At 39.2% G+C, this 141,519-nt stretch overlaps 6 protein-coding genes across 20 annotated transcripts in view; 4 read left to right on the top strand and 2 right to left on the bottom strand.

The window, feature by feature from the left end:
• Positions 1 to 8,521, top strand: part of LOC106049386 (general transcription factor IIH subunit 2) — a 13,300-nt gene extending 4,779 nt beyond the window's left edge. Inside the window, exons 8-16 of one of the 2 annotated variants that reach the window (XM_013201683.3) lie at positions 706 to 796; positions 953 to 1,040; positions 1,602 to 1,709; positions 2,917 to 2,980; positions 3,846 to 3,949; positions 7,207 to 7,309; positions 7,606 to 7,645; positions 8,028 to 8,135; positions 8,215 to 8,521. In XM_013201683.3, coding sequence (XP_013057137.1) covers positions 706 to 796; positions 953 to 1,040; positions 1,602 to 1,709; positions 2,917 to 2,980; positions 3,846 to 3,949; positions 7,207 to 7,309; positions 7,606 to 7,645; positions 8,028 to 8,135; positions 8,215 to 8,274 — 766 coding nt within the window. In that variant the 3' untranslated portion in view covers positions 8,275 to 8,521. Of the gene's footprint in view, positions 1 to 705; positions 797 to 952; positions 1,041 to 1,601; positions 1,710 to 2,916; positions 2,981 to 3,845; positions 3,950 to 7,206; positions 7,310 to 7,605; positions 7,646 to 8,027 lie in introns of both variants that reach the window. The other variant, XM_066988448.1, reaches the window with a different exon arrangement.
• Positions 8,522 to 25,492: 16,971 nt separating this feature from the next.
• Positions 25,493 to 30,711, bottom strand: LOC106049380 (survival of motor neuron protein). 3 transcript variants are annotated; one of them, XM_013201676.3, is made up of 9 exons: positions 30,570 to 30,711; positions 30,175 to 30,246; positions 29,962 to 30,087; positions 29,509 to 29,682; positions 29,027 to 29,170; positions 27,894 to 27,965; positions 27,317 to 27,427; positions 26,759 to 26,844; positions 25,493 to 26,062 (listed from the first exon to the last, which is right to left on the bottom strand). In XM_013201676.3, the coding sequence occupies exons 1-8, from the start codon at positions 30,624 to 30,626 to the stop codon at positions 26,788 to 26,790; spliced, it is 813 nt and encodes a 270-aa protein (XP_013057130.2). In that variant the 5' UTR covers positions 30,627 to 30,711; the 3' UTR covers positions 25,493 to 26,062; positions 26,759 to 26,787. The 3 variants fall into 3 exon arrangements, with proteins under 3 accessions (XP_013057130.2, XP_047907318.1, XP_066844550.1); XM_048051361.2 differs by having other exon boundaries at positions 25,493 to 26,058; XM_066988449.1 differs by lacking the exon at positions 30,570 to 30,711 and adding an exon at positions 30,337 to 30,484.
• Positions 30,621 to 37,034, bottom strand: LOC106049387 (small EDRK-rich factor 1). Of its 3 annotated transcripts, XM_048051363.2 has the most exons (5): positions 36,902 to 37,034; positions 35,115 to 35,225; positions 32,411 to 32,469; positions 31,668 to 31,776; positions 30,621 to 31,134 (listed from the first exon to the last, which is right to left on the bottom strand). In XM_048051363.2, exons 2-5 carry the CDS (start codon positions 35,162 to 35,164, stop codon positions 31,062 to 31,064), a joined length of 291 nt encoding a protein of 96 aa, XP_047907320.1. In that variant the 5' UTR covers positions 35,165 to 35,225; positions 36,902 to 37,034; the 3' UTR covers positions 30,621 to 31,061. The 3 variants fall into 3 exon arrangements, with proteins under 3 accessions (XP_047907320.1, XP_066844552.1, XP_047907321.1); XM_066988451.1 differs by lacking the exons at positions 35,115 to 35,225; positions 36,902 to 37,034 and adding an exon at positions 34,564 to 34,610; XM_048051364.2 differs by lacking the exons at positions 32,411 to 32,469; positions 35,115 to 35,225 and having other exon boundaries at positions 36,902 to 37,028.
• Positions 37,035 to 37,066: 32 nt separating this feature from the next.
• BDP1 (B double prime 1, subunit of RNA polymerase III transcription initiation factor IIIB) lies at positions 37,067 to 92,541 on the top strand. Of its 9 annotated transcripts, none has more exons than XR_007159206.2 (42): positions 37,067 to 37,316; positions 40,622 to 41,174; positions 41,829 to 41,938; positions 44,815 to 44,874; positions 45,239 to 45,382; positions 46,121 to 46,254; positions 46,674 to 46,768; positions 47,382 to 47,436; positions 48,079 to 48,222; positions 50,066 to 50,353; positions 50,572 to 50,749; positions 51,815 to 51,974; positions 53,923 to 53,999; positions 55,408 to 55,552; positions 56,279 to 56,355; positions 56,960 to 57,116; positions 57,536 to 57,618; positions 59,206 to 59,437; positions 59,929 to 60,116; positions 60,794 to 61,007; positions 61,522 to 61,709; positions 64,335 to 64,545; positions 66,041 to 66,156; positions 66,825 to 67,044; positions 67,579 to 67,760; positions 69,929 to 70,148; positions 71,366 to 71,580; positions 72,598 to 72,988; positions 74,098 to 74,214; positions 75,060 to 75,096; positions 76,567 to 76,650; positions 77,138 to 77,363; positions 78,277 to 78,431; positions 79,165 to 79,303; positions 79,864 to 80,035; positions 81,241 to 81,301; positions 82,822 to 83,008; positions 84,437 to 84,653; positions 85,527 to 85,569; positions 86,933 to 86,973; positions 88,572 to 88,803; positions 90,420 to 92,541. XR_007159206.2 is itself a non-coding variant. In XM_048051358.2 (42 exons), the coding sequence occupies exons 1-42, from the start codon at positions 37,183 to 37,185 to the stop codon at positions 90,546 to 90,548; spliced, it is 7,065 nt and encodes a 2,354-aa protein (XP_047907315.2). In that variant the 5' UTR covers positions 37,067 to 37,182; the 3' UTR covers positions 90,549 to 92,541. The 9 variants fall into 9 exon arrangements, 8 of the variants coding, with proteins under 8 accessions (XP_047907315.2, XP_047907313.2, XP_047907314.2 ...); XM_048051358.2 differs by having other exon boundaries at positions 50,069 to 50,353; positions 50,575 to 50,749; positions 86,933 to 87,233; XM_048051356.2 differs by having other exon boundaries at positions 50,575 to 50,749; positions 86,933 to 87,233.
• A 580-nt stretch (positions 92,542 to 93,121) lies between these two features.
• Positions 93,122 to 132,239, top strand: MCCC2 (methylcrotonyl-CoA carboxylase subunit 2). 2 transcript variants are annotated; one of them, XM_048051374.2, is made up of 18 exons: positions 93,122 to 93,436; positions 97,614 to 97,680; positions 100,664 to 100,748; positions 101,014 to 101,115; positions 101,684 to 101,811; positions 103,694 to 103,806; positions 107,963 to 108,013; positions 108,717 to 108,830; positions 116,322 to 116,386; positions 117,281 to 117,380; positions 118,355 to 118,450; positions 119,719 to 119,791; positions 120,018 to 120,094; positions 122,101 to 122,167; positions 122,451 to 122,607; positions 123,390 to 123,504; positions 124,884 to 124,969; positions 132,001 to 132,239. In XM_048051374.2, the coding sequence occupies exons 1-18, from the start codon at positions 93,293 to 93,295 to the stop codon at positions 132,116 to 132,118; spliced, it is 1,758 nt and encodes a 585-aa protein (XP_047907331.2). In that variant the 5' UTR covers positions 93,122 to 93,292; the 3' UTR covers positions 132,119 to 132,239. The 2 variants fall into 2 exon arrangements, with proteins under 2 accessions (XP_047907331.2, XP_066844548.1); XM_066988447.1 differs by lacking the exon at positions 107,963 to 108,013 and having other exon boundaries at positions 93,256 to 93,436.
• Positions 132,240 to 139,007: 6,768 nt separating this feature from the next.
• Positions 139,008 to 141,122, top strand: CARTPT (CART prepropeptide). The gene is made up of 3 exons (XM_048051353.2): positions 139,008 to 139,185; positions 139,270 to 139,353; positions 139,427 to 141,122. Exons 1-3 carry the CDS (start codon positions 139,009 to 139,011, stop codon positions 139,532 to 139,534), a joined length of 369 nt encoding a protein of 122 aa, XP_047907310.1. The 5' UTR covers position 139,008; the 3' UTR covers positions 139,535 to 141,122.
• Positions 141,123 to 141,519: the final 397 nt, after the last annotated feature.

Here is a 141,519-nt window from a genome sequence, read left to right as displayed (position 1 = left end):
AGACATTTCTGTTCAGAGATGTGCTTCTTACAGGAAGCAACAATATTTTAGAAAGAAATAGTTGATGTTAGGTTGTGTATAAATATAGGGATGAAAGACCCTGCAATGAATTTTTACGAGAGAGCTAAGGAATGAGACAGCAGAGTTTGGGATTAATAATGGTAAGAGACCACTAAAATAAATAAGTTTGAATCTGATAGAAGTTTTGACAGACTTCAGAAAAGTAGACCTTTAAGTAGGTTAGATTTACAAACTTTATTCGCTGTGTGAGTCAATGTCACAAAAATTATCTGAAGGACTAGTTGAAAGAGAGTTTTCAATTAAGAAGTAAGAGGAAAGAAAGGAGTTAATAGATTTACATCTATAAACTGATCAGAGATTTTTAAGAAGTTAGGAAGACTTACTACAGTGGTGCTAGTTTGGAGGTTAATTTAACCTGTGAGAGTACGGATAAGGTACAGGGATAACTTAAACATTAGCACAAACAATTTGATAACAATTACATAATCAAATCTTGTATATTAGAGAAAGTCTTGGGTTTTAGAAAGTGAAACTCTGGTGCTCAGGAGCTTACAAAAGTTTTTCTTAGTTTATAGGCAACTTCCTATCATGTCATCTTCTGACTTTAGTACATTGAAGTCCTTGAAACTTTAGCATACATATAGCGTGGTGTACAGAATTCAATTAACCATATGCTTTCTTTAGGCACATGCCAGGACATACAAGCAGAGAGGTTTTGGTAGTCTTCAGCAGTCTGACAACATGTGATCCAACCAACATCTATGATCTAGTTAAGGTACAGAAGTGAAGTTTGGCTACTACTTTGAACCTCCAAGCTGTTAGACTAAAAACAGACAGTTGCAGTGTCATCACCAGTAAGTTTTTGTTTAAAACTTCTAACCTTTATTGTTCAGCATACGAATTTGATTATTCTTTCTTTTTCCACATGAAGTGTTTAAAAGCAGTTAAGATCAGAGTGTCTGTCATCAGTCTAAGTGCTGAAGTTCGAGTTTGTACAGTACTTGCCCGGGAAACTGGTGGTATGTATCTGAAGTTTTATAGTTATACTAATAAAATAAGTTTAAAATCAAAATTAAGTAATTAGTTGGTAATTTTCTTCAGTGCATGTTGGCGTTAAAGAATGAATGTTCTGTCATGCTAGCAGAAAATTTAAGGGCTTCTCAAATCTGTGAAGGATAGTATTCAGTGAAATAATACAAGCTGCTAGATGTATCTGTGGAGAGAAGAAATGTGTCTTAAAGCAGGCTTCTACCTATAAAATTGTAAGATGTGGAACTTAGTGCAACATGTTAATATCAGTTACTAAAAAAGTAGCTCTTACAATATAATTACTACAGAGTAATGTTGACGAAAATAATAAGGGCCCTGTAAGTAAACATTGATGTATTAGTTTTAAAACTTCTTTTCAGAAGGATTTCCAAGATTATTTTTCAGATTTCTTTAAGAAAAAAAATAAAAATCTTTTTTTTTTTCTGAGTTGTCTTTGTACGTAAGTTGTTGTTTTCTGTTATTTGTAGAATATGTTTGCATTACTTACCTGGTCATAATATGAGAGTAACACATTTCTTTCCTCATGACAGGAACATACCATGTTATTTTAGATGAAAGTCATTATAAGGAACTGCTAATGCATCATGTTAGTCCTCCACCTGCCAGTTCAAGTTCCGAGTGCTCCCTTATTCGAATGGGTAGGATATGGTTTTGTTGCAGTCCTGGTGCAAGATCTGTAAATCTGTCTTTTTCTGCCCTTGTATTTTCTGTTTTAAAGCAAAACAAATGGTTTTGCTCATTTTTTTGCACATTTTTTAAATGTAACTTTTATTTTGCTAAGTAGATTTTTATTTACTTAATATTGTTCCTACAAAGTAATAAGCATTTAAATAAAGAGAATAATTAGAACAAATAAGACAAATTATGCAACTGCAGTTGGAAGCAATAAGATGAAATAACACTGACTGTATAGTAACTGGTGTGAATATAAAGTTTAAAAGAAAATGATGAAAAACTGTATTTTATTCTCCCTCAGTATTTACCCCTGCACAAGGCAACCTTTACAGAAGGTTAATGGTTGTACAAGGCAACCATTAATTGGCTGCAAGACCCTTCTATTTGGACATGTAGTATATAGTTTGTTAGGACCACTGTTGTGGTGGTCTTTCTTTCAACAAATGGATTAGGTGCCTTTTCTTCTCCTGATGTATTTCTCAATAAATTTAAGCCTGGAGTTAAACTAGAATAGCAACACTATTACGACTGATTAGAGCATTAACTTCTCATCCATGCATTTTCATAGATAAGAATATATTTATACATAGATTTAAATACTGAAGCAATTTACTCTTTGGAAATAAAACCTAGTAAGTAGTGAAAATAATCTGGCTATTTGAGATGATCTGTAAAAAAAAAAAAAAAATAGTTGACATAGAAAGACCAGTGTCTTCTACAGCCTCTGTGAAGTGCTATAGTCTCATCTGTCATCATACAGTACTTGGAAGAAGAATATGTTCTTGGTGTGTGCATATTAAAGTATTTTTGCCTTAATAAGAAATCACTGTTCAAGCAAACATTCTTGTAGTGCTCTTTCTGCTTTCCTACTGTTGTACATCATCATCTTTTTTAACTGTTACTCAAAAACTGGCTCCAATGAGTTTCAGTTAATATAAAGTTTATGAAAAGCTGTTTCATTTTTTACAGCTGGGGAAAATAAAGGATTTGTTGGTGAATGTAGGTAGAGAATGTTAGGAAAACTTGCTCCCTGGTAAGAGTGCCTTGCTTCCTATAACAACAAACAAAAAAAGAGATTCACTAAGTGTTTAGGATAATCTTTGAAATTCTGCATTACCATAAGAAAATGGAATATTATTTTTATGTTTGAAATCAGACTTTTTTCTTCAGGTTTTCCTCAGCACACTATTGCTTCCCTCTCTGATCAAGATGCAAAGCCATCCTTCAGCATGGCGTAAGTAGATTTAATTATAATTCAATAAACTGATTAGAATTCTAGGTTAGAATTCAAGTCATACTTGAATATACTTAGCCATATTTAGCAAATCTGATTTTCAGTGAAAATAATGCAAAATAACATGAAAAAGGACTAGCAAGTAATGTGTTGTGACTTTTCAGTAGAAATCTTGCTTTTATTTGCACATCCACTATGTGGCCATAGTTCTTTCTTTAAAATATTTTTTATAAAATTTGCATTTAGATTTTTTTTAAGATAGTAAATGGTTTTTAGGTACATTTATTCGTACTACCAACTTTAAATGCATTTATTAATTCAAATATTTATATCGTTATAAAGATACAACAATGATAAAGAAGGGTATCATCTGTAATAAAGTTTTTTATTTATTTACCGAGGTGACATAAAAGGAAAATTTAAAACAGAGGCCTTGTTTGCTTGGTGTGCCAGTGCTCTTAATGAAAGGAATCATAGTCTTCAAGGATAATATGAGAGTCTGAATTTTCAGAAGGAAACGGTCTGCTCTTTGAAAGAATAGGTACTAATGTACATCTTAAAGTCAGTACAGGCTGTTGGGAGGCGAGTAGGAATATTGATACGGATGTCTTGAATACCTTTTTTATAAAGTTTTATTGACTCTTTTACATGGGAAAATTTTGGTCTTTGTTCTGTTTCCATGGGAAAATGTGATTACTGATATTTTACCCATATTAGTAGTTTTCTGACACTTCCATACACTTGAAAGTGTTGTACAAAAGCTACAGTAACTGCTAAAACTATTTGTTTTGAGAACCATACATTTTTTCAGTTACGTAGCATCAGGTTGTTCTCTTACATATTTAATTGTCTGTCTTTGTTCCAGGCAATTGGAAAACAACAGTGAGCCAGGTCTTACGCTGGGTGGGTACTTCTGTCCCCAGTGCAGAGCAAAATACTCTGAACTTCCTGTGGAGTGCAAAATCTGTGGTGAGTAACAAGAGCAGGTGAGCAGATAGATGCATTATGTGTTAGTGATTAAGAGTTAAGGGGTGGAGAAATTTAACTGAACTTGGCAAATAAAGGACAGTTCTAGCTTAAGAAGCCTTCATTTGTGTCCTGGGATTTCAGCTTCATACAAGGGACTTTCCTGTACATACGAGGGACTATGCCTGTAATAATAAAACTTTATCATACAGGTAACAGTAAATAATCTTCTGTTGTTCATGTGCCTGTTTCTGAATTCCAGAGTGTGTGTAAAATTGATACTGACAAGGAAGAGCCTAGATGGAGCATATATGTATCTTATGTTAAATTTCATAGAATATATGTCTGCAATAGTTGTATCAATTGTTGTTGCTGTTGTCGATTTCTGGGATCAAGGTGATGATGGAAGAGAAAGGCAAGAACACCAAAAACACTTGCTAATGAGCATACGTTGTACACAAATACAGCAAAACATAGTAAGTCGTAGGTGTTTTACTGCCCTCACATCAGTGAGTAACAGATATTTTGTTATTTGCCTGGATTGACCAAGTAACTGACAAGCTGTCATTCACATTTTTGGGAGAGATGAGATTGTTGTATGGAGGATGTTGAGGGAGGTTTATACACACCAAGATTTACTTGCAAGATCTGTAACTGATGGCTTACAGCCACCTTAATAGCAGGAGTTGTTTTCGGGGAAAATAAACATAAAGGAGTTGGCAGATGGAGTGAGGGGATGATGGAGTGAGGAAGGAAAAGCAAAAACTCTCCTCACTGGCCAACTACATGGAAAAACGGGGTCTGCAAGATAGGTGTCCTCTTCAGGATGCCTTCTCCAGTACAGCAGGTGCTTCCCACCTAGTAGGTTGTCATAGTGACTGTATTGTTTAATCAGGATCAAAGAAAGCCATTCAGCCTTGCAAAGCTTAACAGACTGCAAACAGTGGTGCTTGTCCCTGCTCAATGAGGGTGGGAGGAAGGATTAGCATCTTTTGTAGTAGTAGTATTATGTGAGCAATAGCTATCCACCTGTTAACTTCCACAGGCATATGACTAAAACATGATAAGTCTAATCAAGATACTGTATTTGGCAACAGGGTGAAATAATTCTAGTTTGGAATTGTTATAAACGAAGATACAACTCAATCTGAATTTAGTAATATTTATAAAAGGCAAGTAAACAGCGCTGGGTGTGCAGGGAGTCTACGCTCTACCAAAACGCACACACACCCATCGAACTTTCTAAATATACAGAACATTGCTTTTACATATTCATAAGAAACCCGAATACACCTATACATATGTACAATCAGAAAAGGTATCAATTGAAACATAAACATGGCAAAGTTTTCTGAATTCTGGCAAGTGTTTAACAAACAATCCTTTAAGTCTATTATTATTAGTGTCCATGACTGGGGAGCATAGTTGGAGTTGGTAATCCTGGTTGAAGTGCTCCCATATCTTCCATGACTTCATTAATTTTTCTCAGATCATGTAACAGTCTCCATTTTCCATTCCTTTTCTTGATTACAAACACCGGAGAGTTCCAGGGCTAGTTGTGGGTACAATATGTCGCGCTTTAAGTTGTTAAGCAACTTGGCCTTCGGGCCTTATGTATCCTATTCCTCCCGGATCGAAGGGAAACAGATCTGGCTCCTTTTCAGGGCCTGGATCAAAAGGAACGCCCAGCTCACCAGGGGGCGTAACAGCAAAGGCCTGCGATGGCGGTAGCGGCGGGGGGGGCCAATAGTGTAGCAGAAGGATCAGTGGACGAGCCCGCAGCTCCATCACTACCTGGCAAACCACAGGTTTCTGATTGTGGTCGCACATGGCTCTTTAAGGCCTCAGAGATTGCTCGCCAGGTGCCAAGCAATCCCACCGCAACCTTGTCCTCTCTAGTAGCCGAGTCCCACACCTTGACCTCAATTTGGTCCCATGTTTCAAGATCATAAACTGTCTGATTGTTAATAAAGGGAACAAGCTGTAAGGTTACCAGGACAGTCTTTGTTTCTAAGGACATATGATTCCCCATAGCACGCAACTGCTTACCTTTGGCCAGCAAAGGGCAGTTGTATGCGTGGGTCCATTTGTCTCAGCTTGAGCTTCCTTCCAGCTCCGGTGCGTCTATTTCCAGCAACTTTCTATATGAGCTTCTTTGAGCAGTTTGCTGAATTTGGCCGAACCTATCTTCATTAGGCGATCAATGTCTCTGTTCCTGTCCTGGTCCCTGTTCTGTTAGCCTGTCCCTGTTCCTGTTGTTCAGGTCCCTGTTTGTTTTCTTCGGGTCCCTGTTTGGGTGCCATTTGTGGCATAATGACCACACGGACACCAGGGTTCTTTTAGGATCAGTAACTGCTACTACTTTATTGATGACAGAACTTCATCATATCGTGTTGCATCCCATATTGAGAACAGGCTCCCTTCTTATACTATTCGCCCCACAGCAGTCCTTTTCCACTAACTCTTCATTGGTCAAACAACTTTGCCCGGCAACCAGCAAACCCCCAGCAACTTCCATGCCTTAACGGTGGGAGAAGAAGCAACCTGAGATGGCAAGGCATCTCCTGAATCACCCTTCTTTGTTCCCTCTAAACTCTTTACATTCCTGATGGCCTCATCGTAAGAGTCTGATGTTATCACTAACCATGGGGCTTGTTGACCCCCATGGCCACACTCCCACATCTCCCCCTTCTTTATTATCAACAACCATCTTCTTGACACGAATTATTACTCCATATATTACAGAAAATTTTGGTATCAACATTAGTTTCATTTCAGCAACGTAATAGTGTAACTCAGAAATTCTTTATATCAGGAAGATATTCTCCACAACTGCAGCAGTCATCAGAACAATAACCTGAAAGTTTATTCCATGTGTGAGTGGGTGACAAAGAATTTTAGGCTAGCTCATGCTCCACTATAAGACTGTGTTAGCTTAAATAGGCCTATGGCATGCTTTGCCAGTGTTATAGCAGGCTGCAGTATTACCTTGTAGTGTGGCACCATATTGACTGGATATCTAGTACAGCAGAACCATCACTGCCAATGATGAATTCTGCAACTAGAATTAATTGGAAGACTCTTCTATGATTGCATTTTGTTTTTAAGATGGAGATGAGAAACTTGTTAAGTTTTCAGCTCTGCGTTATAAATATATTTCTGAAGATTGACTTAAACCTTCTAATCAGAAATCTCAACAAAACAGAATCATTACTTGTAAATTTTCTCATATAATAATAGCAATGTATTTTTATTTGCAGGTCTTACATTAGTGTCTGCACCTCATCTAGCTCGATCTTACCATCACTTGTTCCCTTTGGATGCCTTTCAGGAAATTCCACTGGAAGAATATCAGGGAGAACGGTACTCAAAATTTATGATTGTGATAATATAAACTATATCTTTGTTTTTCCTCACAGAAGTAAGAATATCTTGCAGTAGCTTTCATGCTGCTGGAGACACTTTTGAATGTTTGGTGATTTTTGGTCACCTCTGGCAAGAAGTGTTTCTAGTTACCATTAGCAGTTACCCTGTGTATCCAGTTGAATGGCCGAAATAGTTTCTATTAATGGTTATTATGTATGATTAAGATGTTTTTAAACACCACTATATATAATCTTGTTACTTTTCTCAGTTAAAAACCAAAATTTTTCTTCTAGGTATTGTCAAGGCTGCCATGGAGAAATCAAAGATCAAAATGTAAGTATGTTGAACTGCATTGGAACTTGCACTGAGATGTGTCACAAGTAGAGATAATCCTATTGACTATTTTTCTGAAGGCCAGAAAAATACTTGGGAAAGTTTTTCTGATGGTAGAGTTCTCTGTCATAGTCATGCCTTTTAGACTGCAAAGGCTATACAAGTGTGGGAAGGGATTTCCTAAACTTGCATAAATAAGATTCTACTCCAAGCATTTGGAAGCTTCTGCAATGACTCAAGTTCAGCGTCTCAGACACCTTAATTCAGTTGGTTTTCTGTGATGCAATCTTGTTGTGCAAGTTGTCTTGATGGCAACTGTTGATCTACTATAGCGCTGTAATTTTCTTCTAATTTAACTTATTTCTCTATCTTTTCCACACAGGTTTATATATGTAAAGTATGCCAGAATGCATTTTGCGTGGAGTGCGACATGTTTGTTCATGATTCTCTGCACTGCTGTCCTGGCTGTATTCATGAGCACCCTGCTCCGGTATGTGTATGATGTAGTCTCTTTTTTAAAGACTGTCATGTCAGTTTCATTCTTGTGTAAATCCATTTTGTTTATTCAGCCTTGGCTTTCAGTGAGGTGCCTCAGAACAAGAAAGGCCTGGATGATTACAGAAGGATGAACATGGGTTTGAGAGGAAATTTTGTTTTTACTTAATGTATTAATGATTTTTACTTTTAATATATTCCTGAATTATCTGTATCTGATTTATTTTTAAAGTTCTGAGTTTTTCTGAGTGTTATTGTTGGTAATGTGTACATTTGTAAATGTAAAAGTGATAAAACTGGTTTGTATTTTAACGTGATGATTTGTGTTTGATTTGTTCAAAAAAAAGAAGCCCTGAAAATAAATTTTATCTATTGTTTTCAGTGGATGGTGAATTATTCTGTTAAGTTCTATAGAGCAAAATATTTTTGTAAAAATTAACAAAGACGTTTCTGTGCAATTAATTGGAGGGCAATTCAAAGAGAATTAATTTCAACCATGGTGAGTATTCACCTTGGCCTTCAGTAATGCTACTCAATTTCAGATGCTACGAATGTGTTGAAAGTGCATTTTAGATTATAATGGTAAGGTCAAAAGTGATTTAATTCTGTTACTGCTGTGTATGTAGTTGTGTGTTTTAAGTTCCACTTGCTTGCATGTGTGCAAGCTTATTGAAAGGCCATTGCAGAGGTGTAAGAGCTGAATTCATGCAAACTATTCTTAGGTAGTCAAAGAACTGAACGCAGTGATCTATTTTGATTCTGAGTCTAGAATGAGGTAGCAGAACTGCAAGTCAACTGTTCTTGATTAAACGCCCAAAGCAACAAAGACAGTAGGGCGGGGGGAGAGGAGGAAGACATGCTTAACTGAATGTGAGAGAATGGAAACTGAGAGGAATGTAAGATACTTTGCCCTTCTACTGTGTGCTTAAGTTGTGATAACAGTTCAAACCTCTGAGACTGTGACAGGCTACATATCAGCAAACATATCATGGAGCAGTGTCTAAAGAAATATGTCAGATCTGATATTCTGAATGAATTTGTGATATTTGTAATATATCCAGGGTAAAGGAGTTGCTGATGCATCTCACTTAATTTTTAAATCTGTGAACTTTTGCTGTAAGGTTAGAAACGGCAGTAATCTAACCTAACCACTGAAGATCACTGAAGATTAAAAACAACAAAAAAAAAGCACCCTATCTTAAATTTAGTTCCTGGTGTTTTTTAACACTCACCACGTACAAACAATACATGCTACTTTCCAGTTTTCGTGGGCAGTTTTCATTTCCAATTATTTAAATATGCAAGTTCTCTATTGTCAATATAGCGCCTTCTGTACTCTCTCTAAAGTTTTTATGCCTGCAGGCTGTCCAGAAGACAGTAATTCCACTGTGTTGGCAGAAAAAAATGATGGTTTCAGCGTCTGTTTCATTCTGTGTGGAGTGAAACAATCTTTATAAACCCTTCGTGCTATCATGTGATTGCAGTGCCTGTTACCATTAGCCTGTCTGTTGGGCTGCTTAGCCAAGATATGCAAGTGTCCTAAAACCTAGCAGGAAGAGGGACATATTCATGTGTTTTGGTGTGGTTTAGCAGGACATTCCAAGCCAGGGGAATGCCCTAAGCATATATCTCTTAGATAATCTGATATTGGTGACGGTGTCTTGGTATGATGTTTTCTAGAAACATTTTCATCTTTAGTGTTGTCATTTCCTAACGGGGGAAAAAGAATGTCAAAACATTTTTAATCCGTTCTAGCCCTTTCTCTTGCTAAATAGTAAAATAATGTAATAGAAAGTAGAAGCTGTTTAGAAGTTGTAGCTGTGTATTCCACTGTCTGATAGTGATCTGATCAATAATTTGGGTTGTTCTTTTCCACCCTTCTCATTAAATAGAGCAGTTAAAGGTACATCCTGAAAAAATGCTATCAGGATATCAGGACAATATTCCTCTTGACAGGTGAGGAATTTCATCTGTGGCCTTAATTTAAATCAGTATGGAGGAAAAGCTTACTAGGATTCACTAGATCTCAGGTGTCTTTGTTCATATCCAGTCAGTTCTCATTCTTGTGTGTTTTCTTGTTTATTGGATCTGCCACAACATTAGCTGACCAATGAGATCATTATCAGGAGTGTCAGAAATTCTTGTGCTTTCTGAGGTTGTTATGTATTACACAGACAAAAAATGCTGAGGGAAGAGACACAAAACAAACGTATATTGTGGCGGGGTTGGGGAAACCATTGTGTTGAGAAGTTTGAGGCTGAAAGGCACTCTCAGCCAGCCAGAGCACTGCTGTGTGGAGTGAAGTGGATTTCTCAAAGGTAAGTGCCCATGTTTTATCATGCACTTTATACTTGCAGAAATTAAATTCACCATTTGCATTAACAATCATAATTAATTTCCAAGACTGGAAGTGCTGAAAATTATTAAAATACAAGTAAAAAAATGTGGTTATTTTTAATAACCACAACTTGTGAAGAACTTGCATCCTGTTCTAACTTGGGCGATATAAGGAACAGTTTTAATTCTAGATTTTGATATAATTTGTGCATGGAAAAAATGTCAGAACAAACTCTGAAGCATCACTGGCTTGTGCAGACTCCTGACTGAAGGAGTGACAGTCTGTGCATTTTAGTTTAAAAATTCATAACATTTGAACTAGAATCACTTTTTCATATTTAGTTTTGCAGCATTTCTTTGCTGTGGGATTTGAAAGCATTGTTTAGCACACGTTTTCCTAAAGGAGTACATGCACTGGTAAAGGTGTGGAATGATTATGGATTTGTACAGTGGCAGTCTTACCTTTGCTACTTCAGTTTTATATCAACAACAAATGTAGTCAACTCCTTTGCTTGCCCTTGTCTGAATCATTCATGCTGCAATCCTCAGTGCAGATCACATCGCTGGGCCCTGTAGTCCCACTGGTGGCCCTCCTCTTTTGCTAGAACTGCCCATTTGCTTCCCATTATTTGCTACCCGTTTTTAGCCAGTCACTTTTTCTCCATTGCTATGGCTCAATTCCCTTAAAAACCTGGAAATCCAGGTGGATGTTATCAATCTGATTGCCCATCTCTAATGTACTTGTTGATCCCTTCAAAAAACTAAGGATTTGCTTTTTACGAGCCATGTTGACTCTTCCAAGTACTTCATATTTATCCAGGCAGTCATTCTAGCATTTTTGTTGCTTCTGCTGATCTGCCTATAGCAGATATTAGGCTTATGGACCTGATGTCTTTTTCCCTCTCCCTGAAAGGTGTTAACTGTTTTCTAAAGATTGTCATAATGTTTTCCCTAGGAATCTTTCTGAATTCCTCTGCAGTGAACATTAATGCAAATACTGCAGAGGATGGCACTTCAAGTTCTCTGCCATTGCATTGTCTCTTTGAACAGTTCTTTAATATCTTTTATAGTGGGCTCTACCACCTCTCTTCACTGGCTTTTTGTTTCTGATATCTGGAAGAAGGCTTAGATTGCTTTAGCTTTTTACTATTAACCTTTTCTTTATTATTATTATTATGCCTGATTTTATTTATTTTTTTCATATTCCATCTGCTAGAGCCTTTGAGCCTTCTGTCTCCTTTGCTCAAAAAGTACAGTTTTTTGAATGGTATCTTCTGGTAATCTGATTTATTTTCCTGTCAGTCATACTGATTTCCTGTAACTTTTCACAAATCTTTTCTAATAAATATCACATAATTTTGTTGCCCTTCCATTATAATGTCTTACAGGAAACTCTCGAATGACTGTAAGATTTTTTTTTATTTGGTTGCCAGTTTAGTTGTATGGTGTCTTTTTTTTTTTTGTGTGTGTGAGCATTTTCATTTTCCTTATCTTTACATAGGTCTTGCTTTTGAAGTTTAACACGGCCTTATCAGATTCCCTGTTCCTGTGGGGATGTTGCATAGAAATAAATCACAAACATTGCTACAGGGTGACGTTTCACAAGGGGACTTTTTTCTTCTCCGAGCACATTTCTCAATACCAACTCAACTTTCTCTGGTAAACTTGCTAACCACTGTCTAAAAAAAGTCACCTGTGCTTTGCATCTCAATGTGGTGGCATCAGTGCAGTCCGCATGGGGGATAACTGGAGTCACTGGATACAATTCTATTTTTTGCCCATGTTGCTTCTCTCATTTCTTTGTGCCATAAGACAAATTCCTGCTGTGAAATGAAAGTTGATGTAAACTTTTGCTTTTGTTTTTTAAATACTACTGTGATGTTTAAACACATATAATCAGTTACATGTTTTTGGCTGTATCAGACATAGTGCCTCTGTAAAAACACATTTTTTTAAAATTAAAATTTAATGCTCCAAAGTTGAAATAAGGTAAAAGTTTCCAAATAAAATAAAGGGGTGTCAAAGAGTAATATCTTTCTTTCAAATGGAAATAAATGGAGAAATGTATTATAATAACTACTGTGTCTTGAAAACACCACTTGGAAAGTCAGTGGAAGAGCAACCAAACATCTAATCAACATAACAGCCTGCACAGGTTTGTGCTAATCTGCACTATTTCCTGCTAGTGAAGCCGTTCATGTTGTAGTTTTTAAGGGCAGATCTGGTTACTGTGAGCCTCCCCAGTCACTACTCACCAGTGGTCTCTAAAGGCTCTACACAGTAATCACAGGCAAAGGCCTCTTCTCATTCTGGAGATGGCATAAGCCACAATCATTTTGTAGTGTTGCTACTGAGCTGATTTTTCTGTTGGTCATTTCCAGTTCTTTGGAGGGAAAAAGAATACATTTAATCTAACTCCTCCCCTATTAACTTTGCAGACTACCCTCATCACACGGAAAGGGCTAGCTGATGCTCAGACTTGTGTCACTGTAGTGAAATGATGGGGTGCTCTGTTCACAGCAAAGTAATCCACAGGTTGCAGGGAACGGCCACAGGAGCTGAAGGATTGTCAAGGTGCCTCCTGGAGAGGCTGGGCAGAGGGGTTAAGCCAAGTCCCAATTTGTGGGACTGCAGGGATCTAGCGCAGAGGTTTTAGGCAGGACACAGGTTTTATAGGAGACCTTACAGCTCCTCTTTTTTGTTGGTTAGTTGAGACATCTTTAGGATATGCACAGCTGGGAAGCACAAAGCCATTATTTACTTGCTATCATGAGCAATAAAGTGAGCATCAACATGCTCACCACCCCTCTCAGGCAAACAGAGTCTGCAGGGCAAGCAGATGGCAGAGTCCTCAAGCAATGGATGTTTCCGTCCCACCAGTGTTGCCTCTGTCTGTAACGATATCATTCTTGTATCTGCAGGCATTCCTACAGCTTTCTCTTGGCAGCTTGCACCAAGGTAAGGCAGCTGTCAGAGCTGGGCCTTGTAGGCTTTTGGTGGTGTCGCAAAATGCGTAACTAGTACCACATTTGTTGTAAATTGTCCTTGCAGATACTGGTGCTTGCTGGTACCTAAGCAAATCAATATAAACTAGTAAGTATTTAAGGGATTGTAACATGATTTATTTTTGTTCTAACACACTACCTGTAAGGCAAATCTCAATGAGAATGCTATCCTAAACTCTGTAAGAGCTGGTAGGTACTGTGCGGTCTTACTTGAAAGGATAACTGTTGAATGTGCATTTTAGTTTGAGAAGATTACTGAAGGTCTTCTGGATTTGATGCTTAGTCAGACAAAATTTTCACAGAAGTAAGGACTGAGTTAGGATTTATGGACTGTCCATATATTTGGACAAGAAATAGTATAAAATATAGTATAATAGTACAAAATCAGCTTCTGCTTGACTTTGTGATCTATGAATAAAACCCAAAGCTCTTTGCAGGCAAAAGTAATCTTTATGCAGGTGAAGCATATAAGGAAATTAAATTATTTTGTGATGATACGGTATGATTTTTTTTAAGCATGCTTTGGAAAATTGCAAATATATGCCAGTTGCATACAAAATATTACATATGTGCTTTCAGATACAAAAGAAATTAGGTTGGAATAACTTTCTGCTATGTTTTGATTCCAATGTTTCCTTTTTTTTTTTTTTTTCTCCAAATACTGTAGCTGTTTCAAGGCCACATGGTTTTGTTTATATGCACGTGAATTCCTTGTAATGGGTAAAGCCTTGTTTGTTCATTAAATATTGCTGATGGGAAGGTTTTCAGGGGTGTTCCGCTACCACGAAAAAGACCTCCGAGGAGCCAGAGTGATCAGAGGGATCTAAGACAGATAGAATGTTTTTATTGCCAAAAGAAGGGACACATGAAAAAGGACTGCAAAAAACGCTTACAAGACGAGCGAATGTTTACAGAAGATTAGGGGAGTCACGGGCTCCATCGACTGGGGACTTCTGGTATAACGGAGTCCTTGATAAAATTGAAGTTAGGTCCCCAGCATCAAGAAGTGGAGTTCCTTGTGGACTCTGGGGCAGAAAGATCGACTGTCCAAATGGTACCCCAGGGATGTCAACTTTCATCGGAGAAATTACAGGTGATAGGAGCAAAAGGAGAGCCCTTTAGGGTCTCAGGAATAAAAGGGGTGGAAATAGAGACCCCAGCCCAAAGTTGCACAGGATCTTTTTTATTAGTACCAGAAGCTGAATATAACCATTAAGTCTCTTCCCAACAGGTTAAGCTAAAAATTAATTCGGAGGTGGAAAATAAATGAATTGAGGTTAAATTATACGCCCTCACTGTAGAGGACAAGGCAAAAATAAACCCTGAGGTGTGGTATTCTCCCGAATCAGTAGGCCGTTTAGATATTAGTCCCTTTCAAGTCACTATCAGGAATCCGGAGACTCCTATCAGGGTAAAACAATACCCAATGTCTCAAGAAGGCAGGGAGGGGCTGCAACCAGTAATCGAGAGGCTACTGCAACAGGGATTACTGGAGACTTGCATGTCACCTCATAACACTCCTATATTACCTATCGAGAAACCTGATGGCTCATATCAGCTAGTCCAAGACCTGAGGGAGGTCAACAAAAGAACAATAACCAGATTTCCTGTAGTAGCTAACCCACATACTTTGCTAAGCCAGCTGTCCCCAGCGCAGAAATGGTATAGTATCATAGACCTAAAAGATGTGTTTTGGACATGTCCTTTAAAAAGGGAATGCAGGGATTATTTCGCCTTCAAGTGGGAAGATCCTGCAACCCATCGGAAACAACAATTAAGATGGACTGTGCTTCCCCAAGGATTCATGGAATCACCAAATCTACTCGGTCAGGCATTAGAACAAGTATTAGAGAACTATGAACCAAATCCTGAAGTAACCTTAGTCCAATATGTGGATGATTTGCTGTTAGCAGGAGAGAGTCAGGAGGCAGTCAGAACAGAAAGTATCAAGCTACTGAACTTCTTGAGCTTAAAGGGACTAGAAGTATCAAAGTCAAAATTACAGTTTACAGAGGAAGAGGTGAAATATTTAGGACATTGGCTAAGTAAAGGTACTAAGAAACTAGACCCCGAACGAGTAAATGGGATTTTGTCACTACAAGCGCCAAAAAGCAAAAGACAAGTTAGGCAGCTGCTGGGATTGTTAGGATATTGTCGGCAATGGATTGAAAATTAGAGTAGCAAAGTGAAGTTTTTATATCAGAAACTGGTTGGGGAAGGATTAATGAAATGAAGCCAAAGCGATGAGCAAAGCCTGATAGACTTAAAAATGGATTTAGTGAACGCTCCTGTGTTAAATTTACCCGATGTGAAGAGACCCTTTTATCTATTTATCAACATAAAGGAGGGGACAGCGTTCGGGGTCTTAACTCAAGACTGGGCAGGGAAAAAGAAACCCGTGGGATATCTTTCTAAACTTTTGGACCCCGTGAGTAGGGGATGGCCCACCTGTCTCCAGGCAGTGGTCGCGGCTGCGCTCTTGGTGGAAGAAACGCATAAAATCACCTTTGGGGGCGAACTGAGGGTATTGTCACCTCACAATATAAGGGGGGATCCTGCAGCAAAGTGAGTAGTACAATGTACCCCCCCTCTAGAGATGGCCATACACAGGATCAAACGAGGAGACCAGGTTCTGATAAAATCCTGGAAAGAGACCTCTTTAACTCCTCGTTGGGAAGGACCTTACCTTGTTCTACTTACCACAGACACAGCTGTCTGGACAGCCGAGAAAGGATGGACTCACGCTAGCCGAGTTAAAGGACCAATACCGGAGGAACAGTGGAGAGTGGTCAGCCGACCCAGAGACTTGAGGCTGACCATGTGAAAAGGGACTGAAGAGTGAATTTGTAATCGTATGATCGGTAACCCTCTCTAAGGAATAATAGGTTCACTGTAAATGAAACTGGGAAGTAGGGGAAGGGAAATTCTTTAATGTACCCAGACCCATACATCAGAAGGGTAACGCGCCTAAGGAGGAGTGAGTAACTGGGATTGGGAGTGGCTGGAACAGGGAAATTGGTACCTAGGCCCCTGAAGATTACCCTTGCTGCCGTGAAGAAAGTGAACCCCGCTGCTTGAGGCAACCAAGTAGGCGGGCGAGGCAGAGGGGTACAACAGTGGGGAGAGTTATTTGGTACCCACCCCTATTTGAGATGATGGAGTCCGGCCGAATAAACCGCCCTAGTACCCACCATAACTTGAAGCCGCCTCCCCAGAATTATAAAAGGACGTTGCCCTTCTGGTGTATGTTGGCGCTACCTCTCCTATTGAATATCCCCTGTCCGGCTGGGGCCAACCAGGGATATTCGCACCAGCCCTTTAAGTGGAGTTTAATTAGGTGGGAGGACCAAGTTATCATCAACCAAGTAACTGCGGCGGGTGCACCAAGTTTTCTCACATCCCTTTGTCAACTGGCACCCACAAGCCTGTGTCTGAACCAAACAGATTTCTACCTCTGCCCCAGCTCGAACCCAGGAAGGGGCCCTGTGGAAATTGATGCAAGTAAGCTACCAGCTGTTAAATGCTACCAACCCTCACCTGACTGAGTGGTGCTGGCTCTGTTACGGGGTAAGGCTGCCCTTTTATGAAGCTGTGGGGGTCAATGAGAAGGCCCGACGGGTAAATGGATCCAATCCCTCACAATGTATGTGGGGGAAGGAGGGTCAGGGCATAACGCTGACCCAAGTGACTGGGAAGGGGAGATGCATGGACAAGTCCCACCCGATAAAATGCACTTGTGTGCAAATCAAACTAACATCGGAAATATAAAGAAACCAGCAGAATGGTTATTACCAGTGAAGGACGCTAGGTGGGTATGCTCAAAGATAGGAGTTACCCCTTGTTTATCCCTGGACTTGTTCAATGGGTCTGTAGAATTCTGTGTTCAAGTAATAATCATCCCAAAGATACTCTACCACCCAGAGAATTTTATGTATGACAATCAGATCAATCAAGAACACCATTTGACAAAACGGGAACCAATTTCCACACTGACAGTGGCTACCGTAATGGTTTTGGGGGGGGTTGCTGGGGTAGGCCCAGGAGTTGCTTCACTAATCAAACAAGGAAGAGAGTTCACCTCTCTATGAACAGCTGTGGATGAAGATTTAGCCAGAATTGAGAAATCTATCAGTGCTTTAGAAAAATCTATAAGATCGTTATCTGAAGGGGTATTACAGAATCGCAGAGGACTAGATTTATTGTATTTACAACAAGGGGGATTGTGCGCCGTTCTGAGGGAGGAATGCTGTGTATATGCTGATCATACTGGAATTGTGAGGGATACCATGACCAAACTTAGAGAAGAATTGGAAAGGAGAAAAAGAGAGCAGGAGGCCCAGCAAAGCTGGTACGAGTCCTGGTATAATCACTCGCTGTGGCTCACCACTCTGTTGTCAACAATAGCTGGCCCGCTGATTTTATTAACCCTAGGACTGACGTTTGGTCCTTGTATCCTTAACAAAGTCATAGCTATTGTTAAAGGTAGATTGGAGGCTGCTCATCTGATGCTTATGAGGACAAAGTACGAATTGATAAATGATAGACCCATACTAGAGGAAACATTAATCCTGAGTCAATTAGAACTAAATAGATTTAATGAACAAAATGATACAGAGAAAAAGGTGGGATTGTAATGGGTAAAGCCTTGTTTGTTCATTAAATATTGCTGATGGGAAGGTTTTCAACGGTTAACTGCTTATACCCCCAATATCCTGTTGAAGGAAAAAAGCAAGTATAGGAATTTCCTGTTAAGTTAACAATTGCAGTAGAAACCAGCTCCAAAAAAGGGCAAAATGGCATTCCCCCTCACATGAGAACACATATCAGCAGCAAAGTCACGACCCCAACGTAGAGGAAGACAACGATCTTCATCCCCACGACCACCAGAGGACTGACGAAGACCCCCTAGCAACAGGCCTCGCAGTCGTAAGAAGACACCAGGATGTGCCACTAAACCCGGAACTACTAGGCTATAAATCAAGACTCTGGCGGGCTTAGGTGCGCGCCGTTGGCGGAGCAGGAGACTCCCCGGCCGCCCAGCGCTGTTTTACTTATTGCTGCTTGCTGAATTGCTCAAATAAATAGAAATTCGATCTACCTTACCCACGATGTGTCGGGAATGATTTCTACCAAAACTAATTTATAACATTCCTGAGGGAAGAATTCTTACACAATGAGTTGCACAACAGTACTGATAAGCAATCACACAGCTGATATCTCAGAAGTAAATTCGCTACAGTAGTACTGCCCAGAGTCTTTAGCAGCCTTCTGCTAATCCGAAAATGGCTAATATTGCCTCTCAAAAGTGCCCAAATGATTTGATATATATGTTTCAGATGGAGGTGCTCTATTATTTTTGAAGGCAATAAAGACATATTTTAGATCTCTGAAAGCATAATAGTTTAAAACTTTATGGTATTGAGATGGTGGAGGAAACATTAAAAGCTATAGTTACCGGCTTATAAATGAAGGTATTTGTTCATTCTTTACATTCACCAGCAAGTAAATCTTCATTTTACTGAAAGTGACTGTGGCTATTTCTGGTGGGAAGCCATAGTGCCCCAGGCATCGGCAAAAGTATTCCCTATCTTGTCCGAAATTGTTCCAAAAAGGAGGTCTCTGGTGTTCCCTCCTAGTGAAGGGCTGGAAGAGCCAGTGAGCATTTCAGGGTTTCATTGTACTTTTGTTGAATGTGCAGAGAATAAAATGGTACTGCTTTGTTTGAGAAAACATATTACTGTGTTGTTTATTTTATTTATTTATTTGAGCAATGCATATACTGCATATCTGTATAATGTCAATGTAAAAGTATGTTTGTCTCTTCTGCTGTTCAGAAATATCAAAGTACAGCACACACACACACATTTATTTGGCATGGGTTAAATTGGTTTTGGATGAACTGTGCTATAGGCACAGACAATGCAGCTGATTCCATCCAGAACTGATGCTCTGCACCAGAACTTAGAAAGCCTGGCAGAGCAGCAGCTTCAGAATGCATGTTTGGCTCTTTCAAAAGCTAGTGTTGGTGCAAAAAGGATGTTTAGCTCCATTTTAACACTACTTGTCTGCATGGTGCCAGATGTGTATTTTTTTTCACCAACCTCTGAGGGTGTGAAATGTTTCCAGGTTGTTGATGTATTTATTCATATGTTGACACAGTTCTGGATCTGATCTAATTTATTTCCAGACCACAGAACAGTAGGGCTCGTTGCACTGAAATACCAGCATACCTCTGCACACAGATAGGTCAGGTCCAGCAAAGACTTCTAGCTTGATTTTAATCAGTTGATTACTTGATACATTTGAACTAACCCCACAGTAATCCGGCCAGGAGCAAATCTAGTTGTGGGAACTTGCCTTATCTGCAAGAAGTGATGCCAGCTTTTTCCTTTATCTAGAGAATCTCAGGTTCCTATTACTCCAATTTAATGGATATATGACTGCATTTGACTTTTGTGTACACAATGAACTGTTCATTGGTTTTTATTGCTTAATGCCATCCTTTTCGCAGGTATGACACTTTTAGAAAGCCACTGTCTTCAAGAAGCAAAGAACTTGTCTGAACAACTCACAAAGGCTTACAATGATAACAGCTTCTGTAAACTTTTCTTTTGGAAATGCAAACCATTTTGCTATGGACTTGAAATTAATCTATGGGGACTTATCAGTTGTCTCACAGGATATTAACGATCAGGCAATACATCAGCTTTTTCTATATGAAATCTTTGAAAACTTTAACTCCACTGTTGTGCTGGAAGGTGAATCAGGAAGTAGAAAAACAGCATTGCTGAGGGAAACAGCTCCTCTTTGGGCCTCAGGTTGCAGCCCCATTCTGGGCAGTTTAAGTTTGTATCTTATCTCTCCCTGACTTTAACAAGATCTGATCAGAGCATGGCTGATACTATATGCAAGCATTCAATAGGATTTGTGGGACCGTTAACAGAAACAGCTCTAAGAGACATTATTTAACCACTAAAAAACAACAACAACAACAATCAGGTCTTACCTCTTTTGGGTGACTATAATGAGAAGCATTCAGTGCCCAAAGGTAGAGAAAAACTTACACAAAGGAACCATCTCCACCAGTAGGGTGATTGTTGCTATCCAGCCTAACAGGACCAGAGAAATTGGCAAGTATGCAACTTTAAGCATCCTAGAGTTCCCTCTCTCCAGCACTCTGTATGTGCTGAAGAAATTGATCTTGCACAATATTGCCCTTGTGAAGAAGCTTATCGTTAAGCTGAAATTTGTAGTCTATGCAGGCCATTCTGAAGAGACCACATTTTACAGTGTCTCTTGCTGTCTGTTGGGTACAGCACCCAGCTGGTAAGCAATTCAGTAGCAGGACTATTTTTAAAACCTCTCTCTTTTATCACTTACTGAAATACAGTGAAGAAAGAGATCATGTGCTGGCAGTGTTTTCCTCAGTAGTAAGCTTGCCTTAGGCAATCTTTCTAAGCCATCCTTTGAATTCACTGAGTATGATTTTTCTGAATCAGAGGCTGATGGAGATGAAGCTGTTAGACTAGGTTTACTGAGCCTAAGACTTCTGCCAATTTATAAATTCTTCCGCCATTATTCCAGGAGTTTATTGCAGAGTGATGACTGAGAGAACTCCCTGCTTCCAACGTAAAGGAAAATTGGAAAGAGGAAAAAAAGAAGGAAAGAGCAGATCAACACATTTAGAAAAGTTGCTGGGCACTATGACTTTTTTGTTGTTTTACACTTGCAGCTTTTCTTCCAAACAAGTCCCTCAAATTATATCTTTTTTATTTAACTTAAGTATCTACCTTGATTTTACCAGCGCATTCCCCACCCACAATAAATAAATAAATAGATAGATAGATAAATAAATAAATAAATGATCTCTTAACCTTTAACCTTTCAGTGCTGCAACTTTATTGACCAGGATAAGTCATGGCTTGGCCAGAGAGTGGTGTTGAATGGAGTTAAATCCAGCTGGCAAACAGTTACAAGTAATGTTTCCCAGGTGTTGGAGCCCATCCTCTTTAACATTTTTATTGATGATTTGGATGAGGGAATTGAGTGCACCCTCAGTAAGTTTGCAGACAACACCTAGCTGGGGGGAAGTGTTGACCTGTTGGAGGGTAGGAAGGCCATGCAGAGGGACCTGGGCAGGATGGATATGGACCAATGGGATGAGGTTCAACATGGCTAAGTGCTGGGTCCTGCACTTTGGCCACAATAACCCCATGCAGTGCTACAGGCTTGGAGCAGAGTGGCTCAAAAGCTGTGCAGACGAAAAGGATCTGGGGGTGTTGGTCGATGCTCACCTGAACATGAGCCAGCAGTGTCCCCAGGTGGCCAAAAAGGCCAATGGCATCCTGGCTTGTATCAGGAATAGTGTGGCCAGCAGGACCAGGGAGGTGATTGTCCCCCTGTACTCTGCTCTGGTGAGGCTGCACCTCGAGTACTGTGTTCAGCTTTGGGCCCCCCAGTACAAGAAAGACATTGAGGCCCTGGAGCTTTTCCAGAGAAGGCCTGCAAAGCTGGTGAAGGGCCTGGAACCCAAGTCCTATGGGGAGCAGCTGAGGGAACTGGGGTTGTTTAGTGTTGGAGGAGGCTCAGGGGAGACCTTATTGCTCTCTACAGCTACCTGAAAGGAAGGTGGGGGGAGCTGAGGTCGGCCTCTTCTCGCAGATAACTAATGATAGGACTAGAGGGAATGGCCTCAAATTGTGCCAGGGGAGGTTCAGGTTGGAAATGAGGAGACATTTCTTCTCAGAAAGAGCAGTCAGGCATTGGAACGGATTGCCCAGGGAGGTGGTGGAGTCACTGTCCCTGGGGGAGTTTAAGACGAGGTTGGACCTGGTGCTTAGGGACATGGTTTACAGGGTGATACTGGTGGTAGGGGGATGATTGGACCAGATGATCTTGAAGCTCTTTTCCAAACTTATGATCCTATGATTCTAAGTCAGTATGGAGTCCAGTCAGTTCTTTCCATCACAACTTTGCTCCCTGTTTTGCTGGAGAGAATATATGCCCTTTTTGGTGCTCAGAAGCCTCTGGGAGGAAGAGAAGAGAGAGTACAATTGGCAGTCTGTATCATGTAATAGCTGCTGTGACAGATCGATGAACAGACCACGGCTCCGTTTCAGCTGCCTTGTTCCAGGAAGATTACTTTTCTGTCTAGGGCCCCTAGATAATCTTATGGTAAGATTTCCCAGCTCTGTTATAATATAATATTGCATACAGTACAACCAAGAACATTTAGTGAACTGTATGTTCAACATCTAGTCAAATAGGGTTTTACAATCTACCTAGTAACTGTAGGGAGAATGTAAAAAAGTTTCAGCCCCACTAAATATTGAAAAACTACAGTATATTTTTACTTGTTAAAGAAATCAGAAATGAACTTATAGGGAAACTTGTTTGCATTTTAAGGCCAGAGTGGTCCATTGCAATTCTAGCTATAAAATGAAACATAGGCCATCTGATTTAAACAAGTAGTGAATTTAAACAGGAAAATGAAGCTGCTGCTGCCATTCATCTTTTTATTAGCTTTGGCTAGGAGAGACCCTTTGTAAGTAAAGTTCACAGGTGTAGCTAAGAGAACCTTTATTGACCCTTGTTCACTATACAATGAATCTTTCCTGTTGCAACACTTTGTCCTTCCTGAAGGGAAAGGGCTGAAGTCTGCAGCCAAACTGATTGCTCAGCAGTTGCACCTGCAGCATCTCAGATGCTTCTCATTAATTCTGTATTTGGATCATGACAGCTGTTTGGAAATCAGTGACTTTAAAGGAGAGAACTTCGAACATGAAATAACATTTAAGAGCAGAGACCACACTGCTTCAGGATAAATTAATCTTTTGTTTGTACATGTTACAACAGTAACAACTTACTTGTTATTAATTGGTATTCTCTGTTACCATTTTTTCTACATTCAGCCCCAAATATTTCTTGCTCACCAGTGTATTCAGACTGCTTAGACACTGGACTTTGTTTATTACTTTGTATAAAAATTCTTTTGAAATGTCTCAATTTCCTGTCTTCTACAAAACATGTAAAATATTACAAAAACAATCACAGCGCAAAACCAAAAAAAAAAAAGGCAGTAACTGACTTAAACTAGAATTTCATAATTTGGTTGCTAGTTTTATTAGCTTACCTCTCACCACTGAGATGCACTAGTTACTTAAACAGTGTATTACCAAAATATTCATTGAATTTCATACTTGATAGTACAGTCTTAAAACTAGTGTCTCATATATGATTGAAAAAAAGAACTATTTCACAAGCAAATGCTAAGTCTGTCCTACAATTTTCCTCTATTTTTGACATATATTTTAATATACCAGTATACCTCAGTGATTTGCTGACGAGAGTTCTGTCTTGTAAATAGTCTGACCATAAGGCAAGACTGAAAAGCTGTGCAAGTGGTTGTATAAGCTGGTATTTTATTTGCTTTGCTCCATAACAGTGATAATTGCACACCCATCAGCACACTGATATATTTTTTCTATGAGACATTAATATGACAGGTAAAATACCCTCTGTTTTATCACTGTCCTTAGCCTGAGGCATTAAAATGCTTAATGATGTGAGTTCAAAGTTCTACATTTTTCATCTTAATAGCAACAATTCTGTTTTATTTTAGATGTACAAGTCCTCAGCCTCACTGTATCTTTATTCATGTTCCAAATGGGTTTGAAGCATCTTTAAATCCTTGGTTGAATTCTGCTTATTTTTGCAGCAAAGGTTGCACAACCTGTGGAGGTTTCCAGAAGGCTGAAAAGTGCTCTCCTCTCTCTTAGTAAATCACATTACAGAAACTGGTCAGAGAAACTTCTTTAGAACCCTGAATTAAGAAATATGGACATTAGTCATGTATGTTAACACATCAGATGAAAGCCAGTGCTTTCATTATCAACAGTCAAAGCTTTTGTCCACTGTTTCTCAATTGTTTGGCCTTGTGACAATTATGATGCAGAGGACTTTAAAATGTTTGATGTCATGAAGGTGCATAACCATGTCTAGGAGTTGAAAATATCATGACAACTGCTTTTGCACTTTCACCAATTGTTCAAGACTAAAAACATTTTAAAGTGTTTTTTTCATTGCTGTATGAATTATGCACCTGTATTTCAAATAAATACATTGTAAAAATTTTACCACAATGAAATACGTGAAAGGATTAAGGAAGACAGAATTAACTAAATTGTAAAACCTGACCCGCTTTGTAAATAGTTATAGATTGTAACTAAGTGATGCTTTCTATGGAAAAATGTATACTATGCTTAAAGACTGTTTAAAATAAAAATTATTTTTATTCAGTCATTCTGCTTGGAATGAAATGAATTACATGAATCATTTGCCTTGAAATATAATCACAAAACTATTTGTAGTGGGGCTGCACTAAAAATAATATTGGATGCTAGATTTCACTAGTATTGAAAACTGAATAAGGCCACTTGTTCTAACTTCAAGCCAGAAACTATCACAGGACTAGCTATAGAGGCAGCTGTCCCTCTCAGCAACAACCAGTTGATAAACTGGTTTATAATCTTTGCATGACAGTGAGCAATTTTAATCTAGTTTTGCTAGGCAATGAAGGAAAAACTTCCCTTTGAAGGCTATGATTTCAATTTATCTCTCTTTTTGCTCAATTATTTATGGGAAAAATGATTTTCTGGAATTTGGCCATTGTAGGGAAAGGAGTCAAATATAGCAAAGTTCAAAGTCTGAATTATGCTACTTTTCCCACAATAGTCACTGCTGGCTTTAATTAAGTCACAATCTACTTTTAAGTGTATAGCCTCCATTCTACAAGAGTGAAGGCTGTCACTCTAAGACTGCCAAAGTCTTAGTCCACAATTTCAATTACTTTCGCAGAGCCTGCTACTACAACTTTTGGCTTTAGTATGGTACCACAGGAAACCCAGAAAAAGGCCACATGCCAAAATGTTGGCGTCTTATTTGAGCAATTCATACAACAGGAAGACTTCTATGGAAGCCTAAAAACAAACAAACAAACAACATGCCTAAATTAAAAGTTTGAAAAGTAGAACTTTATTAACAAGCATGTGAAACAAAAAACGAGCCTTTCTGAATTCAGCTGCCATACTCAGGATTCTAATCGGACCCGTAAAATAGGGTATCTTTTTAAATATGGCAGTCTACCATTTTTCAGGTCGTTGCCACCAGTGGCCACTGTAACATAAATTGCTGCCATAAACAGAAAATACTGCTAGTTCACGTGTTGTCAGTCAGGTAAAAAGTCAAAGGAATACAAGAGACATTAAAATAAAGGATAAATTAAATCTATCAAGTGTTTTTTTTCCCCAATTCTTATTAGACTTAAAATTGTTTCAAGAATGTAAAAAAAAAAAAAAGCCGAAACACTTCATTGCTGCACTGCTTTCTAAATGCATTTGCCTGCATGTCTTTATGACAATGCACATATAACTACTAGTTTCAAGTAATTTGTCTACTTGTTACCAGGGGCAGCTCATTGTTAAGAAACCATTCAGATTAATTGTCTTGATAAAATTCTGGTCTTCACCATCAACCAATGCACAAAGTTATACACACCTCTGTGAGAAACATTTGTACCTGGCTTTAAAAAAAAAAAAGTAAGAATTAGTACACAAGACTTTTTTTTTTTTAAACAAACATACAAGAACTACTCATTAGCACTGAAATGGAATGCTTGTCACAGAAAATAAGAAAAGCAAGTTCCCATAAGAATACAGTTCTGTTCTATGGAGAACTGGAGAGTTCTAAACAAATGATTCCAAATAAGAGCACAGGCACTGAAGTATTGAGAAGGGAATAGTTCAGCAACATAAACCTGAAAGGCTGATCTTGTCCAGAAAACAAACTAGAGCTACATATCCCACTATTTCATCTGTATAAAGAAGCAGTTGCTTTTGAAAATGCGTACATAACTGTGAAAATCGTATTTTAGTTAACAACCTTTTACCTTCAAAATAACCCTCAAGCAGATAGAGTAACTCTTAAAAATTTAAGTCAACTATCCTGTTAATTGTCACATAAATGGTGAGAGAGTAGTTAAACCTCTCATCACAGCAATAAAATACTTTCCTTCACTCTATCAAAGAACATACTATTCCACTGCTGCTAGGCAAAGAAGGGATTAATAATAGCAGAGAAGGTGTCTGTAGAGAGCCATGACAGCAGGTGGAAGTCCTGAAGCACGAAGTTTTTGCATGGAATTCTAAACTTTCCAAGAGCTAAACAAATTTGTCAGGCAATTATGTATCTTAATTTAGCATAAAATTAACATACTTACAATCATTCAAATCAGTGATGGATATTTAGTTATTTTGGATAGGATTCTCTCTCCAGGGCTGCTTCCATTCGACTCTGTTTTAAACCCTACAGGACACAATTTAGTTAGAGCTTTAACCTCCTTGTAAAAACAAGATATTGTCACAGAATAAAGATATTTGCAGACAATTTTTTTTTTTTTAAATTCCTTCACAAATCAAGAGATCAGACATTGAACATTAAAAAGGACAGAAACTAAACTACCTGTCCCCATTACAAACAGTATTTTTATGGAATGATTAAAGATCTCTATTTCTTGACCAATGAAAATTATATTAAAGAAATCCACTTATATAATCTGAAGCAAGAAATACTGAAGTTAGTGCTTCAAAGATGACCTAGAATTAAAACATCAACCGTACAAACATCCATGCTCATGTGACTCCTACTCAAGGACATAAACATGCATACAACCCAAAATACCTTTAAATGTAACTGTTATAATTTACAGCAGCAGCAACACACACACACACACAAAAGCAGGATTACAAAGACACTTCCAGACAGAACTAGCACATACCAGGTAATAGCCAGTGTGATAACCGCTCATGTACCAAGCTATCAACATGCTTCCCAATGCTTCATCATCCTCAGGAGAATCTGGCCCCATAGGTGGTGGAGGAGGAATCAGCTAAGAAAACAGCAAGGAAATATAAGTTGTTTGTTTCAATGGAGTACAGGCCATGTTAGATAGCAACCAATTCTAAATGACCAAAATATAAAACTGAAAACAAGGAACATATCCTCAATATACTCCCTGGAAAGGAGTCAAGCAAAACAATCTTTTCTAAAAACATTTGGTTTCCAAAGCCTGGGAAAAATAGGGTTCCTGTAGTTTGACTGTTCAAACAAACTTTCATTAGAAGAAGAAAATACTTATTGGTATCAGTGAAATGTTGTTAGTCAAACGTAAGGTAACAAGTGGAGACCAGGCCTCCTGCACTAGATCTCTGCAATATTTGCAACTGAATGGGTTGTCAAATATTTGGAAAATACGGTGTCTAACACAGAAATGTGTCCTAAAAACAGGTGATCAGCACACTCAGAAAACTTGTGATCACCCACACTCATCTCTGACACTTTTTACTCTTACTTACTGGTGGTCCTGCTGGAAAGGGTGGAGGCCAGCAAGATAAGAATGGTGGAGGTGTTCTGAATTTTGATCCAGACTATATTGAAGTAATTGAACAGTGAAAATTAAGAAAAAAAAAAAGGCATTAGATTTTATTAAACACAAGTATTTGAAGCAATACACAAACCTTAAACTGAAAACAGCCCATCCGAGCAATTTAATGAAACTGAAATAAGAACATGGGACAGCTATTTCTTGGGAGCATTCCGTGACTAGAAGAGTAAAACTTATATTAAATATGCCCTGAGGTAACCAGTGCTGAAACAGGGTTCTATTGTATGTATCTGCTTAATATGAGCTCATATACAAAGCTATTACATGGAAGATAAAAAACAAAAGAAAATATTATAGAGATATCTTGCACAAATGGCAATATTTAGAAAACACAATGCAGTATTTAGCTACCCTATTATTTTAACTTCTGCATAACACAAAAACTGAAGGGTGTATCAACACCCCAGCTAAGTCAATAGAGAAGCTACAGCTGAGGGCTTCTATGACACCTGGACATCACTCTGCTTGCCTTCAGTGTCATGTGAAATGAAATGTATCAATTGTCTTGCAAGGTACGATATTAACAGCTTCTACCACAGTTCTACCACAAACAGCATGACCATGGTCCAAGGAACAACATTCCTCTTCTAAGCTACAAGGCAGTTGCAAAGCAAGTGCTAGCTAAGGAGAATGCCTTCTTCACCAGCCAGCAGCTCTGCAAAAGGTCCACACTGTGGCCAAGTTGTTAAAAATTAAGTACATATGGGCTGTAACCAGCACATCTATTCTCAAAATGCTATTTTGTTTCTAGACAATGACAAGGGTGGTCAGGCACTGGGACAGGCTCCCCAGGGCAGCAGTCACAGCACTGATCCCGTCAGACTTCAAGAAGCGTTTGGACAACGCTCTCAGACACATGGTCTGATTTTTGGATAGTGCCATGTGGAGGCAGGAGATGGACTCAATGATCCTTGTGGGTCCCTTCCAATTCAGGTTATTCTACAATTCTGTGACTATATGACAAATATTATCCTGTTGTCTCAGAAATTTAGAGAGCAGGCTTAACAGTGGTATAGGAATTATTGCAGATACGGCTAAGCTTACCCTTCCCAAGCCCGGGGCTGCTGGTGGTATGGGAAAACGGAAGTTCTGGGGAGAGAATCTTGCCTTTGTGCAGTTGTTTTTGTTTTGAGGTGACTGGAAAGATTTTTCACTTTCATCTGTTGAATATGGAGTCTCGTTTTCATTCTAGAAAACCAAAACATTTTTATGAGATGGACGAAACAATTTCAGTGTGAAAAAGTATGGAAAGCCCTCTTTCTTGCCCTCCCAATCCTACTGAGGAGTTATCTCATAATCCTATCTGCTCACCATGTTAGCTAAGTTTACTTTTACTCATAAACTTTTTGTCCCTCCCCATTTCTTCCACGCTGACTTCAAGAAGTAAGGGGATCCTTTTGTTCCATCAATTTATGTTCCTTCACAACGCAATTGGGTTTTTATTCTCACATAACCCATCTGGTCACAGAAGTGGTGCCAGAAATGCTGGAAAGCATCTCTCACCTCCCCTGAATCCCCCATCTTACTGTTTCATCATTGGCTGGAGGAAGTAGATCAGACAGGTTCTGCTCCTCCTTATTTCCATATCCATCGTAAGTAACAACACACGTGCCCCTCTTCTGATTTATGGAAACAATAGTTGCTAAGTACACATTACCGTCCTCAGACCAAACAGCATTACAGCTGTCACCAACTTTCCACTGCAACAGAAGGGAGAGAGACAAGTAAATAACTACAGCAATGATTAATGAGAAATAAGCCTTTTTCTGCACTGCTTTTTGTCCCAACCACGAGGACGATCCCTCTCACCCAGGACACATTTCCCATGTGTTTAGTGAAAACGCTCAGCGTAACAGCGGTAAGTAAGGTCTGCAGCGTTCTCACTGCCCTCCCATTGAGGAGCGTTACTTCTGAAGTAAAAAGGGCTGGTTTTGGGTACTACCGCCGGGCACAACACCACAACCAGCGGGCGAGGCAACCTGTTTCACCGGCGCCGCGTTGCTCTTCTTTCTGTTTCTGTTCTTCTTGTTGTTCTTCCTCTTCATCCCCAGGCGCTGCTCCTGCTTGTCCGAGGGCTCGGAGCACTCCCCATTCTTCAGGGCGCTCTTGGGGAACAGACAAGACACGGCCGTGAGCACCGACCCGGCGCCGTGCGCTGGGAGAGAGGGGGGTCCCCCCGCGCCGCCCCTCACCTTGAAGGAGGCCACCGCCTTGTCGTACGCCTTGATGAGGGCCGTGTCGTCCCACACGTCCGAGTCGTCGCTCTGCGGAGGCCACACAGCCCCTTACAGCCGCCGCCACCGCCCCCCCTCCCACCGCTCCCCGCTCCCGGTGCCCCCCCCTCCGCCGCCCACCTGCCCGGCGCCGCGCCGGAAGAGCACGCGCTCCGACATGGCCGCCCGCCGCACCGCGACGACGCGCACTGCGCACGCGCCGCGGGGAACCTCCCCAGCACCGAGGCCCCGCCCCGCAGGCGTGGCTTCGCGCCCCGCCCCGCCCCGCCGAGGCGCGCCCCCGCCCCTGCGGCCGGCCAGACGGACAGACAGGCGGACAGAGCGCTCTGCCTGCGCCCATTCCTCGCGCTGACCTCTCGGAAAGCAACCGCCGGTCGGGTGTAACCGCTCCGGGACAGCCAGGATTTCATGCAAGGTTTTATTGTAAAAATAGTTAAATAGGGGTGAACGCACAGCTCGGGTCAGGTCCCCACACATCTGAGCTCGTGTTACAAGTGTGTTCCACTGCGAACCAGACGGAGCTTCTGGAATTACAACAAATAAAATCCTGTCTAACTGTAGGTTTAGACACTCATTACTGGAACCATTCAGTGAAAGCTACAGACGCAGCACAAGCCGTAGCACAGTGACCGCCCGGTACTACCATTCCTATGCATGCAGAGCAGTCGGCTTGGAAACAGCATTCCAGACAACTAAGCCTATGCTAACCAGAGGACAAACTAACACTAGCTGAACGAGGCTGCAAGATTAACACTTAAATCATTTAATGGCCGGCCATTTTCATGAATGATCCTCTAGGCCTTTCTGCTTCAGCGGCGCACTCCTATCTGCTCTGCAGGGACGGTTCATTTTGCTCCTGCCTGCAGAGACTTCCTCTCGTTAGCCGCCTTCTGTTTCTGCTGCATGATTTCAGAGTCCCTGTAAAGAGAAAAACATTGGATTTCAGATACCTGCTCGCTACTTTTCTAACCAGTTTCCTCTAGCTTTTCTACAGCCCTTTACGTCAACCCCCTTTTGATAATGGGAAAATACTGGAATAAAACATCTCAGTTGGCCATTATCACACTCTTACCCTGGTCCTTTCATCAAGGTACGCAATGATTTAGAAAAGTTGCTTGATTAACAGACTGTATGTAATTCTTAGTTTTAGAAATAAAGGGTGCAATGAACCAAACATCTTCATAAAAGTATTATACAGTATTCCACTGTTAGTATCATGCAAAAAGCTGCTCAAAAGAAATAAAAGCCTTTCCAGGTGTTGGAAGAAAAAAAATTGTTCAAGAGCAGATGCAGTAAAACCTACGTCCAGGGTTTACACTTTGGCACATGAGTTGACCATGAAGCAAAGAAAAGTACTTAAATCCTGTTTCAGCTAAGACACTGGATTTTTCTCACTGATTTTTCCTCCCATTTTGCCCAACCATTTCAGTCAACTGTGCTAGATATCTCACCTCTGTTTTCTCTGAGAAGCAGACAAGCTATCTTCTTTCCTTTTCCCTTTGTGAATTTCCTGAGTCTTCTTCAGGTTCTTTTGGCGAGCAAGTTCACGCTGGTTCCCACCTAGCAGATACCATATAGTTTATATAGGTACTACCACTTTCTACATGCATTTTGTGTGTCTATTACAAAGGTGCTTATGTTTGGCTCTGCCTGTTAGCAATGGCAGTATCTTCTGTCATGGTCCCCCTATCGGGTACACAGTGAGAGGCAAGACAGCCTATTATTTCTCACGCTTACACTCCTACAGGTCATGCTCAATGGATCACCAAAATCCATCTCAACATTCTTGCAAAATGTGCCTTTTTTCCAGGTGCACAATGCAGTTTCTCCAAAAAGACTGAAGGCAGACCATCCCATCAATGACCTGGGCAAAACGATGACAGCTACTCTTACAAAGAGGAGCCATCCTCCAGGAGCCTTGAACATGATTCCAGCATCCAACAGAACTTACAAATTAACTTTGGACTGGAATTACATCATTAAAATTAAGGCAGTCTGAGAGAGCTTATGAAACTTCCTCAAACTCTTCCCAAGGCCTTCTTAGGAAATCACAAAGCACATGGCTGTACATATTCAGAATCCAGACGTGTCTATCTGCTTTCAGTCTGACATGCTGTCGTGCAAAATCACTGATGTGTTTGATCAGATCCCATGGTCAAGCAGCCTGAACCTTTTAAATTGTGCTCATACTTACTAAATAGCAGCTGGGAGCCTTGCACAGATGTGTAGAAGAACACACTTCTGCTGATGCCACTTAGAGGATGACCAGTATAGGTAAGACAACGTCAGATCTGAGAACTTTATATTCTACTCCCCAAAACTGCTTAACACAGGATTAGTAATGCACACATACCCCAGAAACTCAGTTAGGACTATGAATTGCTAAGATTTGCCTTCCTCTAGCACCATGAAAGCAGAGAAGACCATTTAGTATACAAGCAGCTGTATGGATGTTTAATTTGTTTTTGCTGCATAGCAGCTCACCTGTACTTGGTACTAAGGCAGCCAGAGAGCTCCAGACCAAGGTTTAGTTTACAGAGTCTGCAACACAGAGCACCTTGCAAAAGAAAAGGGGTTCACAAAGCTGAATACAGACTCAGAACTACAGGTCCTCATCCAGACTCCTTGTTTAGAAAAAAAAGAATTTAGTACCTTCCCCAGAATAGGTGCATGTATATGCCTTTGCACAGGTGTCCCGGTTCCAGTTAGGACAGAGTTAATTTTCCCTCCTAGTAGCTGGTAGGGTGCTATGTTTTGGATTAGGATGAGAAGAGCGCTGATAACATGCTGATGTTTTAATTGTTGCAGAGCAGTGTTTACACCAGGCCAAGGACTTTTCGGCTTCTCGCTCTGTCCTGCCAGCGAGCAGGCTGGGGGTGCAGCAGGAGCTGGGAGGGGACAGACCCAGGACAGCTGACCCAAACTGGCCAAAGGGGTATTCCATACCATCTGATGTCGTGCTAAACAATATATAGGGGTGGCTGGCCGGGGTGGGGGGCCGGCTGCTCGGGGATAGGCTGGGCATCGGTCAGCGGGTGGTGAGCAATTGCATTGTGCATCACTTGTTTTCTTACACATTATTATTATTAATACTATTATCATTATCACTATTATTATTATTGTTATTATTATATTCCTGTCTTAATAAACTGTCTCTATCTCAACTCACCGGCTTCACTTTCCCATTTCTCTCCCCCATCCCAGAGAGGGAGGGGGGAGGGTGAGCGAACGGCTGTGTGGTGTTTAGCTGCCAGCCGGGTTAAACCACAACAACAGGGTTGACAACCCTAATGCTACGCACATGTGAGAGTACTTCCATGGTATTCAAGGAATTAGCATTCAGGCAAGTTCTTGCCATGGGCTTTTGTCCATAGCTTTCTTCCCTGTGCACCCTTCTTTGATTTCATTGTGAGCCAACATCTGTATTTTTAATCTTCTTAGTTTTATGAGTTCCCCTCCGCAGGCAATCCCTTAGCTTGCAGCAAGGGTAGAGCTAGCTGTTCTACCTACTTTACAGGTGATGGACTGTTAGCCCATTCAATTCATGACACTCAGATACTAACAAAGAGGTGACCTTGAATTATTTTTGCAGCACTCAAGCATGACCTTATCAAGCATTTGGTCTTACTTTCAACAGAAGTGAAAAGTGAAAATATATATTTTACATATAAATGTACAAAAAACTGCACTCTACTGTTGCCAGTATAGAAGACGACTCTTCAAGGTACAGCAAGCTTCTCCTAGGACTACGAATACCCTGAAGTGGCTGGCCAGTTAGGCTTGCAATCCGTTTGATCTGACCGCATTCCTGAGGGTGTAACATCAAAACCAGCACAACTGCTGCTCGGAGCAGTTGCAACTCTCCATCCAAATACTGCAGGTCTTCCTTGCAATGCCCACGGCCATCCCAAGTACTAACCGTTCTGTATTAGCTGACAATCTTTCCAACAATATCTGCTTACAGCAGTTGTAGACTAGACTGCCCGTCTCACCCTCCAGGGCTGGTTCACTTCCTCAGTATTTCTTCTTGCCCTGCCTGCTTCTTCTGGACTCAAAGTGTCCCAGAATATGCTCAATGAAATCACTTGCACTCTTGAACAAACATGACCACAAGTTATTTTCCCATGCTCAAAAATGAAAGCTCTATCTCTGTAATTTCTGCCGTGACTCTTTTGAGTATCTCTCCACACTTAAGATACCTATGCTGTCTTTTGACCTCCAAGACAGAGATCTCTCTAAACATCATGTGCCTCTAATTTCAGGTATACAGAGGCAGTTTAGAATCAGGTCAAGAAAAAAAATAATTAAGCATCAGCCTGTTGATATAATCCACAGCTTTGTACTCACCCCATTTCTGAGCTGATGAAGGTACCTGCCATGCCAACAAGACAAATGCAAACCTACAAAAGCAGGGGCTCTGCGCATTCTTCACACCAGGTAAGAGGTGCTACAAGTCCAACTGAAAACAGCACATTACAACTGCTGCTTCCTGAGGGCTGCTCCTGCTTTGGAAGATGTACTTCACCTGTGACAGGACACCAGCTACTACCTTTTGCAAAGCCAAGGGAACTAACTCCTGCTCCCTCCTCCCCACCAGCATTAATGAGATCCTGTCCCTGATATTCTGCCATGTAGAACTGTTAGTAGTAGAGTTGATTAGAACTTGATGACTCATGAGCAGATGATACATTCCAGGCTATAAATGGTCCTTGGATTTTGTAGTGCTCAGGAAGTATGAGTATCATACAAGCAAGTTAGCAGCTATAAAACGGGTCTTCTGTAGTTCTTAAAGAAGCAAAGTATAGTCTTTTACCACAACAGAAAAGAGCTCAGAAGTCAAAACACACTGCTATAGACAAAATTCGTATAGCAGTCATCCTCCACCCTTAACCTTATACCTTTCTTTCCTCTCCAGGCAAATATCGTGCAGGGTGTCCACAGAACACATGTAAGACTGAAAGCTCAAGAACCAAGTTGAACGGCATCACTGAAAAGCTTGGCTGCTATTTCTGCAAAGCAAAGGAGAGCAGAGGGGAAGGTACAGCAGTATATTATACATACAGAGCATACAAACCCAAACTATTATTTGAAAAGAAGTATACCTGTATCTTCTCTGTTTCCAAGAAAATATTGCCTAGGACTGTTTGGCCCCAGCACTTTATCTGAGATGCTGTGTGAGAATCCCTAGCTCCACAGGACATGGTCCTGTTTGCTACATTGTGTAATATAAAACTAAATCTTCCATGAAATGTGGTCCTAACAAGAAGCCAATTCCACTCTCTGTAATGTGAAATTCAGGCGTTAACCACTACTTAAAGGCCAGTACATCCTTCCTGTTTATACCTATGCTCTAGCACCCCAGTCCCTGCCTGCCTCTGCAAGACATACAGCCTTGGTTCTGCCTGTCCCTGCTCTCCGATCTCCCAAGATCCATCTGTCCTTGAAGAGAAAGACAAGCAGAAGACATCTGTACAGCACTGGAACAAGCAGCAATCATCTTTACTGGAAGGAGGTCAAAGAGAATGGCTGTAAGGATTGACTACTGAGGTCACGATCCCTGGAGTACTTTCTGAGCAGCAAAGGATTTAATCACAAGTCAGAACTTCCTGCTGAATAAAACTGCAACCACGTCCCCAAAATAGAACACTGAAGTAAACAGTGGGAGACAAGTGCCAAAAAAGAGTTCTCCAATTCATCTCGCCATCAACACCTTCACAGATCTATTTTGTTTCCAGGTTATTTGCACTGGTTCTATCTCACGGTGCAACAATTACCATGAATTCACGAATTCGGAGGCACAATTACTAATAAATCATCTAATCTTATTCTATTTTACTGTGTGACTACTTGAAGTCAGAATGAGATCCACGTGACCGATATGACAGCTCTGAACTGTAAACATATACTACAGCAAAGACTGAACAGCGCAGTGGCACACCACAACTGCTACACCTCTAGCATTTCAGCACTGTATTAAAGTAGGTCACAGAATGAAATGCAATCCCTGCGTTATAATTAGTTGTGGGACACTGTACCTCTCTTCAAAACTTAAGCTGTAGTTATCTTAGTATCACAAGAACAGGGAAAAAAAAATATCAAAAGCCATCAACCTGTTTCTTCAAATTCAAGGTCTGATCTGCACACGAACCGTTTATGATCTAGTCCTTTGTGCTTCCAGCAGTACAGTGTATTTGAAGCTGCGTTTTTTTTTTTTTTATCAAGTCCAAACCTAAAAACACCTCCTTAATTAACCACGGGCAGTTTCAGGGTTGCCAAGCATAAGAGCCACAACACCTATTAGGTAAGCAGGAGTATTCTAGGTTTGGTTCACAGCTCTCCACTGTTTTTAGAGTAGATCCATCCACGTTAGTTTTGATCGGCACCCTAATGCCAAATAAACCGACGTGCTACTAATTATTTGCAACCGTGCAGAAGCCCTTTATTTACAGCCTGGCTGACTGCCAGCCCTGAAACCGAGCGTTTCTGTCCGAGCGCGCTGCCCTCCTCCCTCCCTGCCGGCCGCTCTGTGAGGGACGGACCCAGCTCCCCGCGGCCGCCCGTGGGCGCCGCACAACCGCTGGGCCGCCCCCGGCTCCCGGCGCAGCCGTTCCCCGCCGGCCTGATGAAACCCGGAGCCCCGCCGCCCGCACCGCTCCGTGACAGGACCCCCCCCCCCCGCACTCACGAGTCATGGCGAAACACTCGAGCCGCGCAGCACCGACGCCCCCACCCACCCCCACCGGCTGCCAGAACCTTCTAACAGCCCGCCCGCCGCGCGCTCCCCTTATAACGCCTCGCCCGCATTACGTCACGCGCTGCCGGAGGGTGTGGCCTACGGCGGCGTCGCGCGCCGATGACGCGCGCGGCGCGGCGGCGGCGGAGGGCGCTATGCCGTGAGCGTGACGGGCTCGCGTTCTCCGCGGCCCGTTGACGACGCCTGAGCGGAGCCTGTGCGCCGCCGCCGCCATGTTCCGCCGGGCCCGGCTGAGCGTGCGGCCCAACGTGCGGCCCGGCGGCAGGGAGCCGCAGGGGTGCCCCGCCGCCTCCGGGGCCGAGCCGCCGCCGCCTCCTCCTCCTCCAGCCGGGAGCCGTGACGAGGGGTGAGTGCCGGGCGGGGGGGCTTTATGGCTTTGCCCCCCGGCTTCTTCAGTGTTTTAAGGGCTTTTTGTTGCGGTGGAAATACGCGGCGGGGTGGTGGCTGGCTCTTCAGGACCACAGCCTAGTGGTTGCCCTTCAGAACAGCCTCCTCACTTCCTTTAGCTGGCTGCGTTTCCATGAATACCTGCGTTTTTTTTTCGTTAAAACGCCCTTCGTGGTATTACACGGGGTCATCTTACAATCTGTCTCCTTTGACTAGAAATTCAGGTGTCAAGCCACTGTGTCGCAGCGTGCCTGCAGCAAAGCCGTGCTGCCTTTTATCCAACTTATTTCTTGTATACTTAAAGCCATTTCACAGCATGTCATGACGGTGTTCTTTCAACATTCGCTTATAAAATGTATCAGTTACAGAGATGAGATTAGTGGATCTCTGGTTAGGCAGAACTTATTCCTGAAATGAAGGTGCAGTTCGTTTTGAAGTTGCCGTTTTTTGGTTATGCGGCAGAGCTGCTGATTCAGCAGATTTACCTTTTTTTTCTTCTTGTAGTTTAATGGGTGTGTTAGCATGATGTAATTTTCAAAACTAGACGCTAATGCTCTTCTGAAGTGGAAAATATTCTAAGAAATCCATTCTCATGACTTGAAAAAGTAGACCTTTACCATATAAGTAGCAGGCTTATGGCTAACAGTAAATGCAGCAAATATCCATGCAAGCAAATCCACAAATCTGGATCCTGCTGTCTTAAAGAAAAACTAGAGCAGTTACATTAACCTTCCACTACCTGTAGTGGAGGTTATTTCAGATGTACTGTAACACCTCCAGTTTGTTAACCAAGTGAAATGCACGGAGTGGGGAAGAGGCCTAGGAAAGAGCTTCTTCAGCAATGTGCGGGTTTGGGAAGTGATGTGCTTACAGGAAGATTCGTAAGGACCACTCGTATGGTGGTTTCTGGAGTGCAGGTGGAGGTAGAAAGAAGCATCTGCCTGTAAGTTCTGGGAGACTAAGGGGAACTGAACTCTTAGTCCTGGCAGCAGGTAGTAGGGGCACAGGTGAGAGTTTCTCCCTTTTGCCCCCATATGCTCACCCCTGAATTCCATGGAATTCATAAAGCTTCAGTATGGTTTTGAAGGCCTGTACTAACCAAACAGGAGAGAGTAGGCCAAGGGATTTATTACAGTGTAAGCAGTAGTAGCTTCTTGGGGGGCTGTCTCGTTGCATTTTAAAGATAGGCCGCCAGGGTGTTTCAGAAGATTCAGGAAGAGTGGATATGAGGGAAGGCAATTTGATTTCTTGAGTGCAGTAAGTGGTAGAATACAGCACAGCATGGTTTTGTGTGGTCTGCAGAAAAAACCATGGCAAATGTGAGCGTCTTACCTGTCCAGTCTAAAGCATTTCTTCATAGCTTTTCAAACTGTATCTGTGCTGTTAGTTCCTTTGATTTGTTTTAAATTCTGAACTGTTTTTGCTGATTATCAGGGAAGTGAAAATTCCCTGACCATAGGGTTATTACTTATCCTTTTTTAAAAAAGGTGTCTGCTAATGTTGATTAATTTTAGTAGGCTGCACACTCATTTCCCTGCAGTGGGATGGAAAGAGAATCAGAAAGGTAAAACTCATGGGTTGAGACAAAGACAGTTTAACAGGTAAAACAGACACTCTTCATGCAAGCAAAGCAAACCAAGGAATCCCTTTGCTGCTTCTCACTAGCCTGCAGGTGTTCAGCCACTCCCAGGAGAGCAGGGCCCGTCACGTGGAATGGTTCCTTGGGCAGACAAAGGCCATTGCTCCACATGTACCCCTTCCTCCTCCTTTCCGCCAGTTTTATTGCTGACCATGATTCCACATGGCATGGGACATCCCCTTGGTCAGATTGGGCCAGCTGTCCTGGCTGTGACCCCTCTCCAGCTCCTGGTGTACCCCCAGCCTTCTCGCTGGCTCTTTGTAAGCACCGCTCTGCCACAGCTGAGACATTGGTGTATTATCAATGGTATTTTCACCACAAATCCCACAGACAGCACCAAATGAGTCTGTATGAGGAAAGCTATCTCTATCCCAGCCAACACCAGTACAGCTAAATTTAACTGTCCAAAATCTAGCGTGGTACTCCAGGAAGACTATATAAGCTACAGGTAGTGCTGAGAAGATAAACAAAAAACTACTTTCCACTGTCTCTTGCTGTACCAAAAACAGAGAATATTGAATGGAGGTTGCAAGGATCTCTTTCAAAACACAGATAAGCAGCATGTAGTGAAGTTGCTCAACGCCTTGTTGAAGGATATTGTATGCACTAAAAATGTGTATAAACTCACAGCATGGGCCATTGATACAGAAAAGTCTGCTGAGGCTGTTAAATAAGACATCATCTGTAGCCTATGTCTGTTCCACAGAGTAGCTAGAGAGGTTTTGGAAAAATTTCACTGTATATTTTTGCTTTTCTTCCTATTCTTTCAAACGCATTTGTTTCTGAGTATTTTTGGAGATGGTAAGTAAACCATAGGTGTGGTCATCCTTATGTACAAAAACATGGCATAGTTCCAATGTGAAATTAAAAAGGTCTTTATGACTCAGTTGTAATTCTGCTGTAGTTTTACTGTCAGCAGCAGCCAGGGAGTCAAATACTGGAGCTGTTTCCAAGATTTTGGAAGATGATCATGGTTTTAGCAGTTTTGCAACTTTGTGAATTATTTCTGTGTCAAGGATGGAAACAATACTTAAATAAGAAAGCTTCCCAGGGAAGCTGGAAGTTTTTGTCCCCAAAAGCCCAGTTTTGAGGTGTTCATTGGAACAACAGCCGGTTTCACAGCAGCAGGCTTTTTTTTTTTAAATCACAGTTCAGATTTTATCTAATTACAAGTGTATAAGAGGATGGCTCAGGTTGGTTGTGATGAAAAATCGTAAAACTACTTGTTGCATATGCCTTTACTAAAATGTTCTTGATGTGTAACACAGTATGTAGGGTATTCTTTACAAAGCTTTACTGACTTTATTGTACTATGATGTTTGGTATTCTTAGTTGAAAGTAGAGAGCTGTCCAAAAAGAGGGCAAAAAAGGAACGTGTGAGTTTAACATTGCTGGTAAACCAACTTGTAGAGAGCTAATACTTAATATTAGAAAATAATATACCAGTTTTTGTATCTGGTTAGTTTGAGTGGCAGGTGTAGGTTCGTTCAATTGTGACTTGTTGTATATATCTTTAATTTTCTGTAGTACTACATTCGTACTGAGTGAAATGTGTATCTTGATAGTAAGTGTTCTGAATTTGTCACTGAGAAGTATTTCAGAATGTTTTCTCTTAAATTTTCCAGTGATGACAAGGCTGATAGCTCAAATGATGCTGGAGAAACTAGTAAACCTACAGAGATGCCTACACAGAGAAGAAAACGGATTTCCACTATGCCAAATCTTGTCAAACCCAGAGCTGGGCCTTCATCTGTTCAGCGTTCTGCATCAAAACCACAGAGGCGAGCATCTCAGGCTCCTGATGGCAGTGCTTCACTTCAGAAGGATTCTTCTGCATCAGAAAAGAGTAATAGTGAATGCTCTTTAAAATCTCCCATACTGCCTGAAAAGAAAACGCCTGTGCCACAAGTGCCACAGTTTTCACCACTAAAAAAGTCTGTAAATAAAGAACAAACTGTCAGTGTAGCTGCTCAAAAAAATGATGATACCTTGCCGAAGAACCTACCCTCTCCACTCAAGGAGAGACCAACACAGGAAACGTCAGTGACAAAGGAGGAAAAGTTACCTACGAAACCTGCTCCTGCAAAAGAGAAACGAATGTGTTCTGACCGTGAAAGAATCCTCAAAGCTCAGAGGTTGAGGGAAATGCTTAGAGAAGAGCTGAAGAAAGAGCGGATGGTAGGTCTCTGCCTTGAGCAGTGCTGGTTTGTGAAGCACAGAGAAAGATTTGATTCATCGAACATTGTCACTGCTGCTTTGCTGTAGTGTTTTCCGACAATGATCATCACCTTCTTACTGCTAATAGTTTGTGATGTCTCATAATCTGGTAGGGGGTTAGTTTTTAAGCAGTAACAGCACTTCCCTCATAATACATATTTCATGAGAAACAATGTATCTTTCCTTGTAATTAGACTTGCAACCTTCTTTAACTTGAGACCTGCTTTGTAGTAGGCACTTTTCCAGTCTTCACAGCTGATAATACCCTGGTAGTTTGTAAGAAGCTTGGGATATGTGGCATCTTGCATTATTTTAGACTTGTTTATTGACTGAGTTCTGTGACTTTATCTCTGCTGACTGTTGAATCTCTTTGAGAGGACAAATCACTTAGAGGTGACAGACATTTGTCCTCTCTGACAAATGTACACTCTTAAGATAAATTTTTAAGTTGAGTGTAAAAATAAAAGAGCACCACAAACAGCAACACCAAAACACCACCCCAACAACAACAAAAAAACCAACAATTTTCATCTGAATGCTACTTAATAAACAAAAATATTAATTTGTGTAAAATAAATTCAGCCTGGAAATACTTTCTGTTTTGCTTTTATATAGAAACAGTTGAAACACAGGCCTCCAATTATCGAAGGGCGTTCTCCACCAGATCGCTCTAAAATGACCATGAGAGACTTGATATACTATCTGCCAGAAAACAACCCTATGAAGTAAGTATGACTTTTTCTTCCTCCTTAGGTTAAGTAATCTTTCTTTTTCTATCATTTTAATGATTGTGGAAAGGAGAATTCTCAAATCAATTAGCACAGATGCAGTATTGTTGCAATGGCAATAAAAGTTTCCATACATCTTTTCACATCTGTTCAGTCCTTGTACAGAAATGGGAAAGGAGCTTAGTGTACCTGTTGAAATATAAACAGACAAACCTTTCCCCACTGCTGATTTATCTCTGTACAAATGCAGAATTATAATAAGTTGCTTTTTTTTTAGCTAGCTTCTGTTAAATTTCAATTTAGGGACTTTATGAATCACTACCAAATCTAGGGGACTTGAGGAAACGAAGCATTTCTGCTTTCTGGCTGCTGAATTATAGAACATGCTGCAAGACCCAGGAGGTGTTTCTGTCCCATCTGGATGGATGTGGCTGTTGCTCTTCCTGAACAACAATCACAAACATACGTGCGGTTATTCAAGTCCTGTTCTTCCTTTCTGGTTGATCAGAAGTTAGCTCGTGAAATGCAAATGCACACAGACTTTGTAGGTTCATGAGCACGCCTATGTTCATGGATCCCTTGAATTCAGTACAGCTTCAAAGCCTCGTATCATGTCTGAAACATCCCCTCATCCCCCAGGCAGTACACGCATTTCTGACATCCTGGCTTGTTCAGACTGATGTTTGTTGGTAGAACAGATCTACGTGCCCTCGCACTCATTTTACACGTACCACCGCAATCGTGAATCTCTTGGATAAGTGTGAGCTCTGCCTTCCTAATGTCTGTGTCTGGACCCTGGGCCTTTATCAAGCTACTTGCTGGGTTAAGCAAGCTATGTGCATGTACACATAAACATGCTTGCAGGGTTAAATGGTTAATAAAAACACAGCCTGGTCTCTGTAGTTGCTGGCACTTAGGTCTCTGTGCACACTACCTCCAGCTGCTGACAGCTCAACCTACAGGCACTAAGATCTGTGGTGTCTCCAATAGCTGGCATGCAAACCTCACCTACCTGTGAGCCTGTCTGCCTGCTGGCACCTAGACCCGCCAGCCCAGTGAAATGGGCATTTCTCTGATTGAGTTCTAGACCCTGTGTCACTCACAGAAAGTGAGATTATACATGGGGGGGAAAAATAATTATGAAAGGTTTGAAGTGGAAGGGATGTTTAAAGATCACCTAGTTCCAAGCCTCCTGCCCAGGGCAGGGACGCCTTCCGCTAGATCAGGCTCTCAAAAACCCCATCCAGCCTGACCTTGTACAGTTCCAGGGATGGGGCATCCACAGCTTCTCTGGGCAACCTATTCCAGTGCCTCACTACCCTCTGCGTGAAGAATTTCTTCCAAATATCTAATGTAAACCTACCCTCTTTTGGTTTAAAACCACTGCTCTTTGTCCTATTGCTACACTTCCTTACAAAGAGTCCCTCCCCAGCTTTCCTGTTGGCCCCCTTTAGGTACTGGAAGGCCTCTGTAGGGTCTCTCTGGAGCCTTCTCTTCCCCAGGCTGAACAATCCCAACTCCCTCAGCCTGTTGTCACAGGAGAGGTGCTCCAGCCCTTTGATCATCCTCGTGGCCCTCCTCTTGACTTGTTCTAATACTTCTATGTCCTTCTTGTGCTGGGGGCCCCAGAGCTGAACGCAGCACTCCAGGCGTGGTCTCAGAAGAACAGCAGAGGGAGAGAATCACCTCCCTCCACCTGTTGGCCATGCTGCTTTTGATGCAGCCCAGGGTACAACTGGCTTTCTGAGCCGCAAGTGCATACTGCTGGCTCATGTTCAGTTTTTTGTCCACCAACACCCCCACTCCACAGTTCTGCTGTCAGTTCACTTATCACCCACCGTATGTTCATATATGTTCATATAATCCCACAACCACTTTCTGAATACAACAATAGGTTTTGGATAGTCCCCTCAAGCGTTCTCAAATATGTCACAAGATTCTTAATGATTACAAAATGTAGGTTGACCTTTAAAGCTATGCCTGAATAGTTCCTTTCATCAGTCAGTAGCAGACAAGTTTGAGGTTTATTATTGTCTGTTATCATCTGCTCATTAATGTTTGTGAGTCTTTTATTTAACACTTTCCTAGATTTTTTTTTTTTTTACTTTTACACTGAGTAGTCCTTAACCAGCTAATGAAACAGATGCTCTTACTTTTCATATATTCTTACGGTGGATATATTCTTGTGCCTGGCAACCTAGCTGTTACATGCTATCTTAGCTTAATTCAGTTAATTCTTACAGCAGCATGTGCCTTGATGTTGTTGACTCTAGCAGTTTGGGATGGTGTGTAGATGGTGCAAGGAGAAGGAGCAGAATGTTAGATTTGGTAACCTGATGAAAAGTTAAGGAAAAGTATGACCACTTGACCTCCAAAGTACAGTGCTTACTGGAAGGATTAGTTCCACAAAAGAAGTGTCAGTGATTTTTCATACTCACAGAACTTGCTGGTCAGTGCAAAGTGGAGTTGTTAGTGTGTACTGCATTGTTTTACTATCAATCAGCTTTTGGTACTTCTGTCTCAGTGACTGATGGGCCACTGTTCATCTTCAGTCTCTTGTGATAAGGCAGTCTGAACTTCTAATTAAAAAGCTAAGAACTAATGTTCACAAAGTGTTGATCTCTTACTATAGTTTCAAGGATTATAGCTTGAAATCTCTTGATTTGTTCTTCATCAATTTATGCTCATTAAAAGCAAAATTCATTAGGCAGTGATAATTGTTCAGTTAGACCAAGTCCAGATGCGGTACAAAGACATGAAAATAAGAAAGTTTTATGTTTCTTTGTCCATTATTCAGTGAAAGTGGGTTTAGGGGAGCGAAACTGAAGTGTACTTGTACAATCTTTCATCTCTAATTTTTTAAAAAATTCTAGGTCTTCATTGGTAGAAGAAAAGAAAACAGAAAAAAATTCTTCACAGTGTCAAATGAAAGAGTAAGTCTTGGTGACAGAGGTACTTAGAGTAAAAAAAACATTCTGATATTGGGTACGAACATGTTTAAATGTAGTAACGTTAGCAATGTAGGTCTTTGTTTACTGTTTCAGTATCGTAGCCCTTATTTAAAATAAACTGTAATTTGGGAGGGGAGGATAGTGAAAGCATTTTGCTTTTCATTTTTATGGTTTTGGACTTACTCATTTTACAACAGAATGAAAAGCAGATTCCAGAGTCTGTATTGACTGACTTGCTTATAGGTTACATTGCTGAGTGGTTAAGCTGTTAAACATCTGGCATACAGAGCAGCAAATTAGAATGCTGACAAAAGTAACCTTTTTGCTTGGTCTTTTAAAATTGTAGACAGGAAGAGAAAAATACTCCTGATCGTGAAGAGGAAGATGAGGAGGAAGAGGCAGAGAATGGGGAGGACAGTCAGGATGGTCCGCTTCTAGTTCCTCGTGTGAAAGTAGCAGAAGATGGTTCAATTATTCTGGATGAAGAAAGGTAAATTCTCTGCTTGACTCGTGGACAATATATGCTAGATTGCTACTTTGTTTGTAAATAGAACAGTTATTTTGGATAGGAAGAAACATGAATGTATTAATATGATGAGAGTTGAGCTATCCTAATTAAGAAAATAGTGCAAATATGTGTCAAAATATGAGTAACGATTATCTTATTATGTATCTTATTATCTTATTATGTCTTAGTAGTGGCAAAATTTCTCTCAGAAATGTGGTTTTAGAGAAGGATAGAAAGGAGGGTACCATGCTTTGTTACAGGGAACACTGAGAATTTGTCAGACTTCCAGATGTGTCCTATCTAGTTCACTTCTTTGATTCTCACAGTTTCAATAATCTGCTCACTGTTGTTCAGTTGTCGATATGATTTGCTCCAGCTTTATATCTTTCATGTTGCTGCTCTGTTCAGCTGTCAGTGCTTTCAGTAACTTTGCTTAGAATATGACTTTTAAAAGTATTAGGCTACCAAATTACTGAGTTCTCAAAATGCATTATTACCATGAGATTTAGGCCACGATGTAAAAGAATTTGGAGAGGCCATTGTGTGGTTTTGCAAAATAAATTCTTGGATGTTAAAAAGACAGTCTTTTTTGGTAGGTGTTTTAATTTTCTGTTTGTACTAACTCTTATAAAAATGGAAAAAAGCAAATTTATAAATGCCAACTATGTGTCTTGCTAGTGATATTGTCATATAAGTCTCTTTCTGTGTTTGCTTTTCCAGTTTAACAGTAGAAGTTCTAAGAACTAAAGGTCCTTGTGTTGTAGAAGAAAATGATCCTATCTTTGAGCGTGGCTCTACAACTACGTATTCCAGCTTCAGGAAAAGTTTTTACACCAAACCATGGTCAAATAAAGGTGAGAATACTTTTGGTTTCATGTTTTGAGTGTACAGAAAAAAAATACCTGTTTCTGCCAATGCTTTATATCTGATGCATTTTATTCCCAATGAAGTTGATGGATCTGCTTAAGTGTGACATGGTCTCAACCCAGGAATTCTTTGCAGCAAGCAGAGCTCTGATGTTTGCTATGAAAACAGGCAAATTTTTTAAAAAAGTCCAGTGCCTTTTGTAGGGTACCCATAACTACTTCTGTCACGGATGTTTAGATGCTGTTGAAATGCTAGCGTGCTTTATCAGATGTGTAATTTTGGATGAACTTGCCATCACTGTCAGTAATCTGAAAGTTATCTATCTATTTGTTTTAAGTTTGAAAATTGTTTTTAATTGTGTGTGTGTTTGTATGCATAACTATTTTATTTATTTGTTTTCTCCCAGAAACAGACATGTTCTTTTTAGCTATCAGCATGGTAGGAACAGACTTTTCCTTGATTGGACGATTGTTTCCTCACAGAGCCAGAGCAGAAATTAAGGTAAAGATTAAGGCACTTAAATCAACTGATTAAAAATGTGTTTTCACTTTTTTTGTTTCTCTTTTTCTGTTACTATGCTTCCTATCGGTATTGGTAATTTTAATGCTAATTGGCTCTGTAGCAGAGGTATTAATAAATGTTTCCAGGAGGTGATAAGAATCTCAAATACAATTGTTCTGAGTTGAATTCTGATCAGCATATCTAGTAAATCTAACATGTCTAGGCACAGTTTGTCTTGATTTTATTTTAATTGAAAAATGCTGATAAACATAGTGGATATTTGGTTAGGCTCTTTCGTGTTGCCTCTTTCTTGCTATCCAACTGGGAAAATCTTCTGTATTTCGAAGTTTGCCTAGACTGGAAGCAAGGACAAAGATGTCGAAAAGAATCAGAAACTATGGCTGATGATATGTATTGATGAAAGAAAACAAACTTTAGCTTTTATATGTAAAACTGAATAGCAAACTTATGTTCTGTCAGCGTCCTTGCAAGTTTTTACAACTTTAGATTGTAGAAAATTCTGTTGCATTAAAGAAGTCTTACTTTGATCTGCTGTATTTTACAGTATCTTGTTGCATTTCTTGCTTACTGAAAAGGACTTTTTTTTTTTTAGAACAAGTTCAAACGTGAGGAAAAAGCAAATGGATGGAGGATAGACAAAGCTTTCAGTAAGTAAAGGAAGCATACCCCACCCTACAGTGAGTCAGTTATGTGCTAGTCATCTTTCTTCAATGTCATTTTTGTGTTTTGCCGTGCTTGAATTAATTATATGACTAGATTATTGGTCATAGGTGAGTTTAGAAGCTGGGGAATATTAAATTTTTTTGAGAAGTATGGTTGACAGTAAAGATACTTATGTTTATTTTTTTGTTGTTTTTCTATATATCTGATATGTGAGATTAATATACCCTTTTCCGTATACATTCAGTTCATTATCCTAATTCATGGTAATTTTTAGCACAGTTACTAATTGTGAACTGCTTTGAGAATTTTTAAATGCTTTGTATGTTATCTGAATGAGATATATAAATCTTGAATCAGCATGTTAACATATTTCGTGATACTATGGTGAATACTGTGACCTTTTTACTGTCTGTTTTTTAAAACCAAGTTGCCGTAATCCTTAGTTTTTTCACCTCTAGTGCCTGGCCAGGTGATGCAGAAATTATTTTCAAAAGATTCTTTGTTTAAACATATATAACGTCTGTATTTGAGGCCATAACCTGTACTACTGAGCATTTTACAAAGTAAAAACTTGGAAAAATTCTCACCTTTAAATTTTTTTTGATTTCTTTCCTTTAATCTGATAGAAGAAAAGCGGCCCTTTGATTTTGAATTGTTTGCCCAGCTACTTGAGAAAGTCTTGGCAGATGAGGAAAAGAAGAAGCAAAAGACTGGTAGAAACCAGAAGCCAAAGGAAAAGAAGCCACCAAAGCCTCGTAAGAAGCCAAAAGGTATTTCAAAAGAGTTCTTGACAGCTCTTAAGAGCAGTGGTCAGTAATATGTTGCTAGCAGAAGTAAAATCATGTAGCGAATCTCTTCCTTTCCTGTTCTAGACAGAGTGAGAGAATCCTGGCTTCATAGTGTATTTATTTTTCAGATGTAGTTCATTAATGTGCAGGATGGTAATCATAGAATCATTTAGGCTGGAAAGGGCCTTCTAGATCCAACCTTCAGCCTGACCTTCCAAGTTGCATCACTAAACCAGGACCCTAAATGCCACGTTCACACCTCTTAAATACCTCCAGGGACAGGGGCTCTACCACTTCCTTAGGCAGCCCATTACAATGCTTTACCACCTTCTCAGTGGAGAAATTCTTCAGAATATCCAATCGAAACATCTCCTGGTGCAATTTGAGATTCGTTCCTCATGTCCTGCCTATCCTAGTAATAGGTAGCAGCCAGTTTCCTAAGGTGCTTTTTCTTGAGGCAGGAATGTAAGACAACACTGAGATTAATGATTCACTGGTCTTGAAGTACTCTAATTCTAAAAGGAATATTCTACTTTAAGTTTATAAGAGTATCTGCTAATAAATTTACTTTTAGAATCCTTGGGACAAAACCGTTTTTTGGCATGTTCTCTTACTTTTTAATTACATTTTTCTTACATTTTAAACCATTTTTAAAGATTCCGTTTTCCCAATACTTAGTTTAACTCCCAAGTCTGAATGATTCTTTTTTCCTCCCTCCAGGGAGTCTTGTAGAAATAGTTTTATTTCCTGGTCTGTTCAAAATTAATGACAAAGATTCAATTTTATTACTATTGATCATGATATAGTATCTTATTATTTCTGTAACTGTGAAAGATTCTTTCACAAATGTGCTTAAATGGAAAAATGGTTGTACTGACACCAGTTTACAAGTTCCGTGCTGATTCTGAGTTTCTTTTTGAATATTTTTTCCATAAAAACACATTTCTTTGTAAATAGTATTGTGGAACAAACAAAAGAACAACCCTTTTAAGGAGTATGCCAGCTAGGAAGCAACATTTCAGTTAAATTCTTAAAATTGATGCAGCTGTTTTTCCATAGCCTGGATTTCAGATTTGATTAAGTAAAATGTTCCACTGAAAAGGTCTTAAAGTTGTTTGTAGAAATTATGTTGATAAACTTTAATGGTAGCTTAAAGGTATTTTGTGGAAAGCGATATGAGAATGCTTTTCTACTTCTACTGCATTTTAACTTTCTTACTTAACAAGGGAACAAGTTAGTATACTAATAATAAAAATGATGGGAAAAGGTGTTTGGTGGTTGTCTGATGTTCTGCATAAATTGAAGATGATGACAAAATGTTCTAGAAAAGGGAGGAAGAATTTTGGAAATGCCTTAAAGCCAGAAGAGAGCTTATGAATTATTAACTAGATAATAATTAAAGTTTCTTATGTAAAACAGGAATTATTAATTACAGTATATCTGTTGATCAAAACTATGTTTTCCTGACATAATTTCTGTAACCATTATTATCCCTTTCTGCAGAGATACAAAAATTCTGCTTGGGAATAACAATATCTGTTTTTACTGGACTCAAAAATGAATATGTAACCTGGTAAAAATATAGGAACAAGAATATTTGTTAAGTGCATCCTTTATCGCCTTTATGCTAGTGGAAGTGTTGTCCCCTGTACAGAATGTGTTTTGTGTTTAGTGTTGAAGTAAATCTATGCTGAAGCGTTTCTGTTTTCTGGTAAGATATTGACACTGAAGTATGAATTCACAAGATGTTACTAGTGAGAATAACTTAAAATGTATGATTCCTAATATTCTACCAATGTATTAACTGGGAACCACATTGTCTCAGTAGCAAAAGCTGCCAGCACAGAAACTCTTGATGATCAAGATGATCTTCAAGAGGGCAGAATTTCTGATGCAGAAACAGAAGCAGATGCTGTGACAGCTGAGAAGGAAAATGAAGAATCCTTGGGCATTTCTGAAGAGGCTGAAGAACAGGTTGCATTAGAGCCAGCATTAGTGAAGAAGAGAAAAAAAAGGAAGAGAAAAGATGATCTTGAAGAGGAAGTGGACAATCCACCAGAACAGCTGGCTGTCCCTTCAAAAATTGAAGAGGAAAGGAAATCCTCTAAGAAAAGTAAGAGGCAAAAACACTTTAAATCTAGACACTAAATCTAGACTAAATATATTTTAGGTGACAACATTTTTCTTAAATCATAATAACTGGTAGTCATGCTCTGCTGGGATTTTTTTTGTCTTAAATTAACACTTGCTTCACAGTAGCTAGGATGCAAGAACTGAAATTCTTAAGCTGCTGCCCAGAATGTCCACATTTATTTAATTCTTATTTATTAGCAGGAAAAAAAATGGCATGCGATACAAGCACTGATGATCGTATTACCTGCAGAGAAGAATTGGACGCTGTTATTGAAGAAAAACAAGATGGTCCTCATGTTAAAGAGGAGGAGAGATTACAGTCCTGTTTACCAGTGGATGACATAACAGAGAGAGAAAGTGATCTCAGTTTATGCAGGTAATGTTTGTAGCGGAAAGCTTAGGAAAAATAAAAAGTGATTTGAAAGTTTTAGTTGTAATGTAGTTTTATTTTTTTGTAATACTTTTAATATTTGTTCTTACTGTCACATTAAGTAGCAGAGAATGGGCAGTTTTTTAGATTCTAAGGACTGTACTGGGTAAAGAGCTTTTAATTTACATGGTCAATGTATTCTCTACCCTGATGCACTGTTCTCGGAAAATAAATTTACATTAATACCAAAGTTCTATCTAAAACTCCTTTCATCATGGGGTGGGGAGGAATGGATGTTCACGAAGCCTGTTGGATTATCCTAACTTCTAATATTTCTCTCAAAACGCTGCTTGGTAATGTTGTTAGGTATTGTTACTGTACACCTGGATTTTTTTTTCCATTTTTGATATATATTTTTTGTTGTTGTGGGAGAGGAAGGCTGCTTGGATTTTAGTGCTGAACTTTGGCAGAGAGGCGGGCTTTTGTTTTGAATCTTGGGTATTCTTTTACTAGGAAAATAAACAACCACAACTTGTTTTGTTAAGCGTTGATATTAAAGCAGTAAATTGAAAAAGTCGTTATGAAGCTGTTGGTACTATGTGATCATTTTATATGCTCTGTAACTGCTCTGTATAGTCACACTGTGATTGTTTTGTTATTTTATACAGTTTCCCAGAAACTTTTATGTGCTTTAATTCCTCATTGGAAGTATATGAAAGAACAGTATTTGTCCTTGAGCTCAGCATAGTTACAGAAGATCAGGGAAAAAATCGTCTGCATACAGTGTTTATATCAGTAAAGTCTGTTTGTAAAACTATCTAGTCTAGAATACTCAGGTGAGATTTTAACATCTTGCATTGAAAAAGTACAAAAGTTGTTTTAAAGCTCACATCGTGGGAATATCACTACAATTTTTCAGATTCTCTGAAAAATGTAATTATTAAATATCAAAATTGCATACTGCTGTAAATATAAATTTTTATGTGGAATTTGATGTGTCTGTAAACAAAAATAGCTTTTTATCAGAGTACACTAATATTGTGGTTTTTATTGTGCTTTTATTGATTTCAGTTTTCAAGATAGCAATGATGTTATACTTGCAACAGAATCTGCTCAGCTGGGAACTCTAAATATCCCAGATGATATATCACAGGAAATCCAGCTTTCAAAGTTGCCAGTTACAAGGATTAGAAATGAAGAAAGACAACCTGAAGAAACTAGAGAAACAATGGTATTTTTATTTTTGTGAAATTCTAACTTCTTAAAATCTTTGTCTTTCTTGTTCAAAGTGTTTATGTAATTCAAAGTTGCTTTTTGGTTGTGTTTTTTTTTTTTTTTTGTCATGCTTTTACCATCAGGAGTGAAAAAAGCAACAAGCTTGGGAACAACACCAAAATCTAAATATTTTCAGTGTTGTTAGCTTTAATGGGCTGTTAATACTAAACTCGTTCAGAGAGTATACTGCTCATGCCTGCCTTACCTTGCAGACAATTAAAAAAGCTGAACGTTTTGTTTATTCAAAATTAAAGTAGTACAACATCAAAAGTAATGATGTATTTCTTTAGAGCAAGTTTCCATCGGTCTATGCTTACTAGCGGAACATTGGCAGCTGAGCAGGATGATCATTGCATTGTTCGTGCTGCCTCAGAATGGAAACTTGTCTAAACTTTCACCTGCTGGTACTGGCTGGTTTGAGGTGTTCCAGAAAAGATAAAAAACTGGACCAAAATTAAGTGGTCTTTCTTCAGGTATATTCTAATCAGTTCCATCCGTTTAGAAACTTCCTGAGACTGCATCAGACTTTTTTTCATAGCCTTTAGTGGGCCATCTACTCATGATTTATTTAGCAGCTTTTTTTGCATTTCCCTTTACATTTGTTGTCAACTGCATAGTACAGCTGAGACTTCCTTACTTTAATTATTCACTTAGTAAAAAAGCATACTCTTTGGATTGTTTTAAGCTTCATGCATGTAGCTTAATGCATTGCACTCTACATCCATTGTTATGTTACTGTTCATCATCTTCAAGCTATTCCTCTGTTATAAAATCATTTTTACATCCATTGTTATGTTACTGTTCATCATCTTCAAGCTATTCCTCTTTTATAAAATCATTTTTTTCCCTCTGTTCAGCATTATTTTTTTTCAAGCTGGAGAGTCTTAACCTTACACTTCTCCTTACGTAGAGACCATTCTGTGCCTCTGATAATCATTCTATCCTTGTACTGTTATGTTGGTTTTGGAATTTAATATACTGTTTGAAGACTTGTATTTGAGCAAATTAATCACTTTTTCTTTGTCTTTCTAGGACAAAGAACAGTCTTATGGCTAAACTTTACAGTGAGAGATTAGGAAATTTGAAGTATTAGTGTTTTCCTAAGGGCAAATCATAGATTAGAAACAAAATCATTTAGATTTTGTTTCCTAAAACAATGTCTTCATCGTAGTGGAAAACTAACTGCTTACAATCTGCACAAATAGTAAATACACATCGTTGGGAATGTTAGAACAATGCAATCTCCTGATACTAGTTGGAATGATATTTATAAAAATCAGTGAAGTGAACAGGGCAATTCTTTGTATACATCTGTCTATCATATGGTACATAGTAGCCAAAGTAGACAAGCTCAGCTCTCTGTCCAATTAATTATGCTGTTTGACATGAGAAAGGGTAAAAGTAAATGATTTTGAAAGATCCTGAATGTCAGTTCTAATTGTCTTGGCCTGCTGTGGTTGATTTTCTTTACAAGTAGTGTGAACAGAGATCTAAAATTAGAAATACTCAGCCAACCAGTAATGTGTGAAATGTAATTCTATCAATACGATTAAAGAAATGAATAAAGTAGAATGAATAAAGTAAATAGTGCTTATATGCAGTAGATTTTTATCTTAATTCAGTAGATAGGTTCTATAAAAACTTCACTGTAATTGGGATTAGTTTGCTCTTATCACATATTCCCCCCCCCCCCCCCCCCAGGGTTATGGTCCGTATTCTTTGGGAAACTGGTTTAATACTAGACCTGGAAACTAGTACTAACCGATATTGCCTAAGGAGTCTGTTATCAGCTTCATTCAGTTAAAAGACGAAGCAACTTTGTTAGTGTTTATTCTTGTTAACTTACAGCAAAGAGTTCTTCATGTTTATCAATTTCCACACCATTTATTTTTCTTCTTACTTAGAACGAAGACACACATGACTTACATAGACCAGAGGAAGAGCAGAGTGCATCAGAAAGTGATTCTCTGCCTGAAATAACGTAAGTAGAATTAGATTAACTTGTGGGGGTACTTGTGCTAAACCTGTAGTGACTTCATTTGGGTATAATTGTTTCACCGGAGTAGGTTCAACAACATAGTAGATTGTGATGATATTTTTTTCATATTCAAGGAAGTTTTTTTGATAGAAATTCTGATTGCTGAGGAGCAAGTGATGCTTTGACTAAAACTTAATGTTTGGACACAAGAGAGAGGATTAACTGAGATTAGAAAAAAGCTAGTCCCTCTATAGTGAGTAACAGCAAGAAACTTCGCTGAAGAAGTTTTGTGATTTTATGGGTGAGCCTTTGTTGGGAAAGTTGATCTTAGAAAAGGTCTTCACTGTATTCTCTGAAAGTGGCATATGGCCATCAGAGCTTATTAGCTGCACACAGCGCATGTGGTGTATCGAAACATTCCTGACTGGAAATTTTTGCTCTTTGGAATTCGAGAGTGTAAGTTGAGACATACCTTTCCAGAAGGTACCCCAGCTCTGTCTCAACTGCACTCCTTTATGAAGTTAATCTTTGTGACTATTTCCTATACTTATCTATGTAACTGAGCAGTGATGTTTAAACAACTCTGTGCTCAAAGTTTCCATTCTATGTGATCAGAGATGTAATAATCAATGGTATAATTCTTTAAAGTTGATTCTGAGATGGTCCACTAGTTTATGCTAAGTTAGAAGCTCTTTTAAATGTGAAAGTTTCATGCTTCTGCTATTCCTTTACTGATGGGCAACTCACTTGTAAAGGCGATCAAAGTTTCATTTACCCTGTTCTGGGAAGAGTATAAGAAAAAGTAGTAGTTTCCAATCTGAAGATTATCAATCATCTATAGGGCTCTGGCAAGTAGCGTCTGAATCCTAAGATTCTGTATTGCAATAGTTAATAGGATACAGAGATTGATACATGTACCCAGTTCTTCAATAATGTATGGTACTCACCAGTAGGACAGAGTTTGTCAACATCAGTTCATAGTTCTTGAGCAGGGTAGGTTTGAAAGGGGATGGAGGGACAGAAAAAGGGATTAGCAAATTTTGTATATCAAATAGATCTGCTTTACTTTGGAGCAGATTTGTTGTCTCTGTTGAATTCGGTAAGCCTGTTCACACTGGTGTCAACTGTGAATCCCTAAGAGAAGAAGTATTCCTATTTATTGAGAATCAAGAAATGCTTCCTTCAAGTATTTTTAAGTAGATTGCACTGAAGGCCATCAAAGGTGTTAAAGTTTATTTGAGATTCTGTGCATAAAGTAGTAATGCATATTACATTTTTCTGCCGTAACAGTTTTCTTCAGTTTATTGTCTTAGTGTATTACCAATGCAGTTTGTGCTGCTCTTGAAGTACATCTTGGACCACGTAGTGTTTTACTAATAGTAACATAAACTACCCCTTTTTATGTCTTAAGTAAAACTGAAAAGCCAGCAGAGAGAGGGCACTTGCAAAGACCTAAACCCAATTTCATGAGATCCTCAGGAAAGAAAGAATCATCAAACCAAGAGAAAATGGAGGCTGAGACTTCCTCTCCAAAACTTGTGAATACAGCCAAAAAGGTCAGAAAGAGAAACGTTCCTTAATATGCTATGCACTTGTTGCTGTATCCATTTTGATCAGTGCTGATCCTGTAGACAAACTACAGTGTAATATGTAAAATTCTGAGAACTACCTCTGAGGTATCTATCTGTGCATTTGACCAAGAATAATATTTCTTGCTTTGCCTTTTTTTTTTTTTTTGGTTGGGATTGCATTTATTTTCTTCATAATAGCTTGTGTAGTGTTATATTTTTGGATTTATAATGAAAATAGTGCTGATGGATGTTTTAGTTATTGCTGAGCACTACTTATACAGAGTCAAGGGCTTTTCTGTTTATTGAACTGCCTGCTATCAAGTAGGCTAGAGGTGCACAAGAAGCTGGGAGGGACACAACCAGGACAGATGACCCCAGCTGACAAAATGGATATCCCATACCACAGGACATTGTGCTCAGCATTAAAGTGCTGGGAGGTGTTTGCCAGGGCTGCTGTTGTGGAGGGACTGGCTGTGCATTAGTCACCAGGTGCTGGACAGTTGAGTTTTGCATCCCTTGTTTTTTCTTGGTTTTGATTTTCTTTTGTTTACTTTTTTTGATGCATGAAGATGTCTGTATGTCAACCTGTGAGTTTCTTAACTTTTACCCTTGCGATTTTATTCCCCTCCATCCCTCTTGGGGGAAAGTGAGTGGTCGTGTGGTGCTTAGCTGCCTACTGGTGTTAAACCACACCTCTTGCCTTAATTGCAGTGCTCTGAGCAAGACAGTAGAAGAAACAGAGATGAAGTCACAGAATCGGAGAATATGGATTTGGATATGAAATCTGAGTAAGTATTGAGATCACTTTTCCAGTTTCATAGCATTATTAACTATGTCTATAATTGTTACTTCATTCTGCATAATGCTGTTATAAAAAGACAACAGTAAAGTCAAAAACTTAATATGAATCTTAAAAACAACTTTGGCATTTTCTTGGATGATTCCAGTAATGGTATTACAGTAGAAGATACGTGCTTCTTTTCTGGGAAATTGCAGAAAGTATTACTTCATAAAGTACAAACGTTATTTGGAATTTGGGTGGAAAAAAGGTGATAACGATGGCTTGGCCATCCTCCCACCTCATCTACCAGCTGATGGCTCCATTTCTGACACTTACAGGAGCAGCAATGGCATGCAGTCTGTTTGGGTTCCTCACTTGTGTGATAACTTCATATCTTTTCAATAACTAGATAAATGAAGTTTCCACACCCTTAAGACTGAATAAAGTTTGGTACTAGTGTGAAGGAACTCACTTAATTGTATGCAAATCCTTCTAAAGACAACTCAATGTAATATTGACTCCCAGTAAAGAAAGTTGCACAAGTCATTGAATATAAGGCTTGAATATTTGAATATGAGAATAAATTTCATTGTTTTGAATCCTTTGTGCAGAGAGCCTGAGAAAACTGTAATTGGAATGACAAGAGTTAGAGGATGTCGACAGAGATTTAAGCCTAATGTTACAAGAGCATCTGGAAGGAAGGAGCCTGGGAACAGTTCAGGAAATGATAAAATGTCTCATCCAGAGTCTAAGGAGGGAACTAAAAAGGTACTTCGTGGAGTAAGATAACTGCAAATAATATGTTAGCTAGAAACCTGTTGGATGTAACAGCAGCATTCTCTTTTTTTTTCTTTTCTTCTTTTTTTTTTTCTGAATATGACTAGGAATTAGCACTTACTTAACCAGTAGTGACTATGATTACTGTGCAGGGACATCAGCTTAGCTGGGAGATTGTCACACAAATAGGATATGCCAGTAATCTCTCATGTCCTGCAGCAAACACAGCTTTATTTGAACTAGATTTTACTGCACCTTTCTGACTATGTGAAATTCAGTGTGTAAGAGTCCGTATCTGTCATGAGAAACCCATTTTGCACCCTGTTAGGGATAGTTACCTGATCTATTTATTAAGTGCAGCATTACCTAACGGAAAAGAATTAATGTTTTAATGTTCTATTTTTGTTCAGAATATTGACCAAAGTAATAGGTCTGATACTACCAGTGGAGAAGCTGCAGAAAAAGATGATAAAATCCTGGAGACAGTGTCTCAGTAAGTATATGAAAAATGAAAAAAAACCACCAACATGTTACTTTCCAACAATTTGCTGTACTTCTTATGTCTGGTAATATTACATAGTGTGGTAGTTATAGAAGTTTCTTGAGGAATTTCTGCAATGAGATAGAAATTGAGGGAATCTTTTTCTTTATGCATGAAATGAATTAACCATTTTTGTTTATAAAGCAGTGCTTTTAAATGAAACATCAATCATGATGAATGCAAAAAAAAGGAAAGCTAGTCCTTTAAAAACTATAACAAGCTTTCTTTAATAGCTTTAGTACTGAAGTACCACTATTTCAGTGGCAGAAACTGACTATTTAAGTAACACTAATCAGTGCTTATTCTTAAAGTGTAGTTCTTAAATCACAGAATCATGTAGGTTGGAAGAGACCTATAAGATCACCTAGTCCAACCTCTGACCTAACACTAACAAGTCCTCCACTAAACCATATCACTAAGCTCAACATCTAAACGTCTCTTAAAGACCTCCAGGGATGGTAACTCAACCACCTCACTGGGCAGCCCATTCTAATGCCTAACAACCCTTTCAGTGAAGAAGTTTTTCCTAATATCCAACCTAAACCTCCCCTGGCACAACTTTAGCGCATTCCCCTTTGTCCTATCACTGGGCACGTGGGAGAACAGACCAACCCCCACCTCGCTACAGCCTCCTTTAAGGTACCTGTAGAGAGTGATAAGGTCGCCCTGAGCCTCCTCTTCTCCAGGCTAGACAACCCCAGCTCCCTCAGCCCCTCCTCGTAAGAGTTGTTCTCCAGACCCTTCAACAGCTTCCTTGCCTTTCTTTGGACACGGTCCAGCATCTAAAGTGTTAGGTGTCTCTCACAAGGGCGAAAAAAGTCTAGTGTGGACAATTTAATGTGAAGGTAAATTAAGAAGTATGTCCTTTATTTCTCTTCAGTGGAGAAATGACAGCTGTAGTGTAAGAGGAGAAATGTGCTTTATGAGAGAGATTGTAAAAAAAAAGAACAAAAACTTTTTTTACTACTTTGTAAAGGGGAAAATAGCAGTGTGGAGGACAGGTAAACTGGATTTAATCAGATAGAAAAATAATTCTTGGGTTGCTTCTTTCATCATGAATCTTTCTTGATATTCTTGCTATATAACTTGGCCTTCAGGGTTTAAATGCATAGAAGCACCTGGTAGTTGTAGGTGCATCTGATATAAATAACTCCATAATCTTACTGACATAATATATTCTCTGAATGTTTATGATTTAAATGTGTCATACCCTTCATTAAACTAGGTTCATTTGCCCCTAAACCAGATGCAAAAGAGTATCAGAAGAGCCATTATGGGTCAGGAAACTGTCTAGTGTGGTATTCTGTCTTCAATGGGGAAAGACAAAAAACAATGCAAGCATAAATTCTTACTTCTCAAGTACTTTTTCAGTCTCCAACAGACACTTCTAACCTCATTGTTTCATGAACTTAGTAATGCATAGCTCCACTTTAAGAAAGTGTATCTTAATAAATGCTTGAAAAAGGAAAATACCATTTCTTTGGAACTCTTACAATTTTAAATGTCTTAGATGCTTACTGATCTTATATATTTTTCCAGGTCTAATGAAATAACCAGTTCACAAGAAGACAGCAAACTGAGCGTGCTGAAACCAACACCTCTAAAGAGAGGCCGAATGCAGAGACCAAAACCAAATCTAGGCAGAACTGTTGCACGGAAAGATGACCAATTACATAAAAAAGATGCTGAAGAGGAGAAAGCTGAGAATGGAGAAGCAGAAAAGGTTGTGATACACCATAGAGATGAAGACAGTGGTTCGTGCCTCAAAAGTGTAAGTTTCTTGAACGGCTGCATAGACTGCATAGGTTTTTGCTGGGGCCCAAATAGAAGCTTTTAGTAATAAATATCTAGGTACATACTGCTTAAGTTGTAAGCCTGGCATTTGTATAACAAAGTCTTTCAGGATAAACTGAATTGTCATAGAATTTTCTAATGCTTGCATTTAGATTCTGTTTTCCATGGAGAGAGAGATTATATCTCACATTGTTGTGTTATGGGTGATACAGCTGTGAAAAGAGAAGTGTGGTATAGAAAGCATGGTCTTGGAAAAGAGACCATTTCAGGTGGAAAGTATATAGAAAAATAACATTTTAAATTTTTAAAGTATCTAGTGGTTTCAGTTGAATGCACCGGGAAGTAACGGATCTTTTTGAGCATTTTTGTAAGAGCTACTAAAAAATAACCTTTTGTCCTCCTGCCCTTCTAAAGGAGAGGTTGGCCAAATCTTTTTTCTTAATAGAGTGAAACTTTTATTCCCCATAGGATGTGATGGTTCATGAAGACCTACAGCCATGCATCGTGATGTTAGAAAGGGATGTTTCAGCAGATTCTGAGGTGAACTCGTTACGTGCAAGGCAGTGCTCCCAAGAAAAGTCCTCAGAAGCTGGAGGCTGTGAAAGTGTAAAGGGATCTTCAGATGACATGATAGTTGTTTCAGATTTCAATACAGGGTAAGGTTATTTTTTAAATGGAGTGAAGGGATGGTTCAAAGCCATCAATATCTCTAGGCATTCCATACTTCTGCATTCAACTCCAGAATCAAATACCTTGTTACAGATATAAAACTTGCTTTTAATCAGGATTATACTAGACTTAAACAAAAAAACAAAATCCAAAAGGTCACGGTGACCCCAGTTTTCAAATAAGTATCTAAATGTTACTGAATTCCCATGCTTTTCTACTCCATGTTGATCCTACCAGTACATCCGTATATGCTTATGTAAATCCCTGAGCGTAGGGCTTGGTTTCCTATTAAGCTGTCCTTAGAAAATAATACATAAATAAATCTATTGTGTAGTTCTGGACATGATGAGACAAAGAAAGGAATTTTTAAAATACTTACATTCCTCTCAGAGTGTGACTGGAAGTTGTGGTTGTTCTGAAATGGAACATCAAAATGCTGTATCTTATAAATAGGTCAGCAAAGATAAGTAAAAAAAGAAGCAACATGTTTCTTTTGTGTGTTTGATATGTTCTTTTTTCACAATGTCAGTAAGTTTGCTGTTGCTCTAAGAAAGTTACTGTGTTTTATTTGGCTAATGCAGTGGACAAAATAACATAAAGTATGTAATGTATGATTTGGAGAACTGTCCCGTGCCTTTGACTGTTGTTCTTTTTGCTTTCACAGGGAGTCCGGTCCTGAGAAGCAAGAGGAAAAAAATGTTGTTTCATCAGCGCGGCTACTGAGGAGTCGATTCCAGAGACCAAAGCCAAATTTAAGAACAATAACTAGTAGAAAGGAAGTACTGGATGTGAATAAAGATGTATCACAGAAGCATAATAACAAAGAAGAAAGTTTGATGCAGTGTGATGGTGAATGTAGTAGCCTGCCTGACACAGATGTAAGGCTTTTCTTTTTCCCCCTTTTAGTTGGATTTCAGCTTTTGAGTTTATGGAACTGAAAGAAACATCTGATGATTTAAAACCAAAACAAAACAGATTAATCTTTTCAGAAATGATCTTTTTTCAAAAGTTAGGATTTTGTATATGAAAACTCCTGTACTTGACTGTATGTGAGGAACACGTACAATCCATTCTGTATTTCCTGTTATGTGTACAGCTATCTTTTTAACTTGGATTTGCAGAGATGTTAGGGAAGAAATAAAAGTGCTAATAAAAGATGGCAAAGAAGAAATCTAGATTTCAAGGTGTTTTGTTTAAGAGACAAGTGTGTGCTCTTCTTGGAAGGCCTGGGAGGTTATCAGTGAGCAATGAAATGAAGGTGGACTAACTTGACAGGAAACACTTCGGGGAGTGATTAGTACAGAACTTTATGGACGACATAACATATCTTATTTTTGGTTTTGTCTCTTGACTTTCTCATTTGTGTTTTCTTTCTTTTTTTTTTTTTTCCAGAAAGCTGGAAAACATGAAGTCCTGAAATCATTGGAATCCTTAGGAAAGGAAAAGTCATTTGGCCCTCAGGATGCTTCTGAGAGGCCAAGTTGTAAGTACCCACAGACATTTCCAAGATCAGAGGATGGTGAACTGAAGTCTTACCTACCTGTAGAAAAAGAAGATGAGACCTCAACTACTACTGTTGGGTAAGGGCGTAGCTAGTCAGTTTCATTCTTCACTTACAACAAAGGCATTTTAAAAGGAAATCATTGTGCTGATGGATTTCTAATTGGCAAATAAAGTCTAATAAAAATACCGAATGAGGTGTCAGCTCCCATAGTTTCAACACTAGTTGTATTAAAACTCCAGTTATTGGTATTCTAAGCATTAAATGAGTGAGCATTAATTTTAGGATCATAGAATGATTTGGGTTGGAATGGATCTTTCAGGATTGTGTAGTTCTAACTGCCCTGCCATTGGCAGAGTCATCTTCAACTAAATCAGTTGGCTCAAAGCCTCATCCAGCGTGGCATTTGAACACTTTTCTGGATGGAGCATCCACAACTTCTCTGGACAACCTGTTCCTGTATCTAACCACCATCATAGTAAAGAATTTCTTTCTAATATCTAATCTAAAGCTCCTCTCTTTTAGTTTAAAACTGTTACTGCATGTCCTATCACTATAGACCTTGGTAAAGTCTTTCTCTCTTTGTAATGAGCCCCCTTTAAACGTTGAAAGATCTCCCAGGAATCTCTCTTCTACAGGCTGAACAACCCTAGAAACAACCCTAGAACTGTCTTTCCCATAGGAGAGGTGCTCCAGCCCTCTGATCCATCTTTGTGGCCTTCCATAAAGGAAGAACTCACTCCCAACAGGTCCATGTCTTTTGCTTTAGGTCCCAGAGCTGGGTGCAGTGCTCCAGGTGGGGTCTCACTAGAGCTGTGTAGAGGGGAAGAATCATCTTCCTCAACTTGCTGGCCATGCCTCTTGACGCAGCCCAGGATATGGTTGGCTTTCTGGGCTGCAAGTGCACATTGCTGGCTCATATACAATTTCTCATCCCCAAGTTCTTCTCCGTGGGGCTGTTTTCAATCAATTTAGCCCTAAGTCTGTACAGATATTGGGGATTGCCCTGACCCAGGTGCAGAAACTTGGACTTGGCTTTGTTGAACTCCACGAGGTTTGCATGGGCCCACTTTAGCATGTCCAGGTCCCTCTGGAGGTCATCCCTATCCTTCCAGAGGATCAACTGCACCACTCACCTGGTGTTGTCTGCAGACTTGCTGAGTGTACGCTCAATCCCACTGTCTGTGTCATTAACGAAGATATTAAATGCTATTGCTCCCAGTATGATCCTTTAAGGGACAATATTGTTACTGGTTTCCATTTGGACGTTAAGCTGTTGATGGCAACTCTTTGGATACATGCACCCAGCCAATCCATCTAACAGTCCATGCATCAAATCCTTATCTCTTGTGTTTAGAGGCAAGGGTGTTGGGACTATATCAAAGGCATTACAGATATCAAGGTAGATGACATCAGTTGCTCTTTCTTTATTGTCCAGTGCAGTCACTGCATTGTAGAAGGCCACTAGGTAAGTGAGGCATAATTTGCCTTTTGTGAAGCCATGTTGATTGTCTCATCACTTCCCTGTATTCCATATGTCTTAACATAGCTTCCAGGAGGATCTGCTCTGTGATCTTATCAGGCATAATGGTGAGGCTGGTAGTTCCCAGTGTCTTCTTTCATACCTTTTTAAATTTTATTTGTTTTTTATTTTTTAAATGGATGTGACGTTTCCCTTTTTCCAGTCACTGGGGACTTAGTGCCATGACTTTTAAAACATGATGAAGAGTGGCTTAGCCAGTTCATCTGGCATTTCCCTCAGGACCCTGGGATGCATCTCATCTTATGTCCCATGGACATCCAGCTTCCTCAGGTGGTCTTGAACCAGATCTTCTGTGATGGGTGGGACTTCATACCCCCAGACCCTGCCTTGAGATTCAGGGACTTGGGAGATGTGGGAAGAGCAGTTGTCACTGAAAACTGAGATAAAAAAGTGGAGCACCTCAGCCTTTTCCATGTCAGTTGTTGCCAGATCCCCAGATTCATCAGAAGGGGTACGATTTCTATTGTGTTCCTTTTCTGACTGATGTCCCTATAAAAACCCCTTCTTACTTTTCTTCTCATCCCTTGCCAAGTTTAGCTATAGCTGAGCCTTAGCTTACCTGATCTGATTCCTACATTCCTGGGCAGTATCCTAGTATTCTTTCCAGTGTGTTTGTCCCTACTTTCACTGTCTGCATTTCCTTTTTCCTGGGCAGTATCCCAGTATTCTTCCCAGTCATGGTATTCGTACCACAAGGTATGAAACCAACAGGATTTCAGTGATGGTGATCAGACTGTAGCTTTCCAGCTCGACAGTATCTATCAGCTGCTGTTTGTCTCCCATGCTGTGTGCATTGGTATAGAGACACATCAGATGATTTGTCAACAGTCTCACCTTCTTGGTAAAATCTTTTTATAGGGCTGGAGGCATTCATCCCTTCTCTTGTAGGTGCACTCTTCTACTTTATTGCTTGTGAGTATAGAGGAATTACAACTCTTAATTCTGTTGTGGAAGAAATTAGGAGATGAATGGTTTGAAATTTTTGCTGAAACAAAGGTTTGTTGTGCGTAACTTACACTCAACAGAACTTTACATTTATGTGATGTCTTTTAAAAACTAAGCTGTGTGCTATATGTTAATTTCATAAACCTGTGTTTTTTAATGACTTGCTTTTGTATTAAGTTTCAGATGTTTTTTTATTTCTGTATGACTTATTGATAGAAAAAATACAGCTCAGGAAGGAAGTAAACAAACACTTCTTCAACCTGTCCAGTTTGTGAGGGCCCGATTCCAGAGGTACAAGCCAAAACTGGGAAGAGCTGGTGGAAAGAAGGAATTACAGATATCAGAAGATAATGAAGGGGAGAACAAGTCTGAAGCAGATGAGTTGGAACTGCAAAAAGATGAGTCTGCCAGTACTGTGTCTGCCATGGTAAGTCCGGGAAGAATAATTACTTTGCTTTCAAAAATGTGGCTCCAAGTTGCATGTTCTATCATATGAAGTTGTATTAAAACATTTAAGTTGCATTCCCTGAGGCAGAGAGACCATATGATATGAAAGAAATTCCCCAAACCATTGTATGCTGAGGTTTTGCAGGTACAAGATCAGTGAAGTCTACAACTTGCAGTATTAATGTGTTCTGGAAAATGAGATCTTATTTTGTTTGGATTACATGATAGAAAAAAGGATTATGCACATTTACGTAAATAGAATAGAAGTTTATTTTATAGAAAAATGGGCTTTTTGCTCATTTCATCTTTTCTGTTTAGATTATTAAAATTTGTATTGAGGAATCCAGAAAGTATCAAGAGAAGGCAGAGGATAGCTATTTTTCTGTAAGAGTGAGTTAAGGTTTTATTAATTTTGAAAACTTTGGCTTCACCATTATAGTGCCTGACACTTCTCTACTTTACACAGGTAAATAGTCATATTTACATACACTGTGTGTCCCACAGACACTTTACTAGGCACTGTTAAAGGTACTGAAATCCTTGAAAGCCAATATAGTATCAACTCTCTGTATTTGTTTTGTGGGTTGCACATGAATCATGTCATGGATGCATGCATGATTGTCTCTTTATAGACTCCACTTAAATCTCAAATGTAGCTAAGCTTTGTAAGAGTGACTCATTTATTTTGGAGTGGTTGTAGCTCTTTTTATTCTTGAACCCATGCACAGCTAGCTTGGAACGCTTGTGTGCTGTATTCCCAGAGCAGAGCATGAGCACGCTGCCCCTGTTTCAGTGCTGCAGTAGTATCTCACTCCCAGCTGAGAGAGTTGCTTGTGGTTTGGCTTTGGCTATTCTAGACCTTTGTGGCCTGTGAACCATGCATGTACATCTGCTTTGTCCTGCACAAATGTGCAGATTCACAGCTGCTCTGATGCTTTTCTATACTATTGAAGCTGTCTCAGACCTGGAGTGCTGTCAGATGTGTTTGAGCGGTTTCTTTGTGGAACCGATGTAGCAAATACAGAATTAAAACTAATAAACCCTTCAGAAACTGAGGTTATGTTGTAGTGTGTTGGATGTGTCTGTATTGTACGTGACAGCATCTAAATTTCAAAGGTGTTTCCATTTGAAAAAGTATTTTTTTCCATCATGCTTTGTATAATAGAGTTGATTGAATGCTAAATAGAAGAGTGCTACCCACTTGCTTGAGTGCCGATGACAGTGTTTAAGAGCCTAACTGTAGGTAGCCCAGGACTGAAAAGAGTTATGTTCCCACTTGCCTAGAAATTGCATTATGTGCTCAGGAAGATTGCTCTCTATAAACACGATTTCTTTTGTTGATTCAAACTGGGAAATTAATGCAGAGAAATAGTTTGTGTTTTTATAAATGCACTTCTGTTTTAAAACCTTCTTTGGTTCTCCTTTTTTACTTGTGCTACAATGCATAATGCTTTTATTTTTATTGCAAATCAAAGGGTGAAAATGAAGCTGTATTGCATCAAGCAAATGTATTGAGCAATGAGGAACAGGCACAGCAAGAGGCGCTTCAGGTGCCATGTATTTCTGAAAACATATTGAATGAACAAAGCAGGTGAGGTTAGAGTTTAGCAAAAATCACGTGAAAAGTTTTTATTTGTTGCATAATAAGACACTTTTGCAAGAGTAAATTCTTTTGTTCATTTTGAGCTGACTTTCTATGGTGCTTAGTTTTCAATGCCTACAGGCAGTTTTGTCCCATGTTTTCAGGGTACTCTTTTTAATTAAGGTGAACTACTTGTCATTGGTTATCTGGCAAGTACTTGATCTTGTGGCTCTTTTGATGAAGCTTTTCTTTTACTGGGTTTGTATTCCATGTACAGTGTCGTACACGTAACAGATAAATTTTGCAAAGTATTATAGTTTTGTCTTTTACTGATCCCAATGTGCTGTCCTATTTTACTGTCATTCTTGATAAATTATGGTTTTAAGCATGTGTTAGCATGTAGAATCTTTGTTGGTATGGTTAGCAACACAAATTTCTTGGTATTGAAAATGTCTTGATAAGTGTTGTTATTCCTGCTTACATGTTAACCACAACCAAAAATGAGAAATTTGCTTGACAAAATATTTTCTTGATTTTAAGTAGGATACAATGTATTAGAATTTCTAATACTTTTGTGTTGATTCAAAACTTAATGAATGCAAAAATGCTATTTTCCCTCCCCAAACAAAGTCAAGCGATGTCATTTATTTTTTAAAAAATCTGTTTAAATACACTAGTGCTGAACAATCCACTTCCCAAGAAGGCAAGCTGGGTGCTCTGAAACCAGCACAGCTCATAAGGAACCAATTTCAGAGGGCCAGACCAAACCTAGGAAGAACATACAGTGAAAAAGAATCTCCAGTGGCACAAAATGTTGCTGCTCCAATTGAGGAAGAAGCAAATAAAGGAAAAAATCATCCTGTAGCAGAAGACTCTGAGGAAACACTTTCCTTAAAAGTGAGAATTCTGTCCAGATATTTCTGACTGTACTTTCTGATGCTTGTCTTTGCACCAGCTGTTTTTGAGACATCTTAATAAGCTGCTTTAAACCTATAAATTAATTCTGGACTAGTAAGAATTACATTCTTGTTTAATACTTGTGCCCTCACAAGAGGTTTTTTTTAAATAATGTATTAATGCCACATAATACGTGGTCTTCTGTTACCAAATTTAAAGACTTGTCCTGCTTGTCCTTTAAACTTAGAAAATTCGGTCATGTACATTGTAAATGTTTACCTGTAGCACATGCTCCTTTTGCTGGGTTTCTTCTGATTCCCTTGGTGGTTGCTTATGAAAGACTATTGATTCTAGTATATGTTTTGTTAAATATCTCCTTTAAAGGAACAAGGAGCAGTGATGTATGCCATAAACTGCTTGAAAGTTTTTAAGCAAAGTTTTGTCTCAAATTGATGACTGTATCATAACTTGCAATGCTTTATTTTACAGTTGATGTATTTTGTATTAATATATGTATTTTTTTCCAATTTTAAGGATGACATGGAAAGACTGTTGTTTGTGGGTAATTTGGCCAAGGATGACAGTCTGGACATGAATCCAAAAACTCTGTGTTCACAAACACTCTATTCCCCTAAAAAATCGCCGAATTGCCACAGGAAGGGAGAGCAACATCTAATTACACATCCTATAGGGAACATTCAAGATTCCACCGAAAGGTAAAACTCCCTGTTGACAAAACAAAATATTCTTTAAAAACCTGGTGTATTTTTCCACTCATTTCCATTCAACACTTGAAGTTTTGAAGTGCAGGCTCTGAGCTAGTTCTTAGATGCTACAAGCTGTGAAGATCACTAGGTGGCATTCTTATGCGATTTAAGAGTTTTTAGCAGATTTTTTCTTAAGGCAATTTTCCTTATAAGAAGGTATTTCACAGGTGAGAGTTTGAGCGAGTAGAGTTTCTGTCTGAATTTCTCACTAATACCCTATTAGGGTGCAGTGCACTACACATGTGGATCCTTGAAGACTGCAGTGCAACTTGCGCTTACTTATGAATGAGAACATTGGTGGGCTTGATGTCTTAGATGTATTCTCAGTCTCTTCAATTTTTTTTCAGGCAGAGAAATTCATGGAATTATGTGCAGTGACGTGATCCTTTAGAAGGGATGTTTTTTATATATGTGCCATATAAGGCAGATTGTACCATTCACAAACATTCATTTAACAATTCTGAGTTACATCTTTTGCTCAGTATTTACTGATATGGAGCAACCTTGAGTGAGTTCATTTTTCTGTTCTCTGAAATCATATCCCACAGTCTTTGTGCAAGGATTCACAAGACAAGGGATTTATTTTAGTCCTTTTTGCTTCTGTGATGGGGAGAATTTCAGAGAATCACAGAATGGCTGAGGTTGGCAGGGACCTCTGGAGGCCATGTGCTCAAGCAGGTTGCCCAGGACCATGTCCAGATGGCTTTCGAAGATCCACAAGGAGGGAGACTCCACAGCATCTCCAGGCAGCCTGTGCTAGTGCTCAGGTACCCTCACAGTATGGAAGTATTCCCTGATGTTCAGAGGGAAACTTCTGTGTTTCAGTTTGTCCCGTTTGTCTCTTGTTCTGTGACTAGACACCACTGAAAAGAGACTGATTCTTGTCATCGTTGTGGCCATTTGCTGGGTTCTCTCCAGTAAGTCCATGTCTCTCTTGCACTGGCAAGCCCAGAACTGGACTCAGCACTCCAGCTGTGGCCTCAACAGTACTGAGTGAGGGAAGGATCACCTCCCTCCAGCTGATAGCAATACTTCACCTAATGCAGCCAAAGATGCCACTGGCCTTCTTTGCAGGAAAGGCTCATAACTGGCTCATGCTTAACTTGGTGATCACCAGAACCCTGAGGTCCTTCCCTGCCAAGCTGCTTTCCAGCTGGGTGGGACCCCTGCCTGTACTGGCTGTCTCAGGTTGTTCCTCCCTAGGTGTAGAACTCAGCACTTCCCTTTACTGACCTTCATGTGAATCCTGTCAGCCCACTTCTGCAGTGTGTTCAGGTCTGTCTGGATGGCAGCATGAGCCTTTGATATATCAGGCACTCCTACCAGTTTTGTGTCATCTGCAGTTTTCCTGAGGGTAGGCTCTTCTGCATCATTCAGAGATGATAAGCTGGACTGGAACCTCTGTTGACCCCTGAGATCCAGTCTTAGTTACTGGCCTCCAATGAAACTGTGCTTCAGATCACTACATGCAGGGCCCAGCCATTCAGCCAGTTTTCAGAGCACCTCCTTGTCTGCTCATCCAGCCTGTAACTCACCAGCCTTTTTATGAGGATGTTAGGGAAGATAGTGTTGGAAGCCTTGCTGAAGTCATGGTAGACAGAATCATCTGTTGTTACCTCATTTTCCCAGGAACTGAGGTGAGGCAGACCAGCCTGTAGTTCCCTGGATCCTTTTTTTACCTTGCTTAAAAGTGTGTTTAAAAGCCCAATGTGTATGTCTTACTGATTTGAATGTGCTTGAGGAGATGTGAGAATTTTATCCTGATTAAAAGCAGTAGTACCTTGAACACTGGAATTCATGAAGATAATGTTCCTATAGTTGATTGATGTGGGGAGCCTATGGTAGTATAGCTGAAACTTTGCCTAACATTTTAATGATGTTTTCTTCCTGAAAGGTTTTTCCACAAGTAAACAGAAAGGTCCACTACTGCAGAAAAGCAAATTATATCATTTTTTCATTGTTTTTTATTCCCTTAGTCAAATTGAAATAAGTAAATAAAAATGTAGAACACTTAAATTCATTTCTGACTGATGTTCTAAATATTTGATAATGACACAATCTTGTAGAATATGTTTTATAATGCATGAGAAGTAACAGTTGAAAAATATTTTTTGTAGGTCTAGTGTTAATTTAAGTTGTGGAGAAGAAAGTAGACAGTGTGATACAAAACCTTTGCATGAAGCAAGGGAACCGCTCAGGAAGCCAAAGCCAAACCTAATGAGAGCTCATAGAAAAAGAGCTCATCCTGAAGAAAGTAGAAACAGAAGAGATGAGCACAATGTCAAGAGTAGAAATTCAGAAGAGTATTTATTGTTAGAAAAAACAGATGTATCAATGGTAAGTACTGATCATGTGTTTTGAAACAGTTTACACCTCAGCTCTTGTATTCTTAGAACTCATTGATGACAGAAATCCAGTATATGTCTATGAAAGGAGATGCTTTCAGTTTTGTAATTCACCATTGGAAATGATGCTGAATTAATGGACTTAAAATCTAAAAATTGTGGAAATATTTAATGTACAGTGTTGTCTTAAGTTTTGCAGTTTGTATACTAAAGTCTGCATTATCATAAATACTTGCTATACTGTTGTGAATAAATTTAATGTTATTCATTGAACAATATATATTAAGGCAGCTTTCTAATATCAAATGCCACCTAAAATCCATATTTGTATAGTAGTATGGAACAACTTTTAAGTTGATATGTAGGTGAACAACTTTCAGACTTTGTTCTGCTTGAATTGTCTGTAGTCCTGAGCTAGCCTAGATTGGTTCCTTTCCTGTTAAAAACTGCAGTGAATCAAGTTTATCTGGTGATTCTTGTTTTTGATACAGATCACTAAAATCTCTCGTGTTTTAGCCAAGTACCCATCATTGGTGGAACTATGCTTACTAATGTGTTTTAAAAAATTATGCACTTTGAGCAGAATTGTGTACTGTTTTCAAGTTGTATTACATCCCAAGTAGCTGTTTCTGTGAGAATAGATACGTGTAGAAACTTTATGAAAGGAAACACTGTAAGTGAGCGAAGTTTTGGGTTCCCTGAAACTACAGTTCCTACAGAGGAAAGAGCCTTGATGTAATCCTGCTTAACAGAATATTGCTTAGGTTTTGGGGTATATTTCTGTGTGTGTTTGAATAACTTTTAAACTCCGTTCTGCAGTAGTTTTTTTCCCAGTTGGTTCCCAGGGCAGACAAAATATCTTTTCCTTCCCTCATGTTGTTCTCTAAAATTATTAAGTAGTTTCAGAAAACATGAAGTAATTCATCTTTCCAGTTGTTGAAGTTTTGCTGCTCATGTTAAGTTGAGCATGGACTTGGTATGTTATTTAGTACCAGTGGGAAATTCAGGTGTCATAGATAACACCATCTAATGACAATTCTGCTTTAAGGCATGAAACTAAAAAAAAAAAATAAAGACATCCTAAACTACCAGGTTACAACTGAGCATAGGTTCAAGACCCTCAAACTTTGTTTTTTAAATTTGCTGTTACCAAAACCAGTTTAAAAATATGTGGCAATTAATACGATAGCAACTGTCTCTTCTGTTCAGCAGAACTCTAGTAACATAGTGGAAGCAGCATCCTTCCCAGAGGCTACAGGAAAACATGATTTTATAGACTCTATTGAAGAAGCATCCTGTAAAAGAATCAGGCAGAATAGTAGATTCCAGTCTCCAGAGGTGTCATTGGAGAGTGAGAACCAAGTAGAAAAAGATGACTTTCAACTTTCTACTGCTCAGCAAAAAAATTCAGACAGCCTTACAAGGTAAAACAGCTATTTTTAGCTTGTAAGCTAAACTGATTGTTTTTGGTTTTAGACCTTGATTACTAGCCATAGTTTTGAAGTGTGTGAGAGAGAGAGAAAATGAGGAGGTAGGGTGAGGAAGAGAGATGGGGAGGAAGAGGGAGAGAACATGTGCAGGATGTCAGTACTTCTGTTTTCCATCTGAATCATATCAGATGCCTTTTTACCCTGTCTGCACACTCATTAAATGAAATAGCCAGCACTCCCACAAACCTACTCCAGGGTCCGCCTTGATCTCAACAGAAATGCCTGATTTTAAAGAGGATGACCCATCCTGGGGACAGGGGGACCGTGGGATTTGCTGAAACAAAAACTGTACTGAAAGTTCTGTCTGCTAGTATTTTGTTTCCTTTCCCCACCAGCTGACCATGGAAGCTGTTCTGGGGAGCGGGGACGGGGGGCTGGGAATTTGGAAGTACTTTTGTTTCCTAAAGTGGTCACGTCCATCATTTTGAGGATGGAAACAGTAACTAGCTGATGCAAAAGATTGCTGTCTAAGAAGTAAGAGCAGACAATTAGTTATCATCTAACAGTTCTACTTTCTAGGCATTAGGTAACTAAAATTTCAGTTTGGGTTTCCTAGTGCAGTGTTAGCAACAGAGAACTAGAAAAGTTCCCATGATTATAAAAGCATGCAACTTCCAAGTCCCTGAAAAAGAAAATTGATTCATCTGTTTCTAATGAAAGAATTGTGTATCTTGTAAACTTCATTATGCAACTTTTCAGCGCTCTGGTAACTGCATAATAAACACTTAAAATCCACACTTTGTGCATACATGAAGCTTTGAATTTCAGATGAAATGGTATCTGAATGCCAATATGTGTTAGGAAGTAACTAGATTGTACTGTTGATTTCAGTGATCCTTTTCTATTCAGTGAGTTTGTTTTTATTTAAGGTGCTTTTTTTGGGAGGGGGACAGGAGGGGAGAAGTCTTAGACTTCATTATGTTTTAAACGTGCTCTTGTTCTGTGCTCTAGAAGGCAGTCTAGAAGGTCATCGAAACAGATAGTACTACCAAAGCATGGCTTGGAGCTAAGAACTGCTTCATCTCTTGCTTCTGAATGTGAGGCTGATTGCTGTGAGAAGGGGAATCAAAGACAAGAAGTTAAACAGAGTGTTACGAGAGGCAAAAGTACGAAAACTGCTCATAGAAAGAAACCTGGGAAAGAGCACAGAAGTTCAAAGATAACGTTGGTGACTCTCCGGGCTTCTCAAGAGGAGGAAGGGGAGGAGGCAGATGACTTTGAGCCTGATGATGAGGATGAATGTTTTGCACCAGAGGAAGTAAACAAAGCTCCAGTGTTTGTTCCTGTTGGTCTTCGATCTCCTGAACCTGTTCCTGTTCAGATAGAGGAAACCATGGAGGAGGTATGATGTAGCTGTGTTCTGTGTATGTACATTTGTTTTGATTGTTCAAACAGAAGCTTTTATTCTAATTATATTTGCTACTACCTGGTCGTTGTTTTATCCTAATTTAGTTTACTTCATTAAGAATGGTTTTGACAGGGCAGGGTTGTTTAGTTGACACAGGTACTTGGTTTTGAATGAACTACAAATTAATGTAATTTTATTATTTTTTGCCTGTCTCATGTTTTCTTGCCTATTTACAAATCTGTTTATCCAACCAGTTCCATTCATACTTCAGGTCGTCATCGCTGCTTCTTTTCTTTCACTCCAATTCTCCTTTTTGCTTACTACTACTAATCTTCTTCCCCTCTTCTTCTGTTGAAATCCTGTTTTTTTGCATCCTGAATTAATCACATTATTTCTTGGTGAGGGTGAAACAGCAAGAGAATTTAAAGCTCAGTCAAAACACTATGGGAAACTCTAGAATAATAATGGAGAGCAGAGGTGTTTCAGGGGAAGTTTTACTGAATCAAAGATTTCCCTTTTAATGATGTGCAATATATTAGGTTTGGGAATGGTCATCAAGTTATCTGGTTTAACACACAGGTGTCTTGAATACTAATACAGGATATGGTTAGATACCTGAGGACTCAGCTGTTTCCAGATTTAAATAGTTCAGTGGAAAATAGTAAAAGTGCAAGCTTTGCAAACTATGTAGATTAAACAGTGACTTTCATAAGAATTCCTCTGGCAGTACTGTAACCTCTCTGCCAAATTTCAAGTTCTTGTTTCTGAAACTGTCAAATGTCTGAGGTTCTCAGTATAAGTATAGTGTTAGAGAAGAGAAAAAAAAATACAGGTAAAATGATATGTACGTGTGTACATGTATATTCCCTAATCTTACATTAGGAAATCTTACATAGAAAAAGGGTAGAACTGATTTTCTTTTTCCTGAAACCTTAAAAACAGAAGAAGTAAGAAAACCAATAAAACCCGTTTGATTTTTGAGAGGTATCCCACTAGGTGTTCAATATCAGCTAAGTCTGTACTTTATATATAAAAAAAAAGGCATTTGATGGATTTTCTTTTTGGGCTGATGAACTGAAATGTTTTCCAAAATATTTTTACAGCTGGATATATCTGTGAATATCCCAGATGTGCCAGTGGCTACAGATGTAGAAACTCTCTCTCATATATCTGTCCAGCCAGTGATCCAGAGGGAGGAAAAAGTGAACACCTCACCAACTGTAAGAACGTCTCGTTTGATTTCATTGTAGATACAAAGCTATGTGGCTACTGTCATAGAATAATATATAGAATCATAGTTGGAATCATAGAATCAGGTTGGAAGGGACCTCAAAGATCATCTAGTTCCAACCCACTGGTCATAGGCAGGGATGCTGCCCACTGGATCAGGTTCCCCAGGGCCTCATCCAACCTGGTCTTGAACACCTCCAGGGATGGGGCATCCACAGCCTCCCTGGGCAACCTGTTCCAGTGCCTCACCACCCTCTGAGTGAAGAATTTCCTCCTAACCTCTAATCTAAATCTCCCCTCTTTTAATTTCCCCCTTCTTTTAAACCATTCCCCCTTGTCCTGTCATTATCTGCCCAATAATGCTCCATCTTTTTTTTTAAGTCCCCTTCAAGTACTGAAAAGTTGCAATGAGGTCACCCCAGAGCCTTCTCTTCTGTAGGCTGAACAGCCTCAGCTCTCTCAGCCTTCCTTTGTAGGAGAAGTGCTCCAGCCCCTTGATTATCTTTGTAGCCCTCCTCTGGACCCGCTCTACCAGGTCCACATCCTTCTTGTGCTGGGGGCTCCAGACCTGGATGCAGCACTCCAAGTGGGACCTTACAAGGGCAGAGTAGAGGGGGACAATCACCTCCCTTGACCTTCTGATAATGGAAAACTGTAAAATATTGTCGGTATTTAAAATACCATTTTAAAGCCAAGGTAACCTTTGGGCAGAGAATTAACCATTATATTAGATTAAAATTGCAGACTCATTTTATATCTTTTCTCTTTATATATCAGTGTCTTTATATCTTTATATCTTATTTATATCTTTGATGTGTTTTTCTTTTTGTTTAAGGAAGCAACCATAAATGAAAATCCAGAAGTGGACAAAGGTAGATATGAAATGAATTCGTTCATGTCTTCCCCATTAACTTGCTATTAATAAGCAGTTATTATTGCAGGAAGTTCATTTATTGTAGGAAAAATGCTCATGAAATACTGCATGCTTGGATATTTTGGAGGAGACTTAAACAATTTGCTTTCTGACTGTTCTTTATCAAGTAGATGAATGAAGCATTGCAAAGTTCTGTTTCTCAGGGTCAGAATGTGCATTTTCTATGTCCCATGTATGCTTTCCATGCTGCAGTTAGCTGTACCTGGGAGAAGAGGAAACTTTAGAAATGCTTACTTACAACTTAACCTGGTGTGTGACCAAGTGATAAAAAAGTAGGTAGATTCATAGCTTTGCCATCACTACAGTCTCTGACTTTAATATCCTAGACTGTTAAACTAGTATAGTGAAAGAGTAACCACAGCCTTCCAGAAAAAAATATTCTTTCCATGTGAGATACGTTACTCCTACAGAACTATTTAGAATAGCTTTCACTTTGAAATTTAAATACATTGTCAGTCTTTCTGAAGAGCAATTACAATTGAATGGGTTACCATCATAGTTGAAGAAGGGGAAGTCTGCTGTGCTCCTTTGATTTACTTCAGTACAATTGTTTTGGAGGATGGAAGTGCTTTGTTTTATATGACCAGTCAGTGATAGCTGAAGGGATGTATTCTGGATAGAGATTAGGAAACCAGGAGTTCAAACTGGGATATGGGTTAATGCTATAGGTTATGGATTTATGCAATTAAACTGGTTCCTTTTTCTTTTCCATTTGTGGTGGGTGGGTTGACCGGGGTTGGCCTAGCTGTGAAATGCACACCAAGCCACTCTGTCAATCCTCTTCCTCAACAGGACAGTGGGAGAAAATGGAAAAAGCGTATGGGTTGAGATTTAGACAGGGAGATCACTTAGCAAAACAAATTCCACTTTGGAAAAGATTATTTTATTGCCATCTAAAAGTGGAGTTGAGTGGTGAGAAGTAGAGAAAAAGACTAAAACACGTCATCTTGCCACACCCCACCATCCTACCCTTTCCCAGGCTCAGCATCATTCCTTCACTCCTGACTCGCCATTCCCTACCATAATTGGGAGAAGGTGACAGGAATTGTGGTCAGTTCTTAACACTTTGCCTATGCTGCGCCTTCCTCCTTACACATTTCCTCTGGTATGGGGTCCTTCCCATGGGTTACAGTCCTTCATGAACAGCTCCTAACACAGGATCCAGGATAAGCCTGTTCTACCATGTCCTCCATGGGCTACAGTTCCTTCCGGGAATATTGCTCAGGGAATATTGAATTTAGTGGGAATTGCCATCTGTCTATGAGTATCTGGATCTGTGAATGGCAACAATTTAAAAATGCATTCTGTGATGTACTGATGATAGTGTCAAATGCTTTTTGAATACATGTAAGTGAATTTCTGGTAAATACACTTGTGACTTTCAACCTGTGTGTGAACAACTTTGCAGGAATTAATGATGGAAGCACTGAAGCTGCCATGACTTTACTTGCAATGGGTGATCCAATGTTCCAGTTAAAAACAAGCACTGAAGGTATGATCTGATTTGACACAAAGCCTTCCTTGTGCTTTCCAGGCCCATGCTTCTTCTCCATGCTGCTGCATAGTAGGAGGTCAGGAGTCTTATGCATTTTGTTCTGCTGAATTGTAACACATTTAGTGAGACTAAGCAATGCAGCTTGGCTGGAAAAAGCAAGGTACCTTACTGGATACTACCAACTGCATCACTGTGCTAGAAAGACGTTTTGAGAGCTGTTTAAAGAAGGGCATGAATTTATCTATGTTGGTCACATAAATTGAACAAAAGAGAGGATCCAAGCTTAAATGAGCATAGGTGTCAGAGATCTCTCCAGGCCTTTAAATTGGAACATAGCTTCCTAAGTAGCTGTAACCTGAAATTATATTTTTAGTCTAGTTTTTGGTAGACTTTTATACAAAATTTGTTGTCAGCTTTCATTGGTTGAATATTAATTTGTGTCTTTTAAGTTATGCTCTTCTATTTTGTTTATTGTTCTAACCAGAATGGACACAGATGTTACCTGCTCAAGATGAATTGAACTTGGCCAATAGCCTTGTGACCCACGATTACTCTGAGCAAAAGAGGACTCCTAATCAGTACTTAGTTTCTTCAGCCACTTATACCAAGAATTTGGTCCCTTGTGACGATGGAAGTAACGTTAATGTGGAGGATCAAAGCACTGATGCAGGAACAGGTGTTGAAGAATATTTTGAGAAAAATGCTACCAGGTTAAATTAGTACCTTAATATTTTTATTTTTATTTTTATTTTTTGATTAAATTACTTTAGGAAGAGACCCTATAGCACTGCTTATGTTTGTGATGTAATATGGGAAATCCCTCTTGTATTTTTCTTATGATTTTTGAGATGTTGATATGTGATTTGGAGACTGTAGAACTTGTTCTTAGCTTCTGAAATTATGCTTATGTTGAGGAGGGAAGAATGTGAGAACTTCATTGGTATGGATTGCTGCTGATTACCAAGCCCGTTTTCCCAAAGTACTTTATGGCTAATCAGGCCAAGGCAAATTGCTTACGTGTCAGTGCTGCTCTGTGCTCTACATTTAGAGCAAATGGATGTCAAGGAACTATTTGATCTTACATCGTTGTGTTTTCTAGCTTTGTTAAAATATTTGCGAATGTTGAAATAGCTTGATGGAACAGCTTTTCAGAAAAATCTGGTAGTGAACATGTTCCTTTATTTGGAAGACTGTAACTTGTTGATTGCTTGAACAAACTATCAGATTATACCATTCTGAAAAATTATAACCAGAGATTTTGATTTTAAATTAGGTGGTTCTTATATTGTTAGCCAGAACTTAATTTCATATGATCAGTGTTACATTGCTGATCTCACATTTTTTCCATATTTCATTTATTTCTGTAGATAGAGAACATACTAGTTTGCAGTAAACTTGTGTGTTCCAATTCCCAGTGTAGCTGATCTTCATTTTTTTTTGTTCTGCCAAATAGCCTTCGTGCCTTCACTGACAGTTACAGTCTGTATTTCATCTGTTCATTTTGTCATCTATTACACCTTTCCTATCTCTTCACAACGATTTTTGCTGAAAATACTGATTTTATCATATAGTTCTTGATTTTTGACAGCTAGCAACGTTGATGGCATTTCTTTTTACCTGTAGTAACAGCTCTCTGCCAGTGGTGAATAGGAAGCTGAGAAGAGGCAGACTCCCGAAGCCTCAGCCAAACTTTGGAGTATTGAGGTCTAATGAAAACATACTTCAGAAGCAACTTAATACAAATGTAGTTGTGGAACAGTTGGACCAAGTTCAAAGTGGTAAGCCTGTTTCTTATCTCAGGGTTTTGAAACAGTTTCTTCTAATGGATTCATGTCTATAAAACAAAACTAGGCTGAAAGTATTTTTCACTTCCGTTCATGTTCACAGATTGTGCATCACTGCTGTAACAGCAGACTATCTGTTTATGGTACGGTTTTATACAACACCAAATAAAATGAAATCTCAGTAGCAATTACTGGTCTGGCAATGACAGAAATACTGTACAGTACTTTTTATTTTTTTTCTCTGTTATTACTGTCTTTCCCTTCCACTTAAGTCAGAAGGGGAGATATAAAGAATAGTTTTGGTATTCTTTAAGCAATTACAGAAAAATGATGGTGTGTGGGGTGTTCAAATTTTTAATTATATTCATACCACTGGCAAAAAAAAAAAAAAACACCACACAAAATACTAAGGCAAGTTGATATATGTGTATATATATCATTGACATTAATTTTAACCCATGTATACAGACCAGCAGAATTTTTACTATGGTGTGTGCATAACTTGTGTGTGTATATACTTTATATACACACTAAAAGAATAGATTTATAGTGCAATTATATGTACACTTCTATGTTTTTAATAGACAAAAGCTTATATGTAAAAATAATATACGAGAAACCATGCAATTTTTCTGTGTATGTATACATATACACATGTATAAGTGTAAATATACATATATACAAGTATATGTATAAATATTTATAAAATAATATTTATATATCTTAGAGTCTACAGACCTGAGAAGTACTGCAGAAATGCAGGGGGTGGAACTAGAACTGCTCAGACCAACTGCAAGTGATTCTATAATTCTTCATAATTTTGCAACTAGTATGGAACTTGTCAAACAAGTGAACAAAACAGAGAGGTAAGAAGAAATCATCAGCTAGTATTTGATTTCATTTCTAGAGTCTTATAAAATAAGCAATTGAAGTGTATGTGTAGTACATCTGTGACGGAAATCATATGCTTACAGATAATGCACAGAAGCTTAGTTTGGCATTTTACTTCTAAGGCTTTTCTGTGTTGTCTTGCAACTTCTGGAGGTGAAACATTAATTCGTGTTCACTGTTTCAGTACTTGGTAATTACTTTGCTAATTAATTGTCTCCAGAAAACTGTGTCTGAAAGGAAATGTTAAGCAGCTGATCAATTTGGAAATGTTAATAAGCTTGTAAGACTACATGCTTGGTCATGCCTTTAGTAGTAAAGTTTCAATTCCTGGTGTTGGGCTTTTTGCTGAAATACTTTATGTAGACTTATTTAAAGATTATGCATTTTCCTTAGTAGAAGTATGTAATTTTCAAACAGGTGCTCTGTTTCTCTGTAACTATGTAAGCTTCGCATTAAATGCGTAATGATGCAGAATTCAGCCTATGCACTGGATACCTTTAACTGGTTTCAAACTAACTAGGTATATATCTCACAGAACAGAGAAAGAGATGAGAGATGATTGTAGGACTTCAGGGAACTTATCACCACCATATAAGAAATCTCACCTTGGACTAGAGGATTATATGAATCAAAGTTCTGTGGATGGACTTACTATGCAAAATCCTTGTCCTGCTGAGCACAGCCTATGTACAATCAACTTTGCTCAGGTAAATAATTTAATTACAGTCTGGAAGTGCCCCTTTTCTCAAACTCCAGAGGAAGAGGTTTCCAGTGCAAATGTGTTCACCTGTTTTACTGACCTGGTAGGTCAGCTGGTGAATGAAACCCCTCTATTTTTTCGCACGAGTATAATCAAAGTTAATCATTCAGGCAAACCCCATCTTTGCAAGCCTGAGTTTTTAGGGTTTCAGCAATAAGTGATAAATTTTAGCAAAATTCTGAGGATTTTTGAAAAAGAGCTTTGATGGAAGAAGTTACCTAAGACTCATGTATTCATTCAGTCTGGCCTCTTGCTTTTACTTTTTTTTAATTAAAACTACGTTCTGCTGGGCTCACTACATTTTCATTGTCCCCTTCATTTGCTTTGCTTAAAACAAGCTTTATTTAAATTGACCCTCATCCTTTGTCCTACTCTTTTCCATTCATTTCAAAACATAACTAAGTTTTACATTTTCTATTTGACCATGGTAATGTAATCCATTGCTTTGCAGTGGTTTGTGTATCCCAGTTCTAGCATATTTGTGCTAGAGAAGTATCATATTTCTTCACGAGAGAGATTCCTTGTCAGTTAACTCAAGGTTTCTAGTGTTGCTTCATACCACTGTTCATGTACTTAATGTGGAATAGCTGATGGGTAGTAGCTTGTTTCCCCAGTGCAACCTGTAGATGTGTCAAGACCCATCTAAGGTTAGACCAGGGTGCAAAGACTTTGCTCATATTGGACTGGCAGAGAGTGTGAGAGGAGGCAGCTTGTAGTAGAGTATTCCTGTTCTTAGCAAAGGTGCATGCTATAAAAGACAAAATGTAGGTATGTTGCAGAGCTTGCTGTCTGTCTTTGGCATGCAGTAGTTTTGTAATGGTTGGGGGAATTCATATTCTTAGTGCCACTGAGCAATTTGTTGTGTGAGTCATCAGTGACAGCTGTGCTGTAGGAAGTATAAATTTATTTCAACAAACTATCAATCCAGTGAGCTGCATATAAATTATATATTGCCCAAGTGTTTCTTGTCCTTGACAGGCTAGTATCCTTCACCCTCGATTAGCTAGAAATAAAACCTGACAAAATGTAATTATGATGATGTCATTAGATTTTCTGGCTCTTCAGCATTTGACATGTTTTGTTTCCTTCTTGTTTTCTAGAGTTATTTCTCAGACTTACAAACTTGTTTTATTTCAAATATTTTATTTCTAGAATGAAACGTGTGCTCAGGATTGTCAACAGCAATGTGTATGCAGCACAGAAGAGACTTCAGGTAGCATGTGCTCATATCTTAAGTCAGCAAAATTCCACACTTGTGTATCTTGCAGTTATGCAAAGATGAATCAACAAAATGGAAATGTTTTTTTATTGACATAGTTAAACAATCTACTTCATAAGCAAAAATAAGAACCCACAGCATAGCGCCGTTCCCCACCCTATCATTACGTTTCATTAACACAAACTAGACTTGGGAACTTTTGGAATGGCACCTTAAGTTTAAATATCAATGGAAGGGGAACTTCTTGCTCTTTCCTCCCTGCTATGAGATCCTACTGCTTGCCATTGCTGGGTTTAGCACTTATTAAAGCATGTTGTGAGCCTCTGATTGACGCACCTGTCAAATATGAAGGTGGTAGAGGGAGAGAACCTGTGTAGTTTTCCACTGGCTTAGTGAGCTGTAGTGAGCTCATGGAATTGTCAAGTTGATGCCAGTGTCACAGTTGTGTGAGTAGGTGGACTGGACTGTGCAAGTCTGAGCAAGTGAAAAAAGGAGAAGAGGGGAAGAAAATGGAAGAAAACAGAATTCCCTCTTTACCCGGCAATCAGCTGCTAACTGATTAAAAGTGGTGAAAGGTACCAAGGTAATGGCTACGTGTTGTTAAAATAAACTGAAATGGAGCTGGTTTAGAACCAATACGTGGCTAAGGTATGAGAAAATCAGTGTCAGAAGCCCAAAATAATTTCTTCACATGCAGATTGCAGTCTTCCTGCCAAACTCCTGAGCATGTGCAAAAGGTAGGGTTAATATTTCTTTTTAGGTGTCTGTCATTATGCTTATAAGGGTCTTGGAACAGAGCCTTGTAAATCATATTTAATTAGAAAAAGAACCAAAGTTAGTTAAGATTGGGATAACAGCTTTAAATCATCAAAAATGAGAGCTGTCTTAAGTAACAGAGTAGCACTGTTGATTTCCATTTTTGAAAAACCTTTAAAAATGTTATCTTGTTAAATTCATTCTAAAGGCAGTTGGCAGTTGTCTGTTACTTCCCAACTTTTTGACTGAATTATTTATATTTCTCATTTATTCAGTTTCTGACTATAATTCTCAGGCCCTCTTCTGCAAATCAGTGGGGAAAGGAAAAATCTTGAGTTTACGGAAAAAATCCAAATTACTCCTGCCACTTCAAAAAGTAACTCTTAATACCTGACAGTAGCATTTAGACACAGAGAACCATTTGACCATTACACAAGTTTAAATGAACAGCAAATTGTTCATTAATACTAGAACACTCATTTTAAAGGCTTCATCTCCAATAGCTATGCTTAATATTCTTCATTATGAATAGTGTTAAGGATTTCACTGGAATGAATGAGCTCCAGGGAATGATGATGAGTATCTTGTTTCAGAAGAAAGCAAGCATATTGTCTGAAGGATATCCCCATTGTCTTTTTCCCTGGAGAAACAAGCACCTAAAAGCTAATTAGTCAAGGGGGGGTGGGTGGGAATGAAGAACAATATGGTTTGAAACTTGATTTTTGTTAATTTTTTATTTCACTGGAAAATTATTGTAGTGAATGATGATCGTAGATGTCCAGATGAAGAACAGACATTCATTTTAACATTGGTGGAAATCCCAGCTGACTCAGAAGAATTTGATGCATCTGCTTTGCTGGAACAAACTTCTGAAGCATTACTACCAGCGCCAATAATTATCAGCCCAGAAAATGCAAGTGAAACAAGCCTGACTGAAGTGGAGAGGTAAACGCTTTACTTTTGAGCATCTTAGGTGGAACACTTTTCGTGAATGATTATCTTTTGAATGTGCATTACACAGTGAAACTTCTCAAAAGAAGAAGTAAATGCAAGACGAAATCATTTTAGTAGGCTGGGCAGTCTTAAAAGTGCTTAAGTCAGATTGGAGAAAGCTCTCATCAGAGGTTTTAAGTTACTATTTTAGTTAGTTGGTTTTTGGTGTCAGTGTTAACTTTAATTCTGATCTATTCTTTAGTGTCGATTTTTTAAAACAAAAGTCATTTATTCAACTGAATTTTATTCTATCATGGATACTTGGAAAGAAAAGTAATTGAAAATGATAAATCTAAGCATGTTTGCATTTTTACAGTACTTTAACAATTTTGTAAAAAAAAAAACAAACAAAAAAAACCCAAAACAACAAAACAAAACCCTTGAAACTTCTTTTATCAATTGCTCTTCCGAATTTTTAGTCTAGATGGCCCTTTGGAGAATATGACAAATGGTAGACAAATTCAGATATTGTTCTCTTGAGTTTGTGCTGTGATTTTAAAGGCAGAAGAGCCTAAAAAGCAAATAAATGAATTCACTCAGTGGAATATTAGCTAGTTGACAGTATTTTGAGACACAGGGTTTGAGTGTATCTTACAGCAGGAGTGTTCTTCAGTGCGACATAACTGAATTATTTCAACATTATGGTTGAATTAAATCTCCTGTTCAGCTTGGGAAGAAAGAAAAATGTCAAAGGCAAAAAGATTCTGAAGACTAGGAACTGTTGTTATGTTGTAAAATGTACTACTGTATTAATGTAAGTTCTCAGGTCAAATCTACAGGTGTGATGCAGTTCTCCACCAGCGTGGAGAACTTTAAGGAAAATGTTATTGTCTTAAAGATCTATCCATTCAATAACTAAGAGTGAATTGCTCTGGAACTACTGGTGATAGACAGAATTACTGAGAGGCAGAGTTATCTGTCTCACTGTTCTCCTACTGCTATACTTTATTTCCTGGTCTCTGCTGCTTCCTGAGATTTCTCACTCTCTTTTGAGATCGTACCAGAGGGAGCAGGGAGAGTGTGGGAATGAAGATTCAGCAGCACGTGTAAATAATATTGCATTATGGCATTATTTAGGGCAGTTAATCAATTGACATATTTTTACATATTATGGAAGTATCAAATTGAGTTCAAACAGAACATCTTCTAAAGTAATTAGATGTGACTGTAACTAGCAAACTTCAGTTCACTAACTTGCCTTAAGGTAGTGCAGCAAAATAGTTCTTGATGGTAAACAGTACATGTGAAGCCAATACTGGCTTTAAGTAACAAAGAATATCCCCAATGATCCATGGGTAATTTCCATACGGAAGTATTGTACAAGTTAAATTTTGGCATTTTTTTTTTACAGTCACAATAATGATTTTTTTATATAAACAGCACTGGATCCTTGACAATTGCAGCTCATGAATTTGATGCGTCTTTAAACAGTAATATGGAAACCAAACAACTACAGAATACATTAGCAGAGCCTGTTCTAAATTTGGTGCAGACAGCTCAGAAAAGGTCAGCGGCTGAGCTTGCAGAGAATGACTTTCCTCCTGCCAAGAAAACTCTGTCTACTATAGTGGAGGGTAACTTCGAAAGCCCTTGTAAGGTGAGAAGGTAGTTTGGTTAGTGTGTCTGTATGCATAGTGTAGATGCTTAACACTTAACTTGTAGTAGAGCATTTTAGTTATGTTTAATGTTTAACAGTACACTTTTAAGCAAGTGATGCTATTACCTGTACAATTTCAAAGGAAAATCAGTATCCATAGATTGCTTTTTATTTTGAACCCTACAGCAGTTTTTAGACTGTTAATTCTAGTATTATTTTTCTGGAGAATCTGTTGGCTCTCAAATATTTTTATTAAGCTTCCTAGTAGGTAGGGTGTTAATATGTTTTGTTGTTTGGTTCATTCACCACAGCCTTTCTGACAATTACATTGGAGGAGGGTAAACTTTGGATGTGTATTGGATGACTGGCAGACATTATGATTCCTAGTGGTATCTATTACATGAAGAACTTATTAGATATATTCCTAATGCTTTTTAACTTAGTAGGCACTAGTCTAAAAGAACCTGCAAATTAAAAGAAGCCAGCCTGTATTCAGTTTCCCCCTGTCCTTTTAGAATACTTGTGAGAGTGACTTCAATTAATTTCTGTGAGTAGGTTAGGATTTTGTAGTGCGTCCATTTGAGGGAATGTGTGATAATTTCCCATATGACTCAGAGAGCTTTTCTAGGAAGGGCTGGATAAAAATCTTACTCGTTCTTTGACCTCTTGTCTTGACCTCTTTGACTTGAGTCATTTTTCATGAGAACACCTTGAAAAGCCTGCTCAGGAAATGAGATAACTGGTGAATGATGCTCTACTGAAGATGTATTCTCTATCAGTCCAGTTCTTAGAAGTGTACATGCACGATGTACCTTTGTCAACTTTCATTGTCTCTTGAATGATGAAAGAATTTGTTTTTTTTTTTTTTAACAGGGTTATTCAACTAAATCCACAAATTCTCCAAAGAGAGCTTCTGGTAGGTAAATTTAAACTTGTAAAAACAAAGTATAACGAATGTAAATGCATGATACATTACAGTTTAATACGTGTTGTCAATGTGCTAAATGGTCCTGTCAGCACCTACCTAATGTAACAGTTGAATGAAATTTTCACTGTAATACTCTAATACCACAATTTCATGTTTTTGCTATAAACTAATTGTGTTGGATTATATAGGTGGTTATTAATGGTTAGGAATGGTTCTAAAAGCATTGCCGTAGTTAGTCTACTCATGAATTACAGGAGATGTTTGAACCAAACATATTATCTTCTGCTTAGCAAATATTTCCACTTATTGGAGAGTGCTAATAATTAAAGGTCTGAACCGGTGTCTTACCATGCTATGCCAAAATACATTTTTAAAATTTTATTTTGTGTTAGTCTTTAAAAAAATACATTCACAGTTTAATCTGCCTCTGAAGAATTAACAGAAGGAGAGCAGAATTCCTGATGATGTAGCCTTTGATCATCTGAGCCCATGAAGGATTTGGAGAACTACTTCTTTGTCCCGAAATAAACTTGAAAGAGAAATTGTGGAAACTTAAACAGCTAGATTGCTAAACTAAGTTCTGTTGTGTGTTGTAAAGGATGTGGGTGGTAAAAACACACTTCCTCAAATTTTTCCTAGCTTTTCCACATAGCATCTGTAAGATTTTACAGACTTTAAAAGTAGACTGTGAACTCTTAATTCGTAGTGGTTTTAAAAAAGAGAACAGCAACAAAAACAAAAAAAATAAATTCAGCCCTTCTCTTGTGATGCAAGCCATCTTAACATTACCCCCATCTTTTGGACTGTGGTATTATCATAGAATCATAGACTGACTCGGGTTGGAAGAGACCTTAAAGATCATCTAACTCCAACTCCCTGGCCATTCGCAGGGATGCCACCACTAGATCAGGTTGGCCAAGGCCCCATCCAGCCTGGCCTTGAACACCTCCAGGGATGGGGCATCCACAGCTTCTCTGGGCAACCTCTTCCAGTGCCTCACTCCCTCTGAGTGAAGAATTTCCTCCTAATGTATAGTCTAAATCTATCCTCTTTTAGTTTAAGACCATTCCCCCCTGTCCTTTCGTTATCTACCTGCGTAAAGGTTCCTTCCCCATCCTATTTATAAGCCCCCTGGTACTGGAAGGTACTGGAAGGCCATGATGAGGTCTCCCCGGAGCCTTCTCTTCTCCAGACTGAACATCCCCAGCTCTCTCAGCCTTTCTTCATAGGAGAGGTGCTTCTCCTGCTCTCTGATCATCTTTGGTAGCCCTCCTCTGGGCTCTAACAGGTTATCATTGAAAGAACTAACTGAAGTTTTTGAATAACACTGAATAACTCAACTCTTTTACAGGGAATCCTTTTCAAAAAACAGAGGCTTCAGCAAAGAAAAAGGTACTTAATTCTGTGTTGGTGTCCAAGTCTATGTCACTCGGACCACTAGGTGAGAGAAGTCAGCATGAAACTTTGGAGAATTTAGGTAAAGCATCATTTGAGAATTCAGAATTTGATCAGGAAGAAGAGGTGGTGTCTAGAGTAACCTGCAGCAGAAAAGCAGAAACAGGTGGGCAAGGAAAACTAGGAGATGTGCATGAACCTGCACAGTTGGAAACTTCTGGAAGTCTAACAGAATCTTCAAAAACTCCATTACTCAGGTATTTACGGAATAATATTTTTATCAGCCTTTTCTGTTAAAAAGACATTGTTTCCATATTGAGTTTCTGGTATCATTTTTCCACTTTATATTAAAAGGGCAGTACCCTTGTTTGTGACCATCCTGGGTAAGAATTATAGTATCTATCTTCTTCAGCAAATTAAATAGGATCAAACTGTCTCCTTTGAAATTTGATGTATTTTAGTCATTAAGTGAGCAGATACACCAAGGGACACTACTGATATATGTTGTATCTATGTAGACATTAACAGATGCCTCTTGTGAGGGAGACATCTGTTGGCTCTGATACTCATTTAGGATAATTGTCATTTTCCTTAGCTCAGTCTGTGCTTAGATATATGTACCTCTCCATTTGTTTTGATTTTTGTCCTTCTGCCAACAAAATTTATTATAGGTATAGTACTCACACACTGGATTTCTAGGCCTAACTTAAGATGCACCATTTCCCCAAAGGAGTTTCAAGCCTGACGGCTCAAAAGAAATTGTTCTCATTGGTCTGTCAAAGTGTTTGGATTATGTTCGGTTTTTTTTAATATACCCTTCTACAGTGTTTAAGTGTTTGAGTTCCTGCTGTCTATTGCACTTGTGCTCACTGGTCTCAGCTGTGGCGCTCCACTTGTCTGTCCTGATCCTGTTGTTTATTCTTTCGTTATATTTGTGCCTAACAAAATTGGTTATTTGTACCTCGGATATCCACAGCAACTGGGTAATGATGCATTAAAATTAAGAATCCTTGCCTTAGGGTTTACTTCCTAATTTGTAAACTCTTTGCAACATAAGGAGTAGCTTTGATACTCTGTACCTCCATCATCACTGTGATTTCTTCCCTGTTTTTGTACAGAAGTTTGTTTACTAGGTATAATGCTGACAATACTCTGAAACCCAGCAGCAGGGAGTCTTCTTTCTGTGGTCTAAAATAGTCTGCTGTAGCCCCATTGTCGAGAATCAGGTTTCTTTTTTTCATTGATGACACAGAGGGTGCTCTTTTTCTTTCTTCATGCGTAAGTCTCTGCTCCTCTTGGGATCTCTTTCTGAAGATTCGGTAGTTTTTTACAGGCTTTAGCTTAGTGACAAATGGTAGGTTCCTGTTCTAAGGGTTGGAGGTCCTAGTTTCTGTAGTGCTTCGTAAAACTCCTCATGTGACAAATTACTCAGTAGTAAAAACAGCCTGTCTTGGAATAACTTTCTGTTTCTTAGAATTTTCATGCGCATCTGAGGTGTGTGTTTGCTCTGTAATGAACTGGACCCCGGCTATACTATTTATATATTGCTTTAATGGAGCAATCTATGACATTCTGACTCTATTTGTTTTTAATAGGGGTGGACGAAAACCATTTGGATTTTTATCTTTAATTTGCAAAAAAAGTAGTTCTGATTCTGCAGAAGATACCAAGGGGAGTAGAGGGAAGATCCAGAAACCACAGATTGCGACCCTGAAGCGAAATCAGAAAAAAAACACTCCATCCAGTAAGGAAATTTGTTCCCTTCCCTCTACAAGCACATCATCATCTGTGGAGTATGAGGACATAACTGCTGATGCTGTAGTTACGGTATGTTTGCTACTGAATGTCCTTTCATTTTTGAGATACGAAGAACAATGAATTAGTTGTTTCAGAAGTGAGTGGGTGGGTGTACAGTGTTCCAGTTTGGAGAGAGATCTGTCTCAGTTAATAAATAGATCCTAACTTGTGCATGTCAAGGAAACTTACAAAGGAACTAAGTTGGTTTTTTTTCTGTGCACATACACCTATGAATGTTTTGGTTTCTCTGAGAGTTGTAGCCCACTATTCTATTCTGTTACATTTGCAGAAGTTGTAGAAGGTTTGTACATTCCTTCAAGATTTGGGTGAAGCTGTAAGGGCTTCTGCTGATAACTGTTTATGTGTGTATATATGATAGTTTTCATCTGGTGAAATTTTGACTTTGAATTATCTTGTAGAATCATAGAATCATTAAGATTGGAAAAGACCTCCAAGATCAGCTGGTCCAACCATCACCCTGCTACCAATGTCACCCACTAAACCACTTCCCTAAGCAACAGGTCCAGCCTTTCATTGAGCACTCCCAGGGACGGTGATGTCACCACCTCCCTGGGCAACCCGTTCCAATGCCTGACTGCTCTTTCTGAGAAGAAATGTCTCCTCATTTCCTACCTAAACCTTCCCTGGTGCAACTTGAGGCCATTCCCTCTAGTCTTATCACTAGTTATCTGCAAGAAGAGGCCGACCCCCAGCTTCCCACACCTTACTGTCAAGTAGTTGCAGAGAGCAATAAGGTCTCTTCTGAGCCTCCTCTTCTCCAAACTAAACAACCCAAGGTCCCTCAGCCGCTCCTCACAGGACTTGTGTTCCAGGCCCTTCACCAGCTTTGTAGCCCTTCTCTGGAAAAGCTCCAGGGCCTCAATGTCCTTCTTGTAGTGAGGGGCCCAAAACAGAGCACAGCACTCAAGGTGCAGCCTCACCAGAGCAGAGTACAGGGGGACAATCACCTCCCTGGTCCTGCTGGCTACACTATTCCTGATACAAGCCAGGAAGTCGTTGGCCTTTTTGGCCACCTGGGGACACTGCTGGCTCATGTTCAGGTGAGCATCGACCAGCACTTAGCCATGTTGAACCTCATTCCACTGGCCTCTGCCCATTGACCCATCCTGCCCAGGTCCCTCTGCAGGGCCTTCCTACCCTCTGGCAGATCAACACTTCCCCCCAGCTTGGTGTTGTCTGCAAACAATTCCCTCATCCAAATCATCAATAAAAATATTAAAGAGGATGGGCCTCAACACTGACACTTGGGGAACAAATTGCAGAAATAGTCCTCTGTTTTAACTGAAACCTATAGCAAATACATGAAGTCAAATAAAAGAGAATGACTGCTGTCCAGTACATGGTCTATCTCAAAATATTAATCGGCTTTTCCTGCAGAAATGTTCCTGGTGTTAGTTAGCAGAGGATGAGGAAGGAGTCTACTTGTTTTCCTTTTTCCAGTAATTCCTATTTTTTTATCTAAACTTCCTGTCTGAATAGGAAGCACAAGCAGATATATCTACATATGCTTATACACATGTACGTATGTATGTGTGTATGTCTATATGTTTGTGTACGTATGTGTGTATATATAGGTGTATAAACAGATTAAGACTGTTAAGAGTACCCTTTTCTTTTTCTATTAGGTTCCAAGTAATGAGCCATCTCAAAAGCCCCCCCTTTGTGCTAAAGATACAAAGAAGGAAGAAGAGCCCACCAGAATCTCTGAGTATTTTTTCAGTGACATCTTTATGGAAGTAGATGACTCAGAATAGCAAATTGGCTTTATAAAAATTGTGGGATTTTAGTACAACAGCAAGAAATTAATTTTAAAAGTCTGTGCTTGTTCTAATGCTTGTTGTGCCAAACTTACCATCAGCCAAGCTATTGTTAGTAAACTTCCCTAAATATGGAATCAATTTCTTCCAAAGTGACATGGATACTTTTAAAATGTTAATGTAACCTAAACTACTACATTGATGCCATTGGGTGGACCAGTGGCTTAATTTTCCCTTGTTTAGATGTTGGTAAATGGGTGCATGGCTGTCTTCAAGAAAAGTGTGACGCAAAAAATGCTTATTCTTGTGACAAGGATCCCTTTGGACTATAATGCTAAAGCTTGTGGTACTGGTTATACAAGTTCTTTACTTCTTTTTGTGAAGTATGCTATAGTAGTATGTTAGAAGGAGGAATGAACCTTTTATATATAGTGTAATCTCTGTAGATCAGGATGCAAATACTGAAAGTAGCATAGTAAATACATAGATATGTTCATCACTGCAGTTATTTTCATTAGCATCTCCAAACTACGTATTTTTATATTTAAGAAGTCTTGCATAAATTAAAAGACCCTAGCCTGAAAAGCCAAATGGTTTTGTCTCCTTTAAAATGTATAGAGGAAAACCCTGAATAACATGCTTCATTTACTGAGTGATGCTACACAATGTTAATCTTTGCAACTGTCCTACTGGAGTGAGAGGAAGAGGTTAATGTTTCCCAATATACATGCTAATCTCCTTCCAAATTTGAAAACAAGGGTTTGGATACCATTTCTTTTCCTTGTTTTTACATATAGGTGTATATATCTGTACCACTGTCCTTTGTTTCACCTGTGTAAATTAGCACAAACAGAACTAAATTTAAACCACGTCTGGACAGTGAGGTGGCTTTAAGGATTTGCTGCTTGGAAGCAGTTGAATTTGAATGGCTTTCCCCATGTTCCTGGATTACTTATACTGTAACTCAATGGCATAGCTTGAGATTGTGGTGTAATTGTTTACTTGCTTAGGAAGAAGATTGTCTTGATGAAATAAGAAAGTTCTTTGAGTCTCATATATCCAGGTGGTCAATGAAAGGTGAAATACTCATTCTCAAACTTCATTACACAATGAGTGTGTACATTTAAGTAGTCTAACTTTCTCCTGATACTTAATAACAGCAAGTGCTTTTGCAAAAGAAATGATCATAAAAGAGAAACTTTGAAACTGTATTAGCCTATTTCCAGTTTTGGACTGGTTATTCATTGACTGGCAAATATTTTCATATAAGTATCTACTTAATTTTGAAATACTTCATGAAGTTTGAGAATGTTTGCCTTTTCAGAAATTACTGGCAAGGCTTATGAAAGAGCCTTTAAAACTTTGTCAATAAGGAAAAATGCATGAAAAAATTACTGCTACTGCAAATTGCTATACAAGGACATATGGCACTAGCAACAGCATCTTGTTGACGTGATAAAGAGGCTGATGTTCCCAGTAGAAAGTAACTTACTGCAAAGCATATTGTCAAAAGAAAAAGAAAAAAAAAAGACAAATCTACCACCACCACCAGAGTTTCTGCACAGACAGTATCATGTGCTCTGCCTAATCCATTTAACTTGAAATGTTTATCTAAGTATTGTCTTACTGTAAATATTATGAAATAGGTTAATGTATACATTAAGCTCAATGTATTGTATATCTTGTAGATATTTCATTTAAGCAAGTTCTTAGTTCCTAACAGATGTGGCATGTTTCAATCACTTGCACTGGCATAGCCTAAACATAGGTTTGTGGGGAGTTGGCTATGAAATAATTGCCCTAAGTACTTTCTAAGGTAATACCCATTCTATATTTTGTTGCATATATTTTAGCTTGCATTCACATTATAAGATAAAAATAATTATTTCATTACCAATATTTAAGGTGCCTTATCTACCTTGTTAATTGGGGTACAGTTTTTTTCCCTGCAGTAAACCACATGCACTTTGTTAGAGGATTTTTTTTTAAAGAACAAATTTAATTTGAATTGAGATGAGACAACTCTGTGTTCTGTTTTATGCAAGTTTTGTAATGGTGGGGGATGTAAGAAAGGAATTGTGAAATCTCAATGCTGATTAGTTGTAGCATTTTTACAGAGATGTGGCACAAGACTGCTTTGCTTGAAGACACGTCCGACACCGGTATTACTGCATATAAGCTTTCTGTTTCAAAGAAAGTTGTCGTATTGTATATGTAAAGTATGTGAATAAATTATTTTATATTACATGTGTTTGTTGGAATATTTATTGCCATTTCTAAATGCTTATATGTATAAAGAGTTGAAAGTGTGGGTTCAACTTATGCTTTGCACTGTGCTGCATGCAGGCACGTTTGCATGGGGGAAGCAGACGAATACACTTCATCTTATTTTGTTGTTGGCTTTCTGTCTGGGGTGCGGCTTTATTTCCCTTCTCTTTACACAACAGCCTCTCTCCTCTCAGCCCCCGCAGCTCTGCCGACGGCAGCAGCCCCTCCGCGCCCTCCCTTTCTCTCTCTGTCTCTCTCCCTTCCACACACAGGCCAAAGGACGGGGCCAGGCTTGGGTCTGAGCCCGGTCCGAGCCGGGCCCGTGCCGTAGCCGCCGCCTGCCCGCTGAGGAGCCCGGCGGGGCGGGCGGCTCGGGGCCGCGCTGTGCCCATTGGCTGCGGCGGGGGGAGTGGCGGCGGCGGGCCCGGGACGGCCCGGCCCGGCTCGGCTGGGCTGGGCTGGGCTTCGCCGCCATGCTGCCGGGGCCACGGCGGCTGCTGCGCCCATGGCGGCTGCTGCGTCGCGCCGCCGCCGCCGCCAGCCCTGCCCGCGCGTACCGCGGCGAGGCGGTGGCGGCCGTGGGCTCGCGGCCCGACGCGGGCTCCGCGCTCTACCAGGTAGGCCGGGCTCCCGCCGCCGGGCCGCAGGCCGCCCGCCGGGCCCGGGACTGAGCCGCCACCCGCTGTCCCCGCTCGGTCGCCCCGTGTCACGCGTGGGCCTGCAGGTGGCGGCCCCGGTGTCGGGGAAGCGCCCTGCCCGCCGCCCTCCGCCGGCGAGGGGCTGAGGGAGGAGGGCAGAGGGGGTCCCTCAGCCAGGAGCTCGGTGCCCGCGGTGAACGCAGGCTTCGTGAAGCAGCCCCTCGGTCAGCCCGCACGCGGGGCCAGACGAGGCTGCTGCTGCCCCTTTGGTGTTTTTTGTAGAAGTGCCAAATCCTGTTTTATCTCTCTCAGGCGGAGTTTAAAAGCGCCGTGCAAAAAGGGCATGGGTCCGTATCATCTTCTGTCTCGCTGTGGGTTTCTTTTTGACATTCATCTTAAGCTGAGTGCCTGTTTGTGCTGTTATTTTCAGCATTGAGGAGCTGATCGATACGGTACTAATGAGGTGGAGACGGGGAGTTTGCAGGCAGTTGAAGGAGGTCTCTGGTGATTTCAGAGCTGGAAACTTTCTTCTGTTTGCAAACTAGTTCCTGAGTTGGAGGCAGGTGAAATATTACAAAGTCAAGTGTGTGCCTCCAGAAAGCTGGGTACCAGTGGAAAGAATCATCCCTGGAGGAGGAGGAGGAGAAACAGGTGGAATTACAGTCTTCTTTATGGAGATAACAGCACCCGTGTCTGGTGTAAATTGATTTATTTTAGTGGGGCATTATTAGCATCTTCGCATTGAGGATAAAAATCGTGTTTACAGTTAGGCTGAAAATAATGTAGTTTTAGGTGTGGATCAAAACCAATAGGAAGACACACATCTGTTTTAAAATTTGTTCCAAGCAAAATAACAACAAGTGAAGCAACAGCACATACTCTCACAGAAATATTTCCTTTAGTTCTGTGTTTAGTTTTGCAGAAACTAAATGTTGGGACAGAACTCAGGTGACAGAAACTTGTGTGAAACTTTAGTGTGTATATATACAAAGCTTGTACATACGAAGTGTGTGTGTATGTTTGTGTGTGTGCGTATGTTCACATTTACAAACCAAAAAAAAAAAGTAATACTGTGTTTACTCAGCTAAGCTGAGTAAAGTAACTTTTTCTGAGAGAAGTAACTTTTTTCTAGGATACATTTTTACTTTTTTTTTTATTAATGTTCATGAGTTTTGGCAGCAGTTTCCAATGGGACATTATGACAGAAAAAGTTTGTGTGGCAATGCTAGACAAGCCCACTTACTTGGATACATCTGGTACGTCATTCAAGCAGTAAGGTTCCTAATAGTGTTAGTATTTGGAAGAAATAATTATAATTAGTAGACTAGTGTAAATGTACATGGTGCTTTACAAACACAAAGAGCTGGCGTCCATGCTGTGAGGTACTTAACCATCTGAAATAAGTGTAATACAGGGAGTAGCAGTGCAAACACAAGAAGGCATAACAATATGTGATAAAGGTCTTGCCTCCTTCAGCTAATGTTTGCTTTTCTGGCTGTGAATTCAGCTAGACAGGCTGGCCTTCATAATGTAAACTGTCAAACCAGACAGGTAAAAATGTAATTTAAAAATGAGTTAGTCTAAGTTCTAGAAAATAGAGGAGAGTCTATGTAAAGATTCTAAAGATTAGCTCTTACTGCTCCTTACCTTGTGTAGCAATAATTCAGCTCATATAATAGCTGTAGGATTAGTCTGTAACTTTGGCTTCTAGATTTTGCTTTGTAGTTCCAGGGAACCCTCATATTAATAGCAGAATTTTAGAGAACTGACTGGTGCAGAGGCTGGTTTCCAGAAAGAACTTGTTGCCTTTTTGACATCAGTTAATAAAGAGCTTATTAGTAGAAATAATAGGTTGTGTTCTGAAGGGAGCCATTTATTCAAAAATCCATAGTAAGATTTGAAAACATCTTTACTTTGCCGTTGTAACATACAATGATGTCGTGTTGTGGTTAAAGACCTGAAAGGTAAGGTTAGAAATTAACTGAATTTAACTCAAATATTGGAATGCAGTGGTTTTCACAGATGGTGTAAAAAATCTTTCCACAGTTTTTCATATAGGAGAATAGCTAAAGCAGCTGCCAGGAACCGTTAATTCAGAATTGGATAAGCGACCCTGCAACTGGGGTTGCTACAACCCTTTTAATTTCCTCTGCCATTTTTAGCTGCATTTTTTCCTGTGTTGAAGGTGATCTTTAAATCTCAGTACTGTCAAAAAAGGTAAGTGCGTTTGGAGGAAATAGGCTGACTGAACAAGGAGAAACAGGGAAAATTGTTTTGTGTGCAATGCTGGGAAACGAGTCGGCTATACAAGCTGAACACTCACACATACAGTAACATTGGATCTTGTAACAACTGCAGATTTTTGGTACAAAGTTAAAATGTCTTTCTTACGACTTTTACAGGGGAAAAAAGTAGTTGTAAGCACTCTTCTGAAGGTCTGAAATCAGGCTTTGCTTTCTTCATTGGTGAGTGGTTGTGTGTGTGGCTGTAGTTGCTGTCCGTAGTATCTCCGAGGAGTGCTGGAGTCCCGTTAATGAGACGCAGGTTGCTGTGTACTTATTTCTCTGTGATGCTGCAAATGAAGGTAGAACTGTCAGTAAGTCATTCCCCTGTGATTTCACAGCTTAGGAGTAAAAAAAAAAACACAAAACAAAACAAAAAACAACAACAACAACAACAACAAAAAACACAAAACAGTGGTAGAGGTAGGTGCTGGGTCTGTGCGGAGGGTGGGTCAGGGAGAAGGACTGAAGCATCAAAGGAGGAGTAGCGTGCTGGAACAGACAACACAGCCTTACAAGCGAAGGAGGGGATGCAGAGTTTGGTGACTTCACTGTCCCTGTCTCCTGGGGCTGCAGGGCAGCTCCACAGGCAGGTAGCATTCTGCTGTCATCTTCCTGGGAGGCACTGGGTGCTGCCTGGGCACTGGGTGCAGGCTGAGCCCTGCTGCCTGCAGCATTCAGTGGGGACGTGCTTCCCCAGGCACAGGGGCTGACCTGCTGCCGACCCTGTGTACCAGGGGGGAAATTCCCAAGACCTGCTTTCTTCTGACACATTGTTACTGTTCAGTAGGATATTTTCTATCCGTAGCAATTGTAAAGGGAGAGAAATGTTTTCTTTTTAAAGTCCTTCTGTCTACCTAAAATGGTTTGAATCCAAAGCGCCTGTAACTGTTTTCATTCTCTTTGCCCTCCACCACATGGTGCCTTTCTGTGATTAAGACAGAGCTAAACAAAGCTATTTAAACCACAACACTTGCTGCTTCCAGGGGAAACCCCAGTTCTGAGTGTTCAAGTCTGAATATGAAGTTTCCAGATTGATTTTTCTGTAGACTTTAATATCTTCTACATGGCAATTAGACAAGACAGTATGATTTCTTTGGGCAACAATTAATGTATCTCTTTGCTTTGTTGCAGTTATACTTTTCAAAGCAGTTATGTAGTTCTTAGTGTGTCTGAAAAGCCAAGTTAAGGTTGACTAACATGTTCTAATTCTGAAGAAATGGTAAAAACAGCTGTAATGATCAAACACAGTTTTGGATATTTCTGCAGTGGTGAGCTCAGTACTGGTTTACTCATGTAAAAAGCTGCAAAAGTCTGTTTTTGTAAGATGAATATTGCCTAGAAGACCAGTCTTTTTCGTTTTGCAAAGCTTTGTTTTCTCTTTATGTTCTACTTGAACAATAAGAACATAGAAATTGTTTACCAATTTCTATTCAGTCTAGGTCATTCATCTTTCCGTAGAAGAGACATAGCAGGAATTAATTTGAGTCTCCATGATGTTTTGTTTTACAAAATTAGATTTGTAAAAGGCAAACAAACTTGTAACAAAACATTAACAAAACCCGAAAAGTAACGTTTCAACTCAGTAATGACTAATTCTGGTAATTGTTCATTAAATTTAGAACTGACCTTTTACAATTCAAACACATTCAGAGTTTTTGTGAAGATTGCTTACTAAATGTTTTGGGATGCCTGAGGAAAGCCGACACACAGGTAGAAATTTTATTACTTTAAAGACAGTGCAGAACAAGAATTTAATAAGGTAGATTGAAACTTTGAAAAGAAATAAATTTTGTGCACTAATTTCTGTGTTTCTTTATTCAAACATAGCACTGTCACTCTTGGTTAAACTTGAAACATTTTCCCCTACTTAGGAAAACTATGAACGAATGAAAGCGCTGGTAAAGGAACTCCAAGAAGAAGCAGAAAAAATCAGATTAGGTAAGTATGCTAGTCCACATTTTAGAATACTTGTTTAAACTAGTCCTAAAATAGATGTTTTTCTTTAAATTATTACTATTTTTCCCATTAATCAGTTCATTCAGACACAACATTAGGTGCATTGTGGTAGTCATACTGAAGTTTAGGTCATCTGTCTGCATCTAGGTGCTATCTTTCATCAGCTGAAAACTTTAAAGGGTTTATGTCCAAGTTAGCTTGGTTCAAAATATTGGTGTTTTTTTCAAAGTAATTCGGTTTCAGTAAGAAAAAGAGTCTTTAACATTGGCATTTGTTTGTTTATCACAGTATTTAGTGTTAATACATTTTTTTTGCCAACAGAATATCACAGAAATATCCTAAAGCAGCAAGTCCATAAATTACTGGAAAAGGACAATAAGTTAAAGTAAGGTTGATATAATAAAACAGAAGACTAATTTCCTTGCTAGACAGGCAAAAAGTAAGCAAAATATATAGTGAAAACTGGATATTTAGAGCTGTTCCATTTTTAAGCAGTCTTTGTAATCAATGGAAAGTGTGTTTATTTAATGAATTTAATGGCAGTATTTTTAAAATAGATAGGCCTGTTAACAAAAGGTTTTTGCTCATGCCCTGTCCTCTTCACCTGCTTCTTTGCTTCATCCTCTGCTGCCTGCTTTTATAAAAGCTTGGTTTGGTAAATGTACTACTGTTCAAGTTGTGTGTTAGTTTCTTCACTTTCAAAGGGGGTTTACAAAGACCTCTGTTGTAGTTTTGCTGGCAAAAAAAAAGCAAATATGTACTGTTTTAGAAGATTGAAACCTGTGTTTCAGGTTTCATCTTGACTGATAGGACTGCCCGAACTAATTACAATTGACTGAGAAATACAAAATAAAATGGTTTATCAAAGCTAAACTGTGCTTCCTGAGATCAAGCATGTAGCTTTAATTCTTACCTTCTTGTGTGTGTCATGATAGTATGCTGTTTCCTATGTAATGCAACTTCTTGTACAACTTTGGAACAGAGCACATTTAAGAGTATGTGTTTAATATTCTTCCTTGTTTGCTGTGTAATGAAGCTCAAGGACTTCGTAAGGCTGTGCTGAATCCCATAGACCCCATGTGTCTCTTATGGGTGTAGAGACTGTAACAGGACAAGAACATGCATCTCAGTAAGGGAGCTCTGTCACAAAGTTTATATGTATTTTGAGAGTGTGATCAAGTGAGATTGCTTTGCCTGTCATGCAGGTGTACAAGAATCACAGAATCATTCAGGTTGGAAAAGACCTCTAAGATCATCTAGTCCAACCAAGAAGAATTGGATACTTAGACTGAATACTTTTGAGGGATAACTGCAACATGTTTTTCTTTCTAAGAGCTGTCATTCAGAGAATGAGCTCTTGCCAGAAGTCTTTGTAATGTGTATTTCATTATTTGTTGCTCTGGTGGGTAGGTCTGTTGTAATCCTGTATCACATTCTCCTGTGTAATACCAATCTGTGTAACAGGAAGGTTCATGCCACCAAAGAATGTATGGGCTGTAAAAAAATTACAGCAGGTGGATTTCTGATGACAAGCAAAATAATTTTACAACTGAGATACTGCTAGTATTTGTGACTGGCAGGAATCATAACCAATCCACAGTCACATTGAAGTCTTTATAGACATCGCTGTAGAGGAGAAATTGAACAGGAGATTTCAAGTTAAACACCTCCAACCTTTTTTCAGTGTTGGGGAGACTGCTTCAGAAAGGAGTCTACCGTAGGGTAGAGTGAACCTCTTGATCCTGAAGGAGAAATGTTCAGCAGAATGGCTATAGGGCCTGGAGGGCAAGCATTTAGGATTGGCATGTGAAGAGGGGGTATGCACAGAGATGACAAAAATCACAGGATGGAAAATGATTCTTGCAGCAGCACTGTAAGTGTAAATGAGAAAGGCAAGATGGTTTCTGCTAAGGTCAGAGAAAATGTTGTGGTAATCATGATGTGGGATGTTGAGAACTTGGATGAGAGTATTAGCTCCGTGGGTGGATATGAAAGGTTGTATCTTAAGAGACCTGTGCAGAAAGAATGTGCGAGATTTAGACTTAGGCTGGATATACAGACCTAATGAACAGACTGAATCAGAAATAATCTGCGGGCTTTGTGGCCTGCCTTATAGGTAGGAAATGATATTCATAGTGGTCAAAGAAGGAGGTAAGAGGGATGGCTTGACAGGTAGGCTTAAAAGCTCTGTTTCAGCAATGCTTAGCTAACAAAGAAATCTAAAAGTCTCAGGAGAAATGCTAGCAAAATAACACCTGCTTTATTTTGGACAAGGGGAGACAATTTTAGAGTGACGAGGTGGATCAGTGATCTGTCTACATAAAGAGACACTGTTTGGATAAGCTATTGTTATAAAGAGGCTGAGGTGTGTCAACAAATCTTAAGTATTGAATGACACAAAGCTCTAGAGAGCAAAAGATATGATTTAGGTTGGCCTCGAGTAACAGGCTGAAATGAAGCAAAGATAAATATAACCTTGATATTAAATGCTGTGTTTCTGAACTCTGATGCTCACAGCTTTGGAGTAATCTAAGGAAATGAATCCTGGTAGTGTTGGGTCTTTCAAGACTGGATTCAGCATAGCTGTTTTGAACTGGTTTGGGAAAAAGTATATTTTGTAGTTCTTATTGCTGTGCTTTTCCTCTGTGTATTCATGTTTCCAGCCCCTCTGTTGATTGCCAATCAGAGGGTGAAAGTTTCGGGCAACTGTGTTTATTAATATCTTTACATCAACACTAGCCATAAGAAATGAAGGGGAAAAATAGAGTAGATTCTGAAAGGCAAGCATTTGTATCAATACCTTAAGTCTGTTTGAAGTGAAAATCATTATTTATTGAATGCATTATTAAAGTCCATATTTGAAAAGCTGGGAACTTTTTAGTGCTTCCATTCTAAATTTTACTATAACTGTTGATTTATCTGTCTGTGTTCAGAGCAAACCTAAAGAATGACTGTTGTATCACAGGGGGTGGAGAAAAAGCTCGTAAGCTTCACACATCAAGAGGAAAGCTGTTACCCAGAGAGAGAATTGACAGGCTTATTGATCCAGGGTAAGTACTTTCTCTGTTTAAAAACACATCAAATTCTCTTTCTCAGGTCAATATTCTAAGAGACCTGTTTTCTTGTTAGTTTCCATGAGCACTGGCAGTTATCACCATGTGAAGTTTTACAGATGTGTTCTTTGAAATACTCATCTTTTTAAAAAAAGAGATTTAAAAAAAATAAAATTGAATCTTACAATTGAGATTCGGTGGCATTTGAGTATTAGGCCAATTCCTTTTTTAAAATCTTGTTATGGTCTTTGTCATTATTCAGGTCTCCGTTCTTGGAGTTCTCCCAGTTTGCAGGCTACCAGTTGTATGGTAACGAAGAGGTACCAGCAGGAGGAATTATCACAGGCATTGGGCGAATATCTGGGTGAGAGATAGCAGTCAGCTACATTATTGATGATATGAAAAGCAGTAAGGTGCAATACGGCTTAATTTCCAGTGTTAAGCTATTAGCTTTTAAGTGTTTTGTTTCAGAGACCCAAAAAATCAGCAAATTTGGTGTCTTAATTCAGTCAGTCTTAGCTAAAAGGAGGTGATTTTTAAAAAAAATGTATTGCATATTGAAGTTGGACACACAGATTTTCTGGTGTCTGATGAAGAAAAGAGATTAGTGCATCAGTAAGGCAATTTTCAAAAGACAGAACAGTATTCTAGGTTAAGAATCAGTTTCACTTACTAAAAGTACCACTAAAACTATTGTTGGAAATAAGTATAATTCTATAGATAATTATTTAGGGAGTTAAGGGACTGTGAAGCAGAACATCATAGTGCTGCAACTGCTGCTATAATGTGTATTTGAGGGAAGGCAGGTAAAGAAGGTTGCTTTCTTGAGCATCCCAAAGGTTTCAAGCGTCTTGAGTGTGTTGTACTTCTTAATTAACAAATGATTTGTTTACTAGGACCGTATTTCTCTCACAAATTTGTTTTATTTTTAGGGTGGAATGCTTGATTGTTGCCAATGATGCAACTGTCAAAGGTGGTACTTATTATCCCATCACTGTTAAGAAACACTTACGTGCTCAAGAAATTGCAATGCAAAATCATCTCCCTTGCATATATTTGGGTGAGTCCCATTGCAGAAATAGCAAATGACCTTTGTCAATGGTATTGCATGATCTCTAGATAAAACACTGCTTCTTTCAAAAAGCATTGTTGAGGCTGACAGGTCCCCAGATTTGACTAACCAGGTAAATATTTCCGTTGCAAATGCATTTTCATCAATATGATGTTACTTCTACAGATTAGTGGCAAATCTTATTGGAGAGCACTCCTAGCTTTGTAGCACTATTTTCTGCATTACTGTAGGTTTCGGTTTACAAGATACAGATGTAACTACACCACTGTATCACTTCATTGTTTTTCCTTTCCCTGACATCTGTCATGCATGAGTAATCCATCCTATGGTCTTGTCCAAATGTCCTCACTTTATTACAGGTAGCACTTAGGCTGGTTTTGTATGACTACAAGGACTCTCTGACCATGCTCTCTGACTGTCAGACTCAAATCCTGGTCTAATAACTTTTGAACCCATTAACTAATTTCAAGCCAAGTTTGACAGATTTCAGAGAGTGTGTATGCCTGTGGATTTTGTGTAAGTCAGCATTAGAGTAGAGGAGAAAGACCATTACATTGTCCCCATTGAAAAAAAAAAAAAGGTAAGTCCTGGCCAGCAGCAACATGTATAATCCCTGCTGGTTGGTCAAACATGCAGTGAATATCAAGAGAAGGTTTAGAAGAAATGTGAACTTGAAAGTATTGGTGGGGTGGATTTGGGGACCATGTGGGTGGAGGCTTTGTGGGATTGTCATACTGCAATGGAGGGTATCTTGGAGAACCTATACCTTTGATAAGTATAGTCCTTGTAAACATACTGCCTGTCACTCAAACCCAGTGAATTACTTGACCTTTTTTATTTCTATACTTGGGCTTGTGTTAATTAGATGGTCAGGAAAACACAAGAGAGAATGTTTTCCTGACCACCTAATTTTCATGCAGTTTGGTCTGCCTTTTCCCTCAGTGGTCCCTGTGCTAATTCTCTGATGTGGACACCTGATGCCATTTGTCACTGAGAGTCAGTCACTTTTCTGGGCATTCTCTTTTGTGTTCAGGGATGACCCATTGCACAACATTTGACAGCAGTTCTAAGTTTTTGTAGTTGCCAGAGTTGATGAGTGATGAGTTAAGGAGAGTGGTTCTACGAGGGCGGGGTACAGAAACAAAACCCTTCTTAATGGTAAAGCTGAATATAGGGGATTACCAGCTACCGTCATGCAACATGAGAATGTATGTGTGGATTGTTACTCGTAGGTAGAACTTACCAGAGTTGTGAGAGATGCTTGGCTTCCTTGTGCATTTCTTCCTCTTCTTCTCTCCATCTTTGGAGTCTTTTGAATTATTTTCATGTTTTTGGAGTGAAAAGGTAGCTGAAGTTGATGACCTATAAGCTAGAGGGTACATCATGAGGCAGGCGTGAATATAAAAGAAAGTTCTTGAAGACTGTAAGCATAAAATGTCTTCAGTATGGCTGGATAATCAAAGTGTGAAAGTACATGTGCTATATATCTTGAACACAGTTTCTTCATTTTTTTGGAACTTGTGACAGAATTGCAATAGAAAAATCGTCTTAAAGTTGTGCACTGAAAATGATCTTCGTTCAAATGTTTTGCAGTAAGATGAGGTTAGAAGTATCTGCAGGAAGTATGGTTGTATCTTTAAAGACATCTGAACCTATTTTTCATTAAAATATTTGGTGTGGATGTTAGTTGCGTATGTGGAATGTACTAATTCTGCACTTTCAGGAAGAATATCCTAATATACATAGATACCAGCTAGCATTAGTGATAGTAAGGGATGGATATTTTCAATAACATGCAGATATTTTACCAGCAATTTATGAATATGATACTGTTCAAATACATATGTTAATATATTTTCATTTACTGTAGTTGATTCTGGAGGAGCAAATTTGCCTCGGCAAGCAGAAGTATTTCCAGATCGAGATCATTTTGGTCGTATTTTCTATAATCAAGCAGTCATGTCTTCACAAGGAATTCCTCAGGTAATTTGGTTTTACTCGAGAGTGAAATGTGTTAATTAGTTTTTATTCCTGCTGCTTTTGTCTGATTTCAAGACGTGTAGTCGTGCTTTGCTTTAGTTAGCACTGCATTCTGCTGACCTGATGGCCCAGTCTGGGGATTAGAGGCACTGTAAACACAATAACTGTCCACGAAAAGTCATTATAGTTTTGAAGAAGCTGTCTTCTTTCTTGGCCTTGATGTTAATGACATGACCTACCTGCTCCTACCTTGGAGTGGGGGAAAAGAGGACTTGACAGTGTGGTAAATAGGGCCATGTCAGGAAGCAGTAGGAAGTCTTGGAACAGTTGATTATTCTGCATCAATGCTGTAAGGGTGAGGACCCCTTTGATGATGGCTAGTAAATTAGAATACTTTTTGCTAAGAGGGGTATATGTCTATTTATATATCCATTTTATACACTGATAACTGTATGATAAGTCTGCCCTGGCAGCAAGGTCATTTTCTAATGTATTAATGATGCATCGAATTACTGTTAGTCACAATTCATGGATTTAGAAATATTTTTGTGTTACGGATATTTCAGGAGTGTGCTGGGGGCAATTTTTTGATGCAGGTGGCCAGCTAGGAGAGGAGAACTACTGAATCTGCTACTCATGAAGAGTGCAGAACTGTCTGAGGATGTAAGTGCTGATGGCAGCCTTGGCTGCAGTGCAAATGGATGGCAGGATATAAGATCTGGATGGAGGTGAGGAAGGCAAGGAGCAGGATAAAGACCCAGGCCTTCAGTAGAGCAGTCTTTGGCTTGTTAAGGGAGCTGTCATCTGGCACCTGTGAGAGGTCAGTAAGGAGGGCAGAGAAGCCCATGGTCTTTGAAGATAACCTGCTCCAAACACAGGAACCTTCCATCCTGATCTGTAGCAAAGCAAACCAGGTCCTTTTTACAAAGTTACTCTCAGTTAACTCCCACCCTCTTCACATGCTGTACAGCTCTGTTATTTACCTGCCTCTTATTCCCCATTGCAGGCTGAAGAATTCAAGATTTCGTAGCTGTTCCTCACAGGGAAGGTGTTCCTTACCTTTGTTCATCCTTGTTTATCTTCTTTAAACCTTTTTCCAGGAGTAGTTATATCTTTTCTGAGGTGAAAGAGACAGTTTTTCCTGTGTTATTTAGTATGGCAACTGATTATGGTTTTATATAATAGAGTAATTATATTCCCAATTCTCTATGTCCCTTTCCCAGTAGTTCCTTACGTTTTTGCTTTTTCTTCCCCACTGCTACTGAGCAGTGGTCCAGTGTTTTCTCTAAATTATTACAACTACATGAGTCTGCTCCTATGTGTAGCTGTCTGTTCAGTGTCTACTGTCTATATGAAAGAAGGTGAAGGAAGACTTCTTAGAAATAGCTGTTGGAATCTCAAGCAGAGTAAATGTTTTAGCTCACTTGCTCTTTCATCGGAGCACTGTGAGAGGTGTATTTTACCACCATATTGTTTTGGCATATTTGGCTGTTGAACTCACCATTAATGTAGGGTGGAAATCACGTTTCATTTTCTGTATTCTTACCTACACCTGTTGTTCAAAGGCATGGCTAAGCTGGAAACATACATTTTTTTATTCTCTGCAAGAAGCTCTACTTGGTTGAATCTCGTAGTCTGGAAGGAGTACTTCCTTTCAGTGTGAAGCAGAAGTGCTGGTCAAGGATCTAGTGGTCCTTCTGGAACATTCTGTTCCATTCTGGAACAGGCTCCCCAGGGAAGCAGTCACTGCACCAAGCCTGTTGGAGTTTAAGAAGCGTTTGGACTGTGCACTTAGTCACATGGTCTGAATTTTTGGGTAGACCTTTGTGGTGCCAGGAGTTGGACTTGATGATCCTTATGGGTCCTTTCCAACTCAGGATATCCTATGATTCTATCTGACTCCTCTTTACCTGACAGATGTTGGCTTTGCATGATTTCTGAGAAAAATACATTTGTTGCCTTGATATACTTTGGGCACATTTTGGAGGCAACTCAGGCTTCAAATCTTCATCCATATTTTCTCTACAAAAGAATCCTGAAATTCATTGCCTCTGTGGCATAAGATCCCCAAAATACACTAAATCTGGTTTGCAATCAGACATAATTTAACTTCAGCAGTGCTTTTCTTTCTGACAGCAATAGTGGAGCAAGTGTAGTGTTTAGCAAGGTTACTTGAGGAAAAGCAGTGTTTAATTGGAAAAAATATTTAGGAGAAAAGAGTTAAGAATTCTTAAGGAGCTCATGCACTTGCACAATTAACAAGTTGGTCATTCACTGGAGTCATTGACAAGTCTATGTTGTACTTTAGATGTATGTATATGAATAAAATTGGTCCCACCATTTTGGTGGAACAGCAAGTGAGTGTGTTGTCGAAAGAGACAGTCACATAGCTGTTGTACTGAATTCTTTTAAGAGAGGTTTTGGTGAACTTTTCTTTTTTTTTTTTTTTAAACTGGATACTCCAATCATTATCTAGTATGGGAGTAGTGATTTTTAGATGTTACATTCAAGATGAGTATGTAAACCCGGTTTGGAAGGCTGAAATTACTGAGGTTATGCAGCACCTTGCTGGAAAGTCCTATCCCTAAGGTCTTGCTGCAGTTTTCCTGATACCTCTTGAAATGTTCAGGTATTTGCAAAGTTCTTCATCAAGTTGAATTTGTTGTTTTGATTACCATATCGTATTAAATTAGAGTAGCACTGTACCCCTATACAATCAAAATGAAGCGCGGGAAGGATTTGTCTTCTAATAATACACTTACATTGCTGTTTGGTATGACACTGATAAAAGTAATTTTCTTGATATGATACTGATGAAAATTTAACTTTATTAAAATATTTATGGAAGATTGGAGAAAAAAAAGTTTCACTGAAGCTATTCCTTCATTTAAAATATCTAATAAGAGTATTTTATTTGAGGGATGTTTTTATCCTTTGTTTCATTTCAAAAAAGCACAGTAAACGTTTGTAATCTATTACTGATTCTGTGCTAACAGATACAGGGAGCTAGAATCATCTTCCCTATCTGAGAGGATGTTGCATTAGGAAACGGTATTAGGAAATAGTGCTGCCTCTGTTTCCCATTCAGGTTAATTATTCTGACAAGCGAGTTTGGATGTTGTTAGTTTTCTATCTGCTGTTACTTTTTGTGGCCTGGTTGAGCATCTGTTTCATCAGCTCATAAGCTCTTCTCAATTTTGACCTTAAAATGATTATTGCTTTTTTTTTTTTAACCAGTTACCTATGCTGCTTTTAATTTCCCCCCTCCGCTTTTACCTGTGACTAATTTATTATACTCCTACTGCAGCTTTAAATTGCATTGATGTCTATATAGCTGTGAATCAGAAAGCTGTGATTAGCTTCCCATTAGCCACTTCTTAGGCTTTCTCATGCTCATAAGCTGCATGGATACAATAGGGGAGCTGAGCAGTAGGTATAAAATAACTGTGCATTCAGAACTGTTGATCTATATTGCTCTTTTAAGTAGTTTTCAATGCAGTAATTCAAAGAGTGAAGTCAGGAAGTAGCACATTGGTTAGAAGGTTTGAGGTTGTGCTTTTTGACAGGTTGGTTGTGATTTTCCAATATAGCTTTGGAAGAAGTAACACTTGAATGATAGTTTAAATGCAGCCACCTTTTTCAGCGTGATTATGAGAGAAGAAAAAACTGAGAAAAACCAGAAAACCTGGGGAATAAAAAAAATTAACTTTTCCCCCAAGTTTCTCCCATTTCTAGAGGCTTACATGATATTTGTATTTACCTGGAGATATTTATTATATGCACAATTGCAGATCAATCATGTGACTGAATATAGTTTTAAGAAACTGAAAACTGTTAACTGAAGAAGGTGTTTGATTTGGGGTTAGAGATTAACATAATTTCATCTACTACTTCTTTAGGTACAGATATTGCAGCTTGGATGTTCTATTTCTGTGTGCTTTTTTCTTTTAACAGCAACCTTTAAGTCACCATATAACACAGAACACTACTTGATGTCATTTCAGAAATATATCAAAACAAAGTTATCATAAAACAATGTTATTTTGTGCTTCAGATCTTTTTTTTTTTTGTGGTCATGGAAGGAAGCATTCAATTAGAGAATTATTTGCTTACTGTCTTCCTTTTCATTATGAGCATTTAATTTATTTTTACATTACAGGCTGTTTTGAAAGTGTCTAACTTTTTTGGAGGAGCTCTCCTGAAGGAGAAGTTAAGAGAGGAACTTCACTTTCAAGATCATTTGCTGCTGCAGTTATTCATAATTACTGAGATCCAGTAAATTTTGTAAAAGTGTCACCCAAATATTACTGGTAGAAAATGTGCATTGCTTAGATGTTTGTCTCAAAATTGGCATAAGAATGAAATAGATGTTATTCATGCTCAAGATAACAATGAGTTATACAACACACCTTGAAGGGGCAGAGCTAATGTGGTGGCTGTTAGTTGATCCATTGAAGAACTGAAGTTATGTACTAGTAGATGTGAGAAATTTTCTTTGAAGGCTGCTAACATTGGTGAAATTATACCGATAACCAACAACTGATACCCCGAGTTGTAAATGCCAGGAGCAAACTTTAGCTTTCAACCTGTAACAGTTCACTGGTAAAGACATATTCCACTATAGAATGTTAGTTCCCTGAAATATTTCACATATGTGGCATACGGTATTTCATATATGGAATTTCATGCAGGGGGGTCTCAAGAAGATGGGTTGAAAACTAGAGATGTTCCCTTGTTTTTGGAAGAAAAGCTAAAACTTAAATAATATTTTTGCCCTGTCAGGCAAAAGTAATCTTGTAGTACTGTCCCAGAAATTATTCAAATCAATACAATATACAGTAGTAGTTACGCACATGAAATTTGTTTTAAAGGGCTTAACAATTCTTTACTTGTGTTTTTTCTTTTCCCAATAGATAGCAGTAGTAATGGGATCCTGTACGGCAGGAGGAGCATACGTACCTGCAATGGCTGATGAAAGCATTATTGTCAGCAAACAGGGAACAATATTCTTGGGAGGGCCACCACTGGTAAGCATAGAGAGGTTTTTAGTAACATAGCCAAAAAATTTTACACTGCTGACAATTGTACTACTTGAACTATTCAGACTGATTTTGGTGAGATGTTTCCAGATCGTCTGTAGGTAATTTTGCATTTTTAAATATATCTGAATGTTTATATCCTTAATTAAAACTTTTCTATCTGTTATAGCAATGTGTATATATATAAACTAGAATTTGTTAAACTTTTTATAGTACGACTTTGAGATTTCTATGCACATTTTAAATGGTAGGAATGCCTTCTATATTCAGTTAAATAGTCTCTCGATTTGACCTGAAATAAAAAAAAAAAACAACAAAAAACTACAACTGTGTGTTGTATCTCTGAGTCTAGATCAGAGAACTAGATGGACTAAGCAGATGGACTAATTAGCTATATTTTATGTCAGCTTATAGACAAAAGAGATGCACTAATTATGTAGTTCGTCATCATTTCTCTGCCTTCTTAGTAAGGAAACTGTTTCTAAAGAAACTGACCTGAAACTCCAGTGAATTAAAAGTTGCTTTTATTGTGGAACACACACTGGAATCTGTGGCTGTGCAAAATGCTGCAGCATAAGGTGACTTGAAAATTATGATAGCTAGGCTACAACAGGAAAGGGAGTGTTTAAGTGGGTTTATGTTTTTTAAAAAACAGTGTATGTTCCAGCATGGGCTTGATTTTATCCTGATAAATATCCTATTTTTTTCCTGACAAGTATTGTTTTACTCAACATAAACTTTATGAGGGAAAAAGGAATCTTATGTAATAAGTGTTATGTTAGTGCTAGAGATAAGGTAAGGCTGCTGGTAAGGCAGCACTCAGCATAACTAGTCTAGGTGAAACCTGACTAGGTAAACTGCTTCTTTGAAATAGTCAAGTTCTCATTGAACAAACTGGTCTGAGGCAGCATGTTGTCTCTGTTTTAGTTATATTGTCTTGGAAACTATTAAGGGTGTTTCCTTTGATAGAGCCAAGAGCAAATCAAATGTCTAGGAAAAAGTCCTTCCACCCTGAGCAAAGGAGAAATCACTTTTTAAGAGCAGTGTTAATGAGGATACTGCTCCACTCTATTCTGTAGTAACAGAGAATGGGGAATCTGCTGGAATTCACTTCTTTCCACCACTTATGATACTGTGAAAAATTTAGCAGATCCTATGAACTATGGGAAAACAAACACGGACATCTTTTGTTGTTAAGCAGTTCCTAAAGCATGACTGGGTTAATTTCCTTAAAAGCTTGAAGAAGTTACCCTGTGGTGCCATTTAGTGTTTACTTGTATAGTATTGCTTTCATTTCCACAATATATTTTTACATTTTATTCTTTTCCTTAAGTGTTTTTTTGTTTGCTTGCTTTTTTTTTTTTTTTTGCTTTGTCTTGGTCCTAAAATTGTATTTATTGTTTTATACACTTTTTTCTTTCCAAGTTCTATGTAAAAATGGAGTTGAAATTCTTGTGCATCTTAAAAGAAACAAAACTACTGGTTATTCAAACATACTTTGCTATGGCTGTTAAATAGTAATTATTGTTCCAGAACATCTTAAATTCAGAGTGTAACTGACATTGAAAGTGTGTGTGTGGGGGGGAGACCTATTAGTACAAGCACACTTTGTTGCCTACCTTAATAAAATAATGTATTTAACTTGAAGTATTTTATTATTATAATGGAGACTTTCCAAGTTAACAAGAACAACAAAGTAATCAGCAAAAGCAAATGCAGTAAATAATAACTATGCCATTTATTGCTAATTAATTTATTGCTCATTTGCTGATAGAATTTATTTGGCATTAATTGTTGTTTCAAATGTCTTACATATGTCTCTGTTCCTTTTTATCTTGCATTAGTTTTTTTCAGCATGCGGTTTTTAGGTAAACAAAGACAAATTCTCCCCCAAAATGAAGTAATGTTCTGTAAATTTATCACAGTAATTTAGATATTAGGAATGTCTTTGTGAAAGGAAACATACATATGAATGAAGATATTAGTTGAGAATATTGGTATTAGTTGCATGAGTAACACTGGGTGATTCATATATCTTTTTTATTGAAATAAAGAAATTACTAGGATGAAAGAAATGAGCTTTTACATCTGACTGTTAATAGCTTGCTTATCATGTTACAAATAACTGCCACTGGTTGCAGGAACACTCAAGCTGTCTAGGCACAAAGTCTTTTTAGGCCCAGCACTGTTCATTAGCTTAGGCAGTGGCACGTAAGTGGCATTACAGCCTCTGGAGCTTGCTCAAGTTCAGAGTAATTTGTTGCAGAAGCTCTGCTGGTAAATCTGAAAGACCGGAGCAAACCCTGCTTTTCTGACAGCATTTCCACAGGGGAAAGCACCGGGGAGCGTGGTGCACCTTGAGTGATTCTGCTTGGAGCTCTGTTAGAGCTGGAAAGGTTCATCAGACCCAGAGGGGACCCCTTGGGTACAACGAGTCGTATGTCCTGGGGGAGCATTGTGGTTTAACCTGGCAGGCAGCTGAGCCCCACACAGCTGCTTGCCCTCCCCAGGTGGGATGGGGGAGAGAATTGAAAAGGTAAAAGTGGAAGAACTCCTGGGTTGAGATAAAGCCAGTTCAACAGGTAAAGCAGAAGCTGCACATACAAGTAAAGCAAAACAAGGAATTAGTTCACCACTTCCCATCATTGGGGAGATGTTCAGCTACTTCCAAGAAAGCGGGGCATATCAGATGTGACAATTTTTTGGGAAGACAAACACCATCAATGTGAATGTCCTAGCAGCAGCAACCTCTCACAGCCACTCCCCCCAGCTTTATTGCTGAGCATGATGACACATGGTACGGGACATCCCTGTGGTCCATTTGGGCCAACTGTCCTGGCTTTGTCCCCTCCCAGCTCCTGGTGCACCCACAGTGTCCTCGCTGGTGGGGCAGCACCAGAAGCTGAAAGTTCCTTGGCTCTGTGTGACCACTGCTCCGCAACCACTGAAACAGTGATGTGTTATCATCATTATTCTCATCCTAAATCGAAAACACAGCACCGTACCAGCTTCTAGGAAGAAAATAAACTCTATCCCAGCCACACAAGCAGTTTCTTTCAAGCTTCAGCATTAAGCAAATACAAAATGAGAGAGCTAGCCCAGTACTAGCCAGCAAGCTGAAAAATAGGAAAACATGTTCTTTCATTCTAAGGGGATAGTACTCTTTTAACATTGCAAGGGAATTTAAATCATTCATCTTTATCACTGAGATGTGGAAACCATGTAGGAGACTTTTGCCAAGTGGGTGAAAAAGGCTGGCCCGAGTCAAGTCTCAAAGGGAAGATTTACCTAGGCAAGGCCGTGATTGCATAGATATTGTGAAGTCAGAAGGGAAGAAAACTTTTCACCACTTCCAGAGGAAGATTTCACAACTATCCTGCAATTTAATTTGTTCCTTAGCAACCTGCAGATGTAATGATCTTTATCTTTGTGTGTATAGATCAAACTTTATTATCACAACCTGTCAGCTTTCCTGTTTGGTAGAGCTTTTCTCACTAACAATTTTTTGCTTGCCTTTCTGTAAGTATCAAAATTACTTCAGACTCCCGTAGAAACATCCACTCCATGTTGTAGTAGATATTGTAGCCATTATTGTGTATGATGTGTTCCCCAAAAACGTTGATCCTGTATGAAAAGAATTGGATTGGAGTTTTCTGCTCACCTGCCTAAAACAAAACGTCCTAAGGAAATGAAAGAAAAAACTTGAGGATAGATATAATTAGTCTTGGGATGTGTACACTTTAAAAAAAAAAAGAAAAAGTAATTGCAGGTATAGTACAAAGACTGAAGTGCAAGTTTCGTCAATGTTCTTCTTCTCTGGAAGGTGAGGAGTAAGGACTTCATAAGCAGATAGATCTCAATAGTAAGAGGAGCAGTGCCACCATAGTAATATGACAGAGCCATTCGTCTGTACTTGACCAAGTTGAAGAATCAATATCCTTGCCCTTGGCAATACTGATTCATAGCTTAGGGTGCCATGTTGATTGATAGGCTTCTCCATCTCATCCAAAACTTATGATCCTTCCTCCCCCAGGGAAAGTGTGCCGCTTCCTGTGTTCTGAAGTGAAGGGAAGCCTGGTGAAAATGGAAAAGTGCAAAATTCCTGTAGATTTATGTGCTAGGAGTTCTTCTATGCGTCAGCTCATCTGTTTGGGAAATGTGTATTTCTATTCTAGAAACGTTATATGATTATAGTATTTACTTAAAGGATTTTAAAAGATGGGTAAGTGGCCTATAAGTTACTCAAGATACTGAAACTTTATATTTTCACTTGAATAGTAATCGTTCAAAATGAGTGATTATTCACAAGCTTGCACTTTAGTCCAGTGAATCTACATGTCTTTGGAACTGTAATATTCATTAGTTGTAATTTAGTTGCATTCAGAGTGCCTGAGGAATTTGACCTTTTGTCTGAAGTGTTTGGAATTCTAGTTATAGTAATGCAATGAAATGAATTGGATGATTTTGTTTTTAAATTTTACCCAGAAGTACTTGAAAATGTTTGCTATAGACCTGTTGTGTACCTCTTATTAACCTATTTTTAATCTGTTGTTCGTGGGCCTGCAGTCTTGATTGAAAGTTCAGGGTATTATAAATTAAATAAATGAAATTAGGAACTGAGATGCAAAGAAAAACCTCATGGTGTTAGAAAATAGTGTTAGAAGGATATGTATCTATAAACATGCCATCTGAATTAAAGGATAGGCCTCTTAATGACACACAAAAAGGGGCAAAATAATTCCGTTTTCAAAGGGCTTTCTTTTGCTTCCTTTTTTTTTTTGTGATTATCACCTTATGTAAGGAAAGTCGATGTTTTTTCTTCTTTTTACTACATCTTACCACTTTTTGAAAGAGGTGTTTAATTGCTAATGACATTCCAGATTTAGAAGAAAGTTGTATTAGCTACTTTTGAATGGAATTTATCTTTATTTCCTAGTGATGAATTGTCCCCTTTTTAGGTGTAGAAGACGAGTACTTACTCGGCCAAGACTCACACTTTTCTTGAAGGGCCTTAGGTTAGGATGGGTTTAGGAAGGCCAAAGTCCACCTGGAGCTGAATCTGGCAAGGGGCATGAAGGACAGAAAGAAGGGCTTCTATAGGTATCGCAGCAGTAAAAGAAAGTCAAGAGAAAATAGGAGCCTGCTGCAGAACAGCATAGGGAAACTGGTGACAACAGACGTGGAAGAGGCTGAGATACTCAATGCTGTTTTTGCCTTGGCCTTTATTGTTAGTGTTCAGGAGTTCCAGGTCCCTGAGGCCAGGGGGAATAGCATAGGAGGGTCAAGTTAAGGACCATCTAAATAGTTTAGACATAGACAGGTCTAGGGGGTCTGATGAGATGCACCAATGAGTACTAAGCAACACAGCAGATGTCATTGCATGGTCACACTTTGAAAGTTGTGGTGATCAGGGTAGGTTTCTGAGATTGGAAGGTGGCAAAGAAGGCAAGAAGGAGGATCCAGATAACTACAGGCTAGTCAGCATTGCCACAATACCTGGGAAGGTGAAGGAGCAAATAATCCTGGAAGCTGTTTCCAAAAATATTATGGACAAGAAGATGACTGGGAGTAGTCTGGTTGGATTTTCAGTGAGGAAATCAAGCCTGACCAACCCAGTATCCCTCTATGCTAAGATGACTGGTTCAGTGGATGAGGAGAGAGTAGTAGATGTTGTTTATCTTGACTTTGATGAGGCTTTTGACAGTGTCTCCTGAAATAGCAAACTGAATGGACAGTAAGGTGGATTGGAAACTGGCTGAACTGCTGGGCTCAGCAAGTTTGCAAATAATGCAAAACTGGGAGGAGTGGTTGATGGAGCAGATAGGTGTGCTGCCATTCAGTGGGACCTTTACAAGCTGTACAAAGGGACTCACAAGGGCCTCTTGAAGTTCAATCAAGGTGAATGCTCATTGGAAGAAATAACCCTATGCACCGGAGCAGGCCAGGGACTAACCAGTTGGGAAGGTGCTGGACACCGAGTTGAACACGGGCCAGCATTTTGCCCTTGCAGCAAGGTGGCCAGCAACATCCTGGTTTGCTTTGGGAAGAGTATTTCCAGCAAGTCAGGGGTGGTAATTCTTCCCCTCTACTCAGCACATTTGGGGTGCTGGGTTCAGATCTGGTCTCCCAGTACAAAAAAAAAGACAAGGACTTACTGGAGTAAATCCAGTGAAGGGACTGGAGCATCTGTGATACGGGGAGAAGCTGAGAGCTGAGACTTTTTGTTCTCATTAAGGGAAGGCTCAAAGGGAATCTCTCCATGTGTATGAGTACCTGGTCAGGGGGAGTAAACGTGTTGGAGCCAGACTTCTCATTGGAGTTCAGTGACAGGTCAAGAGGCAAACTAAAATATGGGAAATTATTATTATTATTTAAACAACAACAACAACAAAACCCACAAACAATCAAACAAACAAAACACATTTTTACTGTGAGGATTGGGTGATCATGCACCAAACCCAGTTGTCCAGAGAGGTTTTGGGGTCTTCATCACTGGAGATATTCAAAACCCAGCAGTCCATGGTCATGAATCTTGGAAACTGAAATCTGGTTTGGAGTGATAGTTTTCTCTTCCCTAGTGTCTTTTGCTACCTCTGTACTCTCTGTGGGTGGTGAATAATGGTTTCACTAGCTTGCAATGAATCCTTTTCAAAGGAGTATGGCAGAGCTTGTGGGAAAGGTATTTCAGTGGAAGTGCGTCAAAAAGTTTTTTTTTTACCATGCAGAAAATGATATTGCTTTATTTTAAGAAGGAATTCAGTCACTCTTAAATTATCCTGTCAGGTCTATAATTTGATAGATCTAGGATTTAGATCATGCATTCCAGTTATTTTTATGGAGACATCCTAGTTAATCCAAACAGTTTTATGCCATTGATGCACTCTTCTTAGAAAACGATTATTATTAAATTATTGTGTTTATAATGGAAGATCTAGGGAATACAAACTGATAATGATAGTTTTATGATTAGTGTTTAAATAAGTAACTTAAAATTCACAGAAGAGAAGTTTGTGTAGAGAAAACAAACTAAGCAGAATCAGAATGCACAGTTTCAGCTGGGTATTGTTTTTTTTTGTTGTTGCTGTTTGAAACAATGCAGGATGTATAACATTTCAAATTGCATTTGTTAACTGCTAAAAAATCATTTTGTGAAAATGCATGTTCATAAACCTAAGGCGTGTGTAAGTATGCCCACACTAATAATAGACACAACAACAGATACTGCAGTAAATGGAGAATCTTTCTCAATAAAAACTACATATAAATACTAGATAATAAAGATACAAAGTAAAATTAAGTAATTTTGGCAGGGTTCTGAGTTGTCATGTTTGAAGTGCTCTGAGGGAGAGTAACTGAGAAAATATTATTAGTGAATAAATATTTTGCAAAGTACAGTTTTATTGCTATAACTAAGCCTATATAAATATTAATGCAAGACAAGTGTCAATTCTAATGCTCATTTTCCTTTTCTTGTTGTAGGTTAAAGCAGCAACAGGTGAAGAAGTATCAGCAGAGGATCTTGGAGGGGCAGATCTTCACTGCAGGTTTAAAGAAATATTTTCCTGGAGTTAATTTCTTCCATCCTTTAAGCTTTATTAGAGTGGTTTATTTATTGATTGAATTTGTTATTATTTAGATTTTAAAAGTTAAATATTTATTTGTCATTATCTGATACTGGTGGTTAATTTTGTTGTTAAGAGTACTGTAGTTAGTCTGTTACTCCAAGTAGAATCTTATTTGTTTCACTTACTGCTTTAAAATACTTAAGTGTGTATCTAACGTACTGCAATATCATTCACAATATGGAGGACTTTGCTATATTGTTTTATGCTGAGTGCTATTAGAATAATAATAAATTTTGAGAAAGTTAATATATTTTTGTAGATTGTATGTCAATTGGAACTTACTACAAAGAAAATCAAAATAGCCTGTGTTTTTCCTAAGAGAATACCTATCAAAATAAAGACTTCAATGCTTTTTCTAAAATGAAAAGAATGGTAAAAAGAGCTAGGTAGTGCAATAAGTTAGGTATTGCTGTAGAATAAATGCTTAATTTTTACTTCAGTTTATTGAAATGACTGAAGAATTGCCTTCAAGGGCAGTTTGTAGTATTTTTTTTTTAAATAAATTTTTCTTTATAATTTCAAATTAATTTTCATTTCCATTTGAACAATGTTTGCCATCTTTTATGTTGTCATTTAGATTTTTGGTTTACTAGAGTTACTATTTTGTGTCCTGTCTGATAACATGACTGTACTGTTTAAAAGAAAAGTTCAGACATGGGTTTTACTTCGAATGCAATTTTATAAGATAGCATGCAGAGCTGTGTTTTAGCATCTATATTTTAAATAAACAGTCTTGAAAGTTTTTAAAAGCTTTAATTTTCATTCTTAGATTTTTAAAAAAATCTTTATATTCCTATTATTATTTAAATACAGAAAATCTGGTGTAACAGATCATTATGCTTTGGATGACAGTCATGCACTTCATCTAGCAAGGAAAGCTGTAAGAAGTTTAAATCTCCAGAAGAAAATAGATGTAAGTATATAGAACATTCTCGGAAAACACTTCATTTTTTTAAAGTATGAATGCTCTTCTTCCCCTGATTTATACAACATATTTTTTGTCTCTGACTTTAAACACTTTGGAAATAGAATTTATGATTCTTGTCCTTAATGTTTTATCTAATGCTTCAATTCTGCAATTAATTACATTCATACTGTATCATTCCAAGTGAAACATGCACTATAACTAGAACAGCACTTCAGAATCACAGATTTGCACTTTAGGATGAACTCAGTCTTGCCAGGTGCCGCATTTAATTTTAAGCTTACATGGTCATTCCCATGGACTTGAAATTTGATAACTGCTAAAGCAGTTGTTTGAGCATGAACTTTTTGTGATTATTAACAAAAAGATGTAAAACATAAGATAAATCTACATTATGTCTTTTTGGTACCTTAGGTTTTGTAATGTATTGTTACTGATCTAAAAAATTCTTTTTAGAAAAAAAGGCAACTATGATATAGTGGAGAAATTATCTTAACCTATGCTGGGGGAAATGTAAAAGGGTGAATTGGAGATAAAATCTTTGCAGCTGAAGGAAGCCAAGATATTGCATTTAGTGGAATGGCAGAAATCCTTGTTTTTTTCAGAATACTACCTGTCTAATAGGGCATAGGGGAATAAAAAAGAAAGGGGAAGACATGATTAATTTTTGATGACATGGAAGAAGTTATTAATGTGGAGCACATGTGGAGGAGTACACAGGAGTAAAAACAAAGGCCCTCATCTTTGTTTCAGTAAGTGAGAAGGAATTATCAATCTTCTATTTAAGAAACTTGATCTTTATGCAGAATGAGGTCAAGCTAGTAGACATTTTGTGGCTGTGGCTGGCGAAGAGAAGACTGTTCAAAGCAGTCTGAACTCTAACTGGTGTTTGTTTTTTTCTAAATCATAATGTAGAACAATAATGCCTTTGTTGTGAAAATTGTTTTGTTAACTTGGTACAGGTGACTGTAGAACCATCAGAAGAGCCTTTATTTCCTGCTGATGAAATATATGGAATAGTTGGTGACCAGCTAAAAAGAAACTTTGATGTCAAAGAGGTATGAATAGAAATGGGATATATACATGTACTCTGTTTTCTTGCAGGAAAGCACTATTTATGTTAACATAGTTTGTCTGCAGAAATTTGGTTTAGGGCATATAGTGAATATTTAAATATTATAAATTTTTTAATGTATTTCTGGATGTCGTTATCTAACAGATCCATTGCAATGGCAATGACATGTTGAAAACATAATGCATTTTCTTTATACTTCTAAGAAGGGTAATCAAAGATAAGAGATTGATAGAATGGTGAAAAAAATTCCAAGAAATAGTGAACTTTTGGCTAAAGATTCTATAGACTTGCCAAGTGATATGACAGCTTTCTTCTTCTATTAGTCTTGACAAAATAAAGATCAAATATTTAAAGATCTATGGAGTGTAAGCATCCTAGACAATTCAATGCTCTTCCAACCATGTGAGGAGACTATTGTACTCTACCGCAAATCTCTTGTAATTATTTGCTTCCATACGTGCAGAGAGCAACCACACCCTCTCATTTTTTTGCACAGATAACATATACAGAGCTTTTCCCACTACAAACCAAGTATTTATTTTAGAAAGAATCTTAGTGTGTACCTTCCTTAAAATATTTTATCAGAAATTACTATGATTTATTTTGCATTAAGAGGAAAAAAAGCTTTTATTGAGTCTCACTTGAACTACACCCTGGAACACTGGAGTCTAAATAAATACCCAGCTTGGATTTATTCTCTTTTAAAGTTGAAATAAATATCTTCTGGGGAACATCTTGCTAGCAACAGATCTATATTTATTTAAAACGCTCCTTTGCATCCCTGAGAAACCTCAGGACAAATGTTCATTATTTTTACATGTCAAAAACTTAAGCAGAGATGAAAATGTAGTTATCTCTAAGAAAGTGACTCATGGCTGTATATATTTTTCTCTTTATAAATGTGAGCCTATTGATTAATGTTTAATATAACCAGAGGTACCAGTTGTTCTTTGAAATGGAACTAATCAGAAAAACTTTCTTCCTGTTTATTTCAACTGCTTAGTTACAATAGCCTTAGCCTTGAAATTCCATTTTTTTATAAGCAAGTAGACAAATTACACTTTAAAAAGTAAGTGGGCTTTGCCTGCCATCCAGACTACTTACATGGTGGACTACTTGATATTCTCTGACTTAAAAGCATTCATTTTAAGTAATTTTAAGTCAAGATGCTACCATGTTCTTTCTTTCTAAAAAAAATCACAAACTATGAAGGATTGGGTGTTTCATTCTATTTTTCTATTTTTTCTTAAGGTTATTGCTAGAATTGTAGATGGAAGTAAATTTGATGAATTCAAAGCCTTGTATGGGGATACTTTAATCACAGGTATTTAAAAATACAATTATTCTATGTATACTCCCACTGATTTTATACTTTTTATCCATTTTGTTTGGATTACCCAGTGGTATTTTTAATAGTGTTTTTTTTTTTCCTTAAAAGAATAGCAGTTTCTGTTATTAAGAGAAAGTGTTACTAAGAGAAAGTGTTATCTTTTTGTGCTACAGTAAAATAAATATACATCGTAATTTGTAAATTTACCTGTCCTCTTCAGGATTTGCAAGAATATTTGGTTACCCAGTAGGAATTATTGGAAACAATGGAGTTCTTTTCTCAGAGTCAGCAAAAAAGGTAAATAAAGAGCTTCTTAACCACTGAGAAACAAACCTTAAGTTGAACAATTTGCTCTTAAAACATGGAACGTTTTACACATGGACTTAGTCCATGTTTTAAAACATGGACTGTCTGCAAATTGATCATGTAAATAAGAAATAGCTTAATAAACTAAAAATAATTGACCTTATTTTAGTGTTGGTTCTTTCGGTTCTTCTGATATGAAGTAAATAGGTCAATAGGAAAATAAAGACAACACTTGAATTTGATTGACTATAACACAGTTGAAATATTACATCTTGAAACTTACAACTCTTACAAGAAAAATGCATACTGATTACTTCAAAAAGCCTGTTAATTATAATTCCTGAACTCCAAGCTGATGTACTACCATAAATCACATCATTGTTTTGATAGTAACTGGAAAATTTCAAACCTGGATTCCGATATTCAGCTCATTGACTTACCAAAGATTTAATTTTCATACTTTGCTGTGGCAGCTCTTAGACTAATGAGAAAACATGCATGGTCTCATAAACTCTGTGAAACAGAGTACCTGTTTTGTGAATCAAAGGGCATCTTTGAGGTTTGGGGATTGGAGATGGTAAAAAGATACTGTGCAAGGCGGAGTGTTTATTTACCTTGTTCTGTGTTTAGTTATTTTTTTCAAGAACGGCTATCAGTTGAATTTTTTGTAATAGCAATTCCATATGGTAGTTTTATGCTTCAGGCTCCTCAAACTAATGGTTAGGAAATCAGTATTAAAAATCTATAGGAAGAAAGAGGCCTTTATGAGGGAGTTGAAGAAAGGAAGTAATTTTACTTGATTTATTGCTGTCATAAAATAATACACAAAATTGAGTTTTATGTACTGGAGCACTGCAGTAAGTGACATTGTTTTCAGCTAGTGTTTTCTTAATCACAGTTATTTCCAAATTGAAAATAATTCTTTCAGTATTTCTAATACTTCCAGTATTTTTCTGATGATTTAGAGTTGCAACTTTTTTTCCTACCAATGAAAAAATGAAAGGAATCTCCCTTGGTTTGCTGACTTTTGCTGATGTGTTGGTACTCTATGAGGAGATAGTCAAGTTTCACTTGTTTCGCTTTATCCATGACATTGCATCTGTAAGCTTCCTAATCTAACAACACTTTTTTTCATTTTTATAGTGATTTGGAGACTTAAAGAAAAAAAACAGTATAGCAAGAGTACTGTGATCTTTTTCTGATGATCACTATGTTTTTTTTGAGCACTTCTCTGAAAAAGCTAGCTAAAGATTGTTTCATTATTTTTCTCCTTTTTGTGTGTGTCCTTTTTCTAAATGTTGCTGGTTTTGTATTGTGAAGAGGTTGGAGATTTTTTCTCAGTTGCAGTGATACTTTTTTTACCCTTTTTTTTTTTTATGATACCAGCAATGTGTAAGTAAGCTGAGAAACTACATTGTTTTAGATTATGCCTAGTTGAAACAGAAGGTTGGATTCTGCTGTTCTTACCTTTGCTAGAAAAATTGGCTTTCCTTGAAAATGTAGAGAGGAGATTATGTCCTGAGAAAAGGGGAAGGAACGTTGTAGCAATTGACAGGGCAGGAGCAAATAATGTATGCGAGCCTTGCTCAGTTTCAAAGAATAATTTTCTTTTTCAAGGAAAATGGGGAGATATTTTTTTCTGACCAGCTGTGCAGGTTCCATGACAGTATTACAAACCTCTGTCAGATGCCACATTTTAACTGCATATTGGCCAAGTCAAAACAGTTGAACTTCTCAGTACAAGCAGTAATACTTTTTAAGGATATTATTTTTTCTTTGGACTTGGTATTTTTGGCATTTTCTTACTTCTGCTAGAGTTGAATTATGTTTTGCAGCTTACTTTGGATGGAGAAGTTGGCTGGCACTTTATGATACAGATATTCCAATGGACTTCAGTGGAAGGAGACTGTCACATACTTCTAAATGCTGGTAGTAAGGGCTTCACTGATCCAATACTTAAAGGCTTACCCCTTCTTCTTTTTTTTTCCTCCCCACAGGGTACACATTTCATCCAGTTGTGTTGCCAGAGAAATATTCCCATTGTGTTTTTGCAGAATATTACAGGTAAGCTCAGTATTATGAAGTTTCACTATGCTGTAGGCTTTGCTGTTAACTGTTAAGGCTGTAACTTTTAGACAGCATCTTGTGTGCTTTATTTTATCTACATCTCCAGCCTCTTCTGGAATCGGTCTGGCTGCAGCTTGTGAAGGCCTTGCCTTATTGATGATTTGTTCTTGTTGTCTTACTTTTGTTTTTTTGGATGTGCTCTGTATTGCATATTAGAAAGTACAGCACAGTGTGATAGTATAAAGTTACTAACCCTTTTTTTCATCACGTAACTCATTAGGTTTCATGGTTGGTAGAGAATATGAAGCTGGAGGGATAGCAAAAGATGGTGCCAAGATGGTAACTGCTGTAGCTTGTGCCAGTGTACCTAAGATAACAGTCATTATCGGTGGTTCTTATGGTGCTGGAAACTACGGGATGTGTGGAAGAGCATACAGGTAAGTGTTACTTCAAATTACAACAGGACATAGCACTAAGTTAAGATACTGTAACCTTAAAGTACCTTTCTGAAAAGCTATTTTAATTCTTGCAGAAGTTGTACTCTTAGAAAAACAGAAGAATTCTCATAGAATATGGTCTTAAGTAAATAACAACCATACAAACCTGTAGAGACAGTTAGGCTCATGATTAACCATAATATGTGTGACAGTAGAGATTTTCTAATGTGTAAACCTGCTGACATGCTTTTCTCCCATTATTGTTCTTGGGTCAGAAAATCAACAGTCCTAAACAATCACTAGGTGGTATGGGCTGGTCCTTTATTCTGCATTCATGTGAAGAGACCTGGCTTGAATTAAAAAAGCCTTCATTCACTTTAACGAATCTGGATTTTATGAGCAGTGTTTGCAAAACTTCTAAGGATTTATTTTTGTGACCCATCGGACATGACTCATGAATATTTTTTAAAATTATTTTTCGAGATCCCTGCTACTACTGAAGTTGTTAGTGATATTTTAAAGAGAAATGTTCCCGGGGGGCTGTGAGATGAAGAGACACAAGAACGAGGGAAATTAATTTTTAAGGTGCTTGAGTATAGGAAATGAGCAGAATTTTTGTATTTTCAAACATAATGCTGCAAGCATCGAAAATGTTAATTTGCATTCTTTGTAAACCAATGAATTGTAAGACTGTCATGCATAAAATGCATCTGAGTGAGAATTAGTTCTTTACCAAGAAATTATGCATTGTCTAATTTTAATACTTAACGTGTGTTTTTCAGTCCAAGATTTCTTTATATGTGGCCAAATGCTCGCATATCGGTGATGGGAGGGGAACAAGCTGCAACTGTTCTAGCTACAATAGCAAAGGACCAAAAGGCAAGGGAGGGAAAACAGGTACATCTTTCTTCTTTCATTTGCAGTACCGTTACTATAATTTACTTCTTCACTGGAGCTCTCACGTTGTAAGCCAGGGAAGGATGTTACAGGGTAAGACACCAGTGAGCTATGGTTCTCCTAATACCACCCAGCACATTGACAAAAATGAAATATTTGTGAAATATTACATCTTCTAAATGTGAAAGTCATTCATGACATTTCTTGTGTTTGTTTAGAAGGAGAGGTATTTCTTATATTATCATCTTTTCGGATTTTTTTTGCACGATTGTTTGTTCTGCCCGAGATGAGCAGCAAGGGACTCCCACTCCCCCACACCCACTTGGGAGTATGAGGAGGAATACGTGAGAACAAAGTGTCTTTCCATTTACTTTTGAAGTAGGCAGTTTTATAGAAAACTGATCTTCAAATTATTCAGTGACTGATAGTTACAAGGTTTATAATAGGAGAAGCCCTTGGAGGATTGGAAAAGTTTTTGACTCATTTAATCATTTTAACTAATAGTTAGTGGTATTTTGTTTAATAATATTTTTCTAGTTTCTCTGTACACAGTTTTCTGCTGTGTTTTTGTGTTTGTACTGTGTGAAGTGATTTTACTGTAATGTCTTAAAATTGCTTGTATTTATCATGAGTAGTTGTTCAGAATAGTGAATCAGTATGTACTTGTTATCTCTGAAGTTCTTTTTTCTGCTCTTTATTTTGACTTTCCATGGATACAACATATTGATCCTCATCTCTCTCTGTCTCAACTTCCCAAATCCCTAAGATTGTCGGAATGATGCACAGAAAGTAAAAATATTATTATTAAAAAATTATTAAAAAATAATTGTAGTTAATGTCAGTAAAGTGTGTTAGAGACTTGAAAGTTTTCTGAATTACAGTAATGACCACTCTGGATCAGAGAAACATAGTACTAGAATAGAACAGACTGGTTTTATTAAAAAGTATTGCCAAAGGCAAGTCAGAACAGGGTTTATTCAGTAAAGTAGCATCAGTAATTTTTTGGAATCTAGTCCCCAATTATTCTTATACTTGGTTAAGTCTATTAATAAAATCTCAGTTTATTATCTGCAGAAAAATTAAATGAGTAAGTATGGCAATAGGACTTTCTGTTTCGCTATATATTTCTACTCTTTTTCCTACCCACCCATTTTGAAAAGTGATATTTTAATTCCACTAATTAAATTTATAAGCAAAATAATTTAGCAAATTATTTAGCAAATTGCTAAATTGATAATTGTAGGTAAAAAGATGGAAAAAATCTGGAGAGATAATTTAGGCTATTTCTGCTTGTTTTATGCTGCTTGTAAAGTTTTACTGTCATTGCAGAAGAAAATAATTTTTTTTTAATCTATGTTTGTTTATTTGTTTTGTTACAGTTATCTGAGGCAGATGAAGCAGCTTTGAAGGAGCCAATCATTAGGAGGTTTGAGGAGGAAGGAAACCCTTATTATTCCAGTGCAAGGTAACATAAAACTGACTTTTCCAAAACTTGGTTATAATCACAGGACATAACAATGACACCTAAATCTTGATGTTGTAGAAGAGCAGAACAGAGCACTCTAGAGCAAACGTTTTGTTTGATGTGCAGGAATACAGCACCACAAGCTTCAAACCAATGTTTTGTCTGTCTTGTCTCTAAGACTTTGTAGTGCAAACTATTTCAAAAGAAGGCATGCACTTCCAGGAATTACTGTGCTGGTTCTGTAAGTAATGATACAGTAGGGAGATAATCCTTAACTGGTCTTCCGAAACATGGAATTTATATTCTGTGTATTTCGTTCTGGATAAGTCTTAGATCATTCTCTCCACTGCAGCATCTGGTCACCTTTCTAAAGCCTATTGAAATGTACTGAAGCATGCATGGATTCTACATCTAGAAGAGGCCAGTGGTAAACGAGAAGTTTCAGGAATACCTGAAGCAATTTGTAAATCTTGGGTCACGTAGATGCCTACTGAATGATAGGAATTCAGGTAGGGCATTAGCTGATGGGTGAAGCGTATTCATATATGAATATGCTGACAAGTCATCCAAAACTACCACAGTAGTCCTCTGTAGCATTTGTTCCTTAGTTTTATGGAATATTGTCAATGCCCAGGAACTAGTTAGGCTGATGAAGCAAGGTGGCATCCCAGACCGTGGCCTGTGGAAACTGGTTTGGGGCTTCTTGGCCTTGAATTGTTATTCTGGGTTAGTTTCATCCTGTTTGTAATAGTAATTCTGTGAACTTTTCTGCTTGTGGTATCCAAAAGCTAATTCTTCATAGGCTCGCAGCTGCTAGTTTTAGGATTAGCATAAAATAATGAGACTTTACTGTGCCTCTGTAGCCAGTTTGCACCTTTGGTGTCTGCTGTGTATATTGTTTGCGTGACTGAATTAGAATTATTGATGGTCTTGTTACCTGCAAGGCAGGAATTTGGGAAATAATGTGAGTACAATGTGTTTGGAATATGATAAGTTTTGATGGGGTCATCATGGGCAGAAATTATATGAACACGTGGGTGCAAGGTATTCTGTAAATGTCTTACAGAAGCCACTAAGAGAAGGAGCTGGGAGCTTTTTTATCTGACTTGATACAAGTTAAACCTCATGCCTGTCAAATCTCACACATGAGCAACATTGTAGCATCAGTGACCTCCTATATAAATTGTTAGTTCCTCATGATCCAAAGAAAGGTATAAAATTAATGGTAGTTTAACTCTTTTTTTCTGTTGGGATACTGGAATGAACTTAACTGTAATAATTATACCTACAGAATCCATATTCATTTTAGTATTCTGACTAGATGAATGCCTTCATCAAACAGAAGCTATTGCTCTTTTGCCATGTTTGGTGCTGTGATGGGCTAAGTATTCTCAATAGGGTATGCAGCATGGCAATTTAGGCAGATTGCACTGGTACAGGCATATATCACGTAGGTCAGGGATATAGGGAGAGTTTTTGTTTTGTCACTCCTTGGTTTCTGTTTTTGGCAAAGGTCTACATGGCAATGTTGCAGAGGGTCATCATGGATGTTCTCAGCTTCTTGAGGTTTTGTGCATATGTGCAATCCCCACAGCTACTAAATTAGTTTGTGTTTTTTACTGTGTTTTTTTACATATAGTCAATGAAGATACTTATGTGAAATCCTTATTTTTGATTGACGTGGACTTTCTGTAGGCATGCTGTTGTTTGTTTTTTTTCCCCAACCCTTTAAATCAGTTTAAATTTCATAGGATTTCCCCCAAACTGAGATGGTGTCAGCTGTTGAAAACTTTTGTGCTATCTCTGTTGGTCCCCCTTAAAGATCAAGCTTAGGACCTCTGTCGCAAAACTTTGTGTTCCTCCCTGTGGCAAGAAGGAAAAATCAAAACACATGCTGTCATCCTTTGTAACTGGATTTTAAGGAGAATTTTCCACTGAAATAATAACGTTAAAAAATGAGTCAAACTGTCTGTATTTAAAATGAATCCCTACTATGAAGGAGGAAATGAATAGTCTGATTTTTTTTAAATATTTGCTCTTCTTAATATGCTCACTGAAAACACAGTCACAGTCTCTTTGTACTCATGATTGAAAATGATTGGATTTATTTAACACTCAATATATTCAGTATATCAGTGATACAAAAACTTGTCCCCTCCCAAAAAACAACAGACCATTGCTACAATTTGGAGCAGTAAATTACTAATCTGCAACAAAGTAGTTTCATACATAAGATTAAGGTTAGGATTTTAAAAAGTCAGGTTCTAAATTTTTAATAACATTTGGTGATTTTAGGTATGAAACTTGAATATTTAATACCAGCTTTCTGCTCCCTATTGACCAGCTTTTTGACCCAGTTTGTTTCCAGAATGTCTTGCCATTTTGTAAAGCCATGTTGGAAATACATAGGCACCTCAATAAATAACCTAACTGCCAGGGGTTAGGAAGTACACTTAAGCAAAGGATGTGGCTCCTAATATATATATAAAAAGGCACGGTTGTTAGTACTCCCTATTATACCTGTAGCTTGCACAGATGTGAGGTGGCTAGCTGAGACCTACCTTGGGTCTGGATTGTGTCTGGTTGAGTTCATGGGATGCTGCGCTCAAGCTAATAAACCCAGCTGGGATGTGAAGTCAAATGTCAGAGCTGACATCCCTCTGAGATTCATCTGTCTGCAAGCAGTGAAAGCAAAATGTCCCTTGTCACTGAGTGCTTGTGAGAGCAGTGTGTGACTAACTCAGGTCAAGACAGTCCAGGTTGATTTCTCTCTCTCTGTCCATGCATTGGACAGAGTAGTGTAGTTGGCATTGTATAGGAGCTCTTAATTGCTCTCTGCTTTCTGGTAGAGGTACTTGGGTATATTGGTAGATACTCCTAAGTTTTCTGCCTTCATTTCATGACTGCCAGTGCTATCTTGCATATGCCTTGTTCCTTCATTTATCACTAATCCCGAAGCAAGATCTCAGACCAATTGCTCAGAAGTTTTTATTGTTGTGGGGTAGGCTGCCCAACCAGAAACACTGACATGAAGCAGGTTTACACTGCCTGTGGCAAGTAATGTACGGAAGGAAGGGATTTGGCACCGTAGAGCCAACCTGCTTGTCAGCCAACATCAGCAGTTGCTCATTGTCAAGCATTTGTTGTAGGTCAGGGAGAAGTAATCTGTTCCTTTTGCCCTAAAGGATACAAGGATACTTCCTTTCTGATCCCAAGCATAGTTAAAAAACAAAACCAAACCAAAACCAAACCAAACCAAAACAAAAAACAAAACAAACAAAAAACACAGACAGTTGACTGTCAGCCACATCAGGGTGTCTGTTTGAAACTGGATCCAGACAGCCTTGGTTTTGTCGGACACTAGCTATGCCCCTCCACCAAAAAGACAAACCAAATGTTTGCTGGAGAAAACTCCAACAAATAGCTTTGCATTGCTGTGAGGAAAGGAATGATAGTTGGAGATAAAGCCTGCTTTCTTTATGACTGCTTGAATGCAGCCAGTTTGGAAGCTCCCTCATGCTGTCCTAAGTTATGGGGACTTTGTCTCACCTCTAACATCCTCTGAGATTGATGTGGCTCTTCCAGTTGACTTCATTAGGCTTTGACTCAAGCTTTGAGCAGTACCAAGAAGGAAGGAAAACATCCTAATGATCTTGGAAAAAAAGGCAAATTTCCTTATTTACTCTTCTTTTTTATTTTTGCTTATAAATTGCAACTTGTTACATGTACAGAATGTCAATACTGTTCCCCACAGTTGTATTTTCTAATCAAAATTTAATCAATTATTTGATTAGAACCTTTCACACTGAGCAGACTTAATTAACAAAAGTCATTAGGCAGCACCCATTTTAATGAGCTATATTAATCCGCTTACAGGTTTCTAAAAGGAGTTTCAGCAGTTTACATCATAACAAATTACATGAGCATTTTCCTTTTGGGGGCTGTTCATTTCTTGTACTCAGAGCATTTCTGTTATGAATGTTTTATAAATGTGGATGTGACTCATGTTCTAGCAATGGGGTTTTAATAGATAGTTTAATTATTAATGTTACATCCCAGTAGAAAATGTAGTTTTCTTTAAACAAAGAGAAGCAGAAACCAGGGGTGGCCATATGAGAGCGGCTTGACTTTTATGCAGCATGAAATCTGTGTTTGTGAATATAACTTCATTGTGTTATTACAAAAAACAAATCTGCCATTAAAATGTGCTTCATGTTTGGAAGTGTTTGTGAAAGTATTGGTCACTAGGAAGTTGCATCTTGGGAAGAACCACATTAAGTCGGTGATTCTTTTTAATTCAGATCGTTCCTGCCCTCCTCAACCCTCAGCAGATTTATTAAACACTTCTAAGAAGTTTGAATTACTTAATTTAGTTTTATTGGTTTTCATAATTAAAAAGTTCACTGTGAGTGTTCATTAAAAAAGTTGAACTGGAGAACAAATGAAGCTGTAACATCCAAAAAGAAAACACCTGCTTAAAAATAGAAATCAGTATATTTGTAATTGTTACTATAGTCAAATTTTTTAGTCTTAAGAAAACAGCAAAGTAGTGCTGATTGATTTGACCTCAAAAACTATGTTGGTTTTCACTATTAACACAGACCTTCTCCCTTCCCCCAGATTAATCTGACTAAATTAATCAAAATTTAATATCTAAAACACAAGAAAAGTGAAGGAAAATAGCTTACATTAAAGTTTGGTAATGCATACTTCATGATGTTGAATGTGTAGGGAATGTTTTGTCTTTGCCATTCTGTCATGCTAGATTACGTAAATAGGTATAACCACTATGCTTGGGGAAAAACAAACAAATTCAACAAATGCTTAAATAAATCTCAGTAGAACAAAGTTACATTCTGTCCCTTTCTTATTTTGAACAAAATACCCTTCCAGTTATTTTCACTGTATGGTTAAGCAGTCCTTGCTCTGAGTCTCTTTTCAATGGAGTATTGTTAAAATATGCCAAAATATTTTAACAATTTTTAACTTACTGTTAAAAGCTACAGTTAAAAAAGCAATTACTCATGGGAAGCAGACTGCAAGAGGTTATACCACGCACTTTATCCAAAATACAATACAGACAATTATTGTCTTTTTTCTGCAGCACAATTTGCTAGTACAACCTCTGTGCAGGCGTGGCTCTTAGAATATTCTAGTTCAAGGCTGGAGCTGTCCAGCCCACTAGAAAGGAGATATTCACAAGAAAATCCTACACTGAGAACAAATTAGATAGAGCTACCTTTACCTTATATTTGTTATTTGGCTCTGTAGCACTTTTTTTTTTTTTCTCACCTTTGGAAGAAGTACTGTCTTTTTCAGACTTCTTTCTGGGTTAGTCGTGACTCCTGTCAGCCTGGTCAGTGAGCCTCACTCTGGTGTAAAATTTCTTAAACAAACTTTGGTTTTCAGTCACAACAAAGAATAAGGTAATTTTGCCCAATTAACAGGAATGTATTCCCCATTTCAAACCTCTTTCTCCTTTTGTACTTCAGCTGTGCTCTTGTGCCCTATTTAGGGTAGTAGTCTCCTGTACATGGGCAGCTGCACCATGATAAATTTGTATTTATAGTAGAACCTTCTTTCTGAGTCAGGTATCTTTTTTATTCTGGTAGCTGGAGAACATGCACCTAAGCTGAGACTGAATCCTTGTGCCTCATCTTGTTACAGGTGTCCTTTATTGCAGTTCCACTTTGTGCATCCTAGGAAAGATATATATAGTTTTTGCAAAAATAAAAATGTACATCGTCAGTCATTTAATATTTTTCTCTGATTTGATGAATTTAGTTTCACCGTAAATGGCAACACATATCAAAGACAGAAAACTGTCAGAACTGTCTGTTGGTGCCTCGAGGTTATCAGCATGTATTTATGCACATTTTGCAGTCCTGTTTCTTTTGGGGGTAGGCTTTTAGTATTGAGAGAAATGTGCAAAATACATTGTTTCCTGTCTAATTGCTTTTTTTTTTTTGATTAATCTTCAAACAGTAAGAAAGGGTTTGAAGCTGGAAGCTTCAATTAGAAAGGAATGGCTGTCTGTGCATTCTCTTAATGAAGAGACGGTGTTAGCGCCCTATCCATGACTCTTTCTTGTAGTTTTAAAACACATTAGTAGAGCAGTCTTTCCAAAGACAAAGAATAAAATGTAGACATGACAGCACTGCAGTAAGTTCTGGAAAGACGCAAAGAAAGTCTCGCTAGGGAAAGATGGGATGGAGGAGGAACATCACTGTCTTAACTGAAGGTACTATACCTGTGTTTTGCATACCCTGGCTAAAATGTTTGCTTCTTTAAGGAAGACTTGAGTTGCAATGAGCAGTGTGGTATCTTGTTTAACTATATCACCAAGGAGGTAGTGGATGTACAATATTTACAGTTTTGTGGCCTGCTGGGGGTTTTGACATGGTTTTCATTTTGGGTAAGATGGAGATGTGGAGAACTGATGCTACGAGAACTTTGATTTTTGGATAACGTCGAAGAGGTTGTTTACAAGTGTTTATGAGTTTGGGGACTACAAATCTGGTATGTGCTTGGAGGTTTTGACACAGTGCATATTCATAATTTAATCGCCTTCAGGGCAGTAAAAAGGAGGGTATTAGCTTAGAGTTGTTTAGAAATGGACTTCAGAAAAAATAAATACAATGGATATTGGAAGTACTTAAAATTAAGCTAGCTCTTTTAATGACAAAAATATAAACATATGAAGCACACTTATCTGGCAGCTTGACTAATCTGAGTGACATACATAATGATCGGACATAGTCCTTAGCATTTTTAGTAGAAGAAGGTAGCTTCTTGTGAAAAGGTCGTTTTCTACGTTATCCAAAATTTATACTTTGTTTTAGAAAACAATTTACTCAAAATAATACACACTAGTCTACTGCATTGATGGTAAGGTGAATTAACTCGGTTTCATGCGTAATTTAGCTCTTTAGTCCTTGCAATTTAGTATAACCATTTTCAGTTTTGCCTACTTGAAAATCTACCAGCTGTGTATGTTAATTTAATTTAATTATTGTTTGTCTTTTTTCTAGATTGTGGGATGATGGAATTATTGATCCAGCTGATACTAGACTGGTTTTGGGCCTCAGTCTCAGCGCAGCACTAAATGCACCTTCTAAGAAGACAGAATTCGGGGTTTTCAGGATGTAATCTAAATGTATGCTAATCAGAATTACCTCTGTATATTATAACTGGGACCGGAGAGTGAACTTACTACAACGTTGAGGTGTTTTAAACCAGTTTAAAAAATAAAGCTTTATACAGTACTATTCTTGATGGAAAAGTCCTATTTATTTATTTTGACTGAGTAATCATCACCATCTTTCAGTGTTTTGGTACTGATTTGGTACCAGTCATAGTGCTTATATAACACTGCATTGCCCTGTTCATGAATAAACTGCAACTTCTGTCATTAAGTTAAAAAGTTTGACAAGAAAACATTGATATTGTCTCTTATCTAAATAAATCTGCAAAATAAACTGTATAATTGGTGCTTATTAGCGCCTTTATTTCTTTTAATTCTTTTCTGTATGTCTCCTACAAAAGCAAAGTATTATTGAAATTCAACAACAACAACAAAACCAGCACATTGCTGGTGAATAAACTCTGCAAAAAAGTGCAGTAATGGCAGCCAGGGAGTTCAACACAGCATGAAATTATAGATTTCACACAGTTGTTGGCATTTTGGTCTTTCTCTGGCTTTCATCCAGAGAACATTACTCTTCTGTACGATTCTCTGAAGTCAAAACACCAAGAGAATCTGATGGATGCGTAGCTTTTTCTGGAAGAGCTGGAGAGAGTAGACTACATCTGTGTGAGCTGCAGGTTTCTGAGAGCACTTCTGAAGACGGGTTGGCTGCTAAGGTGTTTCAACATCTTGCTCCAGTGGCGTGATGCTTCTGGCAGTTTTAGTTTCACAAGGACATGGCATCCTCTCCAAATGGGTCAATGGTTGACCGAGAGCACTTGCCTGAATCCCACCAACTTTGGGGTTGTTAAGATGCTGGAAGTGCTTTGTTAAATCTTCCAATTTATTTAGTGTAGTTTGTTGCAGTGTAATGTTTTTAAAGAATTCAGTGTCTGCCATTTCATTTGTTTTTTATAGAACAAATAGCAAGCACCTTGCAGAAACTAAATGTTTGTCATGAATTGTGCCTGGAATATGGAGGCAAATACTGTGCTAGCTGGAACTCTGAAGGTAGTTTTATCTAGCTTGGTCCTGCAGGCACCTAGATTCCAAACAACTGCTAAGTGGCAGAAATACTTTTGACTGACAAATTACAAAATAGTTAAAGTACATGGATGGAAGTCCTCTCCTGTGCTGGCCTGTGGGGAGAAGACAGATAACTGGGGAATAATCATCCTGGACAACATGCCAGCTGTAGTCTTCCCAGGTTTGTAGGGCTGAGAAGTCCCTTGGGCTCAGGATGGGGAAAGCAGGTGTGGTGTCTACTGCCTCTCTCAGTTGTGTTTCAGGCTCAGTGCAAAAGTGAAAATAAAAGAAGTAAACTCTTTGGAACAAGGGATCTTTAGTGTAGCAGAACCAGAGCCCAGCCTGTGCTGAGCTCTGGGGTCTCTGGTATGCATCCACACTACATTAAAAGACCATCTCTCAGTTTTTATTGAGAAGAAATGTATCCAAAACTTCGTGTGTTCACACCACTGAAAAGATTACGTCTGTAGTTTTGCGCATGTACTCACTGTCATGCTCACACCCATGTTTTTGTTATGTTAAGCGTGTAGTTAGTGGAGAGTAACAGCTTAAAATACTACCATAAAATGGCAACAAGGTACAGAGCTGTGTTTTTGTGTCATTGATTCTCGTTCTCATCTCACCACAAGAGTTTGTAAAAATTGTGTTGGGCATAGCCCCAGGATATGTTCATCCTGAAAATATGTTGACATTATTTATGGTTGCTGAACTTTTGCAATGCCTTGTTTTCAAATACGTATACATAAAATGTAGCCAGGGAGAGCAAAGGATTCAGACACTGAAACTATTGCTATTAACAACTTCCAACAAAAAAGAAGCACTTTATTTTCTTCAATTCCAGTGGAGTCAGCAACTGAAGCATCCTTTGTCTCTCTGCTTTAAACTATGGGGTCAGTTTCCCCAGCCTGTTACCCACAAAGCTATAAGGATTATTGTCTTTTTCTTAGCAGTAAGTGATCGATCACTTAGGAATAATATTTTTGCTTTGGATATATTTTTCAGTAAGACTGGTAATGAAATCATGTTGGAGACAGTAACTGATAATCCTTAGATGCAGATAATGGAATTAGATGCATTTAGGAGGATTCATGCCTCTGACAACACCTATCATTTCTTATGACTGAAAGGATAGATATTTACATTTATCAATTTTTTTTCCTCTAAATATGTGTGCAAGCCGATTCAGAACATGTCTCCGAATAAATAAGACAGTACTGCATTAGTAATACCTGTCTTTGGAAACTTGTTAAATGAAATTCATCATCAGGGGCTTGTTAGCATCCCATCAGCATGTTCCAGTTAGGGGAGGGTACAGAGTGGGACCTTCACTGAAGACAAGTGATTCAAGGAATCGCTAGTGATTTAACAATTAAAAATTCCCCATTGCCTAGAAAACTGGATCTTGAAAAAGCTTTTTTTCAGGTCAACATGCTGTCCCTTGCAGGTAGGCACTAACTATAGGATGCATGTTGTGCAGAATGGCACTCTAATGGCAGAGACTGGCTCTTGGCACTCAGAAGTTTGCTGAAAAAACTGTTCTTTGCAGCCCCACCGGGAGTCATGAGTTGGACTACTGTGTTTCTACCATAGTTGATGTTGTTGGTAGGTGTGTTTATGCCTGGGCATTGTTCCATTTGGCAGTCATTCTCTCTTCCCATTGCCATTGCTTATTGGTAGGACTTCCTGTGGATACTTACTGAAGGCAAATGTTAAACACACTGTTAATAAGAGGTGTTACTGCAAGGACACAAGATTCCTGACAGCAAGGATGCCTTAAGAACTGTGGGTGACTATATCCAGGCTTGTCCTACCCATCGTGGCTGTGTGTCACCTCTTCACTGTAGTATATGAACAACTCATAACTGTTAATCTATGTACTTGTTAGAAACGATGATACGTAGGATGACACTTATTTTTCATGTGGGAGTTGAGGAACAAAGGAAATAGCTGCATGATGTCATGCACACAAGCTGCAGTGGACTGGGACCCCAAACTTGGTGCTCTAGGCTTCCAGGTGACCTTTCTGCTCCCATCTGGTCTCTCCTTGGGGATTGCTTTTCTAGGCTGTCTTCCTCCCTCCTGCCAATGAGCAGTAGCAATGCAAGAGATTATCTAGTTCCAGCTCTCTTTGACAGCTGTAAAGGGCATAGTCCATTTAAGAGAAGTCAATGTTTGGGTATGCTGAGTTTAACATAGCTGATATTCTGATGATGAACATGTTTTCAAATGTCCCCATAGAAGGAAGTGGAAAGCTGTGAATGAGATGAGCTAGGCCCTTTGTATCCCTGCTGCAAGTAGCCAAGGGTGCTTTCTAAATTACCTGGGATGAGATGGTGAATTGAGGATGGATCACAAGAACATCCTCCTCTACCAACTGCCAATTGAACGTACCATTTTCCTTTTTCTTCTCATGGCACTGAGAATGTGCCGGGAACCACCAGAAGCTACGATGTGGTAACCAACAAAAGTGACTGGCAGTTTGTGCAACAAATATCGAGGAACAGATAGTCCGGTACAGCAGCATCATGAGGATTGCAGGACAGTTTCCAAGACTGAAGTGAGATGTGGCTAGAGCACAGCCTCTCTGATAGATTTGCCAACAGAAATTGAGAGCCAATATAACTTATGAGAAGCCATTGGGTGCCTGTTCCCACCCATCTTTCCCACTTTTTTTTCCAGCCATTTTGGGGCTGGTTTGATGTGAAGTTTGTAGTCTCAGTGTTTGTGCTGGCATTTGTATAACCACTGTTCTTGTGAGAACACAACTCTTATTTAGATGGCATTTTGTGAACCTGTTACTCATCAAGATGAATTGGTATCTCCAGCTGACACAGATGTTGTCTTTCAGGTATGCCTCTGGACTATATTAAATGTGGCAGAACTCTAATTTGGCTTAGACTTTCCTTGCAGTTCCAGATTTCAGCTGAAGAAATCTCTTGATTCAGAAAAAAGTGTAACTTTTTAAAATTTTTTTAACCAAGGTTTATAAATTAAGGCAATTCAACAAAGCACATGTAAAAGCCTGGTGCTTTTCAGTAAAGCCTTAAAGCATCCACTTAAAGCCAGATGTCCACTTTCACAGCTCTGATTCAGTAGAACACTTTGAACAAATGCTTCATGCTAATCTCTATGGTCTAGTAGTCACAAAATCCATCCAACAGTGTGTCTACGTCAAGCTAAAACTAGAACACATAAATGCATCAAAACTGCTAAAGAATACTACATTATTTTGACTGCGGTGTCAACAGAAACCTCCTTTATTTTCCTGTGTTTAGAATTACACTCAGTTAATTAGTCACAACGGAAGGGTGTGATTATACAAAGCATACATAGTGCAAAACTTCAAAAATTATCCATTTGATATGTAGATGTTAAAATACATTGACTGTGTCCCATCTGTACGTCATCCATATTAGCTTTAGTAAGTGTGTTAACTTTGAGAAGCTCGAATAAATACGTAGCTGCAACAGAGCTGTTCATCCATGAGGTCTGACTGGATTTCATGTAGATTATCTGTGAATGAGTTCTGTAGTACCTCAGGCTGCCCCGTAGGAGTAATATTTAAGTTACTCTTACAACTGACTACAAATGCTGTTGCCAAAAAGTACCTGCCTTTTTTTGTAATTGTAAACAGAGATTTTGCTTCTTTGTACCATTACCCCATTCTGCTCATTGACCTGGTAGCTTCTTATTTAACATTTGGCTATCCTGCACCCTACAACATTTTCCCCCCAGTGATGGAGACATAGTCTACAAGAACAGCTGACTGTGGAGCAGGGTACAGTTCAGTTTATAAAGACAGCAACAGGTAAGTGCAGAAATGTACGGCTCTGTAGGTGTCTATAGCCAGACAGATACGATGGCTTTTGGAAATAGAAATTTGTAATTACCTCCACGTTCAATCATAATTTCACTGCGGGAACTAAGAGTCAGGACTTCAGCTTTTCACATGGAAGTACAAGTTGGAAAGAAAGCAGTGATGTCTTCTGAGCATTTCTGTGGTGTTTTCAGCACTGCATGAGTAATCCTTGTACTATGAAATACGGCTTGAATTTTTCGTCAGGCTTCACAGACACTGCTTTCAAAGCTGAATAGGCCATATATCTGCCTGTCCGTATGAAGTGTGGCGTTCTTCTTGTCTGTGTTATTTCTCTGCTCTAAGAAACTTTGCTTTGGCAGGCCCATCATTTCCAGCAGTTCACAGGGTTGCATTTCTGCACCAGCTGTGCAGATGTGGGATTTGTTATGAGCAGCTGACCATCAGCCTGACAGCTGACATCTTAGCCTTCCCTGCAGCAAAGTGAGGCTGGAGGATTTATGCAAACAGAGGATCTCTACTCTGAAGAGCAATTACAAACGGGACCTTTGCTGGATTTGATGATCAATAGGAGTGTGTGGGAGGTGGTAGCAGCAAGAGGTGAACAAGCAGCTGTGGAGACAAGCAACATGATAGCTGTAGAAATCAGAGCCTTTTTATTGCCTCAAACAGAACAGTGCTCTTGAAAACTGTTTAAGCCACAGCTCCTTTTGGCCCCTTTAAATGTTGATTCCTGCATGGAAAAATATGCTTCTGGGCCTGTTTCACTTCTTCTCTTTGAAGAACCTTCTCTTTGCCCATGTCATTTTGACTTTCAGGCTACTCCTACCTCCCTGACAGACTGCCCACCAATAGAGTTTTGCCAAGGAGGCTTCCTGAAGTCCCCCATCTCCAGATAATCCTCTTTGCAGCTGGGAGACCCAGCTCAGGTCCAGCTACCACAGGCCAGAGGGCATCCGCATCCCCACGCCTCTGCCATGCCGTGAGTGAGGCCTCCCCTCAGGCAGGCCTGCCACCTTCTCCCTGCCCACAGCCACCATGTTGTGTGGGGCCGACTGGCTCCTGACAGGGGCTGCAGCCACGCTGCTTGGCTCCCCACGGCTTCCCCCCAGCCTCAGCCTGTGGGAGTGAGGGGTCCTCTTTCCCTCCTCTCACCTGCTCCCCAAGCACAACACCACTTTTCTCAGCCAGGGAAGCTGCTCTCATCTTCCTCCTGCCCTGGCCACAAATGGCCAAGACTTGGGCACCTTGGCTCAACATGAAGTCTCCCAGCCTGTGGAGGTGAACATCAGTGGAGAGGCATGAAGGCGGCCAGTGCAGTACCCTCATGATGGTGCCAGTTCTCGTTTTGGTGACTGTGCTTTCTTCTCCCCAAGAGGTGGGCACCACATTTCATGCACAGGGCGGGTGGTGCTCACTGAGCCCCTGCTCAGCAAGGTTGTGCGTGGCCTTGAGCCCCTTCTCAGGGTTGTGCTCGAAGCACCGGTTATTACTTTTGTCCTGGGCCAGTTGTCCATCATGCTCTACAGCCCCAAGCCTCCCTATCCTACCCAGTCCCACCTGTCACCCCCACGCAGCCCATCCTCCTCTCCTCTACCCCCATTTCCCGCAGGCTGATCCTACAGTCCTTGCTCTTCCTCTCGTCTTGCCCTACTTTCCCTTAGTCCTACGGCTACCAACCCTCCCTCCTCCTGATCCCGCTGCCTTCCAGCCCCGACCTCCCTGACGAAGACCTGACGGGCGTGTGACAAACACAGACACACGACGAGTGTGTGACACACACACAGACACACACGATGGGCGTGTGACACACACAGACACAAGGCGGGCGTGTGACACGCACTCCCCCCGTGGCTCGGTGTGCCCGGCCGCCGCTCAGGAGCCGAGTGACGGCTCCGTCTCGGTGCTCCCGGGGCGGGGCGGCGGCGGGGGGCGCTGACGCACGGCGGGGAGGGCGCGGGCGCTATAAAGGGGCGGCGGCGGCGGCTCGGCGGGGCGGGCGGCAGCACCATGGAGAGCTGCCGGGCGCTGGCGCTCTGCGCCGTGGCGGCCGCGCTGCTGCTGGGCGCCCGCGGGCAGGGGCAGCCCTCTCTGCGCCGCGCCCGCGACCTGGGGTCCCCCGGCGGCGGCGGCGGCGGCGGAGGAGGAGGAGAAGGAGGCGGCGAAGCGTCCCGCGAGAAGGAGCTGGTGGGGAAGGGGGAGAAGGGGTCTGGGATGAGGGGCGCTGTCCGGGCGGGAGAGGGCTGATGGGGTGCCGGGGTGTCCCTGCAGATCGAGGCGCTGCAGGAGGTGCTGGAGAAGCTGAAGAGCAAGCGGGTGCCGCACTACGAGAAGAAGTTCGGGCAGGTGCCGATGGTGAGTGCGCCGGCGGGAGGCGGCGGCGGCGGCCGCTGGGGTGCCCCCCTGACGGCCCTGCCGCTGCCCGCAGTGCGACGCTGGGGAGCAGTGCGCCGTGAGGAAGGGGGCCCGCATCGGGAAGCTCTGCGACTGCCCCCGGGGGACCTGGTGCAACTCCTTCCTCCTCAAGTGCCTGTGAGCGGAGCGGCCCCGGGCTCGCCGCTGGGCGTGCAGGCACCACCGCCTCCCGGCCCGGCTCCTCGTCGGCCCGGGGGGACCCCGTGTAACGCCGTCCGTGACATCCGACATCCGTGGAGCTGTTCTCTTCCCTGTCCCCCCTCCCCGCCCCGCTTCCCCCGTCTGATTTCTGTCCGTCCAGGGAAAAAAAAAAAAAAAAAAAAAAAGAAAAAAAACCAGCCCGCTCCTGCCGGGAGCCGAGCCGAGCCCTGGAGCGGGGCCGGCGCTCGTCTCCTTCCCGAGACATCCACCGGAGGGGCCGGGGCCGGGGGTGCCCTGGGTGGGCGTGAGGAGGAGCTGGTGGCGGCGGGGGGAGCGCCCTGAGCCCCGTCCCCTCGCCCCGCGGCCGGGAGCGCCCGCCCCGTCGGGCAGGAGGTACGCACGGGGGGAGCCCGGCGTGGGAGCCGGCGGTGCTCAGGGCTCCGGCTGCGGGGCTGGCGGGAAGCCGTCGCTTTACCGGAGCCGCCGCGGAGAGAAAGCCGCCTGGATCCGTGGCGAACCAGCAGGGGATATCCCAGTCACCCGAACCAAATTTCTCACGTTTCTACAACGAACTGATGTACGTAAACGTGTCTGTCCTCCACAGGTGCACTGTGCGCTCCAGCGAACTCATGACGTGTTTTAATCCTCTGTTCGTCTCTCTTAATAAAGTCACTGTTCTGATGACGGCGTTTGGGACAAAGTCTTGATTTCCCGCACGGGAACACCAAGCGCCCCGAGCCGGGGAGCTGGGGGTCACTGCGCGCCCCGGCCAGGCTCCCCATGACGGGCTGGGGAGAGAGCTTCGTGCTTCTGGCTCATCCCGGCCCGGCCTCGGGCTGAAGGAGGGGAAAAGCGAAGTGCGGCGGGGCCGGGGGGTACCGCAGGGCCGAGGGATGCCCTGGGTGAGCAGGGTGGAACCGTCCTGGGAGGGGCTGTGCGCCGAAATGGGACAGGAGACAGCACCCGAGTGGTGGGAGCGCCGTGTACGGGGGTGCCACGAAGAGAAAAGGGGTAGGAGGTGAGCAGAGGTGGGATTTTCCAGGTTACGATCCACGCGGCCGTGGGATGGTGCTGGCCTCTGTGGGAGAGGTGCGAAGGCGGCACTGCAGGGCTGGAGGCGTGTGCGATCTGGTGGCCGTGCTCCTGACGGCTTTTCGGTGTAGCCCTGGGACACCATGGAGGCATTTAATCTTCATTTCTTGTGGATTAATGAAATATTTCTTTCATACCACCTATGTTTTTTGTTTGCTTATTTTCCCCTACGATAGGAAGGATTTAGGTGCCAACCTGTATGCTCTCAGCCATGAGTTTGTCTCCTCCACGGTCCCCCTGGCATGCAGCAGAGTTGCCCATGGCTACGGGGGACTGAACGTGCTGACCAGGGTCCCACCACAGGTACCACGGCTGTCAGCAAACTCATTCCACTGCAGACTATCTAAACGTGTAACATTTTCTACTGAAAAGTGTAGTTACACAAATTTGTACTGAGACGTGAAATATTGGACTGAAAGATATCAAGAAAGATTCAGCTTGTGAGTTAATTTTATAATGTTATAGTTCTTGTTTTGCTTGTTCATAATGCTCAAAATTATAAGTATGGTTTAAATAAAGACCAAAATAAAAAAATCTAATACCTAACAAAGAAACTGGGACTTCTGGTTCATTTGTGTGATGCTGTCATTATGAGAATGCTCTCTGCAGTGTCACGTGCTATAGCCTGAGGGGCTCTTACCACTCTGATTACACTTATAAACACTTATGTTACATTAGCTTTTTTTTATTGTACAGAATTAAAAGAGCACACGATCAGGGAAACCTGTGATGTAACAGTCTGCATATAGCTGTCACTTGAATGTCCTTCACACTTCTAACACTGATGATGTCAGGTGACACCATTTTTTTTTTCAAAGGATTTCTTTATTTCTCCATTCCTTTTGAAGAGTTCAGACATGAGAAGTTGCGGCA

The sequence above is a fragment of the Anser cygnoides genome, chromosome Z, assembly GCF_040182565.1.
Source record: "Anser cygnoides isolate HZ-2024a breed goose chromosome Z, Taihu_goose_T2T_genome, whole genome shotgun sequence".
In the NCBI taxonomy this organism is placed as follows: domain Eukaryota; kingdom Metazoa; phylum Chordata; class Aves; order Anseriformes; family Anatidae; genus Anser; species Anser cygnoides.
The sequence above is the reverse complement of the archived record's forward strand: the minus strand, read 5'-3'. Positions and strand labels throughout refer to the sequence as shown.

What these genes read in the sequence shown, in the direction of transcription:
- CARTPT (XM_048051353.2), top strand. Translation starts at nt 139,009, where the DNA reads ATGGAGAGCTGCCGGGCGCTGGCGCTCTGCGCCGTGGCGGCCGCGCTG. An exon ending in CGTCCCGCGAGAAGGAGCTG is followed by an intron (nt 139,186 to 139,269) that starts GTGGGGAAGGGG and finishes GTGTCCCTGCAG; the next exon opens with ATCGAGGCGCTGCAGGAGGT. An exon ending in AGTTCGGGCAGGTGCCGATG is followed by an intron (nt 139,354 to 139,426) that starts GTGAGTGCGCCG and finishes CGCTGCCCGCAG; the next exon opens with TGCGACGCTGGGGAGCAGTG.
- MCCC2 (XM_048051374.2), top strand. Translation starts at nt 93,293, where the DNA reads ATGCTGCCGGGGCCACGGCGGCTGCTGCGCCCATGGCGGCTGCTGCGT. An exon ending in GGCATTGGGCGAATATCTGG is followed by an intron (nt 101,116 to 101,683) that starts GTGAGAGATAGC and finishes TTTTATTTTTAG; the next exon opens with GGTGGAATGCTTGATTGTTG. An exon ending in ATCTCCAGAAGAAAATAGAT is followed by an intron (nt 117,381 to 118,354) that starts GTAAGTATATAG and finishes AACTTGGTACAG; the next exon opens with GTGACTGTAGAACCATCAGA.
- LOC106049380 (XM_013201676.3), bottom strand. Translation starts at nt 30,626, where the DNA reads ATGAAATCCTGGCTGTCCCGGAGCGGTTACACCCGACCGGCGGTTGCT. An exon ending in CGGCGGTTGCTTTCCGAGAG is followed by an intron (nt 30,247 to 30,569) that starts GTCAGCGCGAGG and finishes TGGCCTCCGCAG; the next exon opens with AGCGACGACTCGGACGTGTG. An exon ending in CAGCCCCGGGCTTGGGAAGG is followed by an intron (nt 27,966 to 29,026) that starts GTAAGCTTAGCC and finishes ACTTCAATATAG; the next exon opens with TCTGGATCAAAATTCAGAAC.
- LOC106049387 (XM_048051363.2), bottom strand. Translation starts at nt 35,164, where the DNA reads ATGTGTTCTGTGGACACCCTGCACGATATTTGCCTGGAGAGGAAAGAA. An exon ending in TGCCTGGAGAGGAAAGAAAG is followed by an intron (nt 32,470 to 35,114) that starts GTATAAGGTTAA and finishes TCATCCTCTAAG; the next exon opens with TGGCATCAGCAGAAGTGTGT. An exon ending in GCTTCTCAGAGAAAACAGAG is followed by an intron (nt 31,135 to 31,667) that starts GTGAGATATCTA and finishes TTCTCTTTACAG; the next exon opens with GGACTCTGAAATCATGCAGC.
- BDP1 (XM_048051354.2), top strand. Translation starts at nt 37,183, where the DNA reads ATGTTCCGCCGGGCCCGGCTGAGCGTGCGGCCCAACGTGCGGCCCGGC. An exon ending in AGCTGAAGAAAGAGCGGATG is followed by an intron (nt 41,175 to 41,828) that starts GTAGGTCTCTGC and finishes GCTTTTATATAG; the next exon opens with AAACAGTTGAAACACAGGCC. An exon ending in AAGGAAATCCTCTAAGAAAA is followed by an intron (nt 50,354 to 50,571) that starts GTAAGAGGCAAA and finishes CTTATTTATTAG; the next exon opens with CAGGAAAAAAAATGGCATGC.